This window comes from Lynx rufus, unplaced genomic scaffold (assembly GCF_022079265.1).
Source record: "Lynx rufus isolate CCGP_SWC_20201006 ecotype Redwood Valley unplaced genomic scaffold, mLynRuf1.p SCAF_5, whole genome shotgun sequence".
Classification (NCBI taxonomy): Eukaryota; Metazoa; Chordata; class Mammalia; order Carnivora; family Felidae; genus Lynx; species Lynx rufus.
In genome coordinates this window covers 92,603,273-92,747,451 of record NW_025814867.1, presented here as the reverse complement: position 1 = coordinate 92,747,451, position 144,179 = coordinate 92,603,273, and the positions used below count along the sequence as shown (strand labels likewise).

Below are 144,179 nucleotides of genomic sequence, written 5' to 3'. Positions count from 1 at the left end.
ATAAGCACCAGACTCCCCGAAACTAGATGTCCTGAATCCAACACAGTCAATGTAAAGTGCCAGTCCTTTGAGGTTGGGAAGACTGCTGCTTGTGCAGCCTTTTTGGGGGATGAAAGTTGAGAAGAGGTCAACCTTGGCATTCTTAAGCAAGTGTGTTGGGTTTGGTTTTTTTTTTTTTTTTGCCTTAAGAAAAACAGGTTTGGGGCGCCTGGGTGGCTCAGTCAGTTAAACATCTGACTTCGGCTCAGGTCATGATCTTGCGGTTTGTGACTTTGAGCCTGGCATTGGGCTCCGTGCTGACAGCTCAGAGCCTGAAGCCTGCTTCAGATTCTGTCTCCTTCTCTCTCTCTGCCTCTCCCCCACTTGTGCTCTGTCTCTCTGTCTCTCAAAAATAAATAAATGTAAAAAAAATGTAAAAAAAAACAGGTTTATTTATTCAATAACATACAATTCACCCACTTAAACTTTATAATTCAGTAATTTTTTTTTAATTTTTTTTTCAACGTTTATTTATTTTTGGGACAGAGAGAGACAGAGCATGAACGAGGGAGGGGCAGAGAGGGAGGGAGACACAGAATCGGAAACAGGCTCCAGGCTCTGAGCCATCAGCCCAGAGCCCGACGCGGGGCTCGAACTCACGGACCGGGAGATCGTGACCTGGCTGAAGTCGGACGCTTAACCGACTGCGCCACCCAGGCGCCCCTATAATTCAGTAATTTTTAATATATTCACAGATATGTGCAGCATCACCAATTTTAGGGTAATTTTATTACCTCAGGGGGAAAAAAAACATCTGGTGAGAATGAAATGTAGACTTACCATCTGATCCAGCAATTCCAATTCTGTGTATATGTCCCAAAGAATTGAACTTAGGGACCTGAACCCACTATTTGTATCCTCATGTTCATAGCAGCATTATTCACAGCAGGCAAACGGTAGAAGCAACTCAAGAGTCCATCACCAGATATAAACAAACATGGTGTATATATACAATGGAATATTAATCAGCCTTATAAAGGGATGAAAAACGGACTCATGGTACAACATGGATGAACCTTGAAGATATCATGCTAAGTGAAAGAAGCTAGTCATGAAATGACAAATATTGTGTGATTCCACTCATGTGAGCGACCTAGATTAGTCAAACTCATAGAGACAGAAGTAGAATGGTGGTTACCAGGGGTTGTGGGGAAAGGGAGAGAAGAATAAGGAGTTATTGTTTAATGGGTATTGAGTTTCAATTGGGGAAGATGAAAAGGTTCTGAAGAGGGATGATGGTGATGGATGCACAAAAGTGTGAGTGTGCTTAATGCTACAGAATCGTATAACTTAAAAATGGCTAAAGTGGTAAATTTTGTTGTGTACATTTTACCACAATTTTTTTTAAAGATGGGGTCATCATGAAGAGGCCCTTGAGAGAAAAAGCGTTTCTAGCCCATCTCCAGCACAACTAAAGTTCACGTGCAGAGACAGGGTGAGCTTCAGCGACAGAGAGGCTTCTTGCCTCTACTTGTGAGCCGTGCAACCAACACGCTACTTGCTCCCTAGCATGCTTCCTTATCTGGGAAATGGGAATAATGAAGCAGCATGGCTCTGATAGTTATTGAACTTTCTTGAAATGTAAAATTCCTTTAGACCACTATAGTATATACTCACCAACATAAATGGTATAAAACATAAAAGAAAATATGTAAGTAAAAACAATGGAAGAAATCCCATACTCTTTAGCTGTCTATCACCCCCTAGTCCTCATTTCCCCTCCCCACCAACCCTTCACCTTAAGAAACCATTAATATACTTTCTCTCTCTATAGATTTCCCTATTCTGGGATTCCTTATGAATGGAATCATAAAATGTGTGGTCTTTTGTGAATGGGATTTTTTGTCTTTTTTGCCTTTAACTAAGCTGCCCTTGATTGTGAAACACTGCATTTCCATGGTGGGAAGCCTGGAGCTGTAGGCAAGCCCTGGGCAGGGCATTTGGGATTGTTAAGAATGAAACTGAAAGTCCTAAAATTAAAGCAGTTTTAAAAGTTTTACTTATTATAAAATCATATATTTATTGTAAAAATCTCAAAGAATATTGAATAGAAAAAATAGCAAAATAAAAATCAGCTCTACTCACAACACCCAGAAATAACCATCAACAATTTTTTTAAAAGTTTATTTATTTATTTTGGGAGCGAGAAAGAGAACGTGAGCAGGGGAGGTGCAGAGAGAGAGGGAGAGAGAGAATCCCAACCAGGCTCTACACTGTCAGCACAGAGCCCCATGCAGAACTTGATCCCACGAACCATGAAATCATGACCTCAGCCAGAATCAAGAGTCAGACAACCAACTGAATCACCCAGGCACCACTAACAGTCAGTGTTTTAATATTCTTTCAGACTTTTTGCTATGCATATAATACTCTCACATATACATATAATTTATTGTATTAAAATGTTTTTACATATTTTTCTGATTATAAAATTTAGAGATGTTTATTGTAAAGCTATTGAAACAGTACACAAATATAGATTTAGAATGTACTTGGTAATCTCTCCATATAGATATGTTTTGACTTAAGAACACGTCATGATATTTTTCATGTTAGTTCACAGGAATTTATTTCATATTTGTCAATAGTTGCCTTAATAGCCCATTATATGAATGTGCCATTGTGTTTTAGCATTATCCATTGATAAAACGTGTGTAGCTTCTAATTTCTCACTGAAATGACATAATCCAGATATTTATACTTGTTTTTTTGTGCTAGTATTTCCTAGAAGTGGAATTTCTGGATCAAAAGATATGGAAATACACTGTTCTGTAAACTGGTTTTTTTTTTTAACCTATTGTATATTATGAACCTCTTTTCATTAAGTATTTAATTTAGTTGCCTGTTATTGTAATCTACAAATGTAATAATTTATTTTTCCGAGCTCCTAGCACTAGACATTGAGTTGTTTCTACATTTTCACCATTATAAACAACTTTGCAATAAATATCACTTAGCTAAATCTTCACATGCACATTTAAAATTATACTTTTTAAAAAATGTTTTATTTATTTTTGAGAGGTGGGGGAGGGTATACAGAGAGAGGGAGACACAGAATCCGAAGCAGGCTCCAGGCTCTGAGCTGTCAACACAGAGCCTGACGCAAGGCTCAAACCCACGGACCATGAGATCATGACCTGAGCCCAAGTCAGACACTCAACCAACTGAGCCACCCAGGTACCCCTAAAATTATACTCTTAAGATGAATTCTTAGATTTAGAATTGTTCATTCACGGAGTATACACACATTAAAAATAATTATGTTTATTGTTTTTTCTTATTAAAGAAATAATATATGGTTATCCTGCATTAGAAAATACAGATAGGCAAGGAAATCAGATATGTATAACCTCACCACCCAGAAGTAACCATTGGTAATGCTGTGGAGGTGAACATTGGTAACTAGTCTGACCACGTATTTTTTTTTACATGAATACAAATACAGAGTATATTCTACTTTGAATACTTACAATAAGCATCTTTTCATTTATTTCCAATATCAATTTTAATACCTTCATAGTGTTATATCTTATAGATGCACCAAAATTTAGTTTCATAATTCTTATTGCTTGGCATTTAGCTTGTTAATGAACATATTTAAAAAGCTTTTCAGGTGAATGCAGTACATATGAGGGGAATCATCTTACTGTCAAGAATACCTGAACAAAAAGCTCCCACCTTTTTATGGACCTGTGGGCCAGGGTGAGGGAGAGGGAGGGAAGGGATAGTAATGGAAAGGTATGGAGTCAAAGTGGAGTAAAGTGTCTCAACCAAGCCCAAAAAAGAAGGCTCTATCTGGAGGCTTTTTGGTTAGGAATATAGATATGTACATGAGCATGGCTGGTTTGGGTGGGGAGAAAGAGGGCTGAGTCCTTGACTGTGACTTCTGCCAGAAAATTGCCATGCTTTGGCAATGCATCAAGTCTGGTGTGGGGAAGGCAGCTTCTACCTGTGTAGCCAGACAGGCAAAGCCTTATAATTTCTTATGATCGGGTCTGAAATATCACACATAGGATTTTGGCCTGGGGCTGGATTCCTCAGTACATGATGACAAATTGCCAAAATTTGTCCCATATCCCTTCCCACCAGAGTATGTGAGAGTGACAGTTGAAATGGAAGTTTGTCAGGGACTCAGTAGGGAGAACTGAAAGGATTTCTTCTGGGATATATAAACTGACATCTGAGGGCAAGACACAGAGTTCAGCATGACTGGGCAACTGAATGAGCCCCAGAGAATCCTAAATAGGCTAAGCCAGGATCTGATGTAATGGGTCCCCTCCTTTTGGGAGATGTGACTGAGTCATCTCCATATCCACTAGACTGATGGCTCTACTTTTAGAGTGAATCCTAAGCATATATCGTGTGAATGCTTGGCTCTGCTCCATGACCTCAGAAAGTTATGATAAATCTTCTAAATTTTGTTTAAAGTTTATTTATTTATTTTGAGAGAGGACAGAGAGAGAGCACAAGTGAGAGAGGGACAGAGAGAAAGATAGAGAGGGGAGAGAGAGAGAGAGAGAGAGAGAGAGAGAGAGAGAGAGAGAGAGAGAGAATCCCAAGCACACTTCACTCTGTCAGAGCAGAGCCCAACATGGGGCTTGAACTCACGAACTGTGAGATCATTACCTGAGTCAAGATCAAGAGTCGGACACTTAACTGACTGAGCTACCCAGGTGCCCCAAATATTCAAAATTTTAATTTTTTTCTTAGGAAATAATCTATTTTGGTTGATTCCTCTTGAGTTTCCTCTAAGCCCTTTTGATTATTTTCAACTTGCACTATTTCTCTGAGTAATGGGTTTTCTTAGTCCATTACCCACTGTATATAGTGCTTGTATTAAATTTTCCTGCTTCAAGATTTAAATACTGTGAAATTTAACAGAGAATAAGCACTCTCTGGTTAGCTCATCCAAACCCTCATTATTTCATAAACTTTTATCGCATCTCCTTTTAGTCATAATTGTTTTGGCCTGGTCTATTCTTTTTTTAACCCGTAAGATGGATTATTCTCAAGCCCTTTGGCCACTCTATGTGGACCTTCCTGAGTTTCATTAAATTATTATTATTACTACTATTATTATTTTGAGTAACTATCATAGGGAAGAACTGTTGTAGGTTCTCAGAGAGGGACACAAAGTTGAATAACTTATGATTCCTTATGAACCTACTATTCTCTTACCTTGGCCTACAGAATTAGCCCATTGGGCCAAGTCTTTGGAGTGGAGTTAGGACAGGACATTGCAGGTGGACAATCTATTCGCTAAGCCACAGGGATGTTTGACTCTTCAGTAATGAAGAGAAGAACTGATGGAAGTTAATTTCTTTAGTTCTTTGTGTCATGGAAATAGATTCTCCACAAGAATAAGGGTGAGTGAACCTCATGTTTCCAGCTTTTGCCTAGATTCTACCTCCCTATAATGAGTTCTGACACCAACTACCCAGAATTAGGCTAAACTTTACAGGTTAATGGCATACTCCTCCACAAGACTGCCTTCACTTTAGATACCGGCTGTAAGTTCGGGGGTGCTCAGGCCAACTTTTAACCTGATGGCTACAAATTTCGGCGTTCCCACTATCCTCTCAGGTTTGATAATATTTTAGGATGACTTAGAGAATTCAAGAAAGTGCTATATTTATAGTTTTTATTATAGTAAAAGGATACAAAGCAAAATCAGCCAAAAGAAGAGACATGTAGGGCAGGTTGGGAAGATCTCAAGCTCCCATCCTCCTCAAGGACATATTGCCTTCCTGGACAACTCGTCTATGTGTGATAATACACACAGCAGAGGAAAGCTTACTTGAGCTTTGGTGTCCAGAGTTTTAACTGGTATTTCATTATATAGCGGTGATTGAATCATTACCATGTAGCTGAACTCAATCTCCAGACCTCTCCCTTTTCTAGAAGTTGAACTGATATCACATCACTTAAAACCCCAACCATCTGGCATAGCTAGCCTCCATCCTGAGCCATCTCATTAGCATAAATGATCTAGGGGCCCATCATGAGTCACCTTGCTAACAAAAACTATCACGTATGGTCTGAGGGACTGACCATGAATAAGAAAGTCTCTCCTATTACTCCAAAAATTCCAGGGATTTAGAGATTACCTCCCAGGACCCAGCGGCAAAGGCCAGCCAAATTTTTTATTACACAGTCCCCTTGAGGTCTCTCCCTAAGCACCTCAACATTGGCCTCAAGGAGTCATGGTTTCTCTTCTACCCTGCAGGCCCTATGTTCACAACAGGTGCACTGCCTTCTGGTAGTACCTGCTCTCAGGCTGGCAGAACTAAGACATTACTCTGTAGCTAATTATTAGAGGTCAAGCAAATCCACACAAAATAGTCCAACATCTACACAGGAAATACTCATATGATAGCAGGGGGGTCAGTATTCTGCATTTCCAATCTGGCTTCTTTTTCTTCCTCCTTTTGTAGAAGACAAAGAAAGTTGTGAGGTTTGGTTTTGCTAAAAAGTTTTGTCTTCAGAAATGTTAAGGGAATGTTAGGGAGAGCTTGGGCAAACCAGGCATTCCCATATGCTGTTGATGGCATTACTTTTTAGAGAGTAATTTGTAAGTAGCTAAATGAATGTAACAATAAATTGAGAGGGACTTCTGTTCATAAATTGCATTTAAAACTGAAAGTTGACACCACAAGACACTAGGTAAGAAAAACTAGATATGTATACATTTTCCAGAGAACCATCAACTGATCACTTTGAGATGGGGTCAAACACCTCCGTAGAGCTTCTGGAAGGAAGGAAAAGTGGCACCACCACCACCACCACCACAACCACCTCAACAGCATTCTGAGTCTATTTAAGAAGACAGGAGGAATGGGAGAAATGGTCAATAGTGGTCTTCTGATAATAGACTACAGTGATCATGGTGAGAGGTTTTCCTTTCCTTGGGTGACAGAAGGACGAGTGCTTTCCCTTCCCTGGATCCAAGTGAGTGGGGATGCCAAGAGAATCATTAATAGAAATTAGGGACACCAGAAAGAAAGGGAGATAAACATTTCATTTCCAAATGAGGTCTGCTTAGGCATATACAGGTCTATTTCCCCTGTGCCTACCTAATATGGGAAAAAGAATTGGAGAAAGTGTATAGCAGCTGGCTTTCCGTGATGTAGTGTGGCAAGGACACTTGTTTGTCCTACGTATTGAGAGGATCCGACAGAAAGTATCTGTGCTTGAATTATCTAGCTAGTACTCCATCCAAGAAGGTTACCTATTTGGAGAGCAATAGCCGTGGAGTGAAGGACCCCAGTGGTCCTGTATTAGAAGCTAAGGTGGGGAATGAATAGAAGGTTGAGCTGGAGCCAGATCATCTTTGTCAGGGGAGCTATGCAGCAGAGAGGGAGGCTTCACCAGACCCCTTCAAAGAACTCAACATTTGGATGCCTGCCACACAAATAACATCAACTATCTGCCTGGCTTAGCCAGAGAAGCAGCACAGCCAAGATATTTAAAGTCAAGAGGTGTTTGCCTTTTACCTTGCCTCCATTCCATTTCTATCATTGAAGGAGCTCCTAGGTCTCTCAAGGGAAGGTAGAGCTTTGAATCAGCTTTGAAGTTTTAAATGGACTGGAAATGTATGGAATTTTCTCAAGACACCCTTAAGATCCTGAAGTGTATTCATAACATCATTAAAAGTGATGATTGTCAGGGGCACCTGGGTGGCTCAGTTGGTTAAGCATCCAACTCTTGGTTTCCCCTCACGGTTCATGGGATAAAGCCCCACATCAGGCTCTGTGCTGACAGCATGGAGCCTGCTTGGCATTCTCTCTCCCTCCTCTCTCTCTGCCCCTCCCCTGCTTGCACATGTTCTCGCTCTCTCTCAAAATAAATAAACATAAAAAAAAGTGACAATTGGTAAAACAAAACTACTTCATGTTTATACTCTACCAAGAAGAGAGTCTTTAAAAAAATAAACCAATTACATGCACATTCCCTTTGATCCTGCAATTCCACAGTTAGGAGTTGAGATGACAGGTGTAGTAGGTAATAAATGACAAGTTATATATATAAGGATGGTTATTGCAGCATTATTTGTAATAGCAAAACCAACAGTTGTGAGAGAAACAACAGCAACAAAAACTAGAAACAACACAATGCTATCAATAGGATACTGATTAAATCAATTGTCTCATAATCTCATATTTAAAACAAGATCTGTATGAATTGACATAAAACAGCTCCAAGATATTTTGTTAAATGAAAAAAGCAAGGGGCAGCACAATGTGCTGGTATACAAATTAAAAATGTTTCTGGAAGGATCCAAAAGAAACTTAAGAGTTATTTCTTTTTTTTTTTTTTAATTTTTTTTTTTCAACGTTTATTTATTTTTGGGACAGAGAGAGACAGAGCATGAACGGGGGAGGGGCAGAGAGAGAGGGAGACACAGAATCGGAAACAGGCTCCAGGCTCTGAGCCATCAGCCCAGGGCCCGACGCGGGGCTCGAACTCCCGGACCGCGAGATCGTGACCTGGCTGAAGTCGGACGCTCAACCGACTGCGCCACCCAGGCGCCCCAAGAGTTATTTCTTTTGAAATGAATGACTTGGAGAGTTATATTTCACTTGATAACTTTAGGTGCTATTTGAGTTTGTTTCTAAAGGCATATGGTAATTTTTTTTAATGAAGAATTAAGTAAATAGGTTGTACAACAAGGTGAATGTACTTAATGTTACTGAACTGTACACTTGAAAATGGTCAACATGGCAAGTTTTATGTTATGTAAATTTTTCCACAATAAAAAAGTAAACAAATACATGTAAATTCATTTTAAATATAAGAAGTATCAAGAGGAAAATAAAGAGCTGCAGGAAGAGAGAGTGTGTGGGAGAGCTCTGAGGAGGCAGTAAAAACAAATTCAATGCCTTGTCTTGTGACTCTCATTGAAGCCTATTGCACATGAGGCCTACTGAGTCTTTTATGGGGGGTTCAGAAAGGAGCCAGGACATGCATGTTTGTCTGGAATAAGTTGAGGAGGGCAGCCTGGTAATTTTTTATTTCCATCCGAGTTGTGATTAGACTCTGCACTGTTGTGTGAAATTAAAGAGCAGGAGGATTTATTGGGCAGTGTGACCAGTTTTCTACCTGAGTAACCAAGGGTTTGACTTGCACAGAGTCCCATGCAAAACCCGGGCTGGATTCTTGGTGGATGAGACACTGTCCTAGACCCATGGATGCTGAGAACATCAGAGCCTGAAAGGACCCTGGGTATGTCCACCTTTACTTGAGGACACTGAGACCCAGAGAATGACATGAACTGATCCAAATTGCATGGATGCTAAATGACTGAACTAGGATTGTACTTCCAGCCCTGGTCAAGTACTGTTTTTCTCAAAAAGTGACACCAGCACTGTGCTACTCATGGCTTGACTATCTTCACTCAGTTCCTCTTCCTGTTAATTACCCAACGTCTCCTCAGAATTGAGGGTCTGGAGTTTAATCATTATTCTTTTGAAACACTGAAGGATTCCAGTTGCTAATACCTTATCTATAATGTTTTCACCTACAGTCCACATGTGAGATTAGTGTATAGTTTTCTGGTTTTGTACTACTCTTTTTCACCAATTTGGGGATGTATGTTTTTTCATATTTTAGTATCTTAGAAATAAGGATGTGACTGACAGTTGCTGTTGGCAAGGCCTAAGTCATGACATAGCTGTCATTTTCTGCGCTTGTGCCTGTGTGAACTTGTCTGAGACCTTCCACTGACATCTGCAGCAGGCGTAAGAAAGCTATGGCACTGGGGTGCCTGGATGGCTCAGTCAGTTGTGTGTCTGACTTCAGCTCAGGTCATGATCTCACTGCTTGTGAGTTCAAGCCCTACATCGGGCTCTGTGCTGACAGCTCAGAGCCTGGAGCCTGCTTCACATTCTGTGTCTCCCTCTCTTTGCTGCCCACCCCCACTAACACTCGGTCTCAAAAATAAATAAACATTAAAAAAAATTTTTTTTAAAAAGCCATGGCATTAAACTTGTGAATGTGAACACCAGCATTTGGGAAAAAATAAAAATAAAAAACAAACCCAGAGACACTCATAGACCTCCTTTTGGGAAAGGCAGTATTGCCAATACTTTTGATGGTATGGAGGACAATATTGTGTGGAAAAAAACAAAGATCAACAGTTTTGAATTGAAAATGATTCAGAAGAGCTTGCGTATGAGCATGAAGACCTTTTTTTTTTTTTTTATGAATGCACAAGACTGATAGAAGATAGTCTTTTAAAATAGGACTAAAGCAGTGCTTTCCATACACTTAAAATATAAACTGTAAGTGCTAGCTAAGAAAGTACTTTTTAATGGTACATAAAATAATGTGAATTTTATAATAATTTGCACCTTAGATTAGATGAACTATGTCAACAACATCAAGCTTTAAAGTAATAGAATCTCATTTTTTTCTCTTTAAATGAAGAGTCCCATTTTTTTTCTCTAGGCTTTGACTATTTAAATAACATCATAAATTTCTAAAGGTCAACTAACACTCAGCTATGAACTCATGTAATCCTGTGGGCTTTTCCAATGCAAGGTTTTTAAGTACCATTTTAAACATTTCTATCGTTTCTATGCTAAATGGTCTATTTATATTTTCCTTATTTCAGGATCCATTTTGGCAATCTGTATTTTTACTAGGAAATCACCCATTTTCCTTAGGATTCCAGTTTGTTGCCATACTTTTTTCTTATTATACTTTTAATTTCTCCTGTACTTGTCATCTTTTACAGAATTCATAATTTTATCTACTTTTGCACAGTTCTTCTTAATTAGGTCAGATCTTTTGCAAAGGAGGGCTTTTATATTTATTTGTGCTTTCTACCTCTTTTCTATTACTTTCATTTTAACTCTAATCTTGATTAATTCGCTCTTCCCAATTTCTTTTTACTTTGTTGCTCTTTTTTCTAATTTCTTAAGATAAAAATGAACTTTATTTTTTATGTTTTCTTTAATAATGAAATCACTTAAGGTGTATATTTTCTTCAGAGTATAGTTTCCACTGTGATGTCTGGGTTTTGGTAAGAAGTGTTCTCTTTTTCATTGCTTTATAAATACTGTATTTATAATTTTGTTTTGATTTCCTCTGTATATGGTTTTTAGTCTTCCTTACATTATTTGTTGTCAACTTTATTGAATTAAGATGAGAGAATGTGGTTTTTAGAATCTGTTAAGTCTTTCTTTGTGGTCAAATATGAGTGATTTTTGTAAATTTTCTATGGGTACTCCAAAATGTTTTGTTGTTTGTTTGAGGGATATTAGACTCTATACAGAACTATTACATCAAGTTTATTGATTGTATTATTCAACTCGTATGTCATCCCATATTTGTTATATACCAGATTTGCCCAATTCTGAAATAAAGTATTAAACTCTATCACTATAAATGCATTTTATCAAATTCTTCTTGTATTTCTTCTAATTTTTTGCCTTATATATTTGGCTGTTATTTTGTTTGGATTATACACCTATCAAAAGTTGAGAAATAACAGAAGTAAAACCAATGAATCATTGCAATAATAGTAGAAGTTTATTGCACATACACCAAAGAGACAGTTTGCCAAAATATGAACTCAGACTCAGAGGTATATTGTTCTGAAGCAGCTTATGTAGTAAGAAAGCAGTGACTGTTTATTCTTCACAGAAATTGGTTATAATATTAGAATCTTCCTATATGATAGGGAATTGATCAGTGGTTACCTCAGATCAACCTTGGGAAACAGTTTAACTATTGCTTATGATTTCTGGAGGCACAAGCAAGAAATGACCCAGGTCACGTTAGCATTGCAAAATAAGCTAAATTAAACTTTGTTTGTATGACTGACCTGGTTTTATCTGCACAGGGAATTTTCAAGGTTGGTCTTTGTTTTTTTAACTTACACATTGCTCAGCCTGTGGTTATCTACATATGTATTTTATCTATGTATCTATATCTGTCTTTATATTGACCTATTTATTCTAAGTTTTGTTACTCACTACCATTTCCTTCCTTATCATCTTGGGCTCTATTATTTGACTAGAGCCCCTTCTAAAGTATTTAGTGGGAAAACATAGGTGTTACTCTGTCTTCTTACATATCTGCAATCTTCTTTCACTGTGGAGACTGAATTATGTCTTGGCTGGTCATGGAGCTCTTGAGGTGCAGTCCTTTTCTGTCAGACATCTGTAGACGTTAGTATTCCACTAACTTCTGACTGCTGGTGATGCATATAAGAGATCTGATTCTGTTTTTTTTTTTATAATAAGGCAACTTTCTATGTGGAAGTTTGTAAAAAAATTTTTCCCCTTAGAGTTCAAAAATTTTACCAGTATATTCCTAAGTGTGTGTGTGTGTGTGTGTGTGTGTGTGTGTGTGTGTGTGTTCATCAGTTCAGCTTGGAACTTGCAGATCTCATTCAATCTGTAGACTTAGGTATTTCTTGGTCCAAGAAAAATTTCTCCTTTTATATGTTTAATTATTGTCTTTCCTTCATAAGTACTTTTTCTCCAATCACATTTCCTATACTGTATGCTAAGTCTCTTGGATCTATCCTTAAGTCTCCCATCTTCTCTCTGATGATTTCAGTCACTTTTTATTTTTGCTCTGTGCTTCGAGATATTTTCTCCATTTGATCTTCTAGCCCACTAATTTAGGTCTCAACAGTGATCATTCTCTCCTTTCATTTATGCAGTATTATTTTAAAAATCTTTTCTTTTTTTCTTCCATTTCCCATTGCCTCCCCCATTCCTTTCCTCCCCATTCTGGAAAGCCAAGTTTTCCCTGGATATGTTGGTTTGTTTTTGTCCTGAGCACTTCCAGTGATGGTCTGTCTTATAGTCTTGGGAGGGGAATCCTGGCATCTTTCCCTCTCCAGGACTCATACAGTGCCCATAGCCTCACATTTATTCATACACCCATAGGTCTTAGCTGCCATTTGACAAAAGATTGTAGTTGCTAGTTGAAGAGAAGGCAACTGTACTCAAACTGCCATCTTCTTGGTGTTCTAGTCCTTAGGCACTTAGTAAGCCCTTAGAAGGTATGAATACCTCTTTGACCTCCATGTCTAATTCTGTGACCTACACATCATTATGATAATGAAGGTGGAGAAGGACAAAGAAGAGAAAGAAAAGGAGGGGGAGGAGAATAAGAGAATGAAGAGGAAGAAAAGGAAGAAAAGCAAGACACAGGTGCCCAAACTCTTTAGTGATGCAGCTATCTTTTGAAGACTGGTTTTTAGTACAAAGAGATTTCCTTAAATCAATGTCTGCATCTAATATGACCTTCCCACCTTCCTAACTGTCTAATTTTATGAGGAGGGCACCCATGGGTCTGTATTTCTGGATCTGTTCATATATGAATAATTGCCTAATCTTGCCCTGGTGCTCATGGTTGCATAAAGAAAAGAGATGAAATGTTAGCTATTTGGGGCTAAAGGGCATGCAAAGGAAAATCACCCTCATCAGGGTAATAGGATTATTAATGATAAACAGATCCCTTCAAATTCTGATTTGAGAAAAAGAAACACCTGCTTTGTGTCAGATCCACTTCTTGGTCTTTACTGTAAGATGGCTTTGGCACTGCATCTTTGGAAGGAGGAAAAAAAAAATCAATCCTATCACACAATAAGCCCAGTATTGCCTGCAGGATTACCTAGCAGCTCATTTATTCCTCTCTGGGCCACATGGTCAGGTGAAAGTGACAGGCACAATTTGCTCTCTGTGCCCAGTGATCAAACTTCAATCTTTGGCTGGGCAGATATGTATATATGCATGGGTACCTGTGTGTGTATGTATATGTGGGAATATGCGGGATTGTACAAGGATTTGGGTTTATCTCAATATTAATAATGATTGATCCAACTTAAGTTCCTCTCCTTTTTAAAAAACAATTTTTAATGTTTATTTATTTTTGAGAGAGAGAGAGAGAGACAGAGAGGGAAAGAGAGAGAGAGAAGGGGACACAGAATCTGAAGCAGGCTCCAGGTTCTGAGCTGTCAGCAGAGTCCAGTGCGGCGCTCGAACTCATGAACTGTGAGATCGTGACCTGAGCTGGTCAGACTGAGCCACCCAGGCACCCCTTAAGTTCCTCTCTTTAACAGCACCTTGAAGAGATTATATTACCTGAGAGTTCATAAGGATATACAAAAATATGTAAAAGAGTGAATCTTCTCTTTGGGATAAGTTTACAATGATTAATATGCAAACTTACAAATAATATGCATATATAACTTCACTGTGGTTCATGTATCAATCACCATCCTTCCTTACGGGGGCATCCATTAAATAATCAGCCAAGAGTGGCTGGGAAACATCTTGTCCTTCTTTCCTCCTCCTAGATACCTCAACTCCTGTAGCTACACTAGCCTGGCTGCTGCTTAGTGTCAAGGTTGAAGGCTTCACTGTGAAGAATTCTCTTTTCTCAACTTACCAGGTTGATGTCCAGTTCTTATATTATTGGATTTAGGTCTCCATTGCATAGAGCTGTGATCCTGTTGTGTTCTCATTTTCCTCTTCCTAAGAGGTTTTGCACACTTATTAGAAGTGTGACTCCTGTGTACATTGGTTTTTAGAGTGATGGGAGGAATTTTGGATTGGGAGAAAGGACAGAGAGGATGTAATGAGAGGAAGGGAGAAGCAACATTTTGGAGCCAAAGGTACACAAGGAATATAATGAGTAGCATGCATGTACATGTGTGCATGCATGCGCACATATGTGCGCGCACACACTCTTACATATACTTTGTATTACTAATGTCGTTGCGCCTCTCTGCTGATATAAATAATTTAAAACTTGTGGCCATATCTAATCTGGCTAGCACAAATCACAAGAACCTTAGGAAATACTTCCTCCAGTGACAATTGTTAAGCTTCACAATTGCTAAAGAAGTAAAATCTTCTCTGAGGTACTTAAAAATAAGATAGGTTCTCACCCGGATAGTTGAATTGTCCTCTTGTGTAAAGTGGTGTGATGATGACTTCTCAAACTCTCACTGATTCTGTGATCACTTAGAACTAGAGAGAAATTTCTCTAGCAAGCCAGAATTAAGAATTAATTATAATTACGCTGCAGTTTAAGTCATAGACACCTGGTATTCATCTAATTCCTTCTTATCCATTAGTCAATTACACACGTCTTTTTTATATGACATGCTGCCCTCAGCATAAATGAAAAAGATTGTTTCAGAGAGACTCATTGACATGTTATTCACTACAACAGACCCTTGTAGGCTTTATAAAGGGTAGAATTTTAACTGCAGATTCAGGGGTAAAGTTCTTATTACTAACTCTGCCCCTGGCTGTATGTGCACCAGTCTAGAAGGAAAGATTAAAAGACCTAACTAGAGATGAATAAACAGGGTAAAAGGAATAATGCAAGAACTTATAAATATTTGAGAGCTACAAAAATAGAAAGAGTTCTGAGCACAGATAAAATTAGACTTAAAATAAGGAAGAAACTTGGAGACCACTGTCAAGTTTGAAAGAGGTTAAAATGAACAATAAGGACAAAATTCTAAAATTGTAGCTTTTTGGCTGTAACCTAAGCTTAATTTCAAAGTTAAACTTATTTCACATATTTTTATTTTCTTTTCCATGAGTTTCCATGGCATCATGGAATATTTTCTTTTCCATGAGTTTCCATGGCATCATGAACAGGTTTGCTTTTCCATTTAAATCTTCTCTATTTACAAAGGTATTAAGAGTGCATGATTATTCAGATTTAAGTAGTAAAATAATCATACAGCCTCATAGCTAGATCAAAAACAAACTATTGTAGAAATTATGTGTAGTGCTTATAAAAATGTGTAGTTTAGTTGAACTTGCTTTCCTATCATGGAATCTATGTTTATGGATTGACCGTAGGCAGATGCCTACATTTTCTTATCTTTCTTGGTAATGTCAGTCTGCTCCTCACTGCTGCTTAAGATGTTAGCCATGTCTTTATCAATGGTCAAAAGAACCAGAGCACAACTTGATAAGGTTTTCCTCACCAAAAGGGAAGGCTATCTCTTGCCTTGTGGCTATAACCTGAAATATTTGACCAAGTCATCCTTTCATGAATGTTTCTTGTGAAGTTGATCTGTTTGCTGCTTTTGTTTTCCATGATTCAGCAGACACTCTGATGTAGTTGATGTTGGCTTCAATATGGCCAATCCACTTGAATATACCATCTTAAACACCCTCAAAACACTTTCAGTTCAGAAAAGAGAGTGGCTGACAGGGAGAAGCAAAAAAAAAACCCAAAAACAACAACAACAAAAAACCCATTAGAGTAGCAGTCAGTGCCTGGTCTAAAGTAGTGTTCAATTAAAAGAAACACACATATTAAAAAAAATAAATGGATTCTAGCCCCAGCTCTGTCACTATTTATCTAAGAGAACTTGGGCACATCTCACTTTGGGCCCATTTCTTCATCTATCAAAACCCCAGTCCACTGAACTCAAGTCATCATGAGGGGACTATCACTTAAGAATTATCACCCTTGGGCACCTGGGTGGCTCAGTTGGTTAAGCGTCTGACTTCAGCTCAGGTCACCATCTCACGGTCCGTGAGTTCGAGCCCCACGTCGGGCTCTGGGCTGATGGCTCAGAGCCTGGAGCCTGCTTCTGATTCTGTGTCTCCCTCTCTCTCTGCCCCTCCCCCATTCATGCTCTGTCTCTTTCTGTCTCAAAAATAAATAAGCGTTAAAAAAAAATTTTTTTTTAAAAATTAAAAAAAAAAAAAGAATTATCACCCTTGCTGGGCAACTAAGTCACCTACAATTTGGGAGCCTCCACAACTATTGATGCCTAGACTCCACCTCTAGTGATCATGTTTCAACTGGTCTGGAGATGGGGCCCATGCATTTATATATTTTGAAAGGTTCCATTGTGGTTCTAATGTACAATGAGAATTGAGAGCAGCTGCCCAGAAGAAAGCTTTCTAGCATCTTTTTCCTCCTTGTGGGAGAAAGACTAATTCATCTGCTTAGATGGCCCAAGTCTGATGATAATTTTTCCAGCTTTCTCTATTGGGTAGCACTATAGGGTTTATGTTTGACCTGACCTCCTTTGGATCATGTTCTGCTCAGCCTTGTGGAATGCCATCCGGGGGTAGACAGCCCCTTGCAGGGGAAGTCTGTGATTCTGGTTGGTTACATTCGATTCAGGGAGAATGTAAGAAGCTCAATTCCGGTATGGTAAAGCTGACATTTAGATTCCTTTCTCAAGTCCATGTCAATTTATTTATTTTAAACTCAGAGAAGGGAAACTACACCAACAAACTTCACCAAATCTAACCCTACCCCAAGTGTCATGAGGACTAATTAAGGTAGGTTCTTGAATGTGCTTTGTAAACAGTAACAAGCTCCCAGATATTTACTATTATCTACAGTTTCTACCAGATCTAAAATTGTGAATACTCTGAGATGTAGTGCAGCAGCATCACATTGAATGTGGCTGGCAAGTAACAATTCAGTACCAATAGTGTTATGATATCCTGTCATAGAATACGGTATTAGATAAAGGAGAATGTTATAGTGAGTAGCAGTGAAGTGGGAATCCAGAGGCTTGGATTCAAGATTCAGACATTTTGATTCCTGGGACAAGTCTCTCTTTGCTTAAATTTTTTTCATCTCTCAAACAAGTGAGTCCATTTCATACCTTTAAAGTTTCTTCTAGCTCTAACATTCTAGAGAATGTTGATGGAATTGAATTGCTCATGAAGTTGGCAGTGACTGATGTGGATAGGACATGTCCAAGTGTTACTATCCCCAGAAATGTTCTGCCTTCCTATTTACTATCTACAGTTTATAAGCCATTAAAGAAAATTTTTCTTCAGACACCTGTTCTAAGGAGAACATCCCAACGGGGCTGCTTAGGGAGCAGTTTTATCCTCAAGAAAGGAAAGAGGTCAGTTACACCCTGTTAGGATGTCCTTGGAACCACAGTAGAGGGGACGGCCATCTTGCCAGCCAGCGCAACCCAACGAAAAGCCCCTAGTAGCGTGCCAGAACGAATTGGAGGTCAACCAATCACCGAGCGACAGCACAACCTGATGCGAAAAAGGCCCACCTGGACCTAAACCCGGAACTGCTGCAGCTTAAAAACTCCACCCCACCACACCTGGAGGTGACTTCCCTGACTCCATTCTCATTCTCTCTCTCTCTCTCTCTCTCTCTCTCTCTCTCTCTCTCTCAGTCACAGAGCCTCACCCGAGACCTTAGTTCCCAAATAAAGCCTTTGACTGCTAAAAGTTTTTAGCCTCTGACTCCTATCTTTACCCTGCCTTACACCTGACCCTAACATTTGGTGCCGAAAGCCGGGGGGAGGTAGTAGCTCGCCTCCCTTGGCTGAGCTCCCTCCTTGCCAAGCCAGAGGCCAACCACCCTACTCTCAAGCGCCTACAGGAAGCGGTAAGTAGGACAGACCTCTCCTTCCCTCCTCCAACTACGGCTGACACCCACGAGAGACGTCTCGCAAGTCAGTCTCCTTTCCTCCGCACACAGCAAGGCCCGCACGCCAATAGGCCCCTTATTGCGGCGCGAGGGACGCCTCGCCCTGCCATGCCAATGGCGAGTAACGAGTCTAAACCTCCTCGATCTCTTACCTACCCCCCAATGTCTGTTAAAAAACTTACGGCTCCTGGGCTTACAAGGTGAACTTCGTCGTAACCGACTCATCCGCCTTTGCACTGTAGTCTGGCCTCTACAAATTAGATGATTCTCAATGGCCACCCGAGGGGTCTTTACAATACCAAATCTTAACCGATCTGGACAATTTCTGCCATCGGCTGGGAAAATGGAGAGAAATACCCTACGTCATGGCCTCTTGGGACCTCAGGTCTCGCCCCAACCTATGTTCCTCCTGCCCCTCTGCATGCATGCTCCTTGCCCGCCCACAACCCCCTGATGACCCCACCTCACCAACTTCCCAGATCTCTGACCCGTTAGAGGATCTAGCCACGCCGCGCACCAGCCCTCGCCCCCTTCCGTACTCCCAACCTCCAGCCGTCCCGCCCTGGCCTCCCATATCATCCCGAACTCGTGCTCAGGCCCCTCCCAGCGAACAGACCCCAGCGGCCATCTTACCTCTCCGTGAGGTGGCAGGACCTGAAGGCCTGGTTCGAGTTCACGTCCCCTTCTCCCTCCAAGACTTATCCACCATTGAAAAGCGGCTAGGGTCATTCTTGTCTGACCCGACCCAATACATTAAGGAATTCCAATAGCTTGCCCAAGCCTACAGTCTCACATGGCATGAAATCCATGTAATCCTCACCTCTACCCTCACCCCTGAGGAGAGGGAGCGCATCCAGGCCGCAGCCAGGGAACATGCAGACCAAACCCACATGACCGACCCCACTATGCCTGTAGGGGCCGATGCTGTCCCGGCGGCCGACCCCAATTGGAACTACCAACATGCAGGCAATGGTCACCGGCGCCGGGACCAGATGATCCCGTGCCTACTAGCAGGCATGCGGGCAACCTCAACCAAATCAGTAAATTTTAACAAACTTCAAGAAGTAATACAGGACCCCAATGAAAACCCCGCAGCCTTCCTTAGCCGGCTCACAGAGGCACTTACCCAGTATACCCGACTAGACCCTACCACCCCCGCCGGGGCCACAGTATTGGCCACCTACTTTATTTCCCAATCAGCCCCTGATATTCAAAAAAAAAAACTAAAAAAGGCCGAAGATGATCCTCAAACCCCTATGGCCGACCTGGTAAAGATGGCTTTTAAAGTTTTTAATGGCCGAGAGGAAGCTCAAGAACAACGGCGATAGGCCCGTCTCCAACAAAAGGTACAATTACAGACCCAAGCCTTGGTAGCTGCCCTGAGGCCAGCCACAATAAAGCCCTCTGGACCACAGCCCCCTCCGGGGCCAAGCTTTAAATGTGGCCAAGAAGGTCTCATCAGTGTCCCCATCCCAAAAAGCCTACCAGTCCATGCCCATTGTGCCAGCAAATGGGCCATTGGGAATCCTAACCCAGGGGACGACAGACTAGCAATGCCCCCACGTGGCGAGGCTTCACCCCGATTGGACTCTGCCTTCCAACTGCTGGAGATGGAGGATGATGACTGACCCGGCCCAGACTCAGTAACTCCGGTGACCCACGCTGAGCCCAGGGTAAAACTCCAGGTAGCAGGTAAGTCCATCTCCTTTCTGTTGGACACGGGGGCTACCTATTCTGTCCTGCCGAGCTATTCCGGCCCCACCACGCTGTCCTCCGTTTCCATCATGGGCATAAATGGCACCCCCTCCATTCCCCCATGCACACCGGTACTCACCTGCTGCCTGGATGGCTTCCACTTCTTCCACTCCTTCCTAGTCATCCCCTCCTGCCCCGACCCCCTGTTGGGCTGACACATCCTCAATAAATTAGAAGCCTCAGCAACCTCCCTATCCGCCTTACAAAGGCAGATCAACTCCCTAGCACAGGTCACTCTACAAAACCCACGAGCCCTAGATCTCCTGACAGCAGAAAAAGGGGGAACATGCCTGTTCCTGAGGGAGGAATGTTGCTACTACCTCAATGAATCAGGCTTAGTTGAAACCAATATAGAACACCTAAAGGAAATCCACAAAACTCTATCCGTCCGCCCAGGATCCTCAGACGCCCTAACCTCCTGGTGGCAGTCACCCCTCCTAACTTGGCTCCTCGGTATAGTCACCCCACTAGTTGGTATCTGTATAATACTTATGCTCTTACCTTGTTTTCTCCGTTTCGTACGAAAACGAATTCATGAAGTTTCCCAGGTTGCATTTCACCAGATGGTGGTCCGGCCATATTCCCGCATTCCAACCTCAGACCCCACATACCATGACGTCGCCCTTACACCCGCAGGAAGCAGCCAGATCAGATCCGTTATCACCAGTAAGAGGTTGGAATGTTAGGATGTCTTTGGAACCACAGTAGAGGGGATGGCCATCTCGCCAGCCAGCGCAACCCAAGGAAAAGCCCCTAGTAGCGTGCCAGAACGAATTGGAGGTCAACCAATCACCGAGCGACAGCATGACCTGATGAGAAAAAGGCCCACCTGGACCTAAACCTGGAACCGCTGCAGCTTAAAAACTTCACCCACCACACCTGGGGGCGACTTCCCTGACTCCTCACTCTCTCTCTCTCCCTGAGTCACGGAACCTCACCCGAGACCTTAGTTCCCAAATAAAGCCTTTGACTGCTAAAATTTTTTAGCCTCTGGCTCCTATCTTTACCCTGCCTTACACCTGACCCTAACACACCCAATGTTTTTTTCTCTTCTGCCCTTCAATTTCTGAGCCTATCTTAACCAAGAAGCCCTCCTATATACTAACCAGGGAAGTGGTAAGCTTTTTCCATCTCAGCAAATTTGAAACATTTACCTGTTTTGTTTTGCAAAGAATGTGTCTTTTCTACCCACTCTGCTTACCTCAACTCATAACCAACCACAATATTCTTTCCAATTTTGGAATCTAGAAAAATGTCAGGTGTTATAGGGCCACCAAAATAATGGCACTAAAGAACAATACTAAGTACCGTAATATTAGTGTGTTAGTACTATACTACTTCGTGTTAAGATTGTTTGATTCTGGACTAAATGAAATGGAGTACCTGACCTTCATCAGCAAAATGACCTCACCAACTTCTTATTAGAACATGCATCCATAAGTCTGATAAGACTGTGGAAGCAGAAGGAACTGTGGTAGAAAGGTACCTGGTCTAATTCATCTTTTATCCTTTGCATCCAGCACAGAGAGTGAATGCTAATACATGCTTAATTTAATGTACGTATTCATGTACTGAAAAAGTTCAACAAATAGATGAGCAGTGGTACAGCAAGTAATCAGGCAAATACCAACATTATAAGGATTTTAGATTTTCTAAAAGTTCAATTAAATTAAAATACTGCCACTTTTCCAGAATACAGAATCAAATTCCAAGAAAGCACTTTTAATAAAATAAGGCACAATGTTTAATAAGGCAAAATTCACACAAAGGGTTAATATAACATCACATTCTCTTGTGAGTCCTGTAGGGGGAAAAAGGAGGTATAGAATTGAAGTAGCTTAAATATATTTTTAGAGCATTTGCCATTACCAAGTAATATATAAATCTGACGCACTTAACTGTATCTTATTCTGAAAAGGAAATATAATTGTTGAATCATGTTGCTGAATTACATTTATTGTTATCATTAAGTTTTAAATATCTATATATTTATAGATATTTGTAATTCACAAGATTTCAAGTAGATAAAATTAAGAAATCAGACAATAAAAAGTAATCTGACTAAAGCAAAAGTACATATATTTTCAATATCCTTTGTTGATACTTTAAAGTCCCAAACTTTATAAAAAGTTAAAGTTAAAATACTGGTAATTTAAAATATTTCTCCCATTATACTTTCGTTTCTCATGAATACAAAGTGGGCTCAGAAATGCAACAAACACCAATTATAGGCACACGGGTCTCTCCATGATTAAACTGTTGTAAAGTGATTGTTGAAATTAATATTCCTTCTAAATAACATACATCACATCAATGACCACATCAATGTCAACCATTTGAGTTTAAAAGGTTTCTCTTAAAACATCAGTTGTAGACAGAAGAACTAACCAACTTAGTAATGTTTTATAGTACCAGCAACAGCATTTTCAATCTTATCCCAGTTTCTTCTAACTACAATTTAGAATAAAAGTTTTATCCCATTTATTCACAACCACAGAAAGTAAGTTCTGGTGAATGCATATAGTCAGTCCAACCATGGCTTTCTGGTACAATGGTATATACATAACCTTCGTTAAACTAGTAAGTTTTAATATTTACTAGATTGAATACTGTACCTTAGGACAAACTGAGACTAACAAATCCCAGGTAAAAGTCTAGTAGCACCTAAATCAGTATTACCCTGTGAGTAATAATTCAATAATGTTTGTTGTTAGTGAACTGTTATTTTATACATCAATTCGCAACAAATATGGACCACGGAGAGACAGAAAAATGGAGATATTTACATGAAAAATGTTAAAACATAGCCCCTTGCAACCTAGTGTTACAAAGAAACCACTCAAAATATCCTAGGCCTCACAGCAGTAAAATCTTTGCATCATGCTATTAACATGACAGCCTTTATATGCTGTCACCCTTAGTGGTAGTAGATAAATTTTCTTTACAAAATAATATAAAAAAGAATATACCTTTCACTGATTTTATTTCAGAGGACCCTAATCCTTATGGCTTGACCTTCTCCCATAGTATGCATGATTAGGATTCTTTCTCCAGAAGCTCTAGACTCATAGACATTAGGCCCTATTTTAGGGGAAGGAATTCCTCAGGTCACTCACAGTCTACCTCCCTCAAGTCAAATGCAAAAGGTCATTAGGCTGTCATAAACCACTTACTAAATAACAGTGCCCCAAACTTTGGGTCTACAATGAAGGATTTAAGGCACACACTTTCTGAGCATACATGAAGACACTGTTGCCTTTAAAAAGATCATGGCTGTAATGAAAATACAAAAGTGGATTCTATTAAATTCATCACATTAATGTTATACAGAGTATGGTGCTTAATACAGAAACAGTTGACAGTCAGGTACTTCTTTTCTACACAGACAGAATCAGAAATATGTATCACAGATCATGTTGCCTAAAAACATACATGTTGCCTAAAAACATACGTATCAGCCTTTATTGTTAACACCCAGCAGAACTTTTAAAAGCTATTTTGGACTAAATGCAGAATATTTATACTAACATAATACAATCTCTACTTTGGATAAGAACAGGGTCATTTAAGTAAAAATTAGGTATTTCTAAATAAATGCAGCTTAACTAATTACATACACATATTATAACTGATGTTTTGCCTACAAAGGGTTTTATTACTTAGAATAACATTTTATATAAATAAATACTGCTAAAATGCTTTAAAAGATCAAACTTTATTTGCACCAATTATTTGCTTAGTATTTTTTTTTTTTTACATAGTGAAAAGGTAAACACTAACTAAGGCTGTACCATAAATTTCAGGTTAATGAGGTATTACTTTCTCCCTTTGGAAAGAGCAAAGTTGGCTCTAAGAAAATCCTATTTACTTGCTGGCTTGTCATCATAGAGGGATGTGGATAATCTCCCAATAGCAGAAACCAAAGAAACTTAGTGATAAAGACTTTCACATGGTTGTCAATGGGCCACATGATTTTAAAACAATTCACTATTACTTTAAAGAACTTTCTTGGCTCAGGGCTATCCTGGGGTGTCTGGTGACTTCTCTTTTCCTGCCCTTTGTTATAAAGATTTCTTTCATTTAACACTCCAGCAAACAGCCTTTTCCTACTCTTTGCTTAAATTGATATTTACAATGTTTGGCAGAATTGGCCTGCAGTATTACACTGCACTAGCGTGGACTGCCTTTAACTTTTATCTACATCAACATAAAAATTTCTCAAATTTGAGGTACAGTTTACAATGCATCTTTATTTTTAAATTTGGTTACTTAAAATTCCAAAGAATAGAAATTTCAGAGTAAGAGACTCCTCTGACATACATATAGAAGTAAAATATGAACAGTAAACCCTCAGATCTACCTCTAGTACTCAAATACAAGGAATACTAAGAACCTCGACTAGCTTGTCGTTAGGTCAGCCAACCCCTGGCACCATGGAAGCAAAATGTTCTATCAGCTAATCTTCCTATTTCCTAAAATCCTAGGACTATTCAAACTGAGTTGGTGATGCTGAGAATTGGATTCTAAGAATAAAGATTACTAAGAATGTTCAATGTACCCATTTCCATTTCAAATATTAACACTGAAGAATTCCATTCTAGACACATTAATGCTGTGGTGAAGTAATTTGATACACAGAAGTTCTGGTCACTAAAATTAGAGCAGTATCAAAAACTTATTTCACTATGAAAATTAGCGCAGGTTTTGTAAATCTCAAAAAATAAAGTTTATTAACTAGTTTAAACACAAACAGATGACTTAGCAACTAAAGAGAGAGACTACATTTAAAATACATAGCTATATGATTCGGGAATTGATTATCTGGTTGTTAAATTATCAAGTCCCTTGCATCTCATCTTCTGGCTAATTTCTACCAATCACCATTTATGAAAAAAGGTAAGGTAGAGGAGAGAAACAAAAAATCTTAGAAATTATTAGCAGCTCTTATAAAAGGTTAGGTCAAAGATTTAAAAGAAAAAATATATTGATCTGTGTTCAAGGGACAAGACTAGCCCAAGGTCCCCCTGCAACACTGGCACCTTAACTCCTAAAAACAAAACAACAACAACAAAAAACCAAAAAAGATAAAACTAACAACTGAAATGTAGAGTTTTGTAAAAGTCACTAGAGAAAGCTACACACTGATCTTAGATTTTCAAATGTCCACGTACAACAAACATTTTGTTGTATATTATGGTATACATCTACATATAAAGCAAAGGCCAGAAACTGTTTCTGGTTGGACCTATTTACATCTGTAAAGACCAATCAGTATAACTTCTTTCTGGGAAGCTGGAAAGAGGTAAGTATGGTTAAATACTATACTGACATACCTACCCATTTATTTTATGAAGACTAACTCTCAGAACATTACCCAAGCTGTTACTTAGGTCAACCTGGTAATAAATTAGTAAACTGAGGCATTTAAGCCAGAAAAATTTGGTCCTATCAATTTAGATATATTACTATGAATACATTATTTTCTATGAAAATATTTTATGTATTGATATTAACTAAGTCAGTTACAAACATTTTGGGTTTGCCACTTAGGCACTGCCTAAGTCATCTTTACCTTTCCTAATTTTGTAGTATGCAGCTTGCTGTGGCTCAAGTGGAAAAGTAAACAAAGGCTTTCCATTACTTTCATATTATGATATAATCACCCATATACTACATTGCTAGGCAGCAGAAACATACTAGATTACTTCTACAGACACAGACAATTTCTGAATCAAAAGGAAAAAAGAATCTTACTACGTTATAACGAGGTGAAGGGATTCATTCTATAGCAGCGTTTCACAACTGCAGTCATGAAACTCTAATGATGTTTCATGAATAAAATAATAAAGTCTGAACTATCCTACAATATATTTTCTTCTAAAATAAAAAATAACATATGAGACAAAACCCTAACATATGTACATATTATTATTATTATACAACAATCTGGTTTTAAGAAATGGTGTGCCCCAGTCATGAAAGCCAAGAAGTCAGAAAGGAGATCCTCTGATGTTCCAGTGTGTTTCTGACCTGCGTACGACTGTATAGGTAACATTTACCAACAAAACATCATGTTATTATTATTGGTCAGTTATATAATGACTGCTAGTATGTGTTGTGCATTTTATAATATCAACTTGTAATTGTACTATCATTGAATTTTTATTCCATATTAAACTAGTTAATAAAAATTTGGTCATTTCTAATAGCAATTAATTTGTGACACATTTTTCTGCTATACTTTAGATGTCTTCAATAAATTTCTTATCAATACATTACTTTCATAAAGTATTCTATGGTTAAACTAGTTTTAGAAATTGCTCTATTTCACACGATTTCGAGACTGCTTTAAAGTCTTTACATAAATGAGTGCTGCCAACAATTTTATTTGGCTTGTTGTAGTAGTTTTCTAGTTTTTCTTTAAAATGTACAGAAAGCTACAGTTCAGTACACACAGGCAAAGGAGTCAGAGGTGAGCTAAAAATTTTTAAATCATCTTCCCACTCCTTTAATGCAAGATACAAAGATGTTTTCTGAGCTTACATCTCTTTTCTGTCAAAAGAAATCGGACAGATTTTTAAATCAAAAGCTATTATCTGTCTTAATGAAAAGATTAATCAAGACTGTTGCTTCCCATTAAATGCAAAAGTGATTGCTTACAAGGGATCACTTCATGTTTAAACAAAAAATTCAAGTTAAGGTGGCCATGAGCTCTGATGTCAGATGTATAGTTGTTTACCTAGTTCTGTTAAAGTATATTTTAAAGCATTCTGCATAGTATGTCAGATTATACAGGCTACTCTGGCATCATTCCTTGAATAAATTTCTAAAACCTTGCTAGGATTAAGGCACTATAACAGTCATTGCTGGATTATAGAAGGGAAACCACAATCATATAGAACAAAAGAGCAGTACTGAAGAGTTTTAAAATCCCACATAAAAGTTATATTCCTTACTTTATCAGTTAGAGGTCAGAAAGGGTTAGGTCCTATGTAACCATCTGTGAACTTACCTGAATGGCTCTGTAATCTAGACACACAGGCGATACAAGAAGGGAGGGCAGATCCTGTTATGGGATAGTGTTCAGCCTAAACCCAAGGACAATTCTGGTAATAATTACAGCTCTGATCACTTCTTTCTTCATCTCAACTGTCACAAGTCACACCACTCATGGTTTATTATAACACTGCTCTTCAGAATGCTCCAATGTGCTGTATGATTCATGAAAAACTTAAGTGAAAACTGCAAGGAATCAGCTAAATTTGAAACTGCCAATCAGAGTGAATTATATTCAAAGAATCCAAACATGGAACTGGACTCATTCCTGCTGAATAAGAAGATGAAATACAAAATCTTTTCTGTCATCTCCGACTCTTTCACAGACATTCAAGATGAAGATCTGGTTTCCAGTGAACTTCAATTTTCTTTTCTAACCACGTTTGCTCAGTTCTTTTAGTGTTTCACACCACCCTGCATTCTTTTCAACCAAGAAGAACTTTCTGCATTCTGTGTGCAGCAACACTAGCTTCATCCTCTGAGTCAGATTCGCTCTGGGATGTGGAACTGTGAGAGGCGGAACTGCAAGGGGAAGAGCACTCTGGGGAACATAAGTAGTGCATCAGTGGGAGGCGGTACTTCCCACAGAAGTCCACAAATTTAATTTGTCTGACACAGCAGTCAAAGTAGACTCCTGGAAAGAAGAAGGAATTAAGTACAAAATAATCATTACAAAGCAAAGAGCCATTTCTTTTTCAACCCCTTCTCCAGCATTCTGAAGAAAAGTCATATACAGTCTTCTCTTTTAAGCAGAAGCAGTAGTTGCTTCTATAGGTATTTACAGAAATACCAGAAGGTCTTAGGGATGGCAATTTGGCTGCAAAGAGAAGGCCAGATAAGATTTAACTTAAAGGGAGCTGGCATTAAAGGGATACTGTTTACTTAGCTTGTTTTCTCTGGGTGACTTGGTGGACAGGGGCTGATGGAGAGATTACAGGATACCCACCGTTGTGTTCTTCCTCTGTTCCCCAAGTTACTCCTTGGTACTACCCTTCAGTCAAGAAGCTTTAAAAAAGCCCATAAAACTGCTTTAATAATGATCTTAAAAGATTAAGTTGTCATTTACAAAATGTGCAGGAAGGAGATGACTTCTGGTATTCCTGTTCATATACACTGGGAAGGCAAAATGCCATCTTACATTTCCACAGGTTCTGAATCTACAGGTTTCAAAGCGGTTTCACTAATGATCTCACTTGATTTTCACGCAATTATATATTGTTAGGTAGACTGAAACTAGTATTCCCCTTTTTTGATTCCTACTTTAGTGCTCCTGAATCTGGGGCCTTTCAGCTAAGTAAAAATACAGCTAGAGCTGAGAGGAAAGCAGAGGTTGCTGTGGCTCAGGGATCAGTATTAACTGGAACATCTACAACTCTGGGTCCCATCACCTTTCTGCAGTGGATCTCAACCTCTTTTTCTAGATTCCTCTGGCACCAACTACTCTGTGTATATCACACAAGGGACTAAAGTAAAAAGATGTGGTTCAAGGAAAGGAGAAACAATGATTTCTATTTAACTTTTTCCTAATACTTTCCCCATTAACTTTAAAGTTTTCTGATACTGTAAGAATAATTCATAGTTTAAAAAGGGTATTTCATGGTATGTTACTTTGAACAATTTAGGAAAATAAATAAATGCAATAAAGTGGTCAGTTAATATTGATAATAAATTCCCTAAAATGTGTTAGCATCCTAAAAACAGATGGAAGTAATAAAATAAAGCATTATAGAGTTACCATGCGCTAAAACAGTACAATACTACCTTGTCATTTCTGAGATCTCAGACTCTACAAAGACAAAAAATCCACACAAAATATAAATTTATTTTTGTTTAACTTAGGGTTCAAGAGTTAATGAGTCTGAGCGGAAAATATCAAAGGCTCAATTTATAATTAATAATCTCAACTTTTAAACTAATAATTTTTAAAGTATTTTTGTTTCTGAGATAAAGGACACGCCAACATACTAAAGAAGTCATTTAAAAAAAGCATTTAAAAGGATACTGTCCCTTACCACTGTCAAAGCCAACTTGGGAAAGGAGAACCACAGAGAAGAGCATAAGCACATCTAATCTGGCACAGCACAACACCTTCTATTTCTAAGAGTGAGTGGCCAGAAACGGCCCAGGGTATTGTCTTTTTTTTTTTTCCTTTTTAAACCAACAGCGTCGTTTTTATTTTTTAATATTCTTTGAGGAACCTAAATCATTTTCTCTTTTAACCTTCAAACAGTTCAAGACACAATGGGACTTTCAGGGATAATCTCACTTGGCTCTGATCATCATTATGCACCATTTCCTTAGCACCTACATTTCTCCTACAATAGTAAAAACCTTTCTGTAGCCTCATATATTGGATTTTTAAAAAGAAGTCTGTTAGGAGAGAGCCAAAATAAAATGACCTGCTATCAGTCACCAGCTCCCACCCACACACCCTGGCACTTGAGGCCCTTCATAGTTAGGCCTCAATGTATCTTTTACTCCTCTCTCATTACTTCCCTAACTGCACATTTGAGCAATTATTACTCAAACCATAGTGTGCCCCATACTGTTTTGTCTCCAATTTTGCTCTCTCCAACTGAAAAGTTTCCTATCCTCAATTTTACCATATCAAAATTCAACTCATACTTCAAGAATCATCTCTTTTCCAGACCTAATTAAATATACTCTCTCCCTCCACTGATTTCCAATAGTACTCTGATTTCCTATTTTACTCTGCCTTACAGTCTACCATTTCTTTAATTCTCTCCAAATACTCTAAACTCAAGAAATTTTGAGCCAGGGATTTACAAGAATATATAAGTCCAGGGTACATTCCAAAACTGGCACATTCAGCCCATTTTCCTACATCCTGAATCATGTTCTATGAAGGTACCTGATACTCAGAACAGTGGGTCTATGAAAATGTCCTTCAAATAAATATGAAAGGTGGCTACACATTTTGGAGACTCTTTTTAAACTGTTAGGACTATTGGGGCACCTGGGTGGCTCAGTGAGTTAAGTGTCTAACTCTTGGGTTTCAGCTCAGGTCATGATCTCACGGTTTGTGAGTTTGAGTCCCACATCAGGCTCCGTGCTGACTGTGCAGAGCCTGCCTGGGATTCTCATTCTCCTTCTCTCTCTGCCTCTCCCCTGTTCACTCTCTCTCTCAAAATAAAGAAATAAACCTTAAATAATCTTACATTTCCACAGGTTCTTAATCTACAGGTTTCAAAGCAGTTTCACTAATGATCTCACTTGATTTTCACACAAACTTAAACTGTCAGGACTGTTTAATGCTTCTTTTGTGTTTCCTCTCATTTTACTGTCTTACTCTACTATCCTATGACAGTTCAAAGACATGCTGAGACTTTCTGGGTATTTTCCTTCTGTATGAATTGTAAAAACAAACAAACAAACAAGCAAAAAAGCAAAACCAATGAAAAACAAAAAGGAAGGAAGGAAGGGGGAGATGGGAGAAATGTCTTCTTTTTGGTAAAAGGGTGAAAGGATGAGGGAAACAGAAACAGATTAAATGCCTTTCTCTGAAAGAAGACAAGTAATTAAAAACATTTTGACTATCAATATAAAAAAAAAGCTCAAGGAACAGGAAACATATATACTGAATGAACTTACCTCCACACTTTGGGTTTGGGCAATTGCTGGCTAAACTCAAGTATCTAAGAAGATTCCCAGGAAGATCGAAGGGAGTGTAGGAAATATTTCGAATTTTAATGGTCCGTGCAGCTAATTCCAGGAGAGTTGGAGGGTCATAGGTTAAATCTCTAACAAAACGAACAACCAATGGATTTCCTCGCAAACTCAATTCTTCCAAATGAATAAGATTGAGGATCTCTCGAGGCAGGTATGTCAGCAAGTTATTGTGAAGACTGAGGGAACGAAGTGAATGCAACCTACAATGAAGGTAGTATAAAAATCAATGGCAGGGAGCAAGCTAACTACCGAGAGAGTTAAGCGAAGAGCTTGATTTCCCCAAGAGAATGAGCAATTAAGGTCAATGAAGTAAAATAAAAAGGAACTGAAACTAGAGTGCAGACTTGTAAATATCATGAAATGACATTTGCCCATGGAATCTTAGAGAGTGTAGAATTAGTATTCTGATGTGCCAGGCTGATACAAATGCTAGATTTAAAGTTTTTTTTTTTAGTATGCCTTATCATTCAGACACCTACAAAGATTTAAAATGCAACAGAAAGCAAGTTCTTTCACATTATTTCATCAGGACAGGAATGCTTCATAACAAATATAAAATCAATTAAAATTCCATAAACCCTGGAGAAATCTATGCCAAATTACTCTATTTTTGATTAGAGCAAACTGGCTAACCAAATATTTTGAGGAATAAACCAGGGCATTTAAAAGTAGTATTAAAAATAAGCAACTCAACTCACAGCAAACCTCAAAACTATAATTCTCATGTATCATTTACTTTGAGAATGTCTAATTCTCTTTTACATATAAAATACGTGGAATGAATACTTAGGACAAAAATTCCTAAGCCTGGATCTCTGTGTGTACTTAGATTGCCTGAAACTACTCACTGTGAAAGCTGAGGAGGCACACTTTGAATTTTGTTGTCACATAATACCAAGTAACTTAGAGAAGGCAGATTTGCTAATTCTGGTGGGATTTCTTTGATGAAGTTTCCTCCGAGATATAAACACTCTAAACTGTAAAAACAAATAAAAACAAATGTAAACAAACAAAAACTGGACAAGAAATTCCAATGTCTTTATTACAACAAACATATTTATTTATTAATTCAGCAACTGTTTTACTTAGGGATGTGCTAAGTGCTGTATGGTCTCTAGAGAAATAAAGCAACCTTCAGGGAGCTTATATGACAGGTAAGCAGGTAAGACATGCCATCGTTAGACAATATTATAATTAAACACAAAACAAAGACATAAGTAAGAATAACATGATTAAAATACCAAAGTAAGCAGAACAGTCCATAAATAATAGAGAAGTTTAAAAAGTAGAGAAGAAAAGGACACAGTAGTAGGGACTGAGACAGGTTTTGCAAAAGTGTTATGACTGTGGCTGGACTTTAGCCCATGCAAATGCAGGAAAGAAAATAGGTTGGAGGGGAGAGCTTTTTTGGGACAACAAACACATCTTTTAACACAGAAGAAGAGAATTCATATTGAAGAACCCAGAGAGAAGGCTGAATGAAAGCCAGATTACATGAAGCCCAAATTCTGTGATGGTAGGCTTGGATTTGATGCACTGTGAGGCAATGGGAAAACTACTAACCTTTTTTGAAGACAGTGGAAAAACATGGCTGAACTCTACATTTCTTCTTTGTTCTTACTATTGCAAATGCATTCTTCAGGAACTATCTAAATAAATTATGTAAAACTGACCACTATCATGAAATTAAAGTTCTAGATAGTCACCTTATTTTCCATCAAGTTAACAATATTTCAGACATAAAATATATTGCACCAAAACGTACTGCTACTTTTTGTGGTGATGATTGTAGAAAGGCTCTCTCCAAAAGATTTTGGCAGGGAGTGGCAGAATCATTTCTTACAATGTATATAAATATAATTAAAATGTATACATACAGATCTTTTTCATTACTGTTTTGTCTTCCTGTTAAATCTGCTAACTCAGTAGACACTAGCATTCTTTAAGACACCTTTAAGTGTGTCTTAAAGAGAAAATACCTACTATACCCAAACTTCCAGGGTAAGAATTCCCTGGGGTACTTTTAAAGCTACAAAATCGAAGCCCCATCCAAATTTAATCAGAGTTCCAGGGGAAGATTTTAGGAAATCAGGTTAAAAGGGAAATGTTAAAAGGTAAAGCCAAGTTACTCTGCAGAAGTACAGCTAATTACAAATCCACAATTAGCATTTAAGGGCACTTCTTACCACGTAAACCTGCCAACACCTATTATCATCATCTCCCTTAGTTTTTTGTTATTATTTGTATGACAAATGACACAATTCTGTTCTTTAAATTTGCAGTTCTCTAGTTACTAGTGAATTTTGTATGTTTTGGCCATTTGTGCATCTTTAGAGAACTGCCTGTTCATATCCTTTACCCATTTTTCTCATAGGTTATATGGCTTTCTCTTATTAATTTGTTGGGAGCTTTGTTGTTATATATATGTTCTGCTTAACCTTGTTTCTCTGTGGCCTAGAGCATGGTCTATTTTTGTTCATATTTTACACATGTACAATGAATGTGTAGCTACTAGGATTGAGCTTATTAACTGCAATTCAAATTTTTACAGTTATCTCTCATTATTTGGCCTTCTTGTTCTGCTGCTTAGTCTTCTACCAGAACCATAGTTTTCCTTCTTCCCTTTATAATTACCAAGTTTTGTTCTTTCCCTCTGAAAATACAGGAGCTATAATACAGATAAATCCTTGTTAAACTGTTCCTTAACTCACATGAAGCATTTCTCTTTTTCCCTTTTAATCCATTTTGCCTTAAAATTTATTTCTTTTCATTATCAATACTGTCTTCTTTTATTTGTTAGTATTTATTTCACTTAATCCACCATTCACCAGAATAAGAAGTTAGACCAATTACTTATTCTCGTTATGCCTCCGTTTCTTCTTCTTCAAAATAGAGTAATATATAATATAAAGTACCTAGTTAACACATATGAACTGGGCACCTACCATATGCCAGGCACTATTCCAAGGAATATGGTACAAATAAGACCAAGTTCTTGACCTTACAATCTAGTGATAGAAAATAAATCAGAGAACACATATAGATTATGGCAGATATGTTTAAGTGTTATAAAAAAAAAGGGAGGTAATCAGATGGTGATTAAAGTGAAATTCTAGACAGGGTGCTCAGGAAAGTTTCTCTTAGATGACATGTGAATGGAGATCTGAATAGAATAAATGAGTACAAATCCCTGAGGCTGAAAAATGCTTGGTGTGTTGCCAGTGTGGGTACATCAGTGTAGTAGAAGTGGGAGAGTGGTGGTCAGAGGTCAGACAGATAGCCTGGGAAGGCCAGATCAGAGGGACCTTTGGGCCTTAGTAAGGATTTTATCCTATGTAGGAAGGGTTTTGAACAAAGGCTAATTGTCTAACTTAACTTACACTTTAGAAAGACCACTTGGCTACTGTGTGAAAAGTAGCAAGGTAAGTGGTGGGGAGAGGGGAGTATGATGGGAGGAGAGGAAGCAGGATGAATGTCTGGAGCCTAATGCAGTAGCACAGATGCAAAATGGTAGAGATTTACTTGATACATCTTTTTCTATCTTGTTACTTTTAACTCATTGGGTTATTTCAAGTGAACTCTTTACAAAAGTACACAACTTGATTGTTGATATATTTAGACTTGTGTTTTCTAATACCACAGTATACCTCAATATCTTTTGTTCATTTGTTGTGTTTCAATCATGTCCAGAGACAGGTCTAGCAAGAAGTTGCTATGACTGATGTCAGAGAGGTTGCTGCCTGCATTCTCCTCTAGGATTTTTATGGTTTCCTGGCTCACATTTAGGTCTTTCAGCCATTTTGAATTTAGTTTTGTGTACAGTGTGAGAAAGTAGTCCAGTTTCATTTTTCTGCATGTTGCTGTCCAGTTTTCCCAACAGCATTTGTTAAAGAGACTTTTTTCCACTGGATATTCTTTCCTGCTTCGTCGAAGATTAGTTGACCATATAGTTGTGGGCCCACTTCTGGGTTTTCTATCTGTTCCATTGATCTATGTACCTGTTTTTGTGCCAGTACCAAACTGCCTTAATGACAATAGTTTTATAATTTAGCCTGGAATCTGAAATCAGGATGCCTTCATTTTTGTTTTTCTTTTTCAGTATTGCTTTGGCTATTCAGGGTCTTTTGTGGTTCCATACAAACTTTAGGATTGTTCTAGCTCTGTGAAAAATGCAGGTGGTATTTTGATGGGGATTGCCTTAAATATGTAGATTGCTGTGGGTAGTATAGACATTTTAACAATGCTTGTTCTTTCAATCCATGAGCATGGAATGCTTTTCTATTTCCTTGTGTTTTCTTCAATTTCTTTCATAAGTGTTCTATGGTTTCCAGAGAACAGATATTTTACCTCTTTGGTTAGGTTTATTCCTAGGTATCTCATGGTTTTTGGTTAAACTGCAAATGGGATCAATTCCTTGATCTTTTTCTGTTGCTTCATTATTGATGTATAGAAATGCAACACATTTCTGTATGTTGATTTCATAGCCTACAACTTTCCTGAATTCATATATTAGTTCTAGCAATTTTTTGGTGTCTTTAAGGTTTTCTACATAGCGTATCACGTCATCTACAAATAGTGGAAGTTTGACTTCTTCCTTACTGATTCGGATGCCTTTTATTTCTTTTTGTTGTCTGATTGCTGAGACTAAAATTTTCAGTACTATGTTAAATAGTGGACATCCGTGCCTTGTTCCTGACCATAGCTGAAAGGCTCTCTGTTTTTCCCCACTGAGGATATTAGCTGTGGGTTTTTCGCATGTGGCCTTTATGATCTTGAGGTATGTTCCATCAAACCCTACTAGTTGAGGGTTTTTATCAAGAATGGATGCTGTATTTTGTCAAATGCTTTTTCTGCATCTATCAAGAGGATCATATGGTTCTTACTCTTTCTTTTATAAATGCGGTGTATCACTGATTGATTTGAGAACACTGAACCACCCCAGCAGCCCAGAAATAAATCCCACTTGATTGTGGTGAATAAGTATTTTAATGTACTGTTGGATTCGATTTGCCAGTATCTTGTTGAAAATTTTTGCATCCATGTTCATCAGGGATACTGGCTTGTAATTCCCCTTTTTAATAGGGTCTTTGCTTGTTTTGGAATCAAGGTAATGCTGGCCTCGTAGAATGAGTCTGGAAGTTTTCCTTCCATTTCTATTTTTTGGAACGGTTTGAGAAGAGTAAGTATTAACTCTTCTTTCAATGTCTAGTAGAATTCTCCTGGGAAGCCATTTGGCCCTTGACTCATGTTTGTTGGGAGATTTTTGATTACTGTTTTAATTTCTTTGCTGGTTATGGGTCTATTCATATTTTCTATTTCCTCCTGTTTCAGTTTTGGTAGTTTGCACGTTTCTTGGAATTTATCCATTTCTTCCAGATTATCCAGTTTGTTGGCAAATAATTTTTCATAATATTCTCTCACAATTGTCTGTATTTCTGAGTTGTTGGTTGTGATCTCTCACCTTTCACTTGTGACTTTATTTATTTGGGTCCTTTCTCTTTTCTATTTGATAAGTCCGGCTAGGGGTTTATCAATTTTATTAATTCTTTCAAAGAACCAGCACTTAGTTTTGGTAATCTGTTCTACTGGGTTTTTTGGTTTCTTCTATCGTTATTATTATTTTTTAAGTAGGCTCCATGCCCAGTGTGGAGCCCCATGTGGGGCTCAAACTCAGGACCCTGAGATCAAGACCTGAACTGAGATCAAGAGCTGGATGCTCAACCAACTGAGTCACCCATTTTTTTATTTTTGTTTTGTATCATTTATTTCTAGTATTTATTATTTCCCTTCTTCTGTTGCCTTTAAGCTTTATTTGCTGTTCCTTTTGGAGCTCCATTAGGTGTACGGTTAGGTTGTATATTTGAGACCTTTCTTGCTTCTTGAGATAAACCTGAATTGCAATATACTTCCCTCTTAGGACCACCATCACTGCATCCCAAACGTTTTGGACTACTGTGTTTTCATTTTCATTTGCCTCCATATACTTTTTACTTTCTTCTTTAATTTCCTAGTTAGCCCAGGAAATAGGTTAGCCCTATTCTTTAATAGGATGTTTTTTTAACCTCCATGTATTTGTGGTCTTTCCAAATTTTTCCTTATGGCTGACTTCAAGTTTCATGGTGTTGTGGTCTAAAAATATGCGTGGTATGATCTCGATCTTTTTGTATTTGTTGAGGCATGATTTGTGACTCAGTATGGAGCTATTCTGTAGAAAATTTTGTGTGCACTTGAAAAGAATGTGCATTCTGCTGCTTTAGGATGGAATGTCCTGAATATACCTGTTAAGGCCATCTGGTCCAGTATGTAATTCAAAACTATTGTTTCCTTATCAATTTTCTGCTTAGATGATCCGTCCATTCCTGTAAGTGCTGTGTTAAAGTCTCCTATTATTGTATTACTATCAGTGAGTTTCTTTATGGTTGTTAGTAACTGATTTATGTATTTGGGTGTTTTCAATTTGGGGCATAAATATTTACAATTGTTTGATCTTCTTGTTGGATAGACCTTTTAATTATGATATAATGCCCTTCTTCCTCTCTCGTTACAGTCTTTGTTCTAAAATCTAGTTCATCTAAGTATGGCTACTCCGGCTTCCTTTTTATGTCCATTAGCAGGATAAATGGTTCTCCATCCCCTCACTTTCAATCTGGAGGTGTCTTTATGTCTAAAATGAATCTTTTGTAGGCAATATGTAGATCAATCTTGTGGGTTTAATCTATTCTGATACCCTGTGTCTTTTGATTGGAGAATTTAGTCCATTTACATTCATATTGATTATTGAAAGATATGAATTTAGTGCCATTGTGTTACCTATAGAGTTGGTGTTTCTGGAGATGTTCTCTGTTCCTTTCTAGTCTTTGTTGCTTTTGGTCTTTCTTTCCCACTCAAAGAGTTCCCTTTAATATTTCTTGCAGGGCTGGTTTAGTGGTCACAAACTCCTTTTGTTTTTGTTTGTGTGGGAAAATCTTTATCTCTCCTTCTATTCTGAATGACTGCCTTGCTGGATAAAGTATTCTTGGCTGCATATTTTCCCCATTCAGCTTTTTAAATATATTATGCCACTCCCTTCTGGCCTGCCAGGTTTCTGTGGAGAGATCTGCTAACTTGATTTGTCTTCCTTTGTAGGTTAGGAACTGCTTTTTCCCTCGCTGCTTGCAGGATTCTTTCCTTAATCTCTGTATCTAGCAAATTTTACCATGATATGTCTTAGTGTTGGCTGGATTTTGTTGATTTTGATGAGAGTTCTCTGTGCCTCCTGGATTTGGATGTCTGATTCTTTCCCGAGATTAGGGTAGTTTTCAACTGTAATTTGCTCAAATAAACTTTCTGACCTTTTTCCTCTCCCTTCAGCTTCTGGGACTGCTGAGGTACAAATGCTATTTCATTTTAATAAGTTGCTAAGTTCCTTAAGTCTACCTTCATGCTCCATTACCTTTGTTTCCCTCTTCTTTTCAGCTTCACTATTTCCCATTAATTTTCTCTCTTGTATCACTAATTCACTCCTCTACTTTGTCCATCCTCATTGTTATGGCCTCCATTTGGGTTTGCAACTTGGTTATAGCATTTTTAATTTTGGCCTGACTAGATTTTCATTCTTTTATCTCTGTAGTAAGGGATTCTCTAGTCTCTATGCTCTTTTCAAGCCCAGCTAGAACCCTTATAATTGTTTTAAATTCTAGTTCAGACATCTTATCCCTGGCCATCATTTTTTCCTGTTCTTTTTTGGGGATGAATTCCTCTGTCTTGTCATTTTGGAGGGGAGAAAAACAAAAAAGAAAAAAATAATAAAATAAAATTAAAATTAAAAGATTCTTTCTCCACTTGGTGGTGCTATTTAGCTCACTGTGGTCCATCAGTGCTGGTGGGCTAGGAGTGAAAATGGCTTCACCCTGCTCTCTAGTCTCTGGAGTGGGAAGTTTGCACCCTTGCAGATGTGCAATCACCCCTCCTGTGTCCCTGGCTTCTGTCAGATCCCCACCTCCACCCAGCTGTGTCTGAGCTGTCCACCTGCCAGGTGGTGCAGCTCTCCTCGGTTTTCTCTCAGGCATGGCTGTGTTTGAACCCCACACTTCAGAGGCCCCCACAGCCTGCTGTGATCCTCTGGGGGAGGGTTTCACTGTATTGTGGCCGGTGCTGTCTTGTCCCAGGAAATGGTCACTTGACTCGCACAGAAGCAGTGGCTCAGAGTTTAAGATATCGTAACACACTGTCAGAGCCAGGGTTTGCTGTCCTCAGCCAGTGTCTTTGTTCCTACACTGGTGAATGGAGCAGCTCTACAGTGCCTGCCAGGTCTTTTGCCCCCGGAGAGGCCGTATCACTTCTACCAAATGCACTCCAAGCAGGGGAGTCACATGCTTCTCCCCATGTGACCCAGGGGATTCTCAGATCATGCTGCCTGCTTCCTTGCAGAAGCACCACCAGGTGTTAACCTCCAAAACGTTAGACTCTGTACTCTGCTCACTGGGATCATGGATTCCTCTCCACAGCAGCACCCATGGCTCTTTTCTCCCACAAATCAACTTCTGCAGTTCCTACCTTCCACAGGTGTTTTTGTTTGTTTGTTTGCAGACATGCAGCTTTGTTCTCTAAGACTTCTGATTTCTTGGGTATTCAGAATTATTTGATTATTTCGATATTTATGTAGCTGTTTGGGGGAGGAGGCAAGCTTAGGGTTACCCTACTCCTCTGCCGTTTTAACCCTCTTCTTATAATTCTGAATTTTATTAAAATTAGTTCCCACTTATACCTAAAAATAGGTTGGGCCCAGATAAGCTTGTTTTCAACCTGTGAGGTATAAGCCTTTGCTAGTAAACAGCTTGCTATTTCTTTTAAAGTCCATTTTTCTTGGAGTATATATTTTACGAGTCCTTTCAGCAAGGACCCATGGTCTTAATTTTCGAGTCCTTTGTCTCTGTTTTTATCTCTTTCCTTCACTGTTGAATAACAGCTTGGCTGAGCATAAAACTCTAGGTTGATAGTTACTTTTCCTTAGCACTAGGAAGCTATTACTTCATTATCTTACTACACCCAGTATTACTACTATCGTTTCTTTGTAGGTAATCAGTTTTTTTCTCATTAGGAGCTGTGTCTTTTTTCTGTATTCTCATTGTTCTAAAGTTTTACTATGGTGTTTCAAGATATCAGTTTAGAGCACTCTTTCTTTAATTGTGGAAAATTTCAGCTACTATTGCTTTAAACACTGCCTTTCCTATATTCTCTTTCTAGAATTTCTACTAAACAGCAGTTTGAATGTGGGAATCAATTTTCCATGAAAGAAACATTTTTTTCATACTTTCCATTTCTTTATCTTTTTGTGCTGCATTCCAGGAGAATGCCTCAGTAAGATCTTTTAGCTTACCGATTCATTCATCAGCTGACTTCAGTCCACCTTTCAGCACACTTAGTTCACAATTACATTTTTTCATTTCTAGGGATTCTAACTGGGGTTTTCATAATTTTCGGTTTTTTAATCTTCTTATTCTTGTTTCATTGTTGAAGTTCCTGCCTTTACCTCTCTGAAGTTAGAAAACATACTTATTTTAAAGTCCTTTAGTGAGTACCTTATTATATGTATTTTCCCAGGTATAATTTCTTTCATTTGTGAATTTCTTATCTAGTCCATAATCTCAGCCATCCTTGATAATATGGTGATTTAAAAAGCCAGCCTGAATCTGAAGTTTTTCCATTTTATTTATTTATTTAAAAAAAATTTTTTTTAATGTTTATTTCTGAGGCAGAGAGAGACAGAGCATGAATGGGGGAGGGTCAAAGAGGGAGACACAGATTCAGAAGCAGGCTCCAGGCTCCAGGCTCTGAGCTGGTGGCACAGAGCCCGACGTGGGGCTCGAACTCACAAACCACGAGATCATGACCTGAGCCGAAGTCGGTCGCTCAACCACTGAGCCTCCCAGGCGCCCCTGAAGTTTTGTCATTTTAAACATACATTGATACTTTTTTCCTATTTTTGACTATGCAAATTTTTCCAAGATTGTATTTCTCCCTTTTGATTTATAATGCTTAGTAAAAGTAGCAGACAACTTTAATTTTGGTATGTCATTTTTTTCTCTTTCAAAGATCATCTTGTAGCAACAATCAACTGTTTGCATAGAAGACTGAATTCTCCTGCACATAAGTGTTTAGGCACTGGTAAAAAAGGTTTCTGGGCAGGATTTTTGATCCTACTAAATATGGTATAAGTTAATGCTTAGTTACTCAGAAATCTCTTTTTCAGTGAGGGGAGCTACTAGAATAGAATAAAATAGAGTAGAATAGAATAGAACATTTGGGGCCCAAATCACTGAAATTATCCTGGAAAAGGGACTGTTTTAATTAGAAGACTACCTGGGAAAAAATTTAGCAATCCTGGGAGTCCTTTCATGAAGAATTCAATAGTTAAATAACAATTTGCAATATAATCTAATGATGAAGAAAAGAAAAGAAGGTGAAGAAAGGGAAGAGTGAATCTGAGAGCAAACTTAAATATTCCTTCCTATTTGTTTAAGTCAAGAACTAAGAGAAAATAGTATCTGGTTGTCAGTTATGACTCCATGTCTCCTTTAATCAATGCTTTGGAGTGAGTGGGGAGGTACACAGACAGAAAGGATACCAAACCTTAGTAGTTACTTGACATTGGCAGAAAGTATCTCCATCTTCTAAAATATAAAAAGCCCACTATTTCAAAATCATATAAATTCTCTTTTGCAACTGATGGGTACCATTAATCAGAGTACACAGCCAGCATATTAAATTTACACTCTCAGGCTTATTTTCTCACTTTGAAGCTCAATTTCCAAAGGTCTAGAGACTTGAAGCCTTTCATGATTTGTGGGAATTTCTAAAACACACTGTTTCCAAACATGCTTCTGAAAGGAGAAAAGAAACTATTGTTGAATTTAAATCAAAACTGTAGTGTTTACAAGTTCCTGTGGTGTGTATTTGTCAACATTGCATTTCTGTTCATCAGGCTTGGAACAATTCTATTTTTTAGTATTTGATGAATATTGAAAACAGAAAACTCATTCACAGAATTTATAGAATTCTTCCTTTCCTTTCTGTTTCGCATTAACAGACCAACCTTAAATTTGTTTCTTGGAAAGTATTTTGCTTCTCCAATCATTAGGGATACTGAAATGGGTGTCTTTTCTCTAGCAAGGGCCCATGACCTACTGAAAAAATACATGAGAGTCCCTTAGTGCCAGTAACTTTAACCACAGGTACAAGTAGAAAACGTTTTGTTTCTCCACCCAAATAAAAATGACATTAAGAGTATCAAAAATATATTGGGGCACCTGGGTGGCTCAGTCGGTTGAGTGTCCGACTTCAGCTCAGGTCATGATCTTGCAGTCTGAGAGTTCGAGCCTCATGTCAAGCTCTGTGCTGACAGATCAGACCTGGAGCCTGCTTTGGATTCTGTGTCTCCCTCTCTCTCTGCCCCTCTCCCCACTCATGCTGTGTGTCTCTCTGTCTCTCAAAAATGAACAAATGTTAAAAAGAAAAAAAAAAATAACAAAAATATAAATTAGTTCTACATTATGGTTGGTTACAGGGAGATGGAATTATAGTGAGACAGTTCTGAACAAAAAGGCAGAAAACCGGAAGAGAAACACAGACAGATTAAGAACCAGGGGCGCCTGGGTGGCTCAGTCAGTTAAGCATCCAACTTCAGCTCAGGTCATGATCTCATGGCTCTTGAATTCGAGCCCCATGTCAGGCTCTGAGCTGACAGCTCAGGGTCTGGAGGTTGCTTTGGATTCTGTGTCTCCCCCCTCTCTCCATCCCTCTCCCCACTCATGCTGTCTCTCTCTCTCTCTCTCTCTCTCTCTCTCTCTCTCAAAAATAAACATTTTTTAAAAATTAAAAAAAAAAGTTGGGGCGCCTGGGTGGCTCAGTTAGTTAAGCATCCGACTTTGGCTCAAGTCATGATCTCACAGTCTGTGAGTTCGAGCCCCGCGTTGGGCTCTGTGCTGACAGCTCAGAGCCTGGAGCCTGTTTCAGATTCTGTGTCTCCCTCTCTCTCTGACCCTCTCCTGTTCATGCTGTCTCTCTCTGTCTCAAAAAAAAAAAAAAAAAAAAGTTAAAAAAAAATTTAAAAAAAATTAAAAAAAAAGAAAGATAAGAACCATACACTTGTGGATAAAGAAAGGAGTTTTCTTGAGGTGGCATCCTCATACTGAATAATTTTCAAATACTATCACTCACGATAGGCTTTATTTTAAAGTACATGAACCACATAAATCTCATCGTCACTAGCTGGTTTCAACTAAGTGACTGATACTAAATCTCATTGTCCTCATCTGATCAAATAAAAAGGGGTAGGTGCCTGGGTGGCTCAGTTGGTTGAGCGTCTGACTCTTGGTTTCGGCTCAGGTCATGATATTGTGGTTTCATGGGTTCAAGCCCTGGATGGGGCTCTACACTGGCAGCATGGAGCCTGCTTGTGATCTCTTTCTCTCTCTCTGCCCCTCCCCTACTTGTGCTCTCTCTCTCTCTCTCAAAATAAATAAATAAACTTTAAAAAATAAAAATAAACAGGTGCCTGGGTGGCTCAGGCAGTTGGGCATCCGACTTTGGGTCAGGTCATGATCCCATGGTTTGTGGGTTTAAGCCCAGTGTCAGACTCTGTGCTGACAGCTCGAAGCCTGGATCCTGCTTCAGATTCTGTGTCCCCCTCTCTCTCTCTGTCCCTACCCTGATTGATCTCTCTCAAAAATAAATAAAAACATTTAAAAAAATTAAAAAATTAAAAAAAAATAATAAAAAGGGGTGAATCAGGACATTGCCCAGGTTGTTTCTACTTCTAAGACTGTATTTCTACATGACCCTTTTAGCCTACACTCAACTAGAATTTAAATTTGGAGCATGGCCTAAACCTTTACTGATTCTGATTAGTAAAGAGAAATAGAGCATACAACTGAAAAATGATTAACACAGACAAAAAAGATCCTACACACAACTGAGCCAAAGGTACAATGACCATAAAGCACAGTTTATTAGCTCAGAAAACCAGGTCAACCAGGCAAACGGTTTTGACCAATCCTCCTGATTACATATGCAATAGAAGTCAGAAGAATTAGGTGTTGGCCCTACTCTGTCACTGTGGAAAATTCTTGGGGTTGGAGTCAGAGATCCCTCAGATCAAATCCAATTCCACCACTCATTAGCTTTGGGTTCTTATAACTTAACCTCTCAGAGCCTCAGTTTCTTCCTCTCATCTCATAGAGGTATTGTGAGAATTAAAAAGCATATTTAGAGCCCCTACTACAGAGCCTACAGCATTATAAGTACTCAATAAATATGATTTTTGCCTACCTTTCCCCCAATGTGATAGAAGTAATAATTGTTTTTTTAGTATATCAAGAAGACTTAAGTGAGATGGTTGGAATTATGGAACTTCAAATTATGAGGAAACCAAGAACTGTCAATTTTATGTATAAATCTCTTTCCAACACTTCTACTTCTTACTAGCTCTCCTAGCATCATCTACATGTAAGCTAGCATCATCTCTCATTCTCCTAGAATGACCTCCTTTTAACCAGCCCTCAAAGTCTCTTATCTTATCCACCCTCTCCCCACTCCATTGCTGTGCAGCATCAAGACAGATGTGCTTAAAACTCTCTCATGTGGGGGCACCTGGGTGGCTCAGTCAGTTGGGCATCCGACTCTTGATTTCGGCTCAGGTCATGATCTCAGGGATGTGGGAATGAGCCCTATATTGGGCTCTGCACTGACAGCATAGAGCCTGCTTGGGGTTCTCTATTCTGTCTCTCCCTCTCTCTGCTCCTCCCCTGCTTGCATTTGCTGTCTCTCAAAATAAATAAATAAACTAAAAAACAAACAAACCAAAACCAAAAAACCAAAAGCAAAAAACCTCTCTCCTGTGTACTTAGAATAAAATCCAAACTTTACCATGGCCTGAAGATCCAACATGGCCTGGGAATGGTCCAAGTTCACATTTGCCACTTTCCCTTTTGGCCACTTTCTCACTATGCTCTAGTACAATGTCCTCCTTTCAAAATGTTGGCCTTCAGTCCCTCTTGCCTTCAGGCTTTTACATGCACTGTTCCTTTTACCTGGACTGATCCCACCCCACCCTCTCCTAGTTAATTCTTATTCTTCCTTCAAAAGCTCAATTCAGATTACTTCCTCAAGAACCAAACTAAGTCATGTCCCTCTGTTATTTCAACACACTCCATTTGTCTTCATAGAACTTATAACAACTGTAATTAAATAATGAGGTTTACAAGTTAGTTGTTTAATGTCTCCTGTTAGTGTGTTAGCTCCATGAGAATAGGATCATGTTCACCTTTGTATCCCCAGTACCTAGGACAGTGCATAATACATGGCAAGTACTTTATAAATATCTGTTGATGAGTCAAGAAGGGACATCTTGTCCAAATGCCTTATTTTGCAGATTTGGAAGCTGTGGTCAGGATATGTTAAGTGACCTGCCTAAGGCTGGGACACCAAGAGTTCTTATTCTCAGGCTAATGTTCTTTTCACTATTTAACTCTTTCTAGCTCTAATATTCTGTTATCTCAGAAAACTCAAAACAAGATGTGAAAATATTCTACAGATGACAGATACTTTTTTTCCACTTTGGACAATACACTTCCTTTTGCTCTTTTTCTCACACCCTTGCAGAGCACTTTTAGGAGACTTTTGCTATCCTATTTCCTCTGCTTCCTCCTTCCATTTCAACATTTATTTACTGAATAATGTAGTGCATGAGGCGGACCTGTGAACAAAGAACTAATAAGGTAAATGCAATGGCAGGATGAATGAGGTACAAAAGGACAGTTTAGTCAATAACTAATTGTTGTTCAAGAAGCAGTAGAGGAAGAAAATAGATAACCCTGGAGATAGGTTCTGAAGGATGAATAGGAGCTTGGCAGGTGCAGGCAACATTCCAGGCAAAGGGAACTGCACATGTACAGAGGCACTGCATCCATTCAACACATATTTAGTAAGTGTCCATAAGGTGCTGATAAACTGCACGGCTCACTTATTTTCACAAGTAGTAGTGCTAGTATTGCGACAGAGAAAGGAAAGTAGAGAAAGGATAGGAGTGCTAGTGTTGCTACAGAGAAACGATACAGAGCAGTGGAAAGCAAGGGTTTGGTCAGAGTATCTTGTTTGTCATGCTAAACGGCATAAACTTTGATCTGTAGGTATGGAAAACCACCAAACAGAGCAAGGAAATGACAACCTCAGATTTACATTTGTGTGAGTACCTACTCAGTTCGGATCACTCCCCCGGAACAAAGAAAAAAGAAAAACTGCTTCCAAAATCAGCTTGGGGCAAACACAATTCCCAAACGCTGTCACACACAACGATCTTATTTATTCACGTACAAACTCGCTGAGATGGCCGGGCAGTGCTCACTGCCAAAGAATTAAGGAGCGGGCCTGGAAGAAGGCGGTTACGTGACAACTGTACGACGCCAAGACCAGGCCTAGCGCTCCGGGGCTCCCGGACACCGCCCCAGGCTCCCCGACTTTTGGGGGCACGGCCCAGCTCACCTCTGCAAGTTCTCGATCTCGGCCGGGATGCTCTGCAGCTGGTTGCCGCCCAGGCTGAGGGTCTGCAGCGCGCGCAGCTCCAGCAACGAGGCGGGCACCTCCTGGAAGCAGTTCCCGCTGAGGTTGAGCATCTGGAGGCTGCGGCAGAGCGGCGACTGGGCCAGGCCCTTGGGCAGCGCGCCGGGCCCTCCGAGCCGGTTGTTTTTGGCCAGCAGCGTGCGCAGGCTGCTCAGCGCCAGCAGCTCAGGCCCGAGCGCGGTCAACGCGTTGCCGCTCACGTCCAACAGCTGGAGGTGTGGAAAGCCGCTGCCCAGCGCCCGCGGCAGCGACACCAGACGGTTATGAGGCAGCAGCAGCCGGAGCAGCGCCTCCCTGGCGCCGCGCCGCTCCTCGCCCCGCGCCTCCAGCTCCAACTCCAGCGTCTCGGGGGACACGTTGAGGCGGGACATGTTCAGTTCAGCCTCCCCCGCAGCGACCACCGCCGCTCCGGCCTCCTCCATCGCGGCCGCCGCGGGGCGCGTAGCCCCGGAACCGAAGGGCGCCGCGCGCGACCCACAGGCCGGGAGCTCCGCCGCGCCCCGGAACCTGAACCGAGGGTTGCGTCGGAAGTGGCGCGAGCTGGCGCTAACCCCGCGCGCCCCCGCCGGGTCACGCGACGCTAGGCGGCGGGGTGCGCGCGCCGTTCGGGGGCTGGGCTGCTTTTCACGCGGCGCGCAGCGCGGAGATAGAGCGCCGGCGTGGGGGCAGGGGCCGGGTGGCTGCCAGGTAGAGCCTTGAACCTCGGAGGGTTTATAGTCCCTGAGGTCCCAATGACCTGTCCCCAGAGTGAGGGACTGCCTCGGTAAACAGCCCTAGGACTGTTTGCTTATCTGGCCTCGAGGGTTCGCGCGTCATGGTGCACCGCCCCCTTGGTTCCCAGGTTAGGAGTGGGCCCTCTACGCTGCAGGATTCAGTGAGAACACAGGAATTTAGTGATGAGTCATCTTCAGTACAGCAATCCCAGGAATTTAGAGGCTGGGGATTAACCAAGCTGACTTCAAAATGCAAAGAAAGACAGCTGGACTAGAAAATCAGAACCCCTGGATCCTTCCTCCGGTTCTCTTATTAAATAAGCTATGTGTCCTTGGACAAGGGATTTCATTTCCGTTTCTCCATCCATAAAGTATTGATAATACTTGCTCTGTTTACCCTACAGGATTCATTTCTTTTTTAAGCATGATAAAAATAAGGTATATCAAGTAATGGTGTTTCTATTTTTTAGCTACAGAAGCTTTTCCGTGGTTGTAGTGGCTAGAAATGAATCTGGGAGCCAAGGGGTTTGTTAATTTCAGATAGCTAAAATTAACTTATTAGTTTAAGAATCAAGCATTGAGACTTTACTGCAGGTTAAAACTGCAATTAACTGGCAAAATCCTGACGCTGGCTTTAATTTAGTACTTACAAGTAACATATTTGCCCTAAACTCAGTCTCCTCTGAAATTACTTTTTATGATTTTGAAAAGTCGTGAGTAGAAATGAGAAAAATATCAAGCAATTTTTTTTACTAATTGTATAAAATTAGTATATAATCAATGACATTAATTTGCTTTCCTCCTAAAGGAATAAAGTAACTTTTTTCTTGACACTTATTTGTGTGAGAAACTTTATGCCTCTGACTGGCTGCCAAATTTTAATTTCTGGTTGAGTTATAGTAACCCTGGTTGAGTTATAGTGGGAGGATATACTTGGACAGTTTAAACCAGAGATCGAATGTTTTTAAAACCTATAGTGTCCCTGCTTTTGAAACCTGTTTATAAAGGGTCCTCTTAAAAAATTAGACCTTGCTTTGGATCAAGATCACATACTGGCAGGGCGCTTATATGTGGAAATTGCAATTACTTAATACAGTTTTATGCTTCTAAAAATGTTTATATGTCTGTGATAAAAATTAAGTGACAGGAATGTCATATAAAATGAGAAAAAAACTATTTGAATGTAATTCACAAATAGTTAAGATTACAAATCAGTAAAATGAAGGTGGAAAGATGTAGATAACCTCAATAATAGAGAACGAAGCTGCCTGACAGAAAGTTTTGAAGAAATGTTTCATGTGAGAATCCCCTTCTTGCTCATAATGAGCCCTATCTCAACAACCATGGTTGCATCTCTTTTCCTTGAGGCCAGATAAGTCTAAGCAGCATCCCCCAACACTATAGTGGTCCTTAAAACTATCCAGGCAGCCTGGAGAGTTCTAAAAACCCCGTGGAAGGTAAAGGAGCATTGGTGGCTTGTTGTCATTCACAGTGATGGGCTGTGTCTTGTGGCTAGCTGAAGGAGATGCCAGAGACGCAGTGGGGGGCACTGGAGAGTGTGAAGGGAAAAGGAGACAGCACAGCACAATGCATTATCTAGGGAAAGGGATATGGATTTCAAGGAATTGCGAGAGTACATGGCATATTTGTCCACTTATTAAAACTTAACCATCAGGCTACTCTTGGGTAAAATTGAGTATATTTCAGGATAGGTCTCCTGATTAGGATTTTTATTGAAAAAAAGAAGGGAGACCAAATGAAGGGCATTTCCTCCTTTGGCCACTCTTTCTAGGTTTCCTGAGGGCAGGAACTCTGTCTACCCCACACTGAGACATAGTATGTGCCTAATAAATAGTGAATAAAATTGGGGCACCTGGGTGGCTCAGTCGGTTGAGCGTCCAACTTCGGCTCAGGTCAAAATCTCACAGTCCAGAGTTCGAGCCCCGTGTTGGGCTCTGTGCTCACAGCTCAGAGCCTGGAGCCTGCTTTGGATTCTGTCTCTCTCTCTCTCTCTCTCTCTCTCTCTCTCTCTCTGCCCCTCCCCTGCTCATGCTCTGTCTCTCTGTGTCTCAAAAATAAATTAAAACATTAAAAAAAATAGTAAATGAAATAAAGCATGAATAGGTTTTGGCATACCTGATTAAGATGGCCCTATAGCCCAAATAACTGCAGAAAAGCCAGGAAATAAGCTGAATGGAGGATCCTTCCGTAAACCGTACTAGCTGGGAGGCAACATACTGATGCAGTTAAAGCATGGGCTTTGGCTATTATGAGATATAGGTTTCAGATCTCCCCCCTCTGGAAATCAGATTTCTTTCATTTAATCCTGATTTTGTTACTTAATACCTTTAAGCTTTAATTTCATCTAATTATGAAGAACATTGTCTGTTTCATAGGGTCATTATAAGGCTAAATCTAAAGTGCTTACCATAGTAACTAGTTCAAGGTAAATATTCCATGAGTAGTGGCAATTATTAATATTATTAGCATTAATAGTAATAGTATTTATTGTTACAACCATTACTTTCTCACACTTATTTTATCATGATCGAGGTAAAGAGAAAGCTGAGAACAATCTTTACTCATGATGGCATAATTTACTGCATAAACTGTGGTTTTCTGCCAGGGCCATGCCATGTTTCAGGGATTAAAATTGAGAGGTTGGTCTAAACTCTCCTCGTCCCTGAGTCTTGACTCCCAAAATTTATGCTTATTGTCCTGTCCCCTAGTTATATCAAGACATCATGCCTCGTAAACTGGATTTCTACCTTCATTGCAGCTACCTCTGGATTCAGATAGGCGTTCTGAAGCACTGCTTTCATTATTTCAATCCATCCCTCTCCCTTCTCCTCTGACCCCATGTCTCCTCTTTAGTTACCAGATGAAGGTCAGTTGCTTAGCCTGGCATGCAAAGTTTCGAATTATCTCCATTGCTGAATCCCTCTCAGTTTGGCTTATCTACTTTGGCCTGGGATGGTTTAAAGTTCTGCCAAATTCCTACCAACTGTAGTCCAAATCTCAAAAAGCCAGTTTAAGGCAGCATTGAAGGCAGAGGGAGATCCATTGTGAAGAGACAATGGCCTCTATATTTACAGGGGCCCAGAGTGAGTCTGCAGCCAGTTTGGTCATTTAGGGTCTACAGTTCAGTTATTATTAGCAGTTTATTTCTTTTCCTTAGTATATTCTCACTGTAGAATTGATAGATTAAGAGGTTTTCCTGAATATCGTTCCCCAAACCAGTCTTCTTTATTGAAATTTTTTGAAGATTCAAATATTGACGTGACATTTTTTTGGATCTGGAAGTCTTTGGCTAAGCATTTATTAGAGCTATAAAAGCATCCTGATGACTATTCCCATTGAAATCACTCCATTTAGGGGGTTTTCTCTTACTTAGTGAGATATTTACCTTGGCAACTGTTTTGGGAATCTGGGTGGCTATATATCTTTTTAATTTTATGCACTTGCTTAGCCTATGTTTCATAATTGGGTTGTTTTACCTTTTCATGGATAGCTAGCCATAGCAACAACTATAAACAAGTTAAAATACTTCTAGTCCCCAATTTATTCATTCTCAAATACTCATGGAGCACCTTTTTTTGTGTAAAAAAGTGAACGATACATTGGAAATGTATAGAGATAACTAAAAATAATGGCTAACATTTATTGGTTGTTTTCAAGTGCCAAGCACTGTCCTAGGGGCTTTGTAGTCACTATTTTATTTAATCCCCATACTCATTCTATAAGGTAGATATTATTATCCCTATTTACAAACAAGAAAACTGAGATGTGGTAAAATGAAGTAACTTGCCAACTCACACAGCTATGATGGGGCTGGATAAACAAATAGTGGAATATGACTCCAAAGTTTATGATTTTATCCAAATACAATCACTGCCTTCAAGATACTTATAGTAACCGAGATTAAACATGAAACTATAATAAAACAAATAATTCAGTTTAAAAATGGGCAAAGGATCCGATAGACATTTCTTCAAAGAAGATATACAAATAACTAATAAATATATGAAAAGATGCTCAATATCATTAACAAAAGCAAATCAAAACTACAAAGAGATACTATTCATACCCACGAGGATGGCTAAAACCAAAAAATAATGAGTGTTGGTGAGGATGTAGAGAAATTGGAACCCTCCTACCCTGCTGGTGGAGATCTAATATGGTACAGATACTTTGGAAACCAGCCTGGTAGTTAGTTCCTCAAAAGTTAAAAAAAAAAAAAAAAAGAATTACCATATACAACCCAGCAATTCCACTCTTAGGTATAGATCCAAGAGAACTAAAAACATGTTCACACAAAAATTTGTACACAAATGGTCATAGCAGAATTATTCATGAGAGCTAAAAAGTGGAAACAACTCAAACTTCTATCAACTGATAAATTGACAAATAAAATGTGGTTATCCATACAATGGAATTTTATTTGGCAATACAAATAAATGAAGTACTGATACATATTACAACATGGATAAATTTTGAAAACATGAGAACACATAAGTGAAAGAAACCAGTCACAAAAGACCTTATAACATGTCATCCCATTTACATGAAATGTCCAAAATAGGCAAATCTATAGAAACAGAAAATAGATTAGTGGTTGTCAGGGACTGAGGATGGAAGGAATGAGGAGTGACTGCTTGGCACAGAGTTTCTTTTTGGGGTAATGAAAATGTTCTAAAATTGAGTAAGACGATGGTTGCACAACTTGTGAATGTACTAAAAACCATTGAATTATATATACTTTAAGTAAATGAATTGTATGGTGAATGGACTTTATCTCAATAAAACTATTATAAACCTAAAGTTACTAAAATAGGAAGGATCAGTTGGTAGCTGACATACAGAAGCATAACCAAATACTGTGAAAATTCAGAGTAAAGACACCTTTCCAGGCTGCTGTAATTAAGAAAGCTTTCATTGGATGATGGCATTTTGGTAGAGAAGGGATGAGGCATATGGAATTGGATGAAAGGGAAAGAAGAAGGTATTTCTTGAGAAAGAATGATGAAAACAAGAAGCGAATTACAGCCTATGTCTGGGAAATGGTGGAGAGTCTGGTTTCGCTGATGTGCTTTGTGCTGATGGTTACAATAGCCAAGTATTGCCACACTTTGGAGAATAATGGGAGAAGATATTTAAAATTGTGACTTTGTCCCACAAATCTAAGGTGTGCTGTTATGATACAGTATAAAGGAAGAATAAAACTTGAAATGATTAATTGGTCTAGATCATGGTGGGAGAGGTATGAATACCAGGTGAGGAGACCATCTCTGATTCTTTTCTTTCTGGAAGCTCTATATCCCATTTCCTTACTGGCTCATGGAAAGACTTCCAGGCTTGGGGCAGTCTGTGGGAAGTAGCACCTGCAGAAAGAAGCTTATATCTGAGTACAAAGTATTCTTCATGGTTTCTCAGTACTGTGGTAGCATCAGGGTGTTCTTCCACTGCATCGGAGTGGAAGTCAAGTGTATGTCAAGCCTCAATCCCTGTAGCATGAGTTAGAGAAGGGATATGAACTGATCACAATTATTTCACTCCATTACGTTCCATTTCACAGTTATTTTATTGAGCATATTATGTAAATAAAGTCTATGCTAGGTGTTATAAGAGCTTAAACAAACAAAAAAGACATCACTCAACAGTTCATGTTAATGGATGTAGTTGTAAGTTTATTTTGAAACTTCATAAGTGTTTCCTTCACTCGGCCACTAAAAGTGATTGGAAGAACTGAGAGGTACTGGAGATTCAAAGCAAGAAACTAAGTGCTTCATTCATAGGTGGGGTGATAGATCTAGGGCGAAGCTGCTTCCGGCACCCATCCCCAGCAGGCGGCCTCCTGCTCCTGTCTTTACCTTCTTGGCCTTGTTCTAACAAGTCTGCTTACAACGAAGTGTTCCTTCAAACTCTGGATTATAGTCTATCTGGGCTGTGTAATGAGTGTAAGGACTAGGGCAACCCGGTTCAGACCCAGACCCAGTAATTCATGTGCTATGGGAGAAAGGCACCCTAATAAAGAGCTGACCCTATAGAACTTGGGGTTAATGGGAAAGGCTTTGAACGGGGGACCCAAATCATACTTACCCCTAAGAGAAAAGGGATACCTCCTGAACCTTCTCTCTCTGTACCACATTATGTGTGTAAGTTCTGTCTGTCCATTTCCTTATTTTTTGAGTTATAATGTATTTATCATAATGTAAATATAAAATATCACTATAGAAAACTCAGAAATATATAATGTAAACAACTAAAGTCACACATAGTCTCACCATCCAGAAGTAACCACTGCTAACATTCTGGCATATTTCCTTCCTTTTCTATATGCACATATTTTTTTTCCACAAGGTTTAAATCATGCATATGTGTAAACATTGATTTGTATTTTTATTTTTCATTAAAAATTGTACAATGAGCACTTTCTGTGCCATTTAATTATTTTTCAAAAATATGATTAAAAAAATAGCACAGTATGATTCCCCGATATTGGACATTATGGTATTCTTTTGGTTTTGCTCTTCAACCATAATGCCTTGCAAACACTTCCTTTTTTAGCCAACAAATGCAGCTATTAGAAATATTAAGTCTCATGGAGTTCTTTACTGAGCTTTTGCTGCAACAGCTTGGTAATAACAGTATCACCGAGCCTTCTCGCTGGGGACTGCCACACAACTGTCCCTTCAAAGACATGCTACCTCCTCACTTTTCTTCTCACCTGGTTGATAAGAGGCACCAGCTGCCACACAGGTAAGCTCTTTCAATAAAGAGACTGTTTAGAGGGGTGCCTGGGTGGCTCAGTTGGTTGAGCTTCCAACTCCGGCTCAGGTCATGATCTCACGGTCTGTGGGTTCACGCCCCGCGTTGGGCTCTGTGCTGACAGCTCAGAGCCTGGAGCCTGCTTCAGATTCTGTGTCTCCCTCTCTGACCCTCCCCTGTTCATGCTCTGTCTCTCTCTGTATCAGAAATAAATAAACATTTAAAAAAATTAAAAAAAAAGAGACTGTTTAGAGAAATTGTTGGCTGTGATGGTGAAGTGGAGAGCCAAATGAAAGGTAATGTGACTGAAACATGTAGGTATCCACCTCAACTGTATCTGGTCCCCTTACATTTAGTGTCTGCATAGAGCTTGCTCATAGACTTTTCATAGTTTTTCTATAAATGTGAGGTGAAAATGGTACAAGCCCTAGAGGCAATACCTGGGTACATTGCTGGAGTTGTCTGTTTTGATTTAGTTAATACTCATCTTTAGTAGTGTATAAATTTCTTTTTTCCTTTTTTTCCTTTTTTTCTCTTTCCTGGTATATAGTAAAACTTTGTAACACTGCATCCGATTTAATTTTGTTAATTTGTTAAAAAGACTTATGGATGCCTACAACATATGGAACACCATGATGGACATACGGAAGACAAAGAGGACTTAGGCTTGACCCTAGGGAGCTTATAGTCCAGTGGGGGTGATAAGATATACATACAAATAACCATAAAACAAAGTAGACCAGGTTGTAAGAATATTTTTAGTGATGTAGAAATGCTCACAAAACAATGCCATGAGAAAATTAAACTGGGCACTAAACTGTATATGCAAACTGAGTTCTCCTTAAAAAGTACACATATAAAAGGCTGAAGGAGAAAATTCCAAAATGTTAATGGTGGTTGTCTGGGTGATGGACTTAAAAGAGATTGTAGTGTTCTTATTTATTCTTTTCTACTTTTTCAAACTTGTTTTTACAATGAATCTGTATTACTATTAGAAGCACTAAAAATATGCTTTGTTAATTGAGTGAGTACTATATAAAAGTACAAAGTATGGTAGAAGTAGGGAGGAGCAAAGATTGTATCTCCTAGGGTTGGGGAATTGGGAAGGCTTTAAGATGTATATCTTTCCTAATGATGAAAAACTTTCCTTGGAAATAAATATCTTAGAAATAGATAATGAAATTTTATCCAGTTGAAAAGGCATATTGCATTCCTACAACTTTTTTTTCTCTATGACATTTGACTACAGTCTCTCTTTCTCTCGTTTCTACACACCCCCCCCCACACCTCTCTTTTGCCTATAGCTCTAGTAGCTGCTAGCTGGCATATTGCCTTTTAAATTTTATATTATTTGAGATATATCTTTCAAATTCTTTACTACATTTACCACAGGGAGATATTTTCTGAGTCAATGGTTATTGTCATTCACTAGTCATATTCCTAGTTAGAATATACAAGCTTGGCAAAGAGTCTTTCCACTTGTCCCACTGACCACAGAAATGTTTTATTTGGTTATTGGCTGGCAGAGTCTGCTCTTTTATGCTCCTGTTCTTCTGTAGACCTCTGTATCTGTAGATAGTCAACCCATAGAGTGCATACTCTTCAGGGTCTAATAGACCTCTAGGAAAGAGACTTCTTGTAATATTCCACAAGTCACCTGTGCTGCTTCATCAGCTGATGAGCTTCCTGTTCTGTTGCCGGATGCCCTGGGTGATGGGACTTCCCACAGCCTGTGGTGAAGTTGTAGAGGTTTGTCAGGACAGAATTTAGGTGACATGTATAGGCTTCAGCTAACTTGAAAGGTGAGTCTTGATTCTGGATGGCCTTGGGTGAATTATTTACCCTCTGTATGCTTTAGTTTCCTCACTTGTAAAATGGACACAATATCAGGGTACTTGGATGGCTCAGTCGGTTAAGCTTCTGACTTAGGCTCAGGTCATGGTCTCGCGGTCCGTGAGTTCAAGCCCCACATTGGGCTCTGTGCTGACGGCTCAGAGCCTGGAGCCTGCTTCAGATTCTGTGTCTCCCTCTCTCTCTGCCCTTCCGCCACACACACACCCTGTCTTTCTCTCTCTCAAAAATAAATAAACGTTAAAAAGAATTTTTTTTAACGTTTATTTATTTTTGAGACAGAGAGAGAGAGAGAGAGCATGCCCAGGGGAGGGTCAGAGAAAGAGGGAGACACAGAATCTGAAACAGGCTCCAGGCTCTGAGCTGTCGGCACAGAGCCCGACGCGGGGCACGAACCCACGGACCGCGAGATCATGACCTGAGCCGAAGTCGGACGCTTAACTGACTGAGCCATCCAGGCGCCCCTAAAAAGAATTTTTTAATGGAAACAATATTTACTTCGTAGGCTTATTTTTAAGATTAAGATTGTCATTCATAGGCATTTGATACATAGTTGCTATTCGTATGGTGTATCATAGCCTGGAGGATTGTGGCAGATTTTTTTTCTCCTGAATAGATTACAGGAAGAAGAGGAAGCAGGAAAATATGCTGAGAGGATATCATAACCTTACCTTTATTTCCTTCTCTGAAATAGTAAGGAACAAAAGAACATGTAAAGAAATAATTGTTATACAATGTGATCTAATGCAATGACAAAAGTATATTCAAAATACAAAAGGGAAATGTTGAACTGGACTGGGATCTGGGAGGGCTTTGAGAAGAAGTGCTTCTAGGGCAGAGTTTTGAATGATAAGTGAGTAGAGGGGGGGCAGGTGAGGGTGGTGGTGAGGGGGGACATGCCAGGTGAGGAGGGTCTGGACAGCACCATAACTTAGGCATGGTACTCCTGGTAGACCTTGGAGTGTGGGGGAGTCTTGAGAGATGAGACCAGAGAGAGAGAGTGGATCCAGACAATAAGATTGACTTCACCTGGGGGCGCCTGGGTGGCGCAGTCGGTTAAGCGTCCGACTTCAGCCAGGTCACGATCTCGCGGTCCGTGAGTTCGAGCCCCGCGTCGGGCTCTGGGCTGATGGCTCAGAGCCTGGAGCCTGTTTCCGATTCTGTGTCTCCCTCTCTCTCTGCCCCTCCCCCGTTCATGCTCTGTCTCTCTCTGTCCCAAAAATAAATAAACGTTGAAAAAAAAAAAAAGATTGACTTCACCTGTATGTGTAAGGGCTTCTCAAAGGGACTGAGCATGCCCTGAGCCCCGCTTTCTCCTACCTGTTTCAGAGGTGTCCCAGGCTTGTTAATTCCATAAAGTGCAGCCCTGGCTACACAGTACTATCTCTTGGTTATTTTTCTCTGTTTGGGAAGCATTGCTTCATAACTTCCCAGACATGCCTGCATATCTACTGTTATACCTCCTCTACTGCTAACTCTCTCCCAGCCACATCCAGAAGCTCAGCAGCAGTTGTTTTGGAAGCTGTCACTGACCCTCAAATATCATCCAGGACTGACTTTGATCCAAATGTGTTCAAATGTGACTCATCTAGAGAGACAGATTTGCACATTATAGAAACAGAGTTCCAGGTTCATATAGCAAATCCAACAAATAGGTACAGGGTCAGCCTGAGTGAACTTAATTCAGTGGCATCCCACACAGAATGCTGAGGTGTTGGAAACCTGTCTGCTCAAAGTACATGTAGTGGGGGTGCAGCCTGGAGCGGGTATTTATGAGGCCTTCTTCAGACCCAGGAGGGTGTGGCTAGGCTATGCTGGCCCACACTCTTTCTTGGCTGAGACAAAATTTCTGCCTTTCTTTTTGTTCCTTACAGAATGTCTTGCTTTTTGGTGATTGTGAACATATTGCTGCTCGTTCATGATGCAGGTGAGTCACTTTTCAAAAAACCTTTGTGGGTATTTCTGAAACAGCGTTGGGAACAGTGAGGAAAATAGTGATTTGGAGATTTGAGGAAAAACAAGCAAATGATTTAATCTCCCTGAACCTCAGTCTTTTCATTTGTTGGATGGGAATAACAATGTTGTATTTGTTTCACAGGTAATGTTGAAGAACAGATGGGAAAATCTAACAGACACAAATTGTAAAGAATTGTTTACTTTTTAAATGAGAACTCCTACACCCACCCCCAATTTGGCTTGTCCATTCGAGTATATATTAGATAATTACACTTATTCACACCTATGCTTTGAACTTCTCTAACTGAAACAAAAATATCTAGACATTCTTCCCCACTTCAAATAACTCTGACAAGTGTTGATTTCGGGTATAGTATCACAGAATATTTGAAACCAGACCTGTCCTGAAAAATCTGGATAGGTAGTCAATGCAGGGTTTTTATAATTCTTTTTTCTCAATTCTTCAAAAATGTTGGGATGAACAGTATACATATGTTGAAAATGTTAATGTAACCCAACTAACGAAAAGTATATATGCAAAAAGACTTTATAGAAACACACATGTCCAAAATCTCCAATATAATTACTGCACAAAATGATCAGACATTTTTATAGTTGTCAGACACAGGCCATCTCTCAGGGACCTGTAGCCGTTCTGCTAGTCTCAAAGATGGCAGCAGCTTGAAGGCATCCTTAGGTTCCAGAGATCCACTCAGGAGTTAGTGTAAGGCCTGGTTCATCCAGATTGCATTTATTACCTCTTTTCTTTTGATGCTTGGTTACTGTGTGTGTGTGTGTGTGTGTGTGTGTGTGTAGGGAGGCAGTCCACTCACAGTCAAGAATAACCCAACCAGATAAAGGAAAGAATATGCATATAGGTGAGAAAGAGAAAGGTGCATTAGTTCTAATAATATAGCAATATTGATAGCCTCATACTGTGTGCTAGGTATATAGTAAGTGCTTCAGACATAGTATCTTTTTTTTTTTTTTTCAACGTTTATTTATTTTTGGGACAGAGAGAGACAGAGCATGAACGGGGGAGGGGCAGAGAGAGAGGGAGACACAGAATCGGAAACAGGCTCCAGGCTCTGAGCAGTCAGCACAGAGCCCGACGCGGGGCTCGAACTCACGGACCGCGAGATCGTGACCTGGCTGAAGTCGGACGCTTAACCGACTGCGCCACCCAGGCGCCCCAGACATAGTATCTTTCTACAGCTTTCAAAGTGTTTTCTCACATTATTAGCTGTTTGCTGAGTTTTTGCTCAGTTTCTTAAGCCTTGGGAAGCTAAAGACACAATGGGCTGGAAATATAGCACAGGTTGAAATAGACAAAAGAGTTATTCAGATTCAAGTAGGATCATCTGTAGACACATCAGACACATCACCAATTACTCATCAGTAGATTGTGTTTTCGTCATTCTTTGGCTAGAGGCTTTGGATTCCTGAGTCTGAGACCTTTTCCCTTGGGACCAGAAGGGGTACAGCGGTAGCAAGACTTCCTGGGTGTAACCTGAGAAGCTAGAATTAAGGCCCTCTCATGAGTAAGCTATATATTTTTATAAGAAATTAGCAAGAAGGGCAGCTTACTAAGGCATCCACCCATCTGGTCCACTCTTTCTGTCTCTCTGAAAAATGACTGAGCCATGTCATATAAAAACAGCCCTAAGATCCCGAGGTATTTTGTAACAAGCCCAGGGCAGGTATTTTTATCATAATTATACATTAGAAAACTATAACCCAGAGAGAATAAGTGACTTGCCCATTGCCAAATGACTAGTAAGGGGGGCTTAGAACTAGAACTTAGATTTACACCTCTTCAGATTAGGATTTTTCTTATAACCACAATCCACTGCTTCTTGATTGTGACCACATTAGACAAATAACAATTTGAAGAAGAAAACATTTCAGTTTTTATATGTGTATCTATCCTTCTAAAGGTTTTACAGATTATTTCTCCTTGCCTCCTTCTTTCCATCCTCATCTGTCTTCCTTTATATTCATTCATTTATTTAATTAGTTGTTGATTCATTCATCAGTTTTTTTTTTTTCAACGTTTATTTATTTTTTTTTTGGGACAGAGAGAGACAGAGCATGAACGGGGGAAGGGCAGAGAGAGAGGGAGACACAGAATCGGAAACAGGCTCCAGGCTCCGAGCCATCAGCCCAGAGCCCGACGCGGGGCTCGAACTCACGGACCGCGAGATCGTGACCTGGCTGAAGTCGGACGCTCAACCGACTGCGCCACCCAGGCGCCCCGATTCATTCATCAGTTTTAAGATGAGTGTTTACTGGTAGACGGAAGAACACAGTTCAGATGGAGGTCTGTGGAGCCAGACTACCTGGGTTTGAGTCATAGTTCTACTACTTACTAGCTATGTGTCCCTGAGCAACTTCACCTCACTTGTGCCTTGGTTTCCTCATTAGTAAATTGGGGATAATAACAGTAACTACCTCCATGTTAGTGTACAGATTAAATGAATTAAATTTATGAAAATCTACTAGAATATGTCTAACACAATATAAACACTTGATACATGTCACCAGATGTATTAATCAGAATTCTCCAGAGAAACAGAACAAACAAAATCTATATAAAGAGATCATGTGATTATGGAGGTAAGAAGTCCCAAGAACTGCAGTGCGCAAGCTGGAAACCCAGCAAAGTGATTGCCAAGTCTGAAGGCTTAAGACCCAAAAAGAGCCTTTTTTTTCGGTTTGAAGTCTCAGCTCAAACAGTCAAACAGAAGTTCCCTGTTACTCAAGACAGGGTCAGCCTTTTTGTTCTATTCAGGCCTTCAACTGATTGGAGGAGGGCCACCCACATTATACAGGGCAGTCAGCTTAGTTTACCAACTCAAATGTTGATATCATCCAAAACACCTTCCAAGACGTGCCAAAAATAATGTTTGACCAAATACCTAGGCACCCTGTGACCCAGTCAAGTTGACACATAAAATCACACTGGATAGTTTTTAACTGCATCAAGTCCTGTGCTAGGCACTGGTGAAACAGGATGGTTAAGATATGGTCTCTGTACTCTGTGGACAGTTTATGCCCAACCCCACCAATAGCCACATGATTGCCACTGATGAATGAGCAGATTGCAACTATTGTTTAGCTGGAATGTACCCTACTGGATATCTCTCTGGCTGCTCTTTGCTGGGCTGATGGCTCAGAAGCTTCCTTGCCTATGACCATTTAAAATTTGGATTTCCCCTTGGTGTTTCACCTATGTTTTTCTTCTTTCTTTTTTTAAGTTTATTTCTTCATTTTGATAGAGTGAACGGAGGAGGGGCAGAGAGAGAGGGAGAGAGAGAATTCCAAGCAGGCTTCACACTGTCAGCACAGAGCCCAACATGGGGCTCGATCTCATGAGCGGTGAGATCATGACCTGAGCCAAAACTGAGTCGGATGCTCAACCAACTAAGTCACCCAGGTGACCCTATGTTTCCCTTCTATTTAGTCTCACTTTATTATATCACACTGACTGGTTCTTCCTCCTTTCTGATGTCTGTTACCTGCACAGTGTCCCTAGGAGAAAAAAAGATTGCCTTCTTAGCAGAGTCCCTACTTTCATAATGCTTAAGTTTCATTATTCTGTCTTACTCAAATTGGGAGCTTAGGGGCGCCTGGGTGGCGCAGTCGGTTAAGCGTCCGACTTCAGCCAGGTCACGATCTCGCGGTCTGGGAGTTCGAGCCCCGCGTCGGGCTCTGGGCTGATGGCTCAGAGCCTGGAGCCTGTTTCTGATTCTGTGTCTCCCTCTCTCTCTGCCCCTCCCCCGTTCATGCTCTGTCTCTCTCTGTCCCAAAAATAAATAAACGTTGAAAAAAAAAATTAAAAAAAAAAATTGGGAGCTTAGTTTTATAGGCTCAAAAGTGTGGTAACTGTGACCTGAAACTTTCTTTTTAAACTCTGAAATGTCTTGTTTCTTTCTGCATTGCTAGCAGTATCTTACTTTGTGACCCCGAGCAACTCTGCTTCCTGAGTTTCAATTTTGTCTTTCAGTAGCCAAAATAATTGACAGAAGAATTCCAACGTGGAAGCCCAATTTATAAAGTAAATTAGAGAGGGATTGTTTTGATTGAGTTGGTAAAAGAAAGGAGGTCTCACTGATTTGATCTTCTCTTAGCTGTCAGTGACAACTTCTGGGATGGGCTCTGGAAAAAATGGTTTCAAAGATTGAATCAGATGATCTCTAAGCCTTCTTCCAGCTCTAACAGATCAGGAATCATTTCCATGTCATGATTCAATGAATAGTACAGAGTGCATGGCTGTATTCTTCCCAGCCCTCAGCTCCTCCTGTTGTTAACTCTGCCCAGACCAGTAGGTGTTTGTGACAAGTAGGATAGACTGACTTACTAAAAATCTGTTTCTGCCTTTCTAATTTGCCTTCCTACCTTGCTGAGACTAGAGAGTAAGACAAACAAACAAACAAACAAACAAACAAAAAACTACATTTCTAAGATTGCTTTACAGTTTGGGTTCTGGGAATGACATAAACTCTGCTAATCAGATACATTTGCTCACAGATTGAATCACCAATTGATTTGAATGGGGAGAGAGGTGATATTGCACAAGGCATCCTTTCTTTTGCCCGTGTGAATCTAGCAGGTGCGGTTTGGCTCTGGAGTCAGTACTTGCAGTGATGACTTCCTGATTTACCAGCTTCCTGATATGGCAGAGGCAGCAGTTCCACTGGCAGACCAGCTCTGAAGTGTTGTTCTGAGCCTAGCATAATGTGAGGAAGGACAGAACACACACACTGCAGGTCTTACCTTCTATGCCCTACTTTGGGCTTATTCCTCCAACCTTCCAGTAATTCTGTCAACATCTAATTGTCTATACTAAATTCCTTTCTGCTCGAAAAAGCTAGAATTATTCATTTTATCTGTTATTAAACCCGACCCGATGCAGCATTTACTAGCCTTTATAAATACTTTACTAACTTCATTTCTTCTTTGACATTCTCAGTGTCTATAGAAGAGTTACGGGTCCACCTGTTCACTGAGTTTCCCCTCTCCTGCCACTTTTCCTTTGTGGAGGGCACAGAAAATATTGAGTTTTCTTGGGAAAGAGAAGACATCAAAGGGGGAATATGAAGTAGAGGATGATAAAGAATATTACCATTTTCTCAGGTATTATGATTTTTTTTGAAGTTTTCTCAAAGTTGGTCTGTAAGTTTCACAATAACACAGAGCAACTAGAGGATCAAAACTTCTTGTATGAGGGAAGAGTCTCTGTGGATTGGGCTGAAATTTCTGAGGGGACTCTATCACTTTTACTAAGACATGTGTATTTCATGGATAAGCTACAAGTGCTCAGCCATCACACCAAATGGAAGAGGTGAAAGTACAATTAAGCTAATAGTAGAAGGTAAGGGCATTTATTGAATGAACTTGGTTTTAAGTTCTATCTCTGTTTATAGGGATAAATTGTAAGCTTCCTCTTCTGGTGTTGTCAGTTTTCCTCTTCTACTCAAATTTTTATAGGCTCCTCTCATACCCATCATGTAATTCATCTTAGCTGAAAATACTGCTCTGAACCAAAATTGCTGTATCTGCACCTGTCTATATTATCCATTCTTTTCAAACAAGCAAACAAAATATATATACAAAACCAAAAACCACAGACATTATCCCAGACTCACCAACAAATTGTAACACTGAAAGCCCAAAATGTTATATAATATAATTCTCCTACATGAAAACCCTGACCTATGTCCTGTGGTTTAGCGAGACCAGTCCTGCACTGGGTATTAGGAGGCCTAAGTTCTAATTCTGGATGACTCTGGATAACTTGTTTAGCTTTTCTAGGCTTCATTTTCTCACTGTTAAAATATGGGATTGGACCAGTTGATCTTTGTAATGCCCTAGGGATGCTCACCCTTCTCAGGATTATAGGAGAGTGGTCTTCTTCTCACCAGAGATCTCCTGTGGGTGGAGGGAGGCATAGTAGAATCCCTCCAGGGCAAGTGCTGGTAGAGATAAGAAGGTGGTGGTGAAAATCATTTGTTATCTTCTGTGACTCCAGCAGGGTGTCTGAGGTCAGCAGAAGGTCTGCAATGAACCCCTGGAGAGGGGAAGATTCCAAAAGTAAATACAGCAGTGATAGGTGAGACCTGCAGGGTAGGAGCATACATATAGCGTGATTTTCTCTCAGTGCCTACATCAAAAGTTTAACCACAGTGAATCTTAAGATATGTTACCTCCATAAGGCTTAATGTAAACACTAAGGGCAAGATTTCTGCTAGCTTGAGCTTCCTGAGGCCAAAATAAAAAAGAAACTAATTGTTTTGTTATTTTTTCCAGCCAGACTTTGAAATGCCCCAGGTGCAGTTTGATAGGATTGATGATGAGGACGTGACAATGTGCATCTCTAAGGGCTGGTACCTCATGCCCAACGTGACCTGGCTTGACCCAGCAGAGAGGGACCTGAGCAATCACAGTACCATAGGTCCCAGAGGAGCAGGTGAATGGCTTCTACAGGGTGTTCCCTGTCCTGAAATACTCTGTCAAGTTAAATGAGAAATATGTCTGCTGCGTAACAGAGACAGATGTGAACAACCAGCCCTTCAGAATCATCCACAAGTACCCAAGTGAGTGAGTGAAAGCAGGGTGTATTTCATCACAAAAAAAGGAAGTATGATTATGATTATGATTATTATTAACAATTATTTCTGGATGATGGGATTATAGACATATAAAAATACATGTTATTTTCTTCTTTGTACCTGTCTGTCTTATGCAACATTCTATAATGAACATATATTATGTTTTTACTCCAAAAAAACTATACTTTAAAAAATATTTTTAAGCATCTTTATGAAATATAATTTACATGCCATAAAATTTACCCATTTGAAATGCACAATTCATTGTTTTAGTATATTCAGAGAAATGTTCATCCATCACCACTATCTAATTTTAGAACATTTTCATACCCTAAAAAGAAACCCCATATCCATTATCAGCCACTCTCCATTCCTACCATCATGTCCCTTAGTCCTAGGCAAACACTAATCTACTTTCTTATTGTGCAAGTTTGCCTATTTGGACCTTTCATATAAATGGAATCATACGATATGTGGTAACTGGTATCTTTCACTTAGCATAAGGTTTTCAGGGTTCATCATTTTGTAGCATGTACTGGCACTTCATTTATTTTTATTGCTGAATAGTATTCCATTGTATGGATATACCATATTTTATTTATCCATTAATCAGTTAATGGAAATTTGTGTCGTTTCCATCTATTGGCTACAATGAATGATGCTGCTATGAACATTGGTGTGCAAATTTTTGTGCTAATACATGTTTTAATTTATCTTGGTATATACCTAGGAGTGGAATTGCTGGATCACTTGGTAGCTATTTTTAACCTTTTGAGGAATTTCCAGGCTGCTTTCCAAAGTGGGTGTACCATATTACACTCCCACCAGCAGGCTATGAAGGTTCCGATTTCTCAATATCCTTGTCAGTACTCATTATTATCTGTTTTTAAAATTTTAGTCATTCTAGTGAATATGATAGTATCTCATTGTCATTTTGATTTGCATTTACCTGATGGCTAATGATGTTGAGGATCTTTCCATGTGCTTATTGGTGATTTGTATATCTTATTTTTTTTTAATTTTTAATTTAAAAAAAATTTTAACATTTATTCATTTTTTTTTTTGAGAAACAGAGAGAGACAGTGTGACCAGGGGAAGAGTAGAGAAAGAGGGAGACACAGAATCCAAAGCAGGATCCAGGCTCTGAGCTGTCAGCACAGAGCCCAACATGGGGCTCGAACCCACAGACCATGAGATTATGACCTGAGCCGAAGTCGGGAGCTCAACCAACTGAACCACCCAGGCGCCCCTTGTATATCTTCTTTGAAGAAATATCCATTCAAATCCTTTGCCCATTAAAAAATGAGTTATTTTCCATTATTATGAGTTATTTCAATAACTCAAAAGTGAATTATTTTTTAATTATTAAGTTGTAAAACTATATATTTTGGATACCAGTCCCTTATCCAAAGTATATTTGCAAATACTTCCCTTCTGTGGTTCTCTTTTTACTTCTTGATGATGTCTTTTGTAGCAGTAAGGTTTCTAATTTTTATGAAGTACAATTTATCTATTTTTTTTTTTTTAGAGAGAGCAAGCAGAGAATGGTAGAATATGAGAGAGAGAGAGAGAGAGAGAGAGAGAGAGAGAGAGAGAGAACTCTAAGCAGGTTCCATGCTCAGCACAGAGCCCAGTGCGGGGCTTTATCTCACAACTCTGAGATCATGACCTGAGCTTAAATCAGGAGTCAGATGCTCAACTGACTGAGCCCCCCAGGCACCCCCATCTATCTATTTTTATTGTCACTTGTGCTTTTGGTGTCATATTTAAGAAGTAATTGCCTATTCCAAGATCACAAAAGTTTACTCCTATGTTTTCTTCTAAGGATCTTATGATTTTTTTTTTAGTTTATTTATTTTGAGAGAGAGACAGCAAGCATGCGTGTGCGAGCAGTGGAGGGGCAGAGAGAGAGAGAAGGAGAGAGAGATCCCAAGCAGGCTTGGTGCTGCCACTGCAGAGCCCAGCGTGGGGCTCAATCCCATGAGCTGCAAGATCATGACTTGAGCTGAAATCAGGAGTCTGATGCTCAACTGATAAGCCACCCAGGCACCCTAAAGGTCTTATGATTTTTTAGCTCTTACATTCAGGTATATGATCTATTTTAAGTTAATTTTTGTGTATGATATGAGATAGGGGTCCAACATCATTTTTTATGTAGAGATATTCAGTCTTCCCAGGACCACTTCTTGAAAAGGCTATTCTTTCTCCATTGAATTGTCTTGACTTCCTTGTCAAAAATCACATGTCCATAAATATAGGGTGTATTTCTGGTCTCTCAATTCTGTTCCATTGAACTATGTATCTGTCCATATCCTAGAGCCACATAGGATGAAATGCTTGGTATAGCTTTTTAGTCAGTTTTAACACAGGAAAGTGTCAGTCCTCCAACTTCTTTTTCAAGATTGTTTTGGCTATCCTTGTTTTGACATTTCCATATGAACTTTAGGACTATTTCTTAATTTCTGCAAAAAAAAAAAGGGCATCTGGGATTTTGACAGGGAATGTGTTGAATATATATATCAGTTTTTGGAGTACTGCCATCTAACAATATTGTCTTCTAATCTATGAACATGAATGTCTTTCCATTTATTTAGGTCTTCCTTAATTTCTTTCAATGATGTTTTATAGTTTTCAATTTATAAATTCCATACTTATTTTGTTAAATTTAGTCATAAGTATTTTATTCTTTTGATGCTTTGCAAATGCAGTTGTTTTCCTAATTTTTTTTTTGGAATGTTCTTTACTAATAAAAAAATACAGTTGGGGGCACGTGGGTGGCTCAGTCGGTTAGCATCTGACTTCAGCTCAGGCCATGATCTCACGGTTCACAAGTTCAAGCCCCATGTTGGGCTCTGTGCTGACAGCTCAGAGCCTGGAGCCTGTTTCAGATTCTGCCTCTCCTTCTCGCTCTCTGCCCCTTCCCCACTTGTGCTCTGTCTCTCTCTCTCTCTCTCTCTCTCTCAAAAATAAATAAAAACATTAAAAAAATACAGTTGATTTTTGCATATTGATTTTGATTCTTGCAACCTTGTTAAATTCATTTACTAATTGTAATAGTATTTTCTGTGGATTCCTTAGTATTTTCTGTGTACAAATCATGTTATCTGTGAATATAATTTTTATTTTTTCCTTTCCAATCTTGATTACTTATATTTCATTTTCTTATTTAAGTGGCCTGACTAGAACCTCCAGTACAATGTTAAACAGAAGTGAGAGTAAACATTCTTATTTTGTTCCTGATCTCAATGACAAAGCATTCATTCTTTAATTATTAAGTATGGTGGTAGATGTGGACTTATTGTAGATGGAATTTATCAGATTGAGAATCTTGTCTTCTATTACCAGTTTACTAAGTGTTTTTTATCATGAATGAATTTATGATTTTGCCAAATGCTTTTCTTGTATGTATTCAGATGATCATGTTATCTTTGTCCTTTATTCTGTTGATACAGTATATTACACTGATTTTTGTATATTGAACTAACCTTGTATTCCTGGAATATATCACATTTGACCATAGTACATAATCCTTTTAATGTGTTATCGGGTTGTGTTTGTAGGTATTTTGCTGAAAATTTTTGCATCCATATTTATAAAAGATATTGATCTATAGTTTTCTTGTGATGTCTTTGTCTGGTTTTGGTTATCAGGATAATACTGGCCACAGGGAATAAGTTGAAATGTATTCCCTTTTCTTCTGTGTTGAGAAGGAAAGGGAAATTTTCTCTCTGTGGAGAGTTGGTGAAAGAGTGGTGTTAATTCTTTAATTCTTCAGCTTTTAGGTTTCTTTATTTTCTCTATTGCTTTCCTGTTCTCTGTTCATTTATTTCACTCTGGTCTTTATTATTTCCTTCCTTCTGTTGGCTTTGGGTTAATTTGTTTTTTTTTTTTTCAACGTTTATTTATTTTTGGGACAGAGAGAGACAGAGCATGAACGGGGGAGGGGCAGAGAGAGAGGGAGACACAGAATCGGAAACAGGCTCCAGGCTCTGAGCCATCAGCCCAGAGCCTGACGCGGGGCTCGAACTCACGGACCGCGAGATCGTGACCTGGCTGAAGTCGGACGCTTAACCGACTGCGCCACCCAGGCGCCCCTGGTTTTCTTTTCCTAGTAACTTAAGGTTGATCTAGGATCTTTCATCTTTTTTTTTTTTTAATCAATATAAAAACAGGGAGGGGGACAAAACAAAATTGACTTTAAGGTAAAAAGCATTTTAGAAATCAGAATGGTCACTACATAATAATAAAACTTCAATTCAGCAGGAACATATAACAATGTTAAACTCTTAGGTATATGTTATAGCTTCAAAATATATGAATACAAAATTGAGATATCTTTAAGAAAAATGTGCATGTTCAAAAACTTTAACATACTTTTTTCTGTAATTGATAGATCAGGCAAACTAAGAACAACAAGGATATAGATTTGAACACAAATAACAAGCCTAATCTAAAGGACATATTATAGAACACTGCATCCAACTACTTGCTGAACACACAGGGCTATTTACAAAAATTAACCATGGATTAAGCTATAGAACAAATCTAATAAATTTCAAAGACTCTCTATAGACCACCTCAGCAAGTAACAAGTAATAAATACAACTTTTTCAAAAATAACAAAATAAAAATCTATCCATTATAAATTTAAAAATACATTTTAAAAAGTTCATAACCAGAAGGAAATCATAATGGAAATCAGATTATTATATAATATTTCAGAAAAACTACATATCAAAACTTGAGGGATACAGCTAAAGCATTTTTAGAAGGAAACATAGGTTTAAATACTTACAGTAGAAAAAAGATTCAAAATTAATGAGTAAAACATATAATACAAAATTAGAAAATATTTATTTATTTACAATTTTTTAATTTGTATCCAAATTTGTTAGCATATAGTTCTATAAGGATTTCAGGAGTAGATTCCAGTGATTCATCCCCTATGTATAACACCTAGTGCCCATCCCAACAAGTTTCCTCCCTGATGCCCCATACCCATTTAACCCATCCCCCCACCCACAACCCCTCCAGCAACCCTCAGTTTGTTCTCTGTAGTAAGAGTCTCTTATGTTTTGTCCCCCTCTTTGTTTTTATATTATTTTTGCTTCCCTTTCCTTATGTTCATCTGTTTTGTATCTTAAATTCCTCATATGAGTGAAGTCTTACGATATTTGTCTTTCTCTGACTAATTTCGCTTAGCATAATACCCTAGTTCCATCCATGTAGCTGCAAATAGCAAGATTTCATTCTTTTTGATTGCTGAGTAATACTCTATTGTATATATATACCACATCTTCTTTATCCATTCATCTGTTGATGGACATTTGGGCTCTTTCCATACTTTGGCTATTGTTGATGGCACTGATAAAAACATTGGGGTGCATGTTCCCCTTTGGAACAGCACACCTCTATCCCTTGTTAAATACCTAGTAGTGCAACTGCTGGGTTGTAGGGTAGTTCTATTTTTAATTTTTTGAGGAACCTCCATACTGTTTTCCAGTGGGTCTGCACCAGTTTGCATTCCCAGCAACAGTGCAAAAGAGACCCTCTTTCTCCGCATCCTTGCCAACATCTGTTGTTGCCTGTGTTGTTAATGTTAGCCATTCTGAGAGGTGTGAGGTGGTATCTCATTGTGGTTTTGATTTGTATTTCCCTGATGATAAGTGATGTTGAGAATTTTTTCATGTGCCTATTGGCCATCTGGATGTCTTCTTTGGAGAAGTTCTATTCATGTCTTTTGCCCATTTATTCATGTCTTTTGCCCATTTCTTCAGTGGATTATTTGTTTTTTGGGTGTTGAGTTTGATAAGTTCTTTATAGATTTTGGATACTACCCCTTTATCTGATATGTCATGTGCAAATATCTTCTCCCATTCTGTTGGTTGGCTTTTAGTTTTGTTGATTGTTTCTTTCACTATGCAGAAACTTTTTATTTTGATGAGACCCCAATAGTTCATTTTTGCTTTTGTTTCCCTTGCCTCCAGAGATGTGTTGAGTAAGAAGTTGCTGCGGCTGAGGTCAAAGAGGTTTTTGCCTGCTTTTTCCTCTAGGATTTTGATGGCTTCCTGTCTTATGTTTAGGTCTTTCATCCCTCTTGAGTTTATTTTTGTGTCTGGCATAAGAAAGTGGCCCAGGTTCATTTTTCTGCATGGTGCTGTCCAGTTTTCCCAGCACTGTCTTTTTCCATTGGATAGTTTTTCCTGCTTTGTCAAAGATTAGTGGATTTGTGGGTCCATTTCTGGGTTCTCTATTCTGTTCCATTGATCTGAGTGTGTGTTTCTGTGCCAGAAAATATTTAGAATTGAGAAAGATCTTTCTTCTTTTTTTAATATGGGCATTTAGAGTAGTAAGTGCACTGATTTAGCTGCATCTCAGATATTTTGGTATGTTATGCTTTCATTTTCATTCATCTCAGAGTATTTTCTAATTTCCCTTGAGATGTCTTCTTTGACCTTGGTTATTTAGGATTGTGTTGTTTAATTTCCACATTCTTTTTATTTCCTAAATTGCATTGTTATTGAGTTCTAATTTCATCATATCTTAACAAGCTTTGAAATGTGAAGTGTGAGTTCTCCAACTTTGTTCTTTTTTTTTTTTTTTTTTTTTTACCCATTTTCTGACTTACCTCTCCTCTGGAAATCACCAGTTCTCCATATTTTTGTCTCTTTTTTTCCTTTGTTTGTTTGTAACTTTGTTCTTTGTTTTCAAAATTGTTTTGGCTATTCTGTACCCCTTGCATTTCCATATGAATGTTATGATCAGCTTGTCAACTTCTGATCAAAAGCAAGGTGGGATTTTGATAGGGATAGCTATGAATCTGTAGGTCAATTTGGATAGCATTGCCATATTAAGATTTTGACCCATGAACATTGATACCTTTCCATTTGTTTAAAGATATGATTTTTTTTTAATGTAAAAGGGGCACCTGAGTGGCTCAGTCAGTTAAGTACCCAACTTTTGGTTTTGGCATAGGTCATGATCCCATCATTTGTGGGTTCGAGCCCTGCATCAGGCTCTGTGCTGACAGCATGGAGCCTGCTTGGGATTCTTTCTCTTTCCTTCTCTCTCTGTCCCTTCCCTGCCCACTCACTCTCTTTCTCAAAACATAAACAAAAATTAAAAAAATAAAAAATGTAAAATAAATTTTAGAGGCCCTGAGGTTAAATGAATTTGGAGGGAAAAAAGACCAGTACATGACACACTAGAGAAGTGAAGCCCACTTTAGAATAATTTTGCTGCTGTTTTCTTGTTGAAGGGTGTAATGGCTCAAACCCTACTGCAAGGAAGAAAGAGAAGGGGGAAAATGAGGACGAGAAAGAGAGGAAAGAAGGGGAAGACAAGAAAGAGGGACAGAGGCATGGAGGTAGAGCGTGCAATATGTATTGGCAGGTTACATAAAGACAGAAAATGTTTATCCCATTTAGTGTCTTGCAGATCATCTTTTCATGACCTTACCAAGAAATGTTCAGTGGAGCAATTGTCCAGCAACCAGAGCCGAAAAGACTGAGAATTGATAATAATTGTATCTTTTTCGTGACACTACTTATGAGAATTAAAAGATTTAATGAAGTTAAAATTTCCTAGCATAGTTCCTGGACATAGTACACTAACAATAAATGTTAGGTGGTATTGTCATTAAATATATTCTTGTTTTTATTTTTATTACTTCAACATCTTAAGAATGTTTGTTTTTAAGAGGGTAGGCTCTAGAGTCATAAAATCACTGACTAGTAATGGGCAAAATTTAAAATAAAAATCATAAAAATCTGCTTAAATAAGCTGAAAGGCATAATTGTCTGAGCATAAAAAGACAAAAACAAGAAAATAAAACTCCCGCCAAAGAGCATATGCTTATTTTATTTTACATATGTACTGATTATGGAAAATTCAGACAATAATGCAAGAAGAAAGAATAATTTTTTCCTTCCTGTGAGTTTATAATAATAAATGTATATTTTCCTAACCAAAGAAAAAATATAATGTGGAGGAACTGGACAGACTTCAGAGAAGAAGAACAGATTCTTATAGTAAAAGATCAAATAGGGGCGCCTGGGTGGCGCAGTCGGTTAAGCGTCCGACTTCAGCGGGGTCACGATCTCGCGGTCCGTGAGTTCGAGCCCCGCGTCGGGCTCTGGGCTGATGGCTCAGAGCCTGGAGCCTGTTTCCGATTCTGTGTCTCCCTCTCTCTCTGCCCCTCCCCCGTTCATGCTCTGTCTCTCTCTGTCCCAAAAATAAATAAACGTTGAAAAAAAAAAATCAAATAATTAGAACCTTATCCTAAGAAGAAAAGATTAGGAGATTATTTTGGCCTTAACTATTTAAAGCACCTTTATAAAAATAGATACTGATTTGTTGTTCATGAGATTTGTGAAGGAGATAATAAAATAGGATAGTCATAATTAAAACCTCAAGATTTTAAAATATCCCTTAAAATTTTTTCAAAACTGGAGTAGGTTATGACCTAGCAATTACACTACTAGGTATTTACTGAAAGGATACAAAAATGCTGATTTGAAGGGACACATGCACCCCAATGTTTACCAGCGTTATCAACAATAGCCAAATTATGGAAAGAGCCTAAATGTCCATCAACTGATGAATGGATAAAGAAGATGTGGCATGCATATATACATATGCATGTATATATATATATATATATATATACATAGATGGAACTAGAGTATATTATGCTAAGTGAAATAAGTCAGTTCACCGAAGACAAATACATGATTTCACTCATATGTGGAATTTAAGAAATAATACAGATGAACATAAGAGAAGAGAAGGAAAAAATTAAATAAGATAAAAACAGAGAGGGAGGCAAATCCTTAGAAACTCTTAAATATAGAGAATGAACTGAGGATTGCTGGAGGGGAGGTGGTTGGGGGGATGGGCTAAATGGGTGATGGGCATTAAAGAGGGCACTTGTTGGGATAAGCACTGGGCGTTTTATGTAAGTGATGAGTCACTAAATTCTACTCCTAAAACCAGTACTACACTATATGCTAGCTAACTTGAATTTAAACTAAAAAAAAAAAAAAAAAAAAAAAAAAAAAAAAAAAAAAAAAAACTGGAGTAGGTAATGGAAAAAAGGTGTTGAATCTCTAGCCAGGTGTGTGTGTGTGTATTCTATGGGTACAATAAAAATAATAGTAAATACTTAAATAGAACTCTTACTTGGCTTCTGTTGCTGTTCTAGGGCTTTATATATAGGTACTTAATCATTGTGGGAATCAGATGAGAAAAATAATATCCACATATAAGTATGTTTATCAGATTTAGTAAATAAAAATAGAGGGTGCTCAGTTAAATTTGAATTTCAGATAAACAACAAACATTACCACATATGTATGCCAAAAAATTATTTGTTATTTATGTAAAATTCTAATTTAACGGAGTGTCCTATATTTTATTTGGAAAACCTCTAATAGATGGGGAAACTGAAGCTCAGAGACAATTGGGAGGGAGCATTCAAACTTCACTGGAAAAACAGAAAGAAGAAACTAAATAACAATTACTCTTTCATGCTTTCTATGCTTATCTGTAGAGGAGAGGGGGCTGGAACCATGTTCTTTGGAGGCCTCTTTTTCTTCTATTTTTCTGTGTTTTTGGTAAGCCAGTTAGGGTCATTCATCTATTAATTCAACAAACATTGGAAGAATGTTTAGTTGGTGCCAGACGTTGGCACTGCACCATGAAAGATAACCAAGATTGAAGTAGTTCCTGTCCTCATGCAGTGGACAGGTTAGTGGGGAAGACACTGATTAAATGAGGGAACTCTGCAGGGTGAGGGGAGTTATGATGGAGAGAAATCGGGTCCAGCAGGAGCATGCAGAGGGCCTCCTCACTTTAGGAGGATAGCATTGCTCACTTTAGGAGGATAGCATTGGGTAGGGTGGTGGTTCTCAAGCAGCACTCTCAGATGAGCAACATTGGCACCACCTGGGAGCTTGTTGGAAATGAAGATTTTCAGGCCCCACCCAAGACCTACTAAATCAAGAATTCTGGGGGTAGGCCTAACAATTTGTGTTTTAACAAGGCCTTCAGGTGATTCTGACCCACTGTCAAGTTCAAGAACCACTGATGTAGGGCATCAGCCCTCAGGGGTAATGAAGACACTCACAGCATCTCTGGCCTATCCCTCCCCATGAGATGGGGTGCCATCTCCTCAAAGTCATGGGCAGCAGGTGAGGAAAGCAGAGCTCCTGGCTCCTTGCCCCATTCCGGTAAAACAAGGATAATTAGACAGACTCAGATTTATTTTGCGTTGTGCATTCCTTTAAAGGAAAAAAACATGGAGGTTACTTATTCCTCAGATTATTCTCGCATATTCAGAAGCCTTTCTCACATATTCAGAAGTAGTTAGAGGTCTCTGACCATTACCATGGGGCCACAGACTCTTTTCTGAGACACTACAAAAAGTTATTAATAAGTTGACTTCAAGGAAATTCCTGTTTCATGTCCTCTGAAATGCTCCAAAATGTCAACACCTAAAAATGCCTGGTGTCCTGGAAGTGCCTAGAGTCCCCTATATTTTACTTTTCTTCCTTTCTAACTCTGTGCATGGACTTATTTATATAAAGCCCTTTGAGATCAGACATCTGCCTATTTTTCCACCCTCATAACTCACTGTTTTTCAACACATGGCTATTGCCGTTACTTTCAGCTAACGGACTTCTCATGGTTCTAGACTGTGCTTATTTTTTCATTCTGCCAAGCCACCACAGAGGCCCTGCCTATGCTTAGATTGCCTTTCTTTTTTGGGACTGCTTCATGGACTCCTAATCATCCTGAAGGATTTGGCTCAGACGTTAAGCCTTTCCTAAATCTCCTACTCTCATTTCTATTTGTTCAATATTTCATTCATTCATCAAATATTTGTTGGGCTACAACTCTGTGCCAGATCCTCTTTTAGGCATTGGGTATACAGAAATAAACAAAACAAATTCCTTCTGTCATGGAACTTACATGCTAGTAGTTGGGTAAAATAGGCAGTAAATAAACAGATCATTAAAATATGTAGTATGTCACTGTATGGGTCCATTTATATGAAATACAAAAACAAGCAAAATTAATCTATGCTGTCAGAAGTTAGAGTCATGCTTACCCTTAGAGTGTGAAGAGGGCACAGTGGCTAGGAGGGAGCATGAGGAGAATCTGCAGGTGTTGGTAATATTCTGTTTCTTGGTCTGGGTGCTAGTTACATGATTGCATTCAGTTTGTGAAAATTAATTGAGCTGAACACTTACATGTACTTTTCTGTGTGTATATTATATTTCAAGATAAACTAAATATTTAGTTTATAGGTAGTGTATCAAGTGGTCAAGAGTTGTATAGAGAAAAATAAAGCAGGGAAGGCAGATTGGAAAAAGAGTGGAGGGGAAGGGAAGGAAGGTTGTGATTTTAAATAGGCTGTCCAGAGAAAAACCTTACTGCGAAGCTAAATTTTAAGAAGAATTTGTAGGAGGTGAGGATGCCAGGCCCTGGGATGGACAAGGGCTGGTGGATTTGAGTAACAGCAAGGAGACCACTGGTTGGAATGAAGAGAATATGAGGAGAGTGTAAGAGATGGTATCAGAAAGATAACAAGAGACTGGAATGCATTGTGCTTTATAGGCCATTGTAAAGGTTTTGGCTTTTGCTCATACTCTGAGAAAAGATGGAAAACTATTAGAAGGTTTTCAACATAGGGGTGCCTGGGTGGCGCAGTTGGTTAAGCGTCCGACTTCAGCCAGGTCACGATCTCGCGGTCCGTGAGTTCGAGCCCCGCGTCAGGCTATGGGCTGATGGCTCAGAACCTGGAGCCTGTTTCTGATTCTGTGTCTCCCTCTCTCTCTGCCCCTCCCCCGTTCATGCTCTGTCTCTCTCTGTCCCAAAAATAAACGTTGAAAAAAAATTTTTAGAAGGTTTTCAACATAGGAGTAAAATTACCTCACTTATATTTTAAAAGTATCTTTCTGGTGACTTTTGAGAAAAGAGCCAAGAGAGATGAGGATGAGAGCAGGGTGGCCAGTTGGGAGATTGTTATAATAATCCAGGTAAGAAAAGATGATGACTTGTCTAAGATGGTAGTAGTGGAAATGGTGAGAGGAGAGTGGGTTATGGAGGCAGAGCAGATAGGATTTACTGACAGATTAGATGACGGGTGTGCAGAAAAGAGAGAGTGGAGTCACCTGAGAGAGTGGAGTCACCATTTATTCTGATCCAAAAGTCTGAAATTTGGTTTGGATGTGTTAAGTTAGAGAGGCCCATTTCAGACATTTGAGGAGCCATGTTGAATTGATGGTTGGATATGAAATTGGAGTTGAGGAGTCCAGGCTTGAAACATGCAACTGAGAGTTGTCAATCTATAGATGGTATTTCAAATTGTAAGACTAAATGTGCTTACAAGGGAGCAGTCATAGATGGAAAAGATTAGAGGTCCAGGAACTGAACCCTGGGACCCTCCAACATTTTTAGGTCAGAGAGATTAAGAGAAACCAGCAAAGGGAAATGAGAAGGAAAGGACAGTAGAGTGGAAAAGAGGAATGTGTTGTGACCTGGAAGCCAAACGAAGGAAATGTTTCAGGGAGGAAGGAATGATCACTTGTGCCAAAAGCTGCACACAAGTCAATAAGAGGAGGACTGAGATGAGATCATTTGAGAGAACACAGGCAGTTTTGGGGGACTAAGAATAGATCACTGGAGAGGTAACACAGAGGACAGTTTGTTTCAAAGGGGAGCAGCAGAGAAATGTGTGTTAGCTGAGAAAATTAGGGTTTCACTTTTCTTTTTGTTTAGATGAGAGGAATAACAGCTTGTTTGTATGGTGATAATGAACAAATGGAGAGGGTAAAGTTGAAGTAGAATGGGGGAAGAATTGCTGAGTAATGTCTCTTGGTAGGCAAAAGGATGGGGTCTAATGCACAGGTAGAAGGGTTTGCCTAGGTAAGATTATGCAAAAGAGGTAAGTCAGAGTATGTAGGCACTGATGACAAAAGTGAATAGTGTGGTTTGGGGAGCTTGTAGAAATTCTCTTCTGCTTGCTTCTAATTTTCTTGGTGAAACGGGAGGTTTATCAGCTGAATGTGAGGCTGGGTATGATGGTATTGGAGGTTTGAGGAGAAAGGATGAAACGGTCATCTAGGAGAAGAGAGGAGAGGAGAGGAGAGGAGAGGAGAGGAGAGGAGAGGAGAGGAGAGGAGAATAACTAAATAAACATGACAGTCTTCCTGGGTAGCACAGAAGGCATATTTGAGGTTTATGGTTGTAAATCTAAAGTGAGAATACTTAGTATGGTTGTGTGTTTTTCTCCAGCCACATTCAATTGCTTGCGTATAGGCACAGAATGGGAGGAGAGTAGGGTTAGCCAGATGTTGGGGTTTGGCCATATAGGTGTGACAAAGGAAGACAGATATGTGCTAGAAAGTGATGATGTAACCACCCATGGGATCTAAGCTGTGTTAGAAAGGGTAAGGGATGTAAAGCAGGGGAAAGGACAGTGAGGAAGCAGTAGGATCATTGGTGTCCAGGTCCTAATGGCAGCCAAAGAGTTCTTAGAGTCAGGTACTAGAGATAGTGAGCTGGAGGGGTAGAAGGTAGTGGTTGGAGAGTTTCAATGCTTGGAATTGAGATAATGGAGTGGTTGTGGTTAATGCTAATGACAAAATCTAAGTTCCAACCATGGAGCGGGTGACTAAGGTAAAATGGGAAACAAGATCCTTAAAGGAAAGAAGGTCCAGGTCCAAAGAAGTTCAATGGGTAGATCATACACCAAGAATTATGACAGAAGTAATGTTGAATGGCTTGGCAGGACCAGCACCTAAAATCAAGGAATGGTGGTAGGGAGCAATAGAAGAATGTAACATGAAAGGTAGTGAATGGAAAAGTCTAATGGGATGAGATTTTAAGCTTGAAGTGTACAGACAGGAGGGAGAGAGAATGACCTGGAAGCCATAATGAGAAGTAAGGAATTCACTTATGTCAAATGTATGGAGGATGTTAGAAAGAAAACTTGAAAGGGCTATAGGGGAAGAAGTGTCCTCACAGGAAAGTCAAATTTCAGTTAGAGCAAGAAGGTAAGGGAAATGTTAACAGAAATTGAGAATAGAAGGGGTTTGCTGATGATTGATAGCAGGTTCCAAAGGGCACAGTAGAAGGGTTTCAGAATTTGGGAATGGGTTGTAAATAGGATCCGAAAAGGAAGGGTAAGAGCCATAGGGAGATCAGAGTCCACGGGATTAAGGATATACTGGGAGTCTTGTGCTTCTTGTCATGTTAAGCTTGAAAAGGGAAAAAGACACGGTGAGATTAGATACGGTTATCTCAAGACAGAACATAATGGCAAAGCTGTGAATGTTGTTGAGGGGAAAGAGGGTGAGGGTTTTGTCAGGAGCACACAGAATTTTCAGGTCCTCTCTTTACTCTGATGAAGGAGTGGAAGCCAGGATGGAGCAGACTTATCTGGATCATGTGGAAATCTGGGACTCCCTTTTGATTCTTGTGGGTGACAGCATGGAAGCTGGAGAAAGAAAAGCAAAACAGCCACGTACAGTAGCTCAGGTTGTGCATATTGCAAGTCAAGGGTGTTTCATTTACATACACTCTAATGTAACCACCCTGGAAAAACACACTCTCCACAACACCTGAAATATATTATATTCGTAAACTTTTAACATTGCTGAGATTCATTATTATTCATCTTGTCACAAGGCTGTGTGAATCCCTTACAAAGAGAAACCACGTTGCCCTATCTCTCTTTTCTGGCCTCTGAAACATAGTAGACTTTTGGAATAGGCGTCGTTAGCTCTTAATTCCTGAGTCTTATTATCATGGCTCCAGAGGTGCAAAATAACTTGGAACCTTGATATGGAAATGCATGACCTCTCTATTCCTTTTCTCAGGTCACACCAGGAGCACCCTCCTCCTTTCTCCCTCTGTGGACTCACAAGCTAATAAACAGACTCTACAGTTGTTCCTTGGCCTGGGATTACTTCCTTTCAGAGAATACTGAAATGGTGGGATTTGTTGACTGGTGACATCAATTCCTCTTGCATGTGTCTCAGCCCTACAAACCTAATAGACGCAGTAGTGCTATTTCAAGGCCATGGACCTGTTTGGCTTCTGTTTCCCTTCTGTCTCTGAAAGTTGGTAGGAAATATCCATTCACTTCCTATTTCTCTTTTTGCTTCTCTAATTGTTCCCTCAACAATATTGTTGAATTGATGAGTGAGTAAATCAGAATTTTGCCTCACAGATGGAGAACGGCTAGTGCTGAGTGAGGGTTATTTGAGTGTTACTGCTCTTAGGAAACAGAGAACAGAGACAATTCATTTTTCTCAACTGTTCTTTCCTGTGGAACTTTCAGAGATGCATTGTAGCTGATTGCAGGGTTTGCCTCTGGTACAGAACCCTAGCCTACCATGTTTTCTTTTTTTATAGGGATAAAGTATCCCCACATGTATGTGTACTATTAAGAGATTTGAATAACATCTACCCAAAGAGCAAACTGTCTTGCCTTTTGCCAGTGGAGCTCCTGTTTTTCTCCTGTGGATGATATTCTTTTTTGTTCTCAGCACTTATCTGTCATAAACCAAGAAAAAGTAATGAGGTAATAAGTCCAGTGTGTTGGATGCTCCCTGAAACTGTAGAGCTCCCCTATCTTGTCTCTCTCAGGCCTGCATGTTTAAGTCTTATTTCTTCATCTTTAATTCTGTTTCATTTATAAGATTTACTTTCATTTGACCTTATGCCTCTCTCATGTTAAATGCTCTGAGTAGAATTTAACAACCTTAACTGCAAAATGAAAAGACGATTGAAAGCCTGATGTACTATCTACATTGTGTATGTTTCATTGATGTGGTGCTTCAGTGATGATTTGTTGGAGAGTCAGGGCAGATCAGGTTTCCTCTAAGCCACTTTTTTGCTTTTGGTATTGAGATTACATGGGCACTTTGCCAACACAAAAGGAGACCTAAGGGACATCTTCCTAAAACTGACTATGGATGGGATCATTATATTTGTAAAAGCCTTCTCTGGGCATTATTGGACAAAGGCTACAGAAATCTTGGAAAGTCAAAGAAAGTGAGACTAACTCTTAAACTCTTCTGATTTGTCCAGTTGATTTCAATCTTTATTATTCCTAAACGTCACCTTCCAAATCTCTCCTTTCAATGCTCTTTGCGCAGATTCTCCTCCTTTGTTCCCTTTGGAAATGGTGGGGGTTGGAGGATGACATCTGTCCTGGGCCCTGTAGGAATCAAGATTAGGTTATGGGAGAGACAAGGAAAAGTCATGTCAGACAAAAGCCAACACAGAAAATTGTCTAAGAACCAGAGATGTTAATTGGTTGACAACCTGAATTTTTTGAATCAGTGGATTCGGGTGATGAAATAATTTCAGTGGAGATAAGATGTATATCTGCTTCTGAAACCTCCATGTAGAATGTCACAGGAAGAAGGCACACCAGGGAGATTGATAGCTGCATTCTGAAGGTAAGTTTTCACCAGGACAGAACTTTGAGATGTGTGCTAGAAGTTGTGGGGGACCCACAATGGCTGGCATGATTCTTGGATGTATCCTCTATGGGGAGACCAAGTTGGACCAGGGATCACATTTCAGGGAACGTTAGAGGCCTGGCCTGAACTGTACTCACATATCTACTTAAAATAAAAAAGTGAAAGGATTTACATAGTTATTAGAACTAAATGAAGGAACTTACGAATTACTTATATGTGCTCAGCAACTACATAATAGAGAACATTAATTAGGAATTAGTGATTCACATTGATGTGATGATTTTTAAAATAAAGGGAAACACATTATGTATGATTTCTGTGATACAATTTAAATTATAAATTAAAATCTTGAAGGTTAAAAAAAATAAAATAAGATAAAGGGAAACATTGCAGCAAGATAGAATGAATATGAGAGGGACCCACCCAGTGAATCCTGACTCTATTCCTCACTAGTTGTATGGTCTTAGACAAGTTCCCGAAATTTTATGAACTGTATGTTCCTTATCTGTAAAATATCTTTTTCATAGGCTCATTGTCAGACTTATAAGAAAATATAATAGGTTAAAATAATTGATAATAATAAATGATACTTGACACATAGGACTCTTTTTGTGCCACAGACTATTCAAAAAAATTTGTATACATTAGCTCACTGAATCCTCAAAAAAAGAAAAGAAAAAGGATGAGTTAAGTACTGTTATTATGCCTCTTTAAAGAGGAACCAGACACAGAAAGGTTAAATAACTTCCAGAAGTATAAAGGGCAGGGTCAGGCAGAGCCAGGATTTAAACCTAGGAAGCCTGGTTGTTAAACATAATGTTGTCTCTCCATAAGGTATCAATCACAAGAATGTTGTTACGATACAGGTCAATTAGAAAGAAGTTGAAACATGAGACTAGGGATGACTGGCATTTACAAAACACAAAGAATATGTGAGAATATAAATATGACTGGCTACCAGCTTTACTGTAGAGTCTGGCGGAAGAATTTTGGATCATTTTGTTTTGAGTTGTCCCTGCTCCTTGGAAAATGACAAATTCTGCTAACTTTGTATAATTTAAAACTAGGCTAGGAATTAGAAAGATAAAGTCCCTTTTCTTTTAAAGGCAAAAATTTCCTTTCAAACATGTTTCATCCTTTTGACAATTTTATACGATTTCCCAGTTAAATATTGCATTCTTATCCATTAACAATCTTGTCTCTTATTTTCCTGGCAATACATTCTTTTTATAGACCCTCATTTTATCCAGTTTCTGGGTGTTTCATATCTGACCACAGTAGGTCAGATAAGACCTCTGTATTCCAGTGATAACCATCAGGGTGCATTTCCTGTTTTCTCCCACGTTCATTTAGCCTGTTTTCCAGCAAGTTGTATTACTCCATTCCATACGTGCTCTAAGTTTTGACCTCTCTATAGAATCCACAGTATCATTTCCCATGTGAATTCTCTACGTGCTGTGTATATGAATCTCATATATGAACTCAACCCATTATACCTTTTTTCTGTGTGCACTTTTTGTTAATGATGCCATGAGGAAGCAGGAGAAATATACAAGCCTAGAGTTTTTCCAAAGAGTTTTCTTTCTTTATGATGGACCTTCTCAACTCAACATTTTTCTTTTTTTCCTCACTTGATACATTTTCCATAGCCATCTTGTCTACACAAAGGAATACTATCTCTACACTGTGTATTCCCAGATCTGTACCACCAGAGCTGAGAGCTCTTCCAGAAACTCTTCCAGAACTCTATCCAACTGCTCACAAGGTATCTCCATTTGGATGTCTTAAAGTAACTCATATTCAATTTGTGGAAAATGTAATTCATTTTTTCCTCCCTTCCTTCCTTCCTTCATTACTCCCTCCCGCCATCCCTCCCTTCCTTCCTTCCCCAGCCAAGCAGTATCTTCTGTTCTCTTACCAATCACAGGAAATGGCATGACTATCTACCAAGTTATCCAAGCTGGAAGCTTGGAGTCATTCTGGACTGTTACCTCCTCCTTAACTCCCATAGACAGTCAATAGCCAACTCCTGTCCCTGCTACCTCCTAAACCTTCCGTGAATCCTCACTGCCATTATCTTAATTCAGATCACCATATTTCTCACCTCATTCCTGAAATCACCTCCTAACCAAGCTTCTACTGCTAGGTCTAGCCACCGTCATGACAGACAAAGGGCTAATGACAATATATGAAGAACCATTACAAACCAATTAGAAAAAGACTAAGAACCAATAGAAAAAGAAAGAAATAAAGAAAGAAAAGGGCAAGAACCAATAATTTATAGAAAGATGCTCAATCTCACAAAGGGAGTAATAAAATAAATTTGAAATAAAGCAAAATGAATTACCATTTTTTCTCTATCAGAGGCCCAAAAGTTTAAGGACACAGTGCTTGCAAAAATGTAGGAAATAGACGCTAAGTTGTATATTTTTGGTGTGAATGTAAATAGGTATAATTTCTTTGAAGGACAATCAGTAATTATAAGCAACTTTATCAATATACACACCCTCTAAGAGGATGGATTTAAAAAACATTTTTTTAACGTTTATTTATTTTTGAGCGAGAGAGAGCATGTGCCAGCAGGGGGATGGGGAGAGAGAGGGAGACACAGAATTCAAAGCAGTTTCTAGGCTCTGAGCAGTCAGCACAGAACCCAATGCAGGGCTCAAACCCACAAACTGAACCTTGAGATCATGACCTGAGCCAAAGTCGGACACTTCACTAACCAAGCCACCCAGGTGCCCCAAAAGGATGGATTTTTTAGTTGTATTTTGAGGTTTTTTTTTTTTTTTACCATGTGCATATATTACTTTTCAATAAGAAATGTGTTAAATTTTTAAAAATGAACTCAGTTACCTCCTGTTGACAGCAAGACCGTCTCATTAGGGCGGCAACATGATGCCTCCTGTGGTCCAGCATGGAATAGCCTTCTCCAGCAGTGGTCCTGATTTCCTCTTCACATCACACATCCATGCTACATTTACTCCAGGGTTCTGATGGCATCTGCTTGGAGCTATCCACCCATTCATTCTTTTTCCTTCCTCCCTCCTCCCCCTTATTTCAGAGATAATTCAAGAGGACTGATGGGAATTTGACACAGGGACTCTAAAACTAAAGCTAATCAAAGTAATTTGTATTAATTTGCACAATTCATAATAACACATTTGATTATAGGAAACATACCATCTGAATTAAGTTTCTTTCAGGCTATTTTTAATTCATTTTCACTTCTTAACACATAAATATTGTAATAGCAGTGTTCCCAGAGCACAGAAGATTGGGGAAGGATAGCCAGAATTTAAAAGTGACTATGGACAAGGTACTCTTCAAATTTGGTTTAAAATTCCTTCTGAGAATAAAGATTTGAAGAATCAAACTGATTAATGAGACCAGTAGTCTATTGCAATAACATAACCAGACTTTGCCTTTTAATATTTGATTAAAATTTGAGTAATACCCCAAATCCAATCAAGGGATTTGGCTATAATTTTAGAGAAGCAAGACTTCTCCAAAGATTAAAATTAAGAAAGCGTAAACCTCAATCAACTGGAATGAACACTTTTGGAAGACATAATTATTGGGGGTGTGGAGTGCATGGTATCTGTAAGACTCGGGTAGGGAGGCAGAAAGCAAGTAATGGTCATGTGTCTCCAAGGTGGAGCAGAATAGGTTTTAACCAGCCAACATTCACTTCACTTGGAAATGTTTGTCCTTATGGGGTATGTATCAGGTGAAAGCCATTAAGGCTGTCCAGTTAGACCTTGGCACCCTGTGCCACATCTCCAGGTTGACTTGGCTTCTCATGCAGGTTCACCTGCAGCCAGCCTTACCTGGTTTCATTCCAGTCTCATAGGACCTTCAGGGGCTTTAGGAGCCAGTTAGTTTAACCTCTGCCCAATATAAGAATGTTATCTGGGAGCATCTGGGTGGCTCAGTCAGTTGAGCGTCTGACTTCGGCTCAGGTCATGATCTTGGGGTTCGTGACTTCAAGCCCCACGTTGGGCTCTCTGCTGACAGCTCAGAGACTGGAGCCTGCTTTGGATTCTGTATCTCCCTCTCTCTCTCCCCTTCCCCATTCATGCTGTCTCTCTCTCTCTCTCTCTCTCAAATAAACATTAAAAAAATTAAAAAAAAAAAAAAAGGAATGCTCTCTGACTTCTCATCATTTCCTATTCCAGACCCACCGTCCAAGATCCTTTTATTTTTTAATATAAAATTTTTAATGTTTATTTTTGAGAGACAGAATGCGAGCTCCAATGTGGGGCTTGAATCCATGAACCTGGATTCATGACCTGAATCCAAAGTTGGATGCTCAACTGACTGAGCCACCCAGGCGCCCCCAGGATCCTTTTAAATAAACTTGTTCTATCAGTCCCTGAGTAAATTTGCCCTCCCAGCTGCAGTCCCAAGATTTTATTAGGAGACACTCTTCACACCTCTTTTAAGGCTCCTGAAAGCCAAATCGACTTTTATGAGGTAAATGGTTAATGTTCTCACAACTTTATTTAGTCTTAATTCAGGGGAAGGAAAACAACACAATTACTATTTTAATTTCTTTATTTATCAATAGTATCCAAAAAAAAAGGGAAGAAAAAAAGAATCAGGAGTTACAAAAACAAGTTAAATGCAATATGGAAGCCTACTAAATACAAATACATTTCACAAACACATAGGCAACAGAAACCTGTTCAAATTGCTGCTTGACATTTGATTAAAAACTTAAGTGTAAAGGAAAGACATTCAGACTTGTTCACATGGGCTTATTAGCAGGTGGAGACGCCCTGCTTTCCCAAAACAGTGATGGAGTCCAGAGTCATGGCATGTGAGAAGGTTTCCATGAACACTGAATCTTAATAGACACTGTAATATATTAATAAAATCATATACACATTGAGAAAGCCCAAGGAAGCTTGCAGTCTAAGCCCTGTGCTTGTAGAGAGCTGGAGGAACTGAACCCGATTTAATCCTATTTGCTCCATACAAAGCTCCATGCAAGACTCCCCAAACTAGGCTATTTAGCAGCTTTCCATGAATGGTCATCAGATCATGTGATTCTGTGGTGCAGACAATAGCGTCCGTATTTACAGGAGGAATGCAGATTTGCCCTTGGGAATTCCGTGGTGCAGGGTAGGGTAATCTTAAATGGCAGCCACTGTCCTAAATGTAACTGGTGAGGAGACACTCTGGATTCTAGCTTTAAACAAACTGGCACGCCTGCCCTCTGTGTCCAAGAGCTGGCAAAACTTGATCAAGGTGTGCTGTGGGAGCTCTCCAAGACAACTGGACAGGGAGGTGCATTTCAGAGTGCACAAGTAGGGCTCGAAGAGAGCTTTCAAATGGGATGTATCTAAAAGGTCAGAATTCTAAACAAAACAGAATGCTCTCCTTTCAAAGGAGAACAAGGAAACTTGTTTAGAGGCAATTCCACATTCAGCACAACGTTGTCAGTATTGCCCATGCAGTGCAATCTATATAATTTCCCATCTGCTTTCTGAAGATGAGTGCTTTTGTCAAGTTTTTAATCTTCGTTATTCCAAATGCATCTTATACATGGTAAATAGTGGGGTTAATCATCACAGAGTCCAAAACACAGGAACAATGGTCTTCTCCCCAATCACAGTTTTAAGACTCAATTTCCATTCCCTCCCCCCTCTTAAAAGGTGAAACCACCTTTTGTCCTCATCTTGAAAGGGAAAGCTATTTCTGTTTCCAAGAAGGTTAAGATGGAATGCAAAAGTTTCAACAAAGTGGAGTAGTTCTCCTTCCCATTCTCTTCCTAGGCAGACATTACCCGAGAGGGTACTACATCACCGCACAACCAGTGCAGCCGTGCAGACTGAGGTCAGGTTTGGTCATCTGGATTTTGGCCACCTGACTCTTTTGTTGCAACAGTAAGGTTTCATTTATCCTAAGGAGAAGGAAAGCCATAGGAACTGTATCCTTCTGGACCAATGATCAGAACCAGAGAATTTGTAATTTATCAAATTGAGATTAATGCATTCCTACTTGCTCACTGAGGAGACTGAGGCCCAGAAATAGGAAGAGATAGGGCCAAATCACTCTCCTAGTGGTGAACCAACAAACATATTGACATCTAAGCACAGATATCTAAGCCTTGCTTGGCTGCACTTGTCTCCATTCTTTGGAATACTGATTTGCATGAACTTATCATAATAAATGGAAACAAATTAGCTTTTTAGATCTTAAAAAAAGCTTTGTATGGAGATGCTTTGTATTCCCTGGCTTCTGTTTGAGGCACCTGCTGGCAGACTGCTGATCCACTGGAAGCCAGGGGGACACAACTCTGGGCTGCATCTAGTATGTGGCAGGGCGGGAGGAGTCTTGGTTATAGCGGTCCCTGCACCAGAAAAGAACCCCAAACTCTCCCTCCTTTGAAATGGCAGGACTACTGAAAAATAATTACAAAAGCTCAGTTTCTAGTCAAGAAAATAAAATATTAAAACACAACAATAATATAATGATAATAATTGAAGAATGAAGTCAACTTGCCAAAAAAAGTTTTACAGAAAAATAGCACCTTTGGTAAAAAGTATCTTAAAAATTTGGTTAGGTCTCTAAGGGGCTCAAAGTTATACAAGTATCTGCATCATTTGTGTGCACCCTCCCAGAAACTCCAAGCCTAAGGGACCACTGGGTAACGAGAAGGGTGGCTGTGTATCTAGAGGCAGTGGTTGGGACCATGAGAAGCACAGATGTTGGACGTCTATTATGCTGATGGCGACAGGAAGGGCTGGACGCAGAATGTGTTCCTCTCCACTGGGCTTCTGCCAGACCCCTCCTCTGGGGCAGCTGCAAAGTTCTCTCTGGCATCATTCGCACTCCCTGCAGGACGTTTATAGCCGTGGCCAACCGTGGTTCAGATCTGCTCCTCTCCCAACCCTGATGCAGTTTCCTTACTTGTCTCCAGCCCCTGAGCACCATTTATAGTTTCTCTCAAAGCACTCCTAGAAATGAAGGCTATGGCCCTTCCCCTCCTCGCCAGCCACCCCCATTTCCTTTTGCAAAACAAATAGACAAAATAAAACTCATTGCTATACAAGCAAATACTGGTGATTCGGCAATTGTAGCAGACACTTGGATATACTGAACTCAGCGCTGAAGTGAAAGAAGGTGCCAGGCTCTGGACGCCCTTCCCAGATGCCTCCTCTTTAGATCTCTTTGGTGCTCACTTTTTTGGTCTTTTCAGCTGTTTCCTTTGAGATGCAGGAGAAAATAAGCATTGTGAATTAAAAAAAAAAAAAAAAAGAATCATTGGTATCTATCTAGTCCTCAAGACTTTATATAGCATTGACAGATACATGCTTGTGCTAAATTTTCATTCTGTTTACTTGTCTGTCTCCTCCGTGGATGAGAAGAACCTGAGGGCAAAGATCAGGTCTTATTTTTGACATGGTCACATAGGGGCTGTCACTGAATTAGTAGCTGACCCCACTTGAATGCCTGTGACACAACAGGTCAAACATGATTATCCTCATTTTAAAAATGAAGAAAAGGATCCTAGATGCAAGTGCTACAAGATATTCTGGATCCCAGTCCAGAGAGGTGTTAAGAACAAAGGTTCTGGAGGCAGACTGTCTGAACTTGAATCGCGGACATGCTATTTTCTGGGGGACTTTGGCCATGTTATAAAAACTTCTGTGCCTCAATGTCCTCAACTACAAAATGAGGGTAATAAAGTGCCACCTCTTACAACAGTGTCACATTTCTCCAAAGAAGCCTTTCTTACTTACGGCCAGTAGGCACATGAGAAAATGTTCAATGTCATTAGTCATTAGGGAAATACAAGTCAAAACTACAATGAGATGCCACTTCACACCCAGTACAATGGCTAAAATAAAACATAATGGACAATGACAAATGTGGTGAGTTTGTGAAAAAAGAGCAACACTGCTGGCAAGGATGTGAAATGGTACAGCCACTTTGCAAAACAGTCTGGCAGCCCTCAAAAGATTAATCACAGAGTCACCATAGCATCCAGGAAGTGCACTCTTAGGTATATACCCAAGAGACCTGAAAACATAAGTCCACACAAAAACTGGAACAAGAATGTTCCTAGCAGCATCATTCATCATAGCAAAACAGGGGAAACAACCTAAATATCAGCTGACGACTGGATACACAAAATGTGGTATATCCATACAATGGAATGTTATGTAGCCATAAAAAGGAATGAAGTGCCAACCTATGCTATAACAAGGATAGACCTTGAAAACATAATGCTAGATCAAAGCAGTCAAACAGAAAATGCCAAATACTGTATGATTCCATTTGTGTATGTCCAGAATAGGCAAATCGAAATAGAGTTAGAAAGTAGATGAGTGGCCACCAGGGGCTGGGAGAAGACAGAATGGGGAATGACTTCTAATGGGCCTAGGGTGTCTTTGTGGGATAATGAAAATGTTCTGGAATTAGGTAGTAGTGATGGTTGATGATCTTGTGAATATATAAAAACCACTGGATTGTATATTTAAAAGGGTGAATTTTATGGTATATAAATTAGATCTCAATAAAAAAACTAATTAGGAAATAAAAAACAACAGTGCCTGGCATCTAGCAGACACGGTTGGTTCTCCATCCATAGCCCCTTGCCTTTAGCAGTTCAGTACAGGGGTACGGCTTCTTACTGCCAGCACCTGCACCTCTCTGCCTGAGGCTTTCTCTGGCTGCTGGAGCCTGCTCTGCCCACACATGTTGGCAGGCCAGAAATGCCAGGGAATTCATGTCGCTGGTGGCAGCCCTTGCCAATGGCTGATGAGAGTTTGTGTAGGAACGTGCCTTCTCCCTTCCCCCTCAGGAATGGGAACTCTGTTCCCAGAGATCCACAATAGGACTAAGCTCCACACGCCCACAGTGGTAACATGCCTTGGTAGACGCTCTTTATTGCTTCCTTCCCTTCCTGGGCTGGCTTCCCAGCTCCCTGTCTAGTGTCTCCTAGGATTGCTTCCCAAATAAACTATTTGTACTCAAGTCCTTGCCTTAGCGTCTTCTTTCTGAGGGAACTCACATAAAACAGACATGTAAAAATGTTAGCTATTATAATGCACTCCTCACTGTCTACTCTGATCATTTCCCCACCCCAGAGGGAAGGAATTCCTATTAAGTTTTTTTTTTCTTCTTTTATGTGGTTGCACTCATCTGGAGACTCAAGACTGATGAAATATGGAAAAACAAAAGGCTGGGAGCTTCTGCTTAAAAAACTGACATGAGGGGAGTGCCTGGGTGGCTCAGTCAGTTAAGCATCCGACTTCGACTCAGGTCATGATCTCGTGGCTTGTGGGTTCGAGCCCCACATTGGGCTCTGTGCTAACAGCTCAGAGCCTGGAGTCTGCTCTGGATTCTGTGTCTCTGCCCCTCCTCTACTCACGCTCTCTGTCTCTCTCTCAAAATAAATAAATTAAAAAACAAAACAAAACTGACATGAGGTTTCTATATTATGAGTGACAATAATGACAAAATGCATATAAAAACCATCAATAAATATGAGCAATTTTATTTTTGAGCATTATTAATATTAATAATTATTTTGAAATCAAATATTTCATCTCAATAGTTTAGCAGCTCTTGTGACTGTTAGATTCTCTCAAAACTTAAGTCAGAGAGAAGGCTTGTATAACAGACCCAGTGTACAGACAGGTGATCTGAGGCACAATGTCCTTTGTTAACTACATGGTAAATCAGGGGCAAGACAGGCCCAAGAGTCGAGCACATCCGTGTTTTCTCTCCAGGCCTTTACCATCTATGTCAGTGAATCGCTATTCTGCCAAGACCCTTTTCCCCAAGAAGATCTTCAATTTGATGACACAGAACCTGAACAGAATTCTTATTTATTATCTTCTCAAGTCTCCAGGAAACTCTAAGTTCTCTCGGTTTTGAAAATCCCAGGCTGTTTTCTAACCAGCTTGGCATTTAACTGAAATATCTTTTATTGTGGTCCACATTCACTTATTTCCTGCTTGTTGCCCTCAAGGAGCTCACAGTCTTCAGGTCCGGGCACTGGTCGTGACAGGAAGCAGTAACACTTCCATAGACCATGCTCATTTGCAAACCACTTCCAACATATTTGCAAATCACCACCTGGCTAATTCTTGCTTCTAAAGCAATTTACCAAGTTGTAACCTACATCTGTTGGGACCTGCTGGACCACACAGGACTCCATTAGGGAACTGTCTGTATCATGGTTTGATAGCATAGGTTTATCATTCAGGACCTATTGTATGGAACAGAGTGGCTCCTTGGACATCTGGAGCATTAGGCGATATCTGAATGGCAGAAGGGCTTAGTGGCAGCAGCAATACCTGAGCCAGCATGGAGTCTGCAACTCACCTGGTGCTTCTGGAGCTCCTGGACATATCTGGTCATCTCCTCCTCTGTCTGGGCCTGGGCCCCCTTCTGATTCTTTCCTGGAAGAAGAACCAAAGCTCAGGGCAGTGCTCACTGATAGAAGCTAGTTAGGGATCCTACCAGTATCTACCTTTTAGGCTCTCAATTTCATCTCCCATTTAATCTATGGAAGGAGAGGGGAACTGCCTGCATATCTCTGAATATGAAGTGTCCCAGTTCAACTGACACCTCCAAAGTAACACTGTGAACCAAGCAATCTCTTCCACCCCCCACCCCGGCCTCTGTTCCTGGTGTCTCCGACTGCTCCAGCACGTATATCCATGCCAGGCACTGGCCCTGCCGTAAAATCTATGGGGAATATCTGGGTCTTGACTCAGGACGTTCCTCTGGGCTAGGGATTCTCAACCATTCACATGGAGAACTTTTCAAAATACACGTGTTTAAATTCCACTTTTAGACTCTGATTTAATTGTTGTTGGGCACCAGGATTTTGTAAAGTTTCTAGGTGATTGCAATGTGCAGGCAGGGTTGATAGCCACTATATCTAGCAGTGTTTCCCAAACTTACATGGTGATTAAAAAAAAAAACCATAGAATATTTCTTAAAAGTGGAGGTTCCCAAGCTGCTCTTTTGTGGGTTTGATTCAGTAGGTTTGGGATAGACTCTGTACATTTACCAAGTATAGTGTTTGCCGTCAGGAAACACTGCTCCGCCATGCCTTCTTGAGTTTGGCATTAATCACAGCAGTTTCCCTCAGCTGTGGCTCTACCTGGCTTTATATCCTGATGTCACTTTTTCTTTGCCCCATTGAGATTTCTGATCTAAGACCAGACTAAAGTTCAGGTACTGACTTTGGAGTGCTGCCTCTACAATGTCCTCTCAGCTCCGTGGCCCACACACGAAGACATGCTCACCTTGGGGCACCACCATCTGTGGTGCTCTTTATACCCACAGGGCTCTAAACCTGGCCATCCAGAGAGGGAGGACGAGCTGTCCAGTGTGGCTGTGGAAGTGGGCATTGTCCCATGGAGGTGATCATTTGGGTTTTGACTGATGCATGTGATGGGGCTTATTATCCAGGTGATCAGGCTTATTCCATAAGGCAGATGTTTAACAATTGCCTGTCTTAGAAATGGATGGCTACCTTTACAAAGCCAGGCCAGGAGCAGTTAGATGTGGGGAGCTACTGCAGGGGGTTTGGGGAAGGTGAATGTAAGATGCTTCCTGATGGAGGCAGGCTGGGGTAGTATTTTGAAATGTTCTCTCTTGGCTTCAGTAGCTGCTGTGTGCTTGGTCTGGATACCCTTAGTTTTGACTTCCAGAAATTTCCAGGATTTCTGTCTCTAAACAGCCTCTTCCTACTCTTCCATTTGTCTCTGGAATTGTGTTGGCTTCCTGCCTTCCCACTTTGAGAAGAGACTTGGTCCTGGGCAGTAAAAGACTAGGGATCCCCTGGTACAATTGAGTTCCATTTGTAAGCTTCTTATCTAGAAAAACATCTTCTGGGTCCTTGACCTCTGTCTCCCAGTTTCCATCTTACCTGACCTTCCTGAACATGATCCTAAGACCATCCCGTTCTTTCTTGTCTCAGTTTCTTTAAGGTATAATTTTAAGTTCATCCCATCTGGTGGTTCCAGATTGGGGCTTGGTTCCTACTGACTTTTCTTCTCAAACCCAATGTAACTCTCTATTCTAGACCTGATCTCACCCTTTTCTGTCTTTCCTCTACTCCGAATTATGCCTGTTTTTTCCCTATAACCTGGCTTTGATTCAAGAGTTTCTTTTGATCTTTGGCTCAGATGGCCCCCAGACTTGGGGCCATTTGGTTTCTGCACTGGTCCCCCAAACTCTCTGACACCTCTATCTCTCTAATCCACCCTAACCATGTCTCAACTTTCTTTTTTTAGGCGTTATCCAATTCTGTTAATTCAAAGAGGGTCTATGAACATTTTTCCTTTCTCTGCTGGATATAGGTGGCAAGCAGGAGTCATTTTGTTTTCAAACCACCTAAGTCTTTTACATATAAGATTTCCCAAGCTGTCATAAGGATCAAGTGGGTTAATATGTAGAGTGCTTAGTGGAGTGCCTGGCACATAGTTCTCACTAAATATTTCCTTTCATTATTGTTATGATGATTCCAATCTCACATCAACATTTGATCTTGCCCTGCATCTTAAACCTCTCTTATGCCAAGCCTCTGGAGTGATTTGCAAACGTAATGCGTCTGGCCTAAGTGCTTTGCCCAGTGCTGCCCACTGGGTGCTCCAACGTTACAGGTTGGAGTCTGTCACTTGCTCCCCAGTTTCCTTGCTCCTGGCCACTGCCCTCTTCTCCATCATCCCCACCCTGACTTCTCTCATGGTGAGTTCACAAAGGAAGCCCTCTCCCTGCCGTCCCTTCTTTCTGCCTGGGGCACAGCTCACCATCACAGGTCATGGCTGTGCAGACCCAGTTTCCACAGGCACAGACACAACGGTTACAGTCCACCTCGGTCTCTGCTCCATCTGCATATGTCTCATCCTCCAGGGCACACTCTGTTGGGACAAGAAATAAGGGGCAATAGTTTAGGGTGAGAGTGGAACAAGACATCTTGGCCATCATCTGTGCACCTTACCCTTTTCCCAGACAAGACCTGCTTCTGCTTAACCTTCAGAGGCACCATATCTGAGTAAATGATGCCACTGATCCAAAGATTGTTGGATCCTAACCTCAGCACAGAGTTGATGGGCCGGGGCCCAGTCTGGAATTGTGAAAGGGAATTTTCTTAGCAAGCTCTGGAAAGTTCCATCAATTCTATCTTGCCCCTCCCCCCGTCCCCTGCCAAATGCCCTCATTCCCTTCAACTCCACATATTTCTTGGTTAAGCATACTCCTCTCTGGAGGATTGAAGGTCGGGTTGAGGCACTTGAGGAACTCTTGGAAGCTGAGTTTCCAGTCAGCATTTTCGTCAGACAGTTCAATGAGAGCATCAACACAGAGTCCTCTGAAACAAAACACAGGAGAAATGTGTCAGTAAGAGCCTGATTTCACTCCCGCAGAAAGGACCTAAGCATTGGGATCACATACATGTGGGGCCTCCAGAGGAGGCCAAGGAGACAACTGCTAACTGAGGAACTTTCTACATGCCTTCCCACAACTATCATCCAACCTGACTCCTGTGAGCATCCAGACTTTACTTGGTTATACTTGATGTCAGATCATTTACATTGTTCAAATGTTCTTCCAAGAAGACTAAAGTTTCCTGAATGGTTGTGTTCACTTTGATTGGCATATGTTTTCACTACCTGTGCACCTTCTGTGAGCAATTCCCTTTCCCCATGGTACTGGTCAAGTCAACCAAACTAGGAAAATCAAAACAGAAGGGAGACAAATAGATGATAGGAATGGAATATGGGATCTGAAAGACTATGGAGTTCAAGCAGGCATTATCACTATCACTATCTAGAAAGAGAAATGTTTAGAAAAGTTTAATGGAATCCTAGTTCCCTCACTCTCCCCTTGGCTTGGATGTGAGCCTTGGTTCAATCACTTATTACCCAAATGGCCTTGAGCTAGTTCTTCAACTTTTCTGAGCCTGTTTTCTCATCTGTAAAATGAGGACAGGGAGCCCTCCTTAACTGGAATGTTATGAAGATCAAACATTGATCTTTAAAATAAAATATTATCTAATTTCAAGTTATCAAAATATGAAGGATTTTCAGATACTATATTCTAAGGCCATGGCATATTACTAAGGGAGAATCATTCTAGAATCTGGGCTTCATGCCTTATATTTCTTCTGAACAAAAGAGGTGCTATTCCTATTTTTAATTCTTGTTGATGTACTGGAGCCACAGCAGAAGTTTCTTAGGGGTTAATTTTTATTAATATTTGCTCTGGAATAATATCAGAAAAGGACAGAGACATGCTTACATTTGTGACAGTTAGGGTTCTCTATATGAAATAGCACCAACTATCTTAAAAGTCAGAACTAAAGCTATTTTAGACTTATAGTTGAATAACACAGTGATATAATTCCTTCCAAAAATTAACCATTAAAACATTATCATGACACTCAGAAACACATTTGCTCTGATGTGACCTTGATAATTTACTTTAAAATTACATTCTTCTATTCCTTGTAAGTTCTGGCAAAACAACAACTATTTGATCAGATACCAGTGGTGCTCAATATATTAGTTCATAACGTTCACAAAATAGACCAGGACAGAATTCCTGTTTTGCTTTTTACTTCTCACTGGCACTGGTGGCCCCTCTGCAGGTAGGAAGGGGTTCAAATCCCCTATCCTATCCAGCCCTCCCCTCATGGGTCCCTCCCTGACCCCTCAACTGCACTCACCTAAGCAGCTTGTTGTTCTCCTGGTCGGCATAGGTAGTGATGTTGATGGCAGTTTCATTCTGCTCCACAAATTTCAGTAACTCACTGGAGTCCAAGCGAGAGTCACCATTATCAACGTTCTGGAAAGGGGATAAAGAGCACTTTCAGGAACATTTTGTAGATCTGTCTCCCTCTCAGCTTGACCCATCTTTGGCTCTTGACCCATTCCAACCCTGCCTTGGCCTCACACCTACTGCAACAAAGGCTTGAAGACTTGGGGCCCCCAGAGAAGGTACCAGCACCCCAAGATGAGAGACTGAAAGTGTGTAGGCAGAGGCCACTGGGGGCCTTTCAAACCCACACCCTGCTCAGAAGGGCAGTGGGAACACAGACCTGTGTTACCCAGGCACCTGGGGTGCTGGAGAACCCCCTGCAGCCTCATCCTTGACACCGTCCTGCAGACATTCTCCTCTTTAACATCTGGGTTCAAGCCAGCCACCATACCCTGTTCTCAAACCTTGATGAACATTATGAATCAGATTCTGTGGCAGAGCCCAGGATGTCTATTTCTTTTTTCTTTTTTTTAAGCTTATTTATTTATTTTGAGACACAGGGAGAGAGTGTGAGCACATGCACACACGAGCGGGGAAAGGGCAGAGAGGCAGGGAGAGAATCCCAAGCAGGCTCTATGCTGTCAACACAGAGCCCAACCTGGGCCTTGATCTCATGAACCATGAGATCATGACCTGAGATGAAATCAAGAATCAGATGCTTAACTGACTGAGCCACCCAGGTGCCCCTGGATATATATTTCTAACAAGCTACTTGGGAACAACAATGCAGGCACCCCTCAGAGCTCACGCTGGGAGTCACATGACCACTTCTTGCTGCTTATTTCCCTGGCTTGCTGTCATGCTTCACATTCACACTGGTGCCCCTAACCAAGCACAGCAGTGAGAAGTCGCAAGCAAAGGCCCCAAATTGATAACCTGCAGGCAGAGGTGGTACAAAGCCCTCCACCCCTCTGCTCTGGGCCCCACCGCAGACATGTGTAGGGGTCCTCGGCTTACCGAGCACAGGCTGTCCTCATGACCTACCTGACATCCCACGAGCACAAGGTGAGGGTATAGTGAGCTCAGGCATTATCCCCTCTTGGCAAGGTGCTAAACCTAGACCATAGCCATTTGGGACCATTCAAAATGCCCAGGCCCTAGCTGCTGGAAGAGGGTGTCGATTTCAAGCTTCCATCAAATTCTAAGTTGGATGTTGCTGCCCTCCTAGATAGTTCCAATGGAGGAAAAATGTTTTTAGAAAAAATTCTTTCCATAGGCTGCCTCAGACTGCTGCCCTGGGAAATTATCAGCATTCCCATGTTACGTTGAAGGTGGCTCACCAGATGATATAAGGGATTCTGAAGAAAAGTCTGTCCAGGCTTCCCGGTAGAAGGGACTCTCCTCCCATGCCTGTCATGTGTCACATGTACTCTGCTATAAGGTTGTAAATCTTTCCATGATATACATAATGACAGGCATGTACAAAACAACTATGTCAGCCCCTGCTTAGTACCTTTTTATCATTCTTGACAAATTTTCTAGGAACAGGTCTCAGATGTTCCCCCTGAGGAAACTGCCCTTCACCTTGTGAAGTCTTGATTAATTAATGGAGAGAAATGAAATAAGCTTGGGCAGGAGTCATTCTTAGCAGTACAGGACTTTCTTGAATACAAACGTTGCAAGTGCTGGACAGACAGGAGCAGCCCTCACACACCCCAACACCATCACAGCTTGTTGAGAGTGAGAGTCTGAAGAGGAGCCATGCAGCCATGGCTGCAGACCCAGTGCCAGGCAGTGCCTGGGGGCACCAGGAACCTGGTGGCTACAGCCCAGCCAGCTCCCAAAAGGCAGTGCTGAGTGCACACAGTTCACTCAGGTCTCGATCCAGGCCTGAAGCCGAGGGGAGGGCCAGCCTGTGTGCACGCTCATCTCACAAGGGCCCAGCCAGGCCTCCCCAGGCCAGCGCTGTATGTGGAATCCATAGGAAAAGAGGTCTGGTACCCACCCCAGAAACAGCCTGGCTGCCTGGGGAGGGGGGGGGGGCATACTTAAGGGGTTTTGATCTTGGACCATGAACCAACCTAATTCACTCAGCCTCTATTCAGCTAACCACTTACAAAAGGCATAGTACCTCTGTATGCCTGCAATTCCCAGCTCTGTATGTGATGTAGCACCCTTTTCTTCTATGTAACTGTAGGGTTGTAGAAAGGCGGGAAGATATGTGATACGAAATGCATGCTTGGGGCTTACTGCAAGTTTGGAGACTGTTCAGAGGATGAGCTAGGCCAGACACTCACTCACACACAGCATCTGTGGTGACATGGGGAACATGATACCAGAGTCAAGGAGATAAGAAGTCTGGCTCCAATTCTGACTCTGGCCACCAGGAGTCCACCACCGAGAGGGGGTGTGTGTATGACATGGCCATGAAAGGCTCTCTCCACCTGCCTGCCCTCTTCATTCTGCTACACTATCACTTAAGAAATCATTAATGAATTACTAGGTGAAGTGAGAGTCTGGTTTTCATCTTATCCAAATTCTGATTAGATTTTCTTTTCAACTAATTTTGACATAAGGAATGCCAGCTGGGTTAGAGGGCAGTTCACTGGTTCAGAAACAGTTTCTGTGAGATATCAGATCTCTCACCAAGAGACAGCTGTTTGCCTAGAGGGAAGGAGTCTCTCTTTGAAGACTGCACCACACAGGACTCCGATAATCATCAAAAAATAGATAGTAAAATCCCTGTTTTCTTAGAAGACACTCCCAGAGTGTCTGGGAGAAGCGAGCGTTGTGTCAGTCATGATGAAGCTTTATTGGTCGGGAGTGAGAATGCCCTAGAGGAAAGCCACTTTCTCAAGGGGTCTCACATAGGGGCCTGTTAGAGAAGTTACTGCCAGGACAGGTGGACAGGTGTCAAGGGGGGTGTGGGGCCCAAGCACTTGAGAATCAAACTAATAGCAGGTGTCACTGATGCCTGAAGCAGGGTGCCACCAAGAGGCCAGTAAGAATGATTACAAGGTCCCAAGGGGCCCCTTGGAACCAGTGGCCTCCTGGGCCTTAATGGCCATGGCAAAGTCACTGTATACAATGACCTGGCAGGTGCTGCTCACTCAGCTTCTGAAAAATCAATTTCTTCAAGTTTCTTTCTGCTCCTGTGTGACTCTCTTGGCTCAGTACTATAACGCTTTTCTGTGTAGATGAGGAACCACCCTTGCCCCAAGGGCCCTGTAATGTTGGGGGGTTGACATAGAGGATAGACTGAGAAGGGCTGTGCTTTTTTGTCCACATGAACAAGAGCCAAGGGAGCTTGTTTCTTCAAACACTTGGAACCCAGAGAGACATACCTTCTGCCACAGGAGAGAGAGCTCTCTAAAGACAGGAACACAAGCAAAGTCTGAAATGACCAAACATTCAGTATTTCTCTATCTGTAGGGTCCATTAATGTTAGTGAGAAAGAGGAATCCACAGACTAGGCTGGTGTTGACACAGAGCCGCCAAGAAATCCTTCATGTGCCTGGGGTTGCTCCTGAATGCAGGCAGTTAGGGCTTGAGATGGCAGGCCCTGGAGGCACCTAGGAACATGTACATCTGCAGATGAGCATCTGAGGGCATCCACCCAGAGACGTCTGTCTGTAAGTAAAGGGAGCTTTTTGCTTATGTGGGAATGTGGGTATCTGAATGTGTGTCTGTGAGTAGCTGTGTCTCTGTCTGGGGTGTGCATCTCTGTATGTGGGATGTGTGTGTGTGTGTGTGTGTGTGTGTGCATGCTTCTGCTTGTATTTTTATCTCTGGGTGTGATGTATGTATGTGTGTATCTGTGTTCTTGTCAATCAGCTGCAAGAGCACCCTTCACTGATTCTTCCAACAACTGTCTCAAGCTCTCTGAGAAATATCCATGCCATGGGAGCTCCACTCATTGCTAAATACTATTTCCAATCTTTTTCAAAGCAGAATCTCTCCTATCTCCAATTGGAACAACCTGTCTCTTAAACTAAATAATGGGACAAGCAATATTTAGGTTAGTGAAGAATCCTGGAACCATGAAATGCCAGTCCATTGACTCTTCCTAGATGATGAAGCACTCTACAGGCCAGGGACAGTCAAGTTAATGATTTAGAGAAATGTCAGACCAGGTGGGAAAGAGGCTGAAGTGGCTTAGGTATAGGTGAGATCAAAAGGTATACTGTATCAACAGCCAGCTCTATAAGGTAAAGGGTAGGGGGATACATACAGGGTAGGGGGATAGAACCTGGCCACATACATGTACATTAGATCCCAAGGGCTCTACTGCTGGAATCCCACTGATCAAGCAGGCCAGAAAGCAACTGTCACAGCTTCATGGAATAATGGGGAGATGTGATCTGGTGATGGGAGAGGAAGTATCTCTTTGGGGCTGAAGAGTCTTTTTATTTTATTTTATTTATTTTATTTTATTATTTATTTTTGAGACAGAGAGATTGCGAGCAGGGGAGGGGCAGAGAGAGAGGGAGAATCTCAAGCAGGCTCTACTCTGTCAGAGCAGAGCCAATATGAGGCTCAAACTCATAAAACCACAAGGTCATGACCTGAGCTGAAATCAAGAGTCAGATGCTTAACCGACTGAGCCACCCAGGTGCCCCTGGAGCTGAAGAGTCTTTGACCCCAATTCTGGATTACCTTAAAGTACTTGTCTAGGATTTCGCTGTAGTTGCTGCCTTTAGAGAACCAGCCATCTGGAATGATCTCTGCTTCCAGCCACTGGATGATGCGACGCCGGAGCTCATCCCGGTTGGACTGATAGCAAACAACTGCAGGAAAAGGGAGTGAGGTCAGCTGAGCAGTGAGACCCCAATGTCACCCAGCATCCACTGCATGGGAGGTTCAGTGCCTGGGGCTCTGCATGTGGCATCTCAATGAATTTTTACAGTACTCCAGGGACACGAGATTATCACACACATTTTACAGGAGTCAACCCAGGGTACACAATTAGAAAGTATCTAAGCAAGGATTCAAGCTTATGTTTCTAAAAAATTTATACGAATTGAGAATATTGAAACAGAGAAACTATGTTGCTTAGGTGAGAAAAACGCAGAGCGGAAAAATAAAGGACTATTTTCATTAACTAAGGAAGCTGAGGGGGAAAAATCAATCAATCAATAAATAGCTCTCTTGGCTCAAAGATGAGCTGAAATAATAAGTGAATGAAGGAGCACATGACAATTTTTTATGCCACAAGATTTTAAATTCTCTCTCTATAGCCTTTTCCTTTTACCAACTGGGTCTATCAAATCTTTCTCCCACTTAAAATTTTACACTGTCTGCATTATCCTTTGTTCTAAACCACAGAACACAAGGTCAAGAAAGGGCCATGCTGAAACCCTGCTCTGGACAGCTGTTCTAAGACACATGGCAATAACAGGTGGGACTGAGAGTTGGGTAGATGAGGTAAAAGAGAAAGGAAAGCCTTGACAAAAGGAAATTTCTGGAAGACAACACATGTTGGGATGTGAAAAGGGCCCTGAGCCAGAGGAATGTAAATCTGGGCAATTTTCCCCACTCTGCCACTTCTAAGCTGTGTAATTCAGGAAATTCACTTAACCTCTCTGAGCATCAATTTCCTCACCTATGAGGTCATTACAATAAGGTCTACCTCACAAGATTATTGCAAAGATCTGAAGAAAAGTATATGCTAAATCTTCTGTAACTGTAACAGTGAAATTTTAATTTTTATTCATAGAAAATCATAGAAAAAGTCCTACTTGCATTTCCAATGATCCCCTTTCAAACAAGTTGTGCCTTCTGATTCTGTTAGTCCTGTGACATCAGCATGTCTTACAGATCATTGAAAGAAAGACTCAGTGGCTTTCCTGTCCTTTTAATGCAATCACTACTTAGCAAAAATGGACAACACAGCCAACATTCCAACCTAACCAGCTGCTTCAAATGTCAAGCACAAAAAAATGCAGTTTTACAGCTTTTCTGAGCTGTGTTGAGGAATGACCAGTTCTGGCTCACAAGTTCTAACACACAGATCTTATGGGCTTCAGCAGGGAATGTGAAACACAAAATTCCTTCATGAAAAGAATTTCCTCCCTAAAATGCACACTGTAGGAAAAATAGACACTCACCTGGGCTGGCAGATGGACTTACAGATTTCTTCTCTGCAAGACAAAAGGAGAAAATGCATAATGCAGAATGAAGACAAAAGAACATGTCTGTGTTTTGCTAGGTTTAAAATCATCCCACACTACAGGGGCCACTTGCAACATTTTCATCATTTGGTCCTGGGTTCCTGTCTCCTTTCCTTCTTCCAGGGCCTATGAATGGGGATCTTTTCTTCCCTGCTTTGTTTCACATTTTTAGGCCACTGAGTTGCCCTGTAGTCTCATACCTCCTCCTATTAGGTTTGCAGGGTAGGGTTGCGTTGCTGGGACTTTGAGAATTCATATGGAATTATTATAGAGAGGGAAATGGAGTGGAGACCCACACATAGGAAACAGCTTGTTTCTCCAGGGCAGTTCAAGGCTGAGAGGGGCTGAGTAGGGCTGCTGTTTGGTAAGGAACTGGTATCTAATTAGCAAGGAGGTTGAGACCCCCTCCAATCTTATCTGAATGGCAGTGGTTTGAGTGCAAAATAGAGGAAATATATATAGCAGGGCTGAGAGGTGCCCAAATTTAAAAAGTGAAATTCACCTACTTTTTAAAAAGGTATAGAATTCATGTAAACACTTCCTTATTATTATTGACTATTGACATGGTCCCCTATCTACTGCAGAAAGTACTGGAACCCCCCTTGGGAGGCTGACGCAGGAAACCCTGGGCAGAGGCCTGGGCTATCCAGTGCAAACCCAGTAGGCTCATGAGCGCCAACAGGCTGCCTCTCCAAGTAGCTGGGTGGTCCCTGTGGCATCGGGTGCTGTGGTCAAGTGGAGAGGACTCTGGGCAACCAGGCCACACTGCTCTGTCCTCTGGCTCCTCTGGCTGGAGTTGGGAGGCACTTCTTACCTTTGCAGTGTCCATCATAATCAACCTGGATTTTGGATCCAGTGAGGCAGGCGTCTCGATGTAACTCACAGTGGTTGAGGTAGGTCTTGCCATTGCTGCCGCACACAGGCCTCTTGTGAGGTTTGCATTGCTGAAACAGACCCGAGGAGGAGGTCTGTGCAGTCGGGGCACCAGCACACACATGCATCCACACGTGTATCCTGTGGGGAGCCTCCCTACTAGGGTCTAGGGTCTTTGTAGCCCTGCATGGCCCCGTGTTGATCCTGGCTTCGGGTCATCTCTTCTCTTCAGTGAAGAAATAGACCGTCCTGACCCTATCAAGTTAGCACGGAGGGCATTTTATTGGAAGTCAGAAATTTGGATTCTCTGTCACTTTGGAGAAAGTCACTCAATGTCTCTGGATGCTCTAAGATCCCTTAAAATGCCAACGTTCTATGACACAAAAGAGCCAAAGCTGAGAGTGGGGAATGTGCAAATCGAAAGGCAGGCAAACACACACACACACACACACACACACACACACACACACACGAATTCTTCAGTTCTTCTGGGGTTTAACTAGAAAGATCTTTGCTTTCTTGCTTTGTATAGTATTTCAGAGCCATTTTGTTTTTCTCCCGATCTCACAATGCCTCTTATGAGGCTAGGGTGGGGATGCCTGGGTCTTTGTGAAGTACCACAGAGAATCATTATGGACAAGGAAATGGAGTAAAGTTCACCTGGCAACCCAGTTTTACTTTGGCTATTTAAAGGGCCATGGTCACAGGCAAGCTCAGTGTCTTTAGTTTTTTGTGTGGTTTTTGAAAGGGGGGGAAGGAGGAAGCCAGTTCAGCTCAGCCCTAATAAAGGCACGAAAGCAAGAAAGAGTAGATGTAGTGAGAAGAAACACAGAACACTGGAGCTGGAAGGTAGCCCCACCTCTCCAACTTTAGAGGAGAATACCAAAGCCCAGGAAGACAAATATCATTTAACTAGTATTTATTACTGAGTTCTTACTAAGTATCCTACATGCTGGACAAACATGGTCCCTTGCCTTCACAGCATCCAGTGGCAACTAATTTGCTCAAAATCACAGAAATACATGTGGTCAAAGCAAGACTAGGTACTAGGTCTCCTAACTCTAAGTACAGGCTCGTGCTACCACACAGTGGCCAGGCACTCCTCTAGTGAGGTCCACCTAGGGTTCCCAATGGAACTGTTTTTCAGGTGTCTGAGCTGGGGAGACTTCCTTTCGGGGACAATGAATCAGGATTCTTCACCTGGGGACTAAAGCGGGTGTATTTATTTGCAGAAAGACAGATATATTCCTAGGCTTGTGTTGGCATGGTAGAAAGGAGAAGGAAGGACACATATCCAGGGTATTTATGTTTGCTGAAGAGGGAGAACTTGTCAGAATCCTGGTTACAAAAGAAGTATTTCTCGAAAGCTCACACTGCTTTTTAAACTTCATTAAAAAAAAACAACCCACAACCTTGTAAAGTCTTCATTTCATCTAGTATTTTTCTAAAAACTTGCATATCCTTTGACTTGGCAAGCCCTAGTGGGAATCAATCTTCTAGAAATAAAGGCAGCAGTACATAAGGATATTTTCACAAGGATGTTATTTTTTGCAGTGGTGAATGATCCATGAAACAACCTAAATGTCCACCTATGGGAAAATTATTACATGAATATGATTCTATTACAAAATATTTATTATGACTCCATTTTTGTATAAAATAGGGGGCAACCCTGTATGTGTATAGTAGCACAGAAAAAAAAAGTGGAGAAACTTATATAAACCACTAACACTGGTCATCTCAGACTAATTGGATTTGAGGGTTATGGGGAAGATTATTAATTTTATGTTTATACAAATACCTGTATTGTTTGACATCTATAAAGCAATTGTTAAATTTGTAACTTAAAATTCTTATAAAACTAAACATTTTTTAAAAAAAGAAAAAATATCCCTGCATTTACAGATTGTTTTTAATGTCTGGGATGAAAATCCCTTGTCTTTCATATAGACAAGGTAGGCTTTTTTTTTTTAATTTTTTTTTTAACGTTTTATTTATTTTTGAGACAGAGAGAGACAGAGCATGAATGGGGGAGGGGCAGAGAGAGAGGGAGACACAGAATCGGAAGCCATCAGCCCAGAGCCCGATGCGGGGCTCGAACCCACGGACCGCGAGATCGTGACCTGAGCTGAAGTCGGACGCTCAACCGACTGAGCCACCCAGGCGCCCCAAGGTAGGCTTTTATAAAGATGATGACATGGTTGGCACTGCTCTGCTGACTAGCAGCTCCAGCAAGGTAGCTATATTGGCCTTGGCTATTGCCCTCTGGCTCCTGGCCTCAGAACTTACCTCAATGCAGAGGCAGGTGGGCTCTCCCTTCTCTGTGACTGCACATTCCCGGCCAGCTCCACAAAACACATTGGCACAGATCTTGGATTTGCTTCTTAGTTCTTCCTAAAACACAAAATCATAACGGAAACCAGGTCACTGAGATGAGGGCTTCATGGCATAAGCCACTGGTGGCGATTATCTTTCAGTCTCAGGTCTTGGTCTGGAGTTGCAGCTCATGGTTACTGAAGAGTTCTGAAATTGCTAGAAACTGTCCCCAACAGCCAGCACCAGACTTGCTGGCACTGCTCCAGCTCAGGCCCAGCTACCTCTGAGTCCCTCAGATTGTTTCTTAAAGAGCAAGAGACTCTTTCTTATGTGTTTCCTTTCTTTTAAAAATGGTCATCAAACAGTCCTTAAACGTCAACACTACAGTATATAGCTATACAGGCACAGACTCTGTCCTCAAGAAGCTCCATGACTCTCTGAGGAAACTCACAAATCAAGAGACATTTAGCAAGCAACAGAGAAGTGCAGCAACAGGAACACCAGCAGCCAGAGAAGGAAAGGAGGGCAAGACCCAAATGAGACTTTCTGAAGATAGGCTGCCTTGACTAATTCCTAAAGAATGAGAAGAGTAAGCCAGGGAGAAATAGAAACATGGAGAGAAATATGGATATCTGAAGGACCAAAATCTCACTGAGTAGTGAGTGATATTAAAGGTAATATCATTTCAAAAGGCAAAAGGATAACTAAACCATCAGAAACATGCCTTTGCTATTATTCAGTATGGTCTTGTTCAGACCCTGTCCACGTCTGCCTCTGGCTTCAAGACCAAGAGTGCCAAACCATCCTCAAACCACTTAAGGTCAGTCATTCCTGCTCAGCAGAACCTACAGGCAGGGAACAGTCCCAGTCTATGCCACTGAAAAGGAGAGCGTATGTAGACACTAATCTGTCAGTGACACATTCCTTCCCTCACGTTAATTAGTGGCTAAAAGGCAGCCCCACCTCATTTGTCACACAGGCCAGCAGCAGTGGTGGTTGAACAAAGGAGAATGTGATTCTTCCAGCCTCTGTCTGACTGCTGAGCAGGCAGTCACGAAAGGCCTCCGGGCTCCCACCCACTGGGGTAGCACTAGCTGTGACAAAACCAACAAAAATGACAAGAGCTGTGGCGGGGTCAGTAAAGGCAGAGATGGAACCTCAGATCCCACCCCTCAGACCATGTCTACCATGTCATCCAGAGAACTCACACACACAAAGCTTGTAATACTAAAATTCTTGTAGTCCGTAAATGTTTCATATCTAAGAATAGGTCAAAGAAAACAAAAAACAAAGTAGATGCTGAAAGCTGAGGACTGCACCCAATACAGCTAGTCTGCTGCCACCTGGAGGCTGCTTTGCAAACTCCAGGGTATTATTTTCTCTGCTGAGCCATCTTGCCTGTCATGCAGGGATCCCATTGGTCGAGAAACTCTTGCCATGCTCACATTTCATTGGTTCATATGCTGTTGCTAAACCCATTCTTTTTTGGGGGTGTTGCTAAGGAAAATTCAATAAAGCTGGCAGGCAGGGGAAAAAAAAAAGAGGAAGTAATCCCCAAAAGGCTGGGATGACTGGATAGCTGTTGTTTCCTAAACTGGGTGTGGAGATAAAAATCAAGCATATATTCTCTGATCAGGGCGCTCATAACTGTGCCTGGGAAGGGAAAGCAGCTCTAAAAAGGAAGAGGAAAAGGCTGCTGCTGACCAGTGTAACAAAATCTCAGATAAGACTACCTTGTTCTCTCCCCCTCATGAAACAACACTCGAACCAAGAGATACCACAAATACATTCCTAAAAAGGCATGCTCAGACATACATCTACACTCAAACAACACACCAGTATACAGCTCCACCAGCAGACCTTTACCACTTAGCTATATGTCTGTCCATAGCCACTTTAATTCTTTGAACCTCAGTTTCCTCATCTGTAAAATAGGGGTAAATACCAGCCCTGCCTCGTGAAGATGAAATAGTATATTTGGAAGGGCATCATAAACTGAAAAGCAAGCAGAGAGCTTCCTGCACAGTAGCCCGTGGCATGTAGAGAGTTCCTTTTATCTTATGTTGTTGTTTTTAGTGAGTATTAAAGAGTAAAGCTTTGACTTCCAGGTTGAATTCAAACCAAGTCAATAGTTCTCAAAAATCATTTGAAGAAACACTCTTATTTAAAACGTAAAATCTAATATTTGAATAGTACAATTAAAATTTGCAAAATGTTTCACTTATGATTTCATCTTACTGTACGAACAACATTGCAAGGAAATGTATATTATTAACCTCATTTTATAGATGAGGAAACTGAAGATCAGGAAGGTCAAGTAACTTGCCCAAAGGTCCTAATGCTAAAAATGAGAGGAGCCAGTATTCCAACCTGGATCTAGACAACAGGTGATTAAGTTCCCAGTTATAAATACCTGGCATTCTAAGTGATTTTGATTCTATGTTATCTTATGTAAGCCCTATGATAATACCACAAGTTAGACATCATAACTCTCCCCATTTTACCAATGATGGAACTTAAGCCTTTGAGGTTAAATAACTAGAAAATGATAGTGCTAGGATTCTACCCAACCAAAGGGAAAGCAGCTCCTTTATATTTGATTTACTTTCATATCCAGAAAATTAAAGGTTTAAAGAGATTAGGACAGGAAGGTGATTTACATAATTAGCAAATATGAGAAAGTGCTTAAGAGTAGCTAGAGAGCTGGATTTGAGCTCCCACATCCCGCCTCTACTCCTTATTTGCCATGGCCGTGGGCAATGTACTTTCTTTAAACCTCAGTTTCCTCATGTGTGAAATGGGAACACTAATCCCTGCGAGGGGTGTGTGGGCATTAAAGGAGATGAACTGCCTGCTGTACAGCTGAAAGCTGCCGTTGTCACTGATTCTCAATTTCTTCATGGAGTGCCCGATACCACCTTGGTGGTCAGGTCCCCACCCAGCCTCTGTTACCCAGAAACGATACTACTGAGAGCACAAGGACTGAGTGAATGGAAAAAACCCAGATTCCTTCCCGTTTGAGACCAAAGAGAAAGGGGGCAGCGCCAGTCACACAAGCATTCCTCTTTGCAGGTGGCACATCTGTCAATAGGTGGCAATCTCTCTCTTTGTCTTGGAGAACTCAAAGCCGCAATGCAGAGATGCAGCCTTGGCTCCTGCAGTTCTACCCTCCCAGCCCAGGAGATGTGGAGCAGGAGGTGGGACAGCGGGGTGAGGCAAGCACCCCACAGGCACAGGCAGCGGTACAGAAAACCAAATTTTTGCCGACTTGGGAAAGAGTGTCCTACCCAAAGCTCCCAATCTTCCCCAGTTCTTACCATTCACAGGTGTGCTATAATGCAGAAAAAAACAATGAAAATTTTCTACCTAGAGGTGGCCTCTGTGTGGCATTGAAAGCCCTTATCCAAGCCCTTTCTCGGGGAATGGGCGGTCAGGAGCAACCCTGGGGCTCCCAGAAAGTTCCTGAGCATGGTAGATGGTCTTACCCCTCTGCTGAGTGGAGAACATCTTGCAAGAACATGCACATGGCGTAAACACGCTCATGGAACAGGGAAATCAATGGCTGTCTGGTGGGCAGGGGTGTGGTGAGTAAGGCAGAAAAGAGGCAGGGCAGCAGGTGACATGGTGAAGGTGGTGCTTTGGAATATTAATTTGTGTCTGGTCCCTTCCAACTCAGAAATTTTAACTAAAGTGCAGGGCAGCCTGGATGGAGGCTGGAGGCAAGGGAACCCGCCAGGTGAAAGTGAACTAGTGGGGGTGACAAGGACCTAGGGTCCAATGCTAATATTAATTAGAGCACCTACAACTGAGTGAGGCTCTTCACAGATATCTCTGTCCTCACAACATCAGTACAAGTTTCCATAGTTTTACTCCTATCTAACAGATTCAGAAAAGCTCGGTGACATACAGAGGCCACATGATGAGGGAGAGACTGAGTCAGGACTGGAAGACAGGTCAGCCTGAATCAGAAGCCTCGATATTCCCTCGCAGGGAGGGAACAGTCAAGGGAATAAGGTATGGACAGAGGGGACAGCTACAAGGGCTAGCATAGGTAGAGGCTGCACAGCACAATGCAGTTCTTTTAAGAATGAGGTCCCAAGCCTGTATTAGAATTTCATCTATGTATAGACAACCAAACTGTCATATGGATATGCTCTAGGAGTGTGAGGTCACAATGTATGAATCTCTAAGTCTGAGTGTACTTATGAAAACGTGATTGACTGAATGGGGTCAGGGGGCATGTTCTGAGGGTGTGAACACTGACATGTTGATAAAAGTCAACTGTATACTTGCTTCCAATGGAGAAACATTGGGTTTCTAGCTTTGACTTTCTGCCTCATCTTCCTGACCTGCTGCTGTGCTATTTTCATTATGCGTCGCCAGTCATGCTTTGTTCATAATGCAAACTCCCCTTGGTAAAAGATGGCCTGGGAACATTGCTAACTTTTACTGGGGAAAAACTTCCTCCCTGAGCAACTGTCAGTCATTGCGTGGTAATAATGATACTTGATACTTGCACAGCAAGTTTGATTCATCTGTAATTTTTACTATCATTTTTGATTCTCAAAACTCTTTAGGATAGGCAGGCAGGGGTTAGCTCTTAAGACACTGCCAGACTTAACATCCAATGATGAAGAAGAAACTGAGGCTCAGGGCTACATGTGACTGGTCCAAGACCTCACAGTTGCAGAGCTGGGTCCTGGCCTAGGTGTCCAGGCCCTAATTCCAGCCCTCTTTCCACAAACCACTTTGCCTCATTACAAATCAAAGCTAGAAAAGATATTGTCATGGATCCAAGGTCTAAAAAAATCAATTAGTTTTGCAATTTAAAAAGATCCTTTGCAAACAAAGAGCAAAGCAAGTTATTTGCAAAACCACCAGTAGAGGTGATGGTGTGCCTGAGACTCTGGGCCGACTAGCATTAAGGCTGAACATAAACTACACTTTGAATATTTAAAGAAAAAAAGTCTTCTAAAGTAAAAATCATTTTCTGGAAGAACACTGTGCTTTGGCAAGGGAGGAAGCTTGTAAGCAAAACCATAAAACTGTCAGCTTAATATATCATTATTTCACTAAAGTGAACTGGGTCAGCTGTGTACCCCCAATCCTTTTCTTCCTTCCCAACTTTCTTTAAAAAAAACAAAAACAAAAAAAAACAGTCCTACTTATGCCAAGGTGGAATTTTGGCTCCACTTGCCACTATTTTGTGACAGAGCGGCTTTGTTGACGTGAGAAAGGCTCTCCTTGCTTTGCCAGAATTAGTCATGGAAACTTCACAGGAACACCAGGGCCCCTCAGATACGCTGAGCACCATGGAGCTTGGGACAAAGGAATTCACAGAACTGGGGAGAGCAGGAGGAGGCCTGGGTGGGGCACAGGGTGGGACGTTGGCTGCTCCTAGCCGGTGTTCTGGAATGGAACCCAGTAGTACAGGCTGGAGAGCTTGAGAAAGCCAAACCTCTTCAGGACCTTGAAATCTAGCTGGAGCACCACGTGACCCTGTTCAAGTCTCTCCAATTCTTTTTCTCTGAAAAGGAACATGTTGCTGCATCCCACATATTCTAAGGAAAGAGCTGAAAGGAGTAGCAATTTCTAGCAGCTGTTCTGATGCACGTGGCAGAGGCCTCTGCATCTGCAGGAACGGTGTGCCTCGTGTATTTGTGCTCACAACCAGGCCCTCACCTCAAGGTTAATGCAACACAGCCAGATCCAGGTTCTGAGGAGCCTGGTAAGCTCAAACAATTTGAGACAGCCACCATGAGAAAAAGAACACATGATTATGACTGTAAAATTGGGCACAGGGCCTTGGGAAGGGGCCTTGTGTGTAATGTCTGAAACTAAAGCTTGATTAGCTCACGGTAAATCTGACTCTCCATCAACCCTATTATGTTCTTCATAAACAAGAAGGCTTTGGGGCTTTTAGTCTACTGGAGCCCTCTTTAATATTTTATACATGTATAACTTATCTCAATTGAACTCCAAGTGTCTGCACATTTTGGCTTCTGACACACTCACCACAGTGCCCTGCCTGAGAAAATCCACAGTAAATGTTTTTTACATTAAATTTTACTGGCGATTTGCTCAAGTTAGTGTCAATGTCAGTGGCCAGGATGTCAGGATGTCTGGGGGAAGGAGTGGCTGGTCTTTATGACATCAAAATAAGGGATGCATCTCCCCAAGAGTATTAGCTTTAAGATAAAAAAAAAACAAAACAATTATGGACCTGTCATTTAAGAATTACCTAATTCTGGGGCACTTGGGTGGCTCAGTCAGTTGTCTGATTTCGGCTCAGGTCATGGTCTCACAGTTGGTGAGTTTGAGCCCCACATGGGGCTCACTGGTGTCAACACAGAGCCTGCTTCAGATCCTCTGTCTCCCCCTCTCTCTGCCCCTCCCCCATTTTCTGTCTCTCAAAAATAAACATTAAAAAAAAATTACCTAATTCTCCCTTGTATTAATTCCTATGTTTAGCTTCTATCACAGCTTATGGGATAACATGTTCTTGACATTTTCTTCTCATTACGTGATAATGTATTTTGTGTCTGGAAATTACTACTTTCAAATTTCAAATGGGACAAGTCTGTTTACCTTAACCACTGTCTTTATTATCTTACAGATGCTGTCACACTCTCTACGTGTTTGCCTTGTCAAAGGGAAGGATCTAGACTGCCATCTTCCTAGGGGAGCCCTGTCACTTTCCCAGCTGCATATTCACTATCTCTGGAATGCCACCCACTCCTATACATAGACCTTTCTTGAGGCAGCCCAGCCCCAGCATGGCAAACAAGGTGATGGTTTCTACATAAGGGTGAGTTAAGTCTGCTGTAATGGCCTTGTCTAGTCATAGTAGAAGAATAGCAGCATTTAATAAACATGAGTTAGAAATATGTTAAGCCCGTTCACACAGGACTGAGAAAAATCTCACATGGGTCTACCAGATCTGAGGATTCATCCCCGTAGGCAGTGAGGAGCCTCTGCCTCCAGCACCCCAGGAAGGCACTTCTGGTCTCATGCATTCAGAGCATGGGCCACAGTGATGTGCTGGAGTGTCCCAGGGGAGCGCCATGCTGTCTCTCCAACTTAGGCACACCCAGGGACTCCACCCTGACAGACAGGGTATACCAGGCTCCCCAGCATCTGTCTACAGTTCTGAGTGATCCCTGGGAGCTCCCAAGATATCCTGTCTTTTTGTAAGGCCCCTAGTTCTACAATTGAACACTTCAGTGTCTTTAGAATTCCTTGGTGAGACCTTTCAAGCCAAACCACTTTTTGCCCTGAATTAGTCTGATAGGTTTGATCATGGTATTCATTTTCCATCCTCCAACCATCTGCCTTTAAGATTTGTCCACTTTATTTTTTTTAGTTTTAACATTTATTTATTTTTGAGAGATGGAAGTATGAGCAGGGGAGGGGCAGAGAGAGAGAGAGGGAGACACAGAATCCGAAGCAGGCTCCAGGCTCTGAGCTGTCAGCACGGAGCACAACATGGGGCTCCAACCCATGAATGGTGAGATCACAACTTGAGCCAAAGTTGGATGCTTAACCAACTGAGCCACCCAGGTTCCCCTATTTATTTATTTAAAAAAAGTTTTTTTAATGTTATTTTTGAGAGGGAGAGAGACGGAGAGAGCACGTGTGCATGTGTGCACATGCACGGGGAAGGGGCAGAGATCGGGGTTGGGGAGGGACAGAGAATCTGAAGCAGACTCTGCACTGTCAGCACAGAGGCCGATGTGGGGCTCCAATTCACAAACTGTGAGATCATGACCTGAGCCAAAATCACAGTTGGACACTTAACCAACTGAGCCACCCAGGCACCCCAAGACTTGACCACTTTAAAGGATAATGTAGGTGGTACGGATAGTCCTTCAGTCTTCTTCAGTAAAGGCCAGGGCAAGTAACTAAAATCTATTAGAAAGCCTATTTGATAAATGCCTGTGAAAACACAAGAAGGATAACAGCCTGTGACCAGGGTGATGCAAGCTCCATGCAATAAACCCTGAAGGAGGACAGGACACGGCCTCTACCTTCATAGGAGTTTCTAAACTCATCAGGGTGATGAAACTCAGAAATGCAGGTCAGCACAGCCTTGAGTAAAGGAGGTTGAATCTAGGAGATGGAGCTTCATGGATGAGAGGGGGACTCAAGTGAGCCCTAAAAAGTGGTAGGATCTGGATAGGAAAACTGTAGGTTTTTGAGCAGGAGGGTCTTAAGACCAGTTCAGCAGTGGTACATGGGGAGAAGTGGGTGAGGAAGAATTTGGGGGCACAAGGAAACAAGGTAGCAAGTGCCGGGGATGATGAAAGTCTCGTGTATGGTGGTGGCATAGATACAGAGAAAGGAGGGAATTCAGGAGAAAGTCCTAAAGAACAGTGAGGTCTGGCCACATACCAGATAGGAGAGAGGAAGGTGAGAAACCAGAGAACCAAGATCATTGGCTTTGAGGGTCTGGAAGTTTGCTAGTGTGTCTGCCAGAGATGGAGACCAGGCAGAGGCTGAGCGGGGAAGGGGTCAGTGATGATGAGTTAGTCATGGACTTTAAGTCTAAGGCAACAGTAAAACATCCCACTGACAGTTGAAAATAAAGGATTAGAGAAGCACATCTGGTCATGATCCATGTAGGAGTAAGAAACAGGGCCAAGAGAACACATGAGCTCAGGAAGAAAGGGTGGAAATGGAGGGCTGAGGGTGGCCAAGAAGCAGGAAGAACAGGTTGCTAGCAGCCCACATGGGGGCTCTCTGCAAGCCAGAGAAGGTGCCTTCCCCTCTGGGCAGATACGATCCCAGACCAGGCTACAGGGCTCAGTAATCAGTGCAGGTTGGACTTCAGCCCCCTTCACCTCCCCATGCAGCGAGCAGCCTGCACAACTGTTACGAGGGCTCTGAGGGCAAAGCAGCCAAGAAAGCAAAGCAAGCACATTCAGAAAACTGGAAGCAAAATCAGGACATCTAGAGGGCCGGATGGTGATGAAACAGGTGATGAATGCCATTGTATGAGAAATGATTTGGCAAATGTTGGAATGAGACAGCAAAAAACACAACACAACACAACCTTTAAACCTCTGTGGAAACCTGAACCAGAGGCCAGACCAGACAGAGGCAGTGAGGTCCTATGTAACGAGAACTGATACAGGAACCTGGAGAGAGGCCCTGGACACATGTCTCTCTGCTTCCAACACTGCGTGACTTAGGGCAAGATACCCGAGAAAGGGGCCTCAGTTTCCCCATCTATAAAAGGAAAGAATTGTAGATGATGCCCATGTCCCTTAAACTGTTAAGATTCTCTTAACTAGAAATCACAGAAATTTGCCATTTCAGATGTTCCTGAGTATCAAACTTTAATCTCTCAAGGAAGTTAACCTAGACACCCAAACTAGAGACTGGTTATGGATAGTCTCCTGAGAGTGTTTCAAGGTCTTTGTTTGGTCTGAGTGGAGGAATTAAAGTTGACCAATTAAAGTTGGTCTGAGTGGAGGAATTAAAGAATTTTTGTAAGCAATGCCTTTTCATTCTCTCCTGGGTCATGACAGAGGAAATCAGAGGAGTAGTAATGGGACCCCAATTGAGTGGCCTGATTTCACTCTTGGTTAACTGCTTGGAACCCTCTTCTCCCTTTGAATGCCATTAAATGACATTTTTATTCTATCTGTGTTTGCCTTGCAAGAAGAAAAGGGAGAGAATGGCTAAAGGAAATTCACATGAGATTCACAATTCTTCATTCCTGCCAAGAACCTGTCACTGAAGTATGTCTGGGACTGCCAGGGCTCACATTTACTCAGCATCCATGCTCTAATTATTTCCACATGTAGTTCAAGGCAAATGGTTGATTAAAAGTTAAAAAAACACCCCCACACCTAAATCCCAATACCCTCCAGTAAGAGGGGAGACAGCACCAGGGCAGCTATGGGAGAGCTCCGAGAGAACTGGTTTTGGAAGTGTCCCCTGCAGTGGCTAACCACATCTGGATCAACATCCCTGCACATCCCCAAGCATTCCCGACGCTCCGTCCCAAGCCAACTCTCCACCTCCCCAAGGTTCTCCAAGCACTGAACCAAACAGGATTCACATTCTTTGAACTTCTGAGTGGAATGTAGGATTTATTCCTGCTTTGGTAGAAAGCAAAAGAGGTATGGATATAGGCTAAGAGCTACAAGTTCTCCTCTCCATCCCTTTTTCCCTGGGCTCTACTGAATTTAGGTAGACTCTGGGTAGTTCCCGATACCACATACTAGAGAAGGAATCCAGTGTGCAGAGAATGTGGGTTCCTTCCTCAAGCCGGAGAACAGTCCCCACATCTGCAGCTCCTTTCCATTATCCCAGTCTGCATGTGGCTCCCCCTAAAACTGACAGTTAACCCACTATTCCCCAAGGTGGTCCGCATGACCTGGCATTGATTCAGATGGCTACTGAAATCTACTTGGCCGCATTTAACACTGCCACATTAACTTTGGCAGTGACTCAGTCTTCTTCCTGTCTCCTGGGTGATTTCATTGTTTATGTGGGCTCAAGATCCTTGACCTCCTCACCTCCAGTAACCCTCACTTCTAAAGTCCTCTGGCTACAGGAAGCTTTAGGAGGTTATCTGTGAGTACAGCAGGTAGCAGCGGCAGGCCAAACTGAAGGGTACAGGGCACCTGAGGTCCTACATTTTGAAATGAAAACTCATTACCCTTTGAAAATGTCAGCACCATGAGGGATTATCAGATGCTTCTTTAACCTTCAAATGGGCAGAGAATGTCCCACAAGACCAGCTAAAAAAATAATGTCACCATCTGGGAAGGCTGATTGATTGTCTGAATTACACAAATTCTTCCTGTCCTTCAAAGCTCAGCTCAAGTTCCACAACTCCATCCTCGGTGACCTTTCCCTCTTGACTGGTATGAATTGCTCCATCCATCTCTGAACTCATCTTGATCACTTTTTAGAAAATTTAATTGATTATGCAGAGTTTGGCTTCCCAGCTAAACCCTTAGAGGACAAGGCTTGGTCCTGGCATAGTGCCCTGTGCCACTCAAGCGACCTTTGTTAAAAGTATCAAAGGGTGACTGAGACACACAACCCTAAGGCCCTACGGCAGGGTCACAAAGCCCCCTGGGCCAATTCCTCTCCTGGGGCTGCCCCCTTTTAGGATCAGGTTTTTTGGGGAAATAGCCTAAAGACACCACCCTTCTTCACCTGGCAATAAATATTCAGCCTGGAATTCCCTAATGAGAGATTATCTTAGACCCACAGAAAGACACTGGGGTGTGTGTGTGTGTGTGTGTGTGTGTGTGTGTGTGAGCATGCGCGCGTAATGGTGAGGTGGACAGGAGAGCAATGGGGGACTGAAATGGCTTTCAGTCATTTCGTGTGTTCACAATTAATGTATAATCCAGCAGATATGCTGAAGGAATGACAACGTGCTTGGGGGAGAATAATGGAAGAGGAGGCAATGTGGCAATGCAGGGTACCTCGTGGGAAGGAAAAATTGTGTGGGACTTCAGAGTGTAGGATGGGGGTCATCACAGAGCAGGCTCACACCTTGATGACCTACACAAGGGAGAAGTAGAGACAAAAATAAGCAAGGATGACAGGCCAAGAGAAATTGTGAAAATAGGCCTAATTGTGAAATGAGGCAAGGCAGCTGTTTTATGCTCACTCTCCTCACGAACCCTATTCCTACACTGTCGTATGAAGTAGAAGGGAGGTAGAAGGTACGTGGTCAGTCTCCCTAAACATGAGAAAGAATAAATTGCCTTATTCTACCCCTCCCCCGTGTGCCAGCATGTTCTGGAGGTTTCCAACCACTCCCTTCTGGCTCATCTATGAGGCTGACCTTACAGCAGGCTGGAATACACTGAAATGTGAGTTGGAAGGGCTAGGCTATTGCTGTGCCCAACTGTTTTAGTTCCCAGGGTGCTGGGCATCTTAAAAGGAACTGTGATGTCCAACCAAAAGCTGAAACCATTTGACAGACGGAGGGGGCAAGAGGGAAGATAGCAGGGAGGTTAGGGTTGACGGGAACAAAATGGAGCAGAGAGACCCAGAGACCCAGCAGAGAATAACAGTGGGAGTCTACTTTAAAAACACAGACAGGGGCGCCTGGGTGGCGCAGTCGGTTAAGCGTCCGACTTCAGCTCAGGTCACGATCTTGCGGTCGGTGAGTTCGAGCCCTGTGTCAGGCTCTGGGCTGATGGCTCAGAGCCCGGAGCCTGCTTCCGATTCTGTGTCTCCCTCTCTCTCTGCCCCTCCCCCGTTCATGCTCTGTCTCTCTCTGTCTCAAAAATAAATAAACGTTAAAAAATTTTTTTTTAAAAAACAAAAAATAAATAAATAAAAACACAAAGTCCTGGAACTCTGGGGGCAGTGTGGCTGCAAAGCAGCTGTCAAGTTTCCAGCATCCCAGCAATTATTCTCCAGCCTGTGGAATGCATAAGGGGTTAAAACCCAGCAAGAAACTCCACGCTAAGTGAAGTCACCATATGTGTGGCTTGGTATGGTTCTAGGAGAAGCAGACAGATGTAATTAGAAGTTCTTAAGACACTGTTGCCATGGCAACTGTCGGCCAGGAGAACCTGGAGTCCGAGGAATACAGTCTTCCAAGGAAATGCCAGAGGCAGGTGGTGTTCATCATCCTCAGGATCCACGGGCAGGGTCTGTTTCTCCCCCTTGCCCAATCCTACACTCTTGAGGACCCTCCCCATCCAATTCCTCCTCACCCCCACTTCCTACACCCCAGATACACACCCAGAGCCATTCCAAATGCAGATGAAGCGTTCCCTTCAGATGGCATCTGAAGGAAGGAATTAAGGAGAAGTCAATTCTTGGGAGGATGTGTGCAGGTGATATTGTTCTCTGGGCAGTCTCTGGTCCCAGGAGCTTTCTAGATCTTAGTGTGGGGATCAGCAGGGGAAGCTGCAAGCTTACTTTACATATCACTAAGGAGTCTAGTTCCTGCATGAGGCGGATGCTGGGTGGGTACCACAGGACAAGTAGGGGTATGTGAGCTTGAGCAGAAGAATCTCTGCTCTTAGTAGGGCAACCAAACATTTTATCAGCCAAATTGGAATATTTTTGAAAGCAAAATGGGACCTTTAAAATAGACATACTTGGACAATAGGCATAAACTGTGACATCTGGTCACCTTAATTAACAGGCTACCTAAGGGGAAAAATTACTAGTTTTATTTACAGAGTGAAAATTCTAACCTGGTGTCTATGAGCCCCCAGAAGCCCAGCTACAGATTTGGGGACTTGATTTTCCTAGGACATAACCTAGGAAAGATGAGAAACTCAAAGAAAGTACTACTTTGGGCATGTGCTTCCCCCTTGCAACCTTAATCTCCCTTGATTCAACTGCCATATGAGGATGTTCGTGGGGTTCTGCTCTGCAAAGCTGGGGAACCTGGGCAAACAGGACCACTTTCCTTCAAAATCTTGGTCATTACAAATCCTTCCAACTGCTTCTCTAAAGAGAAAAACATTCATTTCACGCATTATTGCCAAAGAGAGATGATTCTCTATGGATTTATGGCAATAGTGTAGTCAATAGACTGGGATCACTCCACAGCAGAGAGACCTCATAAATCTCTGCCTGAAGAGGGGAGGTTTCCAGGTGTGCATTCTTACACATTCCTTAACAACTGAATCAAAAACAGTGGCTCAGGATTCTGTGGTCACAAAACCCAGAGAAGGTTTAAACTCTCCCAGGGAACCAGCAGAAATGACTGTATTTTAGGCAGAATATAACCAGCCCAGAAATTATGAGAATGTGGTTCAGCGACAGCTCAATTACAAAACTGTGGAATGTTTAGAGGGTAAGGCCCACCCAGGGTACATCCCCTAGTAGTTTCTCGGGGACTTTGGGAATCACAGCTATTTTATAAAAGTTCCTGGCAGTTACAGGACAACCGTGACCAGTAATAGTCCTCTTCTCTCAACCTTGGCTCAAGGCTGGGAGCCACTGGGGCTATCTTGTCTTACTTGCCTGACCTAAATGCAGACAGGTCCTAGACAGTAGGGTGCAAATCTCTGAGCTTAATGTGGAGCTTCCCCAAGATTTCTGAGAGGCAATAAGGGGCTCCTTACTACCTGTAATCATCAATGAACACCACTGCTCTCTGCTGGGTACATGTGCCAGGAAGTTTTGACATCCACTGCAGGTCCCCTGGATTTTAAGAGTCCAGTTTAGAGGAATATTAACCTTTCTGGAACAAATTAAGAACAACATAAAATCAGTGCCTTTGAAAAAAAGCAACACTGCAAACACAAGTTAATCTGCACTTCCTTAGCATTGTCCAAAGTAGAACTGGACAAAACCTATTTCCAAGCAAGTAACTGAACGACAAAATACCAAACATCAGGTTGGATGCTGGGGTCTCAAGGAAGAAAGCCACATGTCCTTAAGAAAGTCACATGGTAGCACAGCCCATGTCCCTAAGCTGCTGACAGTTTAGATGAGGAGATGGGGTGCAAATACACGGAATTTTAATAACAACACAATCTAATAAGTAACAACTCCAGGCATTGGTGGAACTACATGTGATATACAGTTAAGTGACAAGTCTCTAAAGCAGCAGTGTCCAACAGAAATGTAATACCAGTCTCACAGAAGATTTGCAAATTTCGAGCAAAATTTTAGAAAGTCAGAAGAAACAATTATTTTAATAATTTGTTTTACTTAAGCCCATATAGCCAAAATATTACCATTTCAGCATGTAACCAATTAGTGAGACGTTTTACATGCTTTATTTCATATGCAGTTCGATACCTGGCATGCATTATATACTTATAGCACATCTTAATGGGACTAGCCACACTGCAAGAGCTCAACATCCACTTGTGGCTGGTGGCTTTTCCTACTGAACAACCCAGCTCTAATAAGTTCCGAGAGCTGACATATTACTGAGGGCTGAATTGAGGAGAGTTTAGGTAGAAAGAGTAAGACTCTCTTTAACGAGGAATGTCTTGTAAGTGGTGTATATAGTTGAAGTCAATGGATATCTGCACACCTGGGTAAGACAGCATGCTGGGCTACATCTGGGACCAGGACAGTAAGGTAGTGAATAGCCAGTCCTTTGAAAACGGGCAGGCATCGTGGCTACTTAAGCTTAACTGACTCTGCTTTTAATGCCTATGGATGAGTCACTCGACCCTTCTAGCCTCTTTTATAAAATAAAGTATGTGCCACCTCCTTTTGTACTTTGTATGGCTTTGTATTTTGAAACTTCTCTTAATACTTACTTCTTTTTTCTTTTCTTCTTCTTCTTTTTTTTTTTTTGCATAAGAGACCATGGATAAATTTGGCAATGTAGTGGATGTTTCTCAAAACCTTTTTTTTTTTTTTTTTTTTAGTTTTTTGGCTCAACTGCTACATGTTCTTGCTGTCAATTTTCAATAATATTACACTTACACACACACACACACACACACACACACACACACAATTTTAGTGCTTTGAGATTAAAGTCAACGAAAATATGCACATTCTATTCTTGAGACATTCCTGCCTTGCATTCTTTCCCTGGAGCAGGGAAGTCACAGCTTGGGGGAAGGAGCTGTAAAACCTACTTGTGCTGGCCAATCAGGCTGTATCTGAAGCAGGGGGCCCACCAATGAGAGACTGCCAGGTATTCGACTCCACTGTAGCAAAGCTCCCTATTTTTGCAAAGATTAAAATCCTGCTAGACTTTCAAACCGTACCCACAATGTACAAAGACCTCCTTTTCTGTTCAATTTGTGTTCCCCCAAGGACTACATTAGAAACTCTACACAAAAACCTAGTAGCTTAGTTGCTACAGATTATCATTTGCAACAAAAACACTAAGTATTATGTAGCAGTTTAGTTCTCAAAGCTCTGTTCTTCATTTTTAACTGATTCAACACGAGAGAAATGCCACATATTTAACTGCTTTTGGTTACCCTGACTGCACTGAAAAGTGGCCAACATACTCTGGAAGTCAAGAAACTGGTCTACGGTCAAGAGCAAGGGATTAGAGAATAAGGTGCAGGTAAGTAGGAGTGTCTACTCCCTAAGACCCGACCTACTGCTGATCACTGTGCCCTTGGTGGAGCCTTCCCCAGGATAAAAGATCCTCTGAGATCTAATGTGCAAATCCAATGACACTGTTTTGCCCATTCAAATGAACAGGGCACAGTTGCCATTCAAATGAACAGGAGACAGAGCAAGAGCAGAAAGGATCCCAAAAAATAAAGGTCTCAGCAAATGTCTCAGCAAATGTTGAGGTCAGAAAACAAAGTGACCAGAGGCTTTGGGGCAAAGAACCACTGACAACAGAATTTAATTTAATGCTTTACTTTATATGCCTTGGGATATTAGTTTACTCTGGGAACGATGCCCAGTTAAATCAGAATTGCTGCATGGAGGGAAAGAATAATAATACTTACTATTCAGTAAGCCTCTGCTTATATTCCAACTTCACCTGGAGCTGAGAGAATCAGAATCCAGGTGTCAGACTAAGCAAGCCCAGCATTACTACCATGTCCAACGTTAAGCAAAGTGTTGATGGGCAGATGCTATCAACCATCTTCCCAGCTGCACAAATACTTACAGAATCTGACACGGAGATCAAAAATTACAGGCAGGATATCATGTATCTCCTTATATTACGTAGGAGATATTTGGATTCATTAATTAACCCATTTGACCAGTGGATCAATTCAACAAATATTTACTGAGCACCTGGTATCTGCTAAGTTCAGTTCTAGGTGCTTGGGATTCATTGGTAAATGAGATGGAGAAGGACTGTATCTTGAAGAAGTACATATTCTAGAGAGAGGAGAGTGAAAAGAAACACAATGAACAAGGTCGTTTCAGACATCTAGGAGAGGGGGCACCCTTTAGACTGAGTGAGGGAACGCTCTCTTGAGCTGAGACCTAAGAATGAAAGGAGCAGTTCAGATAGCAGGAAAAAAAGTGCAAAGGTTGTGAAGCAGGGTGAAATTTGTTATGTTCCTGGAACAGAAAAAGCCCAGTGTAGCTGCAACATAGGGTCTAGCAGGGAAAGCAGTGAGAGATTAGTTGGGAAAAGCAGGCAAAGCATGGTGCATGTATGACCTTGTACGCACTGATAACAACTTTGTATTTTATTCTTAATGAAATGGGGAACACTGGAGGATTTTTACACAGTGATCAGATACGTGTTTCACAAAGATTGCTATATAAAGAAGTAGATGGAGAGAGGCGTGAAGGAAAAAGGGGTGAGTAGCTAAGAGGCTACTGCAATAGTCCGGGCACAAAATGATGGTGGCCTGGAGTAGGATGGTGGCAATGGAGACTGATAACAGTCAAAGAAGAGGTAATATATTCTGACGTAGAGCCAGCAGGACTTGCTGATGGACTGAGAATGGATAGGAAAAGTGAAAACTCCAGAAGAAGACTCCTGGGTACTTTGAGTTGATAATCAAAAAATACCCCAGCCAGATTTAGATAGATATGGACATGGCCATACCAGCGTCCAGTATGGAGTCACTCCCAGAAGGATCTTCCCTTGGACTGGCCCTGGGGTCCAGATAGGTCCCATGCCTTCCCCATGCCTTCTCAGTGAAATTGCATTAGTTTAGGAAGTGGGTTCAACAACCCACTAAGACCTGGAGTCAGGTGTAAATGGACTCTGCTTATGAAAATCTGTTCAGAATTGACCCATGTTTCCAAACTGTTCCATGGAACACAGCACTGAAATACTAATGGAATATTGGAAATGGTGTTCAATGCAAAATGCCTGGGAAACACTGCTTATGATACTTTCCTCCTAGAAAAGAAAATAAATAATGCACATGAACATTGTAAGGTTCTAAAAAATCCTGCAACTAAAGAACCACTTAACCTAGCACATATATTAGCATCACTCAATACAGTTTGAGAAACATGGGTCTAGAATCTGTATGTCTCTCCCTGCAGTTTTCCTGTGCCTTAGAATTCAAGTAAAAACATCAAGAATAACAGCTACTATTTACTGAGCACTTACCTTGTGTAAGGTACTTTATATCATTATCACTCTTGCTATATACTCTATATACAGGTGCCGTTTTAATTTATAGCTTTTACATTATCATTTGTTCTTGTGAGTTTTGCCTACAGACCATATGTTCACTTCACAAAAGCAGACATATCTTCTCTGATTGTATAGATCACCAGTGTTCATTCATAGTATTTCCTCATGCAGCACATAAGATAAAGACCAGAAATTCTCCACTTTATCGCCTCATATTCATTTACTTACCCCACTACAAGTAACAGTGAGAATTTCTTACCCTCATCACTGCCTCTCTCCTCTTCCTTCAGGCTTCCTCATTACTAGTTTCCTTCTTCCTATTTATTCCACTTATTTCTAAAACAAGAATTATTTGGGGGCAGTTCACATGCTTTGAACACTCTTGGGTTTAGAATTCCCTACTTTCTGTCTCCCTTTCAAAGAAAATATCATGATATTCAGAATATGGCTATTGTCACATCTAAACCTAGGGATTGGTAATCTAGAGCTCGTTATTCTCAGCTGTCTGGAGACACACACACACACACACACACACACACACACACACACACACAGGCTCATTTCACCAACCTCAACAGAGAGAAGATTTTCTCCTGGAGAAACAATAGATCACTGGGAATGAGGAGGTCTTTACATTCCAGGCTACTGGAACATGAGTCATTACGGCTCTTAAATGACAATGTGATTTATTTTACACTGGGCAAAATAATCGTAGCATTACGTAGAAAAATAACCCAATCACCAAATGAAATACAGCCACTGTGGAGGATCGCAGCTCGCTCTCTAACCCACCAGCAATTCAATGTTGCAACTTAAGCAAGAAATGAAGAGCCTTCTATTTGATCAAATATGTAAAGAAAATTAGAGAGAAATGACCTAAGCTGTAAAATGATCAACACAGTGGGCTTAACAATCTTCAAGCATTGGTTGTTCTTAGAGGATTTATTATCTTCATAGTTTTCTTAGTTTTGTCTAAGCAAACAGAGAGCCTAAATAGGGCAAGTGACAAACACAAAAAAACAACTTTTATAGTTTCTTATTATCCTCCAGGTTGTATTGCACTTGGTTTTTTTTTCTTTGATTTTTTTTACTGAAGTATAATTCACATACTAGTAGTTTTAGGTGTACATCATAGTGATTTGATATTTTTTATATATTACAAAATAATCCCCATAATAAGTCTAGTTACCTATACATGTTCTTTTGCAGAAAACAAAAAAAAACACAGACTGTTGTCCAGTTGTATCTCTCAGAGATAAAGCTATTAACTTAGTAATTGTCCTTTAAACAATATGGCCCCCAAGTAGTTTAGGAAATTTATTAAGAAATAAATCTAGGGGCGCCTGGGTGGCTCAGTTAAGCATATGACTCTTGATTTCAGCTCAGGTCATGATCTCATGGTTTGTGAAATGCAGCCCCGCACATGGGGCTCTGTGCTGACGGGGTGGAACCTGCTTAGGTTCTCTCTCCTCTCTGCCCCCCACCCCTGCTCATGCTCTCTCTTTCTCTCAAAAGATATAAACATTTAAAAAAAAAAAAAGAAGGATTGCTGTTCATTCTTGAAAGAAAGAAAGAAAGAAAGAAAGAAAGAAAGAAAGAAAGAAAGAAAGAAATACTGCAGTGAATACTGAATACTGAATATACCCAATGTTCAGCAAAGAAGATTTCAATGTCTGGCCTCTTTACTCAAAATGCTTCCCAACCCCATTCTCCCTTCTAGTCCCATCCCCCCAAGAAAGGAAATTGAGAAACCTCTAATGAACTCACACCTGAAGTAGGTGTCCTTCTCCTGGAGTTTTCTTTGATCATTAGCCAGCCCTTAGTGCCATGCAGAAAACTACTCTTCTGTTGAACATGATGCAGACACCAATTAATGCATGGAGTGGAAAGCTTTACCCTAAAAATAAATAGCTAAACCAGGAAGTCTGCTTCTCTGCATGTGGCTGTTGGCAAGGCCAAGGCCACACAGGATAAGAAAGGAAAGAAAATAGAAAATGCCAAGGATAGAAGACTAGAGGAGGGGTGGGGGACAAAGCACAAATGGACTCACTCCTGAAAGATTCTTAAGAGTCTAAGGGAAAAGAAGTCAGCTGAATTCTCCTGCTTCTGACATAGACCTCAACCTGACCCCAATTAATTGTAGCATCATAATTTTGGCATACAGAGAAGACCCAAGGATAAGGATGACTCTGGAGGAGTGAAACTAAGAATATCAAGCATTTGTGACACCTGTCTGCATCCCAAAGCAGGTTTTTGTGAGCTGAGGTGGGCTACCCCAGAAACCCCACCTGGGTCCTCCTTATAGGGACCTTGTCCATAAAGGGAACTCAAGTATGTCTGAGTCTGTGCCCAGTTTAATAGCTTTTAGCTGCTCTAACAGAAACTCTACACATCATCAATTTCTTTTTTTTTTTTTTAATTTTTTTTTTCAACGTTTATCTATTTTTGGGACAGAGCGAGACAGAGCATGAACGGGGGAGGGGCAGAGAGAGAGAGGGAGACACAGAATCAGAAACAGGCTCCAGGCTCCGAGCCATCCGCCCAGAGCCCGACGCGGGGCTCGAACTCACGGACCGCGAGATCGTGACCTGGCTGAAGTCGGACGCTTAACCGACTGCGCCACCCAGGCGCCCCCACATCATCAATTTCTTACTGAAGTTTAGATGAGCCAAGTATCCTAGTGAGAGTCACCAGAAATTTTTCTGTCTTTGCGTTCTTTATTTTATTTTTCTCTGTTGCAAATATGCCACAAACTTAGGTCCTTCCCCAGCACTGAAAATAGTTAGCCTAGCACTAACAGAAGACAGCAGGACATGCTAGCTATGGGATTTGAAAGGAAAAACATACCTCTTAGTTTTGGAATGAGGTAGGAAATGAATGAATGAACAAATGAATAAATGAATAACATGCACTGATAAAGTTAACGCTCATTAAGAAGCTTCACAACCACAAAAATAAGCCCTCCTTATCACTATTTTCTATATGCCTTGGCTCAGAAAGGAATCAAGACAGTATAACACAGATCAAATACTGAACTAAATTAAACGAGACAGTCACATTAGGGGAAATTTAATAACATACATGCTTCTCTTCATTAGTTCCAATAGAAATTTGGGGTTTTTTGTGAGGGAAGTGTATTTGAGCTAAAGGTAGACAGTCATACTCTCCAAGTAGTGAAATCTAACTCAAGTAATGTCAATTAAGTAGCAAAATGTATGTGTGTGTCTGTGTATACAGGCTATTCTGGGGCACAGACAATTTTAATTCAATTCTGACACTTGTGTACAAGTAGATTTATGTGGAAAACCACAGGCAACATTGGGCGGCCCCATGCAGGACTGACAGTGGGTACAATGTAGCATACTGGGCTTCACTACTGGTATTTAGGAATTGGAGTGCAGTTAAGATATTAAGCATTTAAGTGGAACTAAAACATCAGTGTTGGCCTCTGTTTCCTTACTGAGTTCACCCTTGCAAGTCACTTGATTTAACTGCTGAGGTCAAGGCCAAAGAGCAGTGCCCTCAGCTATAACAGCCCTGAACTGATTTGGAGAAAGGCATGGGGGCCAGGGCAGCAACTTCATCAATACCTGTTCAGGAAACCCAGGATCCTGGTCATGGGCCAGGTAGCACTGGTGACCCAGAAAGCAATATTAGGGTCCACACAGCATTTTCAGACAGTTATTTTTATAAGCCATTTCAATACTACATCATCATCATCATCATCATCATCATCATCATCAACATCATCATTATTTTAATTTTAGAGGCAGAGAATACACACAAGTGGGAGAGGGGCAGAGGGAGAGAGAGAGAATCTTAAGCAGGCTCCACACTCACTGTGGCAGAGCCTGACGTGGGGCTCGATCCCATGGTTTTGAGATCCTGACCTGAGCAGAAATCAAGAGTCAGATGCCTAAACCAACTGGGCCACCCAGGCACCCCTGCGTCGTTATTTTTAATTTATATTTAATTTCTATTTTAACTTATATTTACAAAGGTCAGAAGAAAGTTTTGTCTTTGTTTTTTTAATCAGTTCAATAAAAGCTCAAGTTGCACACTTTAGAATTCTGGGTTGTCTTCCTTTTTTAAAAAATTCTTCGCTCAACCCCAAAGAGACCCAGCATCCTTCATTTCTTGCCCAGTGTTGTTGAGCAGCTGGTTTCTGAAGTGGAAAATCAAGTGGTTCCTTTCTATAGAGTAAACAGCATTTGGGATTCCTGGGCATGCAGACTGCTTGGGTGCCACATGCTGTACTATTTATATTGCACTCCATATACGCAGGAGACAGTAAGACACACAAAATGCCAACTGCTTTTAGTCACTCTTTTCCCACTCCTGGGCCAGCTTCTCTTTTCAAACCGCTCCTCCTCGGGACCATCAATTAAGACAAGAGCTAATCAAATATCCTAACTCCATTAAGCGTATTTTGACAATCGAACCTAACATGTCTGCCTCCTTTCCTATGGATAGGATTTCTGGGCTGGGTTCCAGAGCTCACCTGCTCTAACCCCCATATTTTCAAGATGAGGCAGCCGGTGACTTGCCCAAGTTCATACTACCAACGGAAGGAAAGAGGCTCAAGACCTGGGTGCCACTGTCTGTCGTGGGTTGTTCACTCCAGCCCATGTCTGGCCAAGAAGCGGAGGCTTGTTTGAAGCCAGCTCACATCAGGGATCTCTGTAAGCTCAGACGCAGCTTCAGCCAGCACTGCTGGTATTTCCTCAACTGCGAACCTCTCCAGACAGCTGAAACCTGATGGTCTCATAAATTCACTCACTTGCTTCTTTTGTGTGCGGCTCATGCCAGTCTCCCTGAGACAGTTTGAGGCCGACCAAGAAAACTGGGGAAGTGAGTGAGGAAAGGCAACCCAAGCGAGAGCTGCAGAACCGTGCAGATTGTGCTAAAAAGGCATAGTGCCAAGCAGACACTGTCTAGACTTTAACCGGCCCCTCCAGAGGGGGGTGCGGGAGGAGGGGGAGTGAGGCCAGAAAGCCTGCTTGCTTTTTGTTCAGCTAATGCAAACACATGACACCGCCTCTGACAGGCTCCAGGCTGGGAGTTCACTCAGTCTAATAAGACATTTCTTCCTCAGGGCTGGAATTCAGCTGTGGGCTGAGGGAGGCTGTGCTAATCCAGCAATCAGGGAGAAGCTAGGAATGCTTTTCCTAATTCCTGGGGAATCACAGTTCCCAAACTAGATGGAGTTGGGCAACAGCCCAACGTAGCACATTTGTGGGTGCAAAAGAACAGGTTTTTTACATTTCTATTTGTATTAGCTAAATCCATGAGGAAAACCCACAAAAATACAGAACTGGCTTTTGATGGAGGCCTGTTATGAAAATTTTAGAAGACTTGAATGATATCAATGTATAAAAGTACAGATGGAGAAATGGCCACCGTGGTCCAATAAGCATCACATATCTGAGAGAAACTGTTGGGTTTGGGGAACTCTGTGTCTCAGTTGGAAAGAAGGCGCCCGTCGTCTGGGTGGACAGACAAGCTCCATGCCAGGGCTCATTGAGTGCAGGATGCAGTCAGCCCCAGTGGTCCCCTTGGCCAGCTGCACTGGTACAGTAGACAGTCAGAACAACCATACACAGCAACTCAGCTGGAGTTTTTTTAGAGCTGCCTTTCAATCTGGTCTTACTCAATGTGGAACATCTGAATGCATCCGAAGGACAAAAAAACTGCCTTAAAACATCCCCCGAGTCACTGAACACAAAGCTGCAAGTGCTGTAATGTCAGAGAAGCAGCTGAACCTGAACCAGGTTGAGATCAGATGCCTATCTATGTGGCCAAAATGACTAGGCCTGGTCATTTTTGGGGGGGGTTGTTTTCAAAGTCACTTTCAGAAATAAGACACAATGGGCCTGGAACACACAGCCTTTGCTTTGAGAGCTGAAGTCTGGGCTTGTATCCTGGCTTTACTCTTTACTAGGTGGCTGATTTTGAGTAACTAACTGTATCCTCTCAGCTTGGGTTTCTTCATTGCTAAAATGAAGATTGTAATAAATTCTCGGGTTGTGAGAATTAAATACGAGAAGGCTCTTGTCTTCTCCTCCTGCTGTTGTCTGGCTACTACTCATTTTTCAGGGCGCAGATTGTGAGGCCTCTTGGAGGCCTTCCCAGACCCCCCAGGGCTGGCGTGGGTTCTCAGGCCTGTCCTGGCACTTACCACACTGGATCACTCTGAGCCTCTGCTCCTGTCTCCCTCCCTCACTGGACTGCAGGCCCCTTAGGAACAGGGTCTATGTCTTAGTCACCAGCACTAACTTAGTGCCTGACAGAGAACAGGTTTGTGATAGTTCTTTCATTCCTTGAGTTAACTTTGTGAAATTTTACTTGATCCTAGATGGGTGAAGCAAAATACTGTGTGAAAACTTTGGGGAGCTTTTTCTCCGCATAGAATGTGAACCTGGTGGTCGGTGGGGGGGGGGGGTTGGCAGCTCCTAACGTGGCGCCAACACTCCACGATGACCTCGCTTCAATGGTGGAGGAGGAAGCTGAGAGAGACAAGAAGGGAGAAGGGAAAGACACAGAGGAGAGCAAGGAGCAGCACGGGGAGCAACAAAGACCTGGCTCTGGGGCCTGGGATCAGTGGCCATGTGAGGGTGCAGTCAGGGCTGGCCACCAGACACAGCAGTTCCCAGCGGAGGACTCAAGGTTTGTGTGCCAAACACCCAGAGCATTGCCTTGGTTCCCAGAGGGACAAATCCCAGCCTGCTCCAGGAATACTTCCCTACCCTGTCTTTGAGAGTAGGTATTTATTTTTCAAACAGTGAAAGCAAAGGGTTCTATTCCTTTGCGTGATCATATGTTCCAAACCCCAAATTTAGAATTTATGGCCCAGTAACAGGCATGCTATGGGGACGACAGCAAGAATAGACAAAAATGACCATCCCCCCAAAAAACCCAAGATATCCGGTGGCCACCTCCGTATCTAAGAAGGAGAGACAGAGGGGAGAGAAAAACTGAATGTGGAAAAATTCCAAGAGCTAGCTAGCTAGCTATTTATTTAAATGTTTATTTATTTTTGAGAGAGAGAGAGCAGAGGAGGGGCAGAGAGAGAGGAAGACACAGAATCTGAAGCAGGCTCCAGGCTCTGAGCTGTCAGCACAGAGCCCAATGCAGGGCTCAACCCCATGAACTGTGAGATCATGACCTGAGCTGGTCAGAGACTTAACCAACTGAACCACTCAGGTGCTCCTCCAAGAACTTTATACCCTCTTTTCTTTGCTTTTTCTCCCTCTTTTCCCCTTTTTGGTTCTCTCCCTCATTTACTGTCTTTAGGGAGAACTTATGCTAGTTTGCACAGCCCACTGCCTGTGCAACGGGAGGGGCTCAACGAGGACCTAATTCTCTTTCTGCAGGAATGATAGGGTTCTGACTTCACAGAACTGACAGTATCTAGAAGTTTGAAAGCAAGATTGGTTCAGTAGAAGCAAGAGTTCTGATATGAATTCTCGGCGTCAAAGCCTCCACTGAAATAAATATCCATAGCCTAGTTGTCTTTTTTTTTTTTTTTTTTTTTTTTGAGAAAGAGAGAGAGCAGAGAGGAAGAGAGAAAAAGAATCCCAAGCAGTCTGGACATTCAGCGTGGAATCTTACATGAGGCTTGATCTCAAGAAAATGAGATCATGACCTGAGCTGAAATCAAGAGTCAGACACTCAACTGACTGAGCCATCCAGGTGTCATTTAAAAAGGTGATCCTTAATCTCTGGAGAGTAAAAGAGGCAAGGAGAGTTCTGTAAGTCACGGACGTGCATGTGCACACCTACACCCACACTCCATGGGTTTTGGAGCTCTTCCAATAAATAGATGCCACTAGGATGATAATAATAGCTAACACTGTACTCTTATGTGCTGAGCCACTCTTCTAACTGCTTTACATGTAATAAGTCATTCAATTCTCACAAGTAACCTATGGAGTAAATACCCTGTAGTATGCCCATTTTATAGATAAGGATACAGGCCCAGAGAGGTTAAGTAAGTTTCTCAAGATCACAGGGCTAGTAATGGTAGTGCTAGGATTTAAATTTGGGTAATCTAGCTCCAAGGTCTTAGCACTTAACCATTATGCTACACCTCCTCTCAAGGATAAACACAGTAACAGCCTGAGCCAGCACACAGGTTGTACAAATATACACAATGCCTACTAGATGTTAGTATGTAAGTTGAGAATTCTCTTGTTGAAGTCATTACAGAGTCAAAAACATTCTTTCTCAGTGCCTACTAGGGGCTGCTAAGAGGCACTTTATTGTGTTTCATGTTGACTATGTTTCATGAGTAGAGGAAACCTTTTCCAGTTTCCATTAGTTAGACAGACAGAGAGATGGCCATTATCCCCATTTTACAGATGAGGAAAATAAGCTCAGGGAGGTTAAGTTACTTGCACAAAGCCTCAAAGCTAGACAAGGGCAGAATTCAAACCCAGCCCATTACCCAAAGCCCTTGCTCTTAACTGAAGCTGCAAGTCAGAGACAGTAGGTGGCTTAAAAAAGGTAACATCATCAAGAAAGGGGTGGAGCAAGACTTTGAAGTCAAGGACTCTCATTATTTTATAACATCTTTCTTAATAATGAGAAGGTGCTTGTAACAGGGTCTGTGTAAAAGATAAAACTTGGAAACACCCAGATATGGCAAACAAGAGAAGAGAATGAAGGAACTCAGTGGAAGGCTTGAGTGACCTGAATATGGGAAACAAGAGAAAAGCATCGGCACTCCGTGAACAGACACAATTTCCACACAAAAAGCTGCCACCTTCTGGATAGGTTGGTTGAGTGGTCAAGGTAGACAGGCTGAAAATGGCACCAGCAACTCAAGTGGAGCCTCTCAAGTTCTGAGAAGGCATCCATCCCTATGCTGCATTTCAGGGTTTTCTGAACCAGCAGCGAGAGGTGAGGAAGGGAGTGAAAATTTCTGTGAAAGCCATAAATCTGGGCCCTAAAGTTGGCCAGGTCCTTTTGAGCTGCACAGGAGCTATGGTGGTAGTGACTCCTTAAGAACAGGGACCTCCATGGTATTGCCTTTTAGTTCCACACTATTCTCAATAGCAGCATATGTGCAAAGGGATTGGGATAATGTCTGGAACTTCAGTAGATCAATAATTTATACTCATTGACTATCATCGAAGGGCAGAATGAAAGACTGTGCGGAAAGGACAAATTTTGCCTCAGACACAAAAATTTTAAGTCTTGAATGACATAGAAAGTAAAGACAAAGAGCCACTTTCCTTCTATCAATTCAAGCCAATATCCCATGACACACATATGTATAAATCTGAGCCTGCAACATGTCATGGTTTTTGCCATGTGTCACACGACTTGTTTTGGCAACAGTTTAGCTGGTCAAAAATAGTGTCCAGGATTATTCAGGGAACATTTGAAGGGTCATAAATTTCAGGCTTAATCCTGGGAATAGCTTATTGGTGATGGCTTCCAAATGAGCACATAAAAAGTCTGTGAAAGATTTCATTGAAATCCTCCAACCACAGCAGAAAATGCAGATTTATAGGATATATTTTGTACTCCAACTACCCAAAGAGCTTTCTATTAGCAAGTTACTGCCAGATGGCTGCTAATGCAGGAACTGTTATCTATGACAGCAGCAGCTCTTAGAGAGCCTTAGCAAGAACAACTGTTTACTCCATCAGAACAGCCAAGAAAATTCTCATTATCATATTCTTGTTGATGGCCAACATTAGAGGGTTTGGCTCACTTTAAGGTGTTGGAATTTGTCTAAAGAAGTTAAAAGCTTGGGCCAGGAATAAAGTGCTGTGTGTGTGTGTGTGTGTGTGTGTGTGTGTGTGTGTGTGTGTGATTTCATCTATTCGCTACCCTAGTCATACCACCCATTACCCCATGTTGTCTTTGTTTCACATAGTCCTGAACTCTGCCTTTTAATCACCTTAATTTTGTTTAAAGATATACCAGTGTTTGTCAGATTGGATAGACTTTTCCAGAAGTAGTGGCAAATATCTTTTATCTCACATGCAGACTAATTGCTAGTGGCTACCCAGAACACTGCTGAGGATTTTCAAACCTCCTCCAGACTCAGAAGGACAGAATCCTATGATTGATTAGCAATGTCTGCCATGGGGAAAGGAGGGGGTAGTGGTGATGTGTTTGCCATGCTTGTCCCATTACTGCATGCCGTTTATCTCGTAGTGTTACCTCATACTTATTTTTATTGCCTACAGTGTTTAGTAGGCTCACCACATACATTTGTTGATTGATTTTGATAGTTTCTCTGAAAGAAGGGATGCAGGGCTGATTTATCTTTAGGTGGTGGAATTATGGTTGATTTTATTGTTTGCTCTCATCTTTTCCATATTCTCTAAGCTTTTTATGAGCATATTATCTTTTCATATTTTATCAGAAAATAGCTCAACACTTTTATTTAAATAAAAGAGCATATACTAGGATGGTAAATTCCTCCTGAAAAAAGGAAAGGGATCACAAGAATCCTCAAGATGGATTTTAAGATTTTGTTACACTTCTATACAAATCTGTGCACAGTTGTGAGAATAAGGCACAGAGTGGAGGGTGTTCTGCTTTTTAAATTAAATCACAATCATTTGCCAGAGCTTTAAAAATTTTTGTAAACATAACTTTTAGTGGCACATATTGTTGTTAACTCTTAACTCTTCCCCTACTGTTGGATATGTAGTAAATTTTAAGTATTAGCCATCATAAATAATGTAATAGACATCTTATGTAGTCCCTTTGAAAGTAATAATGGCCAGGGCAAAGTGATCAAAAAGAACTATTTGAGTTTCTTTCCTTGATTTAGTTTCTCAGTGTAGATTATATTGAGCCCTGGAATATCCATCTGCAAAATAGTCAAGTCAGCTCCCCTAAAGCTGATCCAAAGTCTGCTAAAATGGATTAATGTCAAAAAAGACCGTATTTAACTGTGTTTGCTATACGTCCTTATAGTTAACAAGAAAATCAATTTTCTGCTATAAACACTGCTAAAATGCTTAAAATAATATCCAAATTGTAATCATCATATGGAGACGGTTAATTTACTTTTTCATTACTTATTAAAGGTTTATTGTTGAAACATAAATTAAAAGCTTGCCAAATGTTACTGGGCCAGACATGAAGAAGATGCACTAATTAAATGATGATCCCTGAGTGATAAAATGTAACTCTGATCGTATCTACTCCTCACTTTTTTCATTGTAACTGCTTCCACACACCAGGAGTTCACAGCCTCCTCTCTGCACCAACTTCCTCAGCCTTGATTGGGTCCTGGCTATATGGGTATATCCAGATGTAAGAGTTCATCAAACTCTATGTTAAAGATTTGTGCATTGTGCTAATGTAAAAATACTTTAAAAATCAAGGGAAGCCCTATGTTAATATAAAAAAGCAATAATTATAATTGTACAGATACTTGTTCATCATATAGTTATAATAATATTACAGCTGCCGCAGTTTAAGGTATCTGGCCCATCATTAGACTGTAATGAGGGCAGAGACCATGTCTTGCACTTTATGCATGACTCAGCCCTGTGTGTAGGGCATGCTCGGCCTGTGGGGATACTGCCTGATGGGCCCTGTGAAGAGAAGACCCATGCTGTCGATGACTCAACCCTAGAGAACCCCCAACCCCACGCCAAAGTTACAGGCACCAGAAGATGGCACCTTACAGAAAATTATGCATTTGACCTATAGGACATTAAAAACCTGGCTTTACAAAATGAATCCATCTAAGTGTAAGGTATTTTTCAACCCTACAATATCTGGTGTCATTATGTTAATTCTATTTGTGGCTGCTAGAAATGCTGTCTCCATGTCCGGTTATTTGAAGAGTAGGAAAACAAATACTGACATTTTCAATTCATGATATGCGACCACTGGTATTTACAGTTCATCCTTTACTTTCTCTATTCTCCTAGAAACACATCATTCTAACTCACTGACTTTGAAGACTTTATTTTCTTCTCTGAGACATTACATCCACTGCAGCCCATGCCCCCTGATCACAGTTCCTCCCCAGTTAGCTCCTCTGAGCCTGGGAAGGGACTCGTGCTTTCCATCACCCAATCCAGGGACCTCTATGGGAAATGAATATGTCCTCCTTCTAAAGACATTTTTGGTGGCCAGGGCCTCAGTTTGCAGGGTGCTTGCCCATCTGTTTTGACTATTCAAGCAGAGTCCCTGCTATGTTTTAACAGTCTAATTTCCAATAGTGGTCTTTAGAATCACAGCAAGTAGTTTATTTGCCAATGAATAAGGAAACAAGATATTATTTTAGTGCTTAATGTGCAAGATGGATATTAAAATCGTAGTTCTGCTGCAGCTCCAAGAAGCAGTCAGAGGATGTGGGCCAGACTGTAGGCCTCCCTATATCCACCATTAGGATAATTCTGAAGGATACAGAGGAGATCCCACATCAGCCAATAAAACCCCTGGTGGTTGATTAACTTGCATTTTGATAATAGGGTGTAAATGAGAAATCTGGCATCAGAGGGACAATGACCTAATAATCTTCTCACCCATCTGTGTAATTGTTATTATTTTTACTATTATCTTAAGTGATATACTCGCAGTTCATGGGTCAAGTTTTTCCTTACTGAAATGAGCATTCTGATCTGTGAATGAGTCCCCCGTACATGTGACTTATCATGATGAATTTATAGACCTGCAATGCTGGCAATCAGAGTGCAAGCAGAGACAACCACCAAGGGAGAGTGGAAGTATGCTTAGGTGCTCACCAAGGCTGTCTTTCAGGAGCAGACAGTTGGGCCACAGGACTCCCTCCAGCCTGCCATGTTAGACTCAGATCCACCTATTCAGAGTCAAGGGCACATGCCCTAATGCCTGGATTGTCAAACTTTCCCAGTCTCCATCAACACCTCTCTGAACTGCTAGAATTCTCAGTGGGAGGGGGATGGGTGAGCAAGAATGAATGAGCCCACACAGCCCCCTCTCAACAGAACCTAAAAAAGGGGTAGCTGTGTAATTGTCAGTTGAAGCACTCCCTCAAGCTGCTTCGACCCATCCCCCCTATTCCTCATCCATACAGATGTTAATGTATAGTCTTCAACAGACTTGTGCCACACTCCCCACCATCCCTTCAAACAGAAATATAAAGGAGCACAGAAGTGAGCTCATGTGGATGGGGCAGAATTTTGTGGGAGGCTGCTAAAAGGAATAAGGGTATTAAGACAAGAAGAAAGTAAGAATGAGAGGAAGCAATAAAAAAAAAAGTGGTGCCAAGTAAGAGACCATGGAAGACATTCAAAATATAACACTTTCCTTAATGAGATTTGTTAATAGTTTCTTGAATCTAGCCAGACAGGATTTATAGACTGGCATTAATAATGATGACAACCACCTTTTCCCAAATCTGGGACACCTCTAGTTCTGGAGGTCTACTACTGCAAAGGCTTGGCTTTTTGTAATATCAACATGATTTGTCAGGTAATCACAATTAAAAAAATATATATGTTGAGTTGAATAATCATACTTATATTAAACCAAAAAGCACCAAGAAACTAAGTTTATTTTCTAAATGTCATTTTTAAAAAATTCAACAATATTTGTACAATGTTAGCCCTAAAGTCTACTAAAGTGGATTCATGTCAACAAAGGCTGTAAATATCATTAATTTGCTATATGTTTGCTATATGTTGTTATAGCTAGCAAGGAAAAAAAATTCTATTTCAAGCAGAATTACACAGTAAAATGCTTAAAATAATAAATTGCTAGGGTTATTTTACCTTTTTATTAATAATTAAAGGTATGTTATTATTAAACACAGGTTAAAAACTTGCCATGTGTTACTCAGGCCAGACATCAAGAGATTGGATTGATTAAAAAATAATCCTTAAGAGTCTGGAGCCAAGAAATGCAAACTGGATCATACTTACTCCTCACTGCTCAGGTACCCTGAGTTCACAGCCTGCTTTCTGCACCAACTCTCAGTTTTCATGCCTCAGCACTTCTTGATTTTAGCTGGGAATTTGGTGGGAGTACTCTTTGCTCTTCCACCTCAAGCAGGAAATTGCTGCTGGGGGAGCTTCCTATGAGAGCAAAGCTTTGCCTTGCAATGCTCCTGAGGGGGAGGGGTGTAGCACAGGCTGCCTAGAATAGATCCTGGACCTTGGGCCACACAGCCTTCAGCCTTCAGTCTTGTGGTCTGGGAACCAACTGCCTCATCATACCTCACATCTGCATTCCAGTTCACTGAATGATTTCACACACTAACTGGCAATTCTAAGCCTGGCCATAAAACCAACCAGGGATTCACTTCATCCATCATTGGGCTGCAGCTGCCTTTTGAGGGCCACAGCAGGGATGGAAGGGTGTTCCTTAACTAGGGTTAAATCAGCCAGTGAAGACAGATCCTCCCTCAAATTCAAACCCTGGAAGACAAAATGCAGGAGAAGCAGATCTGGTGTTCAAGATGGGCCCCCAAACATTGAGGGAACTGGATTTAGATCCTTCTTCAGAAATAACTAGCCATGTGACCTTGAGTAGGTTACCTAATCTCCTAAACCTGCTTCCTCCTCTATAAAATAGGGTTAACAACGCTGACCTTATTAAGGTTGGGGAAGATTTAAAAGAAATGATGCATGTAGCCCAATGTGTGCTGTGTAAGAGGCACACCAAACGTGAACTCCTTTTGTGGGATAGAGGTTAAGAACCTGGGGTATGATGCCAGACTATCTGGGTTCAAATCCCTATCCCTACCATCTAACAACTTAGGGCACTGGATAAATTATGTAACCTCTGACTCAGTTTTCCCATCATTAAAATGGGGTTTTATTATAACACAAAGTAGATATCCAGTAAACAGGAGCTATTTTTTTTTTTTTTTTGTTATTTCATTGTGAGTAAAAACAGCTTGGGTTTCCAGTGCAACCTAGAGTGAATTAAGTGAGAGTTTAATGTATGTGTATTTTTTTTTTTTTAATCATGAAGACCTTGCATACTTTTATGATTTTTTTCTGGGCAGACTCAAGTTATGATGCTAAGGGTGGGGCTAAACTGTAATATGAAGAAAAAAATTCAAAGAGGGAGAATAACCACCCACCAGGGAGCTATTTCTTTTGTAATGTACATTCCATTTCTTCTCCCTCATGCTTTTTAATTCCTTCCACATTTCCTGCCATAATTATCAAATGTTTGGTTTCTGACCTCACTGTTTGAGAGACTAGAGCCCAGGGAATTTGGAATTGTTTATTTTCTGTCCATAAACCTTTGAGTTAATGGAGGGGCTTGTGAGTGAAGGGTTTGTTGGTTTGTTTGTAGTGTCTCAGGAAGGTCACTGGAGTTGAAAGGAAAACATTACCAAAAAAGTGCTGAAATACTTTGACTGGAAACGCGGAGCCCCCAAAGAGCAGAGCAATGGATCTCTTACACTTGCGCAACGCTGGATTAAGGGAAAATTGAGACTTTTAAAGGCCGTTATATAGCCCTGATATGAACACAAAATCCGAGAGGACTTTACAAAGAAAGAAAAAAAAAATGCTGGTGATCATGAACTTACTTTATAAAAAAAATTAAAAAAAAAAAAAAGGGCTCTCCGCCCTAAAAGAAAAATCTCTGGAGATTCCCCCCCGCCCCTTTCCCCAAGGAGTCAGCCTTGGAAGCAAAAAGCCCCCAACTATTCTCAATTTCCTTTTAAGTGAAGGAAAGAACTCAAAGGCGCCTTTTTGAACTCGGCTGCTGCTCTTGTCGCCGCCTCCGTCCCAATCCACCCAGCTCGTCCTCTCCCCCCTCCCCACTCTCCCTCCATATTAGCCGCGGTGGGGCTCCCGCTTACGGCCCAAACTACTTTTCCTGATTTGGAGGTTTAAGTTTCGTTAAGTAGCATTTCTGCTCGGAGCGGCCCCCTCACCCCACGCATGGAAACTCCCAGTCCCACCCCGGGAGAACATCCCCAGGACGCACTCCCCCGCCCGCCAGGCGCGCACACCCAAGTGGCCCCGGATCCCGAGTTCGGACCTCCTCGGCCGCTCACCTACCTCGGCGTGGACCCAGGCGACCGCCACCAGCGCGAGCGCGAGCCAGCGTGTCCACATCTGCGGAAGAGAGAAGAGCGAGGCTGAAGGCGCCGGGCCCCGCGCCCACCCCGGAAACTTCTCCGGGTCCCGCAGACTCGCCCCCTCCGCCCGTCCACCCTCGGGCGCCCGGAGGGGTCGGGCCACCGCGCCCCGCGCCGCGCACCCAGCTCTCACCATGGTCTGGTCCCGGTCTCCGGAGGGCGCGGGGCAGGGCGGCTGCAGCGAGCTCTAAGGGAAGGTGGGAGCTCCGCCGATCGGCAGCCTCGGAGGAAATCCGACCTGCGCTCGCCGCCCCTTAAGACCCCTCCTTCCCCGACTGCCTGCCCCCCAGCTCCTCCCCATTCTCCTCCCCTTCTGCAGCAGCTGCCCCCGCGGCTCGCGGCTCCCGGCTCCGCTCCGTCCTCCCCGCCCCTCGCTCTGGGGAGCCCGCGTGCGTCCCGGCGCCACCCGAACCCCTCTCCCTCTGGCCCCCAGGACGTGGGGGCAGAGGCAGAGAGGGCGCGTCCGGGGGGAAGCTGTAACAAAGGCGGAGAGGGGTGGGGGGCCGAAACCCCACCCCCGGGAGGGGCTGTAGGCTTGCGGCAGCTCTGGCGGGCCGTGGGCGCGGGCTGCGGCGGTGGCCAGGTGGGCGGTGCTGCGGAAGGCTCACGGCCGGTTCCAGGGCGGGAACCTGGAGGAAAAGGCGCCCTGCGGCCTGGGGAGCCGGAGCCGCCCCCCTCCCCCCGCCCCACGACTGATGGAGAGAGAGCCAGAGGTGCGGAGGGACCCTTACGGGCCCGGGGACCAGGGACTCGCGGCAGGCAGAGAGAGTGCGAGGAAGTGGGCGCAGGGCCCAGAACACGGTCAGCCTGGGGAAGGCTGCTTGGGGTTCAACTGTGGATTTCCTGGGGGAGAGGTGGCAGCCGCCCTGCTCTGCTAAAAAGATCCTTAATCCAGCGTTTGCCAGCAGCCTCATCCCATCCTCCCCTCTGGTCCAGGAGTGGTGTCCCCCTCCTCTTTTCCGCCCCCCTCCCCTTGCTCCCACACCTGTGCCCTTGTTCCCAGCCCTGTCATCCCAAGTCCCCTCCCTGTTCATACTTCCCATCTCCACCAACTTCTTCCGAAGGGCCTTCAAATGTACACTGCCTCCTTGAAGGTGTTGACTCCCCAAACTCCTAGCTGCGGCCCCTTTCCTACCTTGTGTCTGGTGTCCCTGGTGCTGAGAAGCAAATCCACTCGACGCCTCAGCTTTAACGTGCCCAAGGCTGAGCCCCACTTCCTATCAGCTCCCAGGCCTGCTCATCTATCTGTTTCAGAGCAGCGCCATCCAAACGTTTCCCCTCTTCCCAGACCCCGGTTTCCCCGAGATCTGGCAGTTTTCCCTTTGAGATCTCACGTGCATCTCTTTACTGCTACTCACATTGCCACTTCCCTAGGCCAGACCTCCTCTTCCCTCTCTGGGGAAATCTGGAAACCACCTCTGGTTGCTTTCCAGCTCCAGGCTCTCCTCCCCTAGTCTCCACTGCAATGCATTGCCATATTTTCACTACCTGATTTAAACTCTGTCCTCCTTAGGCTCTTCCCCTCCCTCAGAAACTCTCAGCGCTCTTCACCCACATCGCATCCAAGCTCTCTCCCTTCCATGTAGGTCTTCCATTAGTGGGACCAACCTATTTATGTAACCTTACTTCAACTACTTCTTATACTCCCTTTGCTGGAATCAGGCCAGTATTCTCATTGTCCTCTGAACTTTTCATATTCTTTCTTCTACCATGGCTTGTTGAGAGCCTACTGTTGTGGTTTTAGGGGGTTTCAGATAACACCCATATTCCCCATACAGGTTCACAGTCCATTGAGGTAGCCACTGGAGTCAGACTGAAGGGAGGAAAATATCAACTTTGTCCTGGGCAGGCACTAGAATGGTGGCCATGCCTTTAGATCTTCCAGGACAATGGACCTGCATGTACTTCACCCCAGAATTAAATAAAATACGTTAAATGGCTCTCTTAGTACCTGGCAGTCATAAGCAGAAGTGGACAATTTGCTTGTGTAACCTTGGGAAGCCAGACCTGTCCCCCACACCCCCTCAATGATTGATAGAGGGCCAGACATGCAGAGAGTCCCCTCTTGTGAAAAACTGCTTTTGTAAAATTGACTGCAGTTTTACAGTTTCTGGAAAAGCAGAAAACACATGATTTCTAGGACAGGCCAGCTCCCCCAACTTGAGGGGTCACGGCGACACATATATCATTCCTCTTTGAAGCTCACCAGTCAGATAACTCATTCCTGCTTCCTTGGTATGGAAATAGGAGATGTAGGGAATAGATGTCTCCCCACCCTCTGTACTGGTCTCTGTGCTAGGATTGAAGGGAACTGCAGCATAAAAGGTTTTGGCCCTCTAATAACTCACAATACTTTTTATCCTTGCACAGGCACTGCATCCCCTCAGAATCTGGCATGATCTCCTTTCCTCTCCTTCTCCTTGTGTCTTTTCAAAGTCAAAGTCTGTCTCTCTCTCCCCAGGACCCAAGTGAAGTTTCTTTGTTTCTTTAGCACCATTTCGTACAATAATTTGGCATAGGGGAGAGCATATGAGGTTTGAGGTCTAACAAACCTGGCTTTCTATGCGGTGACTACCACTTACTAGCTGTGTGACCTCAAATTACTTAAGCTCTCGGAATCTAGGAATCGAGGTTTCCTTCTCTGACAGATAGCAACGCAAATGCGGTGTGTTATAGAAAGTGCCTGGCAGGTAGTAGACCTCTACAGATGGTAGCCATTATTATTTTATTGATCTGCTTTGTATCTGAGCTGCGGTTGGTACTGTATACTAGGTACTACTGAGCCATTCAACATGTCTCATTTAATTATCACAACAAACTGAAAGGTATTTTTTATTGCTTCCGTTTTCCAAATAAGGAAACTGAAGCACAGGAACATTTGTTTATTTTTCCAAGGTTAAAACTTGGTTATATAGCCTTACAACTTGGCATTTTATTGCATACTGTTATATGATGTTTAACACTTGTTCATGTGGTTATTGTTCTTGATTCTCCAGCTAGATTTTAAGATGCTTAGGGCATAAACAGTTTTTTTTTTCATATCTTTATTCTCTCCACGTTTGGGGCACAGTCGATGGATTTGATTGTATCAAAATTACAAATTCCTGTTCAATCAACAGCACTATAGAAAAAATGAAAGATTAGAGATATTCAATATCTAAAACTGACATGGAACTCATAACTGAAATGTACATATACATTACATATTCATATACATACACATATACAAATACATATACATACACATATACATTCACATACATACACACTCGTGCAAATCAGTAAGGAAAAGATTGGAAACTCAGTTTGAAATGGGCAGAGGTTATGAACAGGCAGTTCCCAAACCAGGAATCTCAAATAGCCAACAAGTAGAAAAAAGATGCTCAAAATCACTGGTATTATTTAAACTGCACAACAATCCTATGAAATCAATATTATTTTATTACCTCATTTCACAGGTAAGGAAATTGAGACAAAGACGGTTTAAGTAATTCGTCTAAGTTATACATTAAGTGATAGATGTTACTTTACAATCATCACAGAGGCAAAAATTAGAAAGTTGAACAATGCTAAATGTTAGCATGTGGGTAGTGCAGTCTTTCTGGTGTATTGTTGTGATTAAGAGCATGGGTTTCGAAGCCACATTGTCTTGGTTCAAATGTACATTGGTAGTAAATCTTGGCTTTACTACTTACTGTGTAACGCCGGGCAAGTTATGTACTCTCTCTGCATCTCAGTTTCCCCATTTGTAAAATGGGGATAATAATGGTACTGATTCCATAGGGTGATTGTACAGATTAAATGTGTTAATATGTGTAAATTACTTATAATTGTGCCTCATACCTAAGCGTATAAGTATTGTGTGCTACTAAGGGAGTAATTCAATCGAAGGTCCTTGCAGGTACTGATGATAATTCTGTGCTACAATACATGGTTAATGTAACTCTCTACAATAAACAAACAAACAAACAAAAACCAAAATAGTAACAACAAAACAAACTGTATGAAGAAGTTGACAATTATATCAGTGAGGAATTTTTTTGGTTGCCCGTAATAGAGAAGCTAACTTAAATAAAAGACTTATGCAACTACATGGAATTTATTGGCCATATAGCTGAGAGATCCAGGGGGTAGGTTAAGCTTCAGGAAGGATTTCATCCAGGAGCTTAAATAAGGTCATTAAGGATCCAATATCTTGCCATTTCTCTCTTTTACCTTAAAACAATCTTATTCCATCCCTGGGTTTTACAGAGTGGCTCCTTGGAGTTCCTGTCTATGCTCTGAGGGTGGTAAACTGGCTATAGAGCTGGCCTCGTCATACCCTTGGATCTCACCATCTGGATGAAGGAGAAAGCCTCTTTTGGGAGCTGCTACGAAAGTCCTAGAATCCATGCTTTTTAAAGTGTAGTTCAGTTTCTTGATATCCTCATGCTGATCACTATGACTGGGAGGCTGGGCTGGGCTGGTAGGCTTAAGCCAACGAGGACTGACCCAAAAGAAAATCAGGCTAATGTCAGGAAAAGAAGGAATTGAATGCTGGAACTAGCCAAATAATGTCCACCGCAGCAACAAATCACCAACCCACATTATGAAACCAGTACTCTCCTAAGTGGGGTGTAGGGTCCCCAGAGGGCATGAGAAAAGAATACTAGAACTTCTATTTTTACTTATTTCTAATCCAAAAATAGAAATTGACTTTGCAAACAAATAGATAGACTCTGGCACCCATATTTAATCCATATGTCAGACAGTCATGAGTTATACTCCATTGCCAAGTGCCATGAGGAGAGTGGGCGTTCTCCTACACAAAGGGACTGACAGCAGCTAGTTCCTTTTAACATATTGTAATACATTGCAGTGTGCCCACTTAAATGGATTTACATATTATACTATTCAGTTTTAATAAAACTAGATTAAAAACATTTTGGCTTTGCAACCATAAATTGAGGATAAAGCTTTTTCCTATTAATAAGAAAAGGGCAGAGCTGACATGTTTGCTACATATGAGAAGAGCTGTCTTCCACATAAACAAGGTAAAAACAATAACCTGATCAAATCTGACAATCAGTCAACAAACTCA

At 41.2% G+C, this 144,179-nt stretch overlaps 2 protein-coding genes across 2 annotated transcripts; both read right to left on the bottom strand.

The window, feature by feature from the left end:
- Positions 1 to 21,928: 21,928 nt before the first annotated feature.
- On the bottom strand, positions 21,929 to 47,025 carry LRRC58 (leucine rich repeat containing 58). The gene is made up of 4 exons (XM_047099482.1): positions 46,474 to 47,025; positions 31,803 to 31,931; positions 30,877 to 31,154; positions 21,929 to 27,898 (listed from the first exon to the last, which is right to left on the bottom strand). The coding sequence occupies exons 1-4, from the start codon at positions 46,971 to 46,973 to the stop codon at positions 27,690 to 27,692; spliced, it is 1,116 nt and encodes a 371-aa protein (XP_046955438.1). The 5' UTR covers positions 46,974 to 47,025; the 3' UTR covers positions 21,929 to 27,689.
- A 40,435-nt stretch (positions 47,026 to 87,460) lies between these two features.
- Positions 87,461 to 139,251, bottom strand: FSTL1 (follistatin like 1). The gene is made up of 11 exons (XM_047099653.1): positions 139,233 to 139,251; positions 139,020 to 139,076; positions 105,015 to 105,119; positions 102,667 to 102,796; positions 101,790 to 101,822; positions 100,339 to 100,469; positions 95,651 to 95,769; positions 94,182 to 94,294; positions 93,735 to 93,845; positions 91,294 to 91,370; positions 87,461 to 88,163 (listed from the first exon to the last, which is right to left on the bottom strand). The coding sequence occupies exons 1-11, from the start codon at positions 139,233 to 139,235 to the stop codon at positions 88,119 to 88,121; spliced, it is 924 nt and encodes a 307-aa protein (XP_046955609.1). The 5' UTR covers positions 139,236 to 139,251; the 3' UTR covers positions 87,461 to 88,118.
- Positions 139,252 to 144,179: the final 4,928 nt, after the last annotated feature.

Bases quoted from the DNA above. Each gene is read 5' to 3' on its own strand.
- FSTL1 (XM_047099653.1), bottom strand. The intron at 105,120-139,019 runs GTAGGTGAGCGG...TTTGTGTTTTAG, and splicing joins TCGCCTGGGTCCACGCCGAG to GAAGAACTAAGAAGCAAATC. The intron at 94,295-95,650 runs GTGAGTGCAGTT...GTTTTGTTTCAG, and splicing joins GAGAACAACAAGCTGCTTAG to AGGACTCTGTGTTGATGCTC.
- LRRC58 (XM_047099482.1), bottom strand. From the start codon at position 46,973: ATGGAGGAGGCCGGAGCGGCGGTGGTCGCTGCGGGGGAGGCTGAACTG. The intron at 31,155-31,802 runs GTGAGTAGTTTC...CCTTCATTGTAG, and splicing joins GTGCCTCCTCAGCTTTCACA to GTTGCATTCACTTCGTTCCC. The intron at 27,899-30,876 runs GTAAGTTCATTC...TCTTCTTTCCAG, and splicing joins CCCAAACCCAAAGTGTGGAG to GAGTCTACTTTGACTGCTGT.